At 47.3% G+C, this 107,972-nt stretch overlaps 5 protein-coding genes across 7 annotated transcripts; 3 read left to right on the forward strand and 2 right to left on the reverse strand.

Moving 5' to 3' along the window:
* Positions 1-1,674: 1,674 nt before the first annotated feature.
* Positions 1,675-2,995, forward strand: LOC8051122 (ceramide synthase 5-like). Its single transcript, XM_040207631.3, has one exon. It carries the CDS (start codon positions 1,759-1,761, stop codon positions 2,896-2,898), a length of 1,140 nt encoding a protein of 379 aa, XP_040063565.1. The 5' UTR covers positions 1,675-1,758; the 3' UTR covers positions 2,899-2,995.
* Positions 2,996-5,392: 2,397 nt separating this feature from the next.
* On the reverse strand, positions 5,393-45,334 carry LOC8051136 (transforming growth factor-beta receptor-associated protein 1 homolog). The gene is made up of 22 exons (XM_029969827.4): positions 44,942-45,334; positions 43,136-43,188; positions 42,943-43,039; positions 42,120-42,218; positions 41,835-41,921; positions 40,689-40,790; positions 39,645-39,779; positions 39,056-39,216; positions 35,271-35,403; positions 32,811-32,906; positions 27,273-27,377; positions 25,804-25,989; positions 21,875-22,080; positions 19,866-19,934; positions 16,510-16,582; positions 15,679-15,813; positions 11,277-11,383; positions 10,712-10,823; positions 8,482-8,642; positions 7,135-7,213; positions 6,473-6,663; positions 5,393-5,660 (listed from the first exon to the last, which is right to left on the reverse strand). Exons 1-22 carry the CDS (start codon positions 45,008-45,010, stop codon positions 5,510-5,512), a joined length of 2,607 nt encoding a protein of 868 aa, XP_029825687.2. The 5' UTR covers positions 45,011-45,334; the 3' UTR covers positions 5,393-5,509.
* Positions 45,335-45,621: 287 nt separating this feature from the next.
* LOC115311192 (apoptosis regulatory protein Siva) lies at positions 45,622-48,728 on the forward strand. The gene is made up of 4 exons (XM_029969831.3): positions 45,622-45,834; positions 45,934-46,035; positions 46,587-46,752; positions 48,573-48,728. The coding sequence occupies exons 1-4, from the start codon at positions 45,726-45,728 to the stop codon at positions 48,622-48,624; spliced, it is 429 nt and encodes a 142-aa protein (XP_029825691.3). The 5' UTR covers positions 45,622-45,725; the 3' UTR covers positions 48,625-48,728.
* A 3-nt stretch (positions 48,729-48,731) lies between these two features.
* On the reverse strand, positions 48,732-80,594 carry LOC8051125 (ras-related protein Rab-3). 3 transcript variants are annotated; one of them, XM_029992093.4, is made up of 5 exons: positions 80,481-80,582; positions 73,115-73,160; positions 53,930-54,154; positions 52,987-53,105; positions 48,732-52,448 (listed from the first exon to the last, which is right to left on the reverse strand). In XM_029992093.4, exons 2-5 carry the CDS (start codon positions 73,139-73,141, stop codon positions 52,133-52,135), a joined length of 687 nt encoding a protein of 228 aa, XP_029847953.1. In that variant the 5' UTR covers positions 73,142-73,160; positions 80,481-80,582; the 3' UTR covers positions 48,732-52,132. The 3 variants fall into 3 exon arrangements, with proteins under 3 accessions (XP_029847953.1, XP_002433618.1, XP_029847954.1); XM_002433573.5 differs by lacking the exon at positions 73,115-73,160 and having other exon boundaries at positions 80,481-80,594; XM_029992094.4 differs by lacking the exons at positions 73,115-73,160; positions 80,481-80,582 and adding an exon at positions 55,971-56,617.
* Positions 80,595-80,786: 192 nt separating this feature from the next.
* Positions 80,787-107,389, forward strand: LOC8051126 (WD repeat-containing protein 36). Its single transcript, XM_029992096.3, has 20 exons — positions 80,787-80,995; positions 81,439-81,466; positions 81,568-81,668; positions 82,206-82,323; positions 86,310-86,497; positions 87,193-87,325; positions 89,689-89,864; positions 90,394-90,514; positions 93,834-93,983; positions 95,694-95,842; positions 97,010-97,124; positions 98,321-98,486; positions 100,366-100,474; positions 101,798-101,877; positions 102,465-102,673; positions 104,027-104,172; positions 105,031-105,144; positions 105,735-105,819; positions 106,044-106,231; positions 107,189-107,389. Exons 1-20 carry the CDS (start codon positions 80,843-80,845, stop codon positions 107,336-107,338), a joined length of 2,679 nt encoding a protein of 892 aa, XP_029847956.2. The 5' UTR covers positions 80,787-80,842; the 3' UTR covers positions 107,339-107,389.
* Positions 107,390-107,972: the final 583 nt, after the last annotated feature.

Below are 107,972 nucleotides of genomic sequence, written 5' to 3' on the forward strand. Positions count from 1 at the left end.
CGAAAAATAAGCTCTGAATAACACCCTCCGAATTTCACGAGAAATAAACTTCAAAAACACGAAATCCTAGCTACCCAGGGTTCCTTGTTTCCGGATAAATCCGAAAAACTCAGAAGAAAACTCGCAAGTAAAAAACAATCGTCACTTAAAATGTACTCAAAAAAAAAAAAAAAAAAGCTCCGAATTTAGAGGTCACGATAGCAAAATGAAAAGCAAAAAGGACGGTATTTTACGAATAAAAATTGCCAAGCAAAACATTTCATTTTTTTTTTTTTTTTCATCTCGGGTCTGTAACAAAATGGAGTTTACCGTTTATTTCGTAAAGATTCGTTCACTAGTACAAAGGATCAACGTAATTCTGGGCATATATTTGACAGCTTGAACCAGGGGAAGATATAGAGAATAGACAGCTGTGTACCAACAAGCTCCACTATCAACCGTTACTCAGTAATTCTGGGCCACAATAAAAGTCACTGTGCCTGTGTTCAGTTTGTATGGACCACGCTATTTGAGCTTCTTAGATAGAGGAAGGGTTGTGTGCTTATAACAGCAAAAAAACCTGTAGATCTTAGTGAAGGGTAGCTGAAGCTTTTACATGCTTCCCAACGACTACGTGCGAGAGTTGGGCTACATATCTAAGCACTGACCTTTATTCAAAGAAGCAGTTGTTTGCAAGATGTGTCGCGGGACAGTCGGTACTCCCAATCGCAAGGGCGATTGGGAGTACCATCTTCTATCAACTGAGGGTACGTTTTTCTCCGGAAATTATTTAACTTTATTTTTAATATTGCGAATTGGCACTACAGTAGAGTAAAACTCCGAATTTCGGAGAATTGGGAATCTAACAGCAATAAACTCCGATAAATCCCGAATTTCCAGCGAAAAATAAACTCCGAAAAGCACCCTAAATTCACGAAGAATGTACTCCGAAAACACGGAGTCCTACCTATAAGTCCAACCAGTCAGGTAACCCAGGAAGAGTTTACCCGTGACTGCACGGGCAGAGGGAGTGTTTCAAACGCCCGACCTTCAGCAGACTGGTCTCCCTGCCTTCCGCCGTGCTTCGGCTGCGCGCTTGAGGCGCACGAGGCGTTGAAGCGTCGTCAAAGGCAAAAAGCTCGCTCGTCCCTGCCGCTCGCACCTTGTCAGCGACTACAGTCGCTGACCCGCGTTAACCCATGAATCCGAATATGACAATTAGCTGCTCCGAGAATATTGCTAAACGTGCCCGCACACAAAAAGCGGATAATTTTTTTTTGTTTGTTTTTCCTCTCCGAAAAAAAAAAAAAAAAAACAGGTTGATTTTATTTTGACAACATGCACGAGCTCCTTTCATGTCGCGTTTGAGTGTGTCCGTTGCACGAGCGCATGTGCAGTGGATCTCCAACCAAAACTGCTCAATCATCACAATCGACCTCCTGTTTTCAAGAAAAGCAATGGCATCGAAGAAACGCGAAATCGAGCTCATCCAACGTTCAGTTAATGTATAACATTTTCCCATTAGGCTCACGCTAAGAATGTAGAAGACAGGCCACCGGCTAAAATGAACAATTATATTTATTTTTCTCTTCCTGTTGTTGAGGAAAGGGGAAGAATACAGTAAGCATGAAAAGAGAGCTTGCAGGGTCGATTATAGCTCAAGCTGCACACTTCAAAGAATAGTTCGATAAAGAGTCAATTTTGATTATCACAGCAACTATATAGTAACCTGCACAATCATCATCAGATCGCTGAATCGCGCAGCCAGAGAACTCCAAAATGGCGGGCGGTACGATTCCCCGGCTAGGGAAGTGGTTCTGGAACGATGACCTCTGGCTACCTCCTAACATGACGTGGGAAGACGTCGTCGGCAGAGGAGACGGAGCCAAGCACGCCCGATGCGAAGATCTCTATTACGGTGTCCTCCTAGCGATCTTGCTCCTGGTCATCCGATACACGCTCGAAAAAACAGCGTTTCGCCCACTCGGAGTATGGCTAGGCATTAAAGACCGCGGTGCAAACCACCGTCGCCCTCAAGAAGATCACGTCTTCATGAACAGATTCACCGCAAACCGTTGTACGATGACCCAGGAGCAGGCGCGCCTCCTAGCCACGGAACTCCACGTCACAGAGCGATGCGTTCAACTCTGGGTCCACCACCGGAACACGCAAGAAAAGAAACTGGCCAGATTCGCCGAGACCGCGTGGAGGTTCCTCTTTTACGCGCACATCTTCTGCTACGGCCTCTACGTCCTCTGGGACAAGCCCTGGCTGTGGGACACGATGCACTGCTGGTACGACTTTCCCAACCATCCCGTGGCCGACGGGATCTGGTGGTACTACATGATCCAGCTGGGCTTCTACACGTCCTGCACGGCGTCCCACTTCGTGAGTACCAAGCGCCGGGACTTCTGGACCATGTTCGCCCACCACGTCGTCACCATCACCCTGCTCTGCCTCTCGTGGAGTTGCAACCTTCACCGCGTCGGCTCCTTGGTCCTCATCGTCCACGACTTCGCGGATGTGCCACTCGAGGTCGCCAGGATGGCGAGGTATGTCGATCGCCAGCGTGTCGCGGACGCAACCTTCTTCCTCTTCACCATCTCTTGGTTGGTGTCCCGTCTGGGATTGTACCCGTACCGAGTGGTCTACAGCGCCGTCTTCGAAGCGGTGACCGTTGTGGGGATGTCTTCCGCCTACCACGTCTTCTGCTCCCTCTTGCTGGCTCTGCAATTCATGCACGTCTTCTGGACGTGGATGATAATTCAAGCCGCCATGCAAGCCATCAGGGACAGAGGAATCAAGACACTGGGTAGCGATGACGAATCCAGTGAGGACGAAGACCTTACAAACCCAAGGGAGGCCTACCAGACCGGAGACAACAAAGAGCGCGAGGCCAAAACAGAAAAGGTGGATTGATTGGGCTTCGACAACCACGGCAGTGCTTGAGTGTGTGGCTGCGATCGCTTCTTCGTTGTTGACAAACTAGGATAATTAATCAGGGAGACACGGAAGAGCGCAGTTCAACCCACAGCGTGTGGATGTTATCTCATGTCAGTGCGATCGGATGACAAGGTTCCAGTGAGGTAGCTGTCTCAAGCTTGCTTCCGAGTTTCACTGTTTATAGTTGTTGCGATTGATAGGAAGCTCTTGCGGTTGTAAAGACATTTAGAAAAAAAAAAATAATAATGCCTTTTCAGAAACAAAGAAAAAAAAGTTCAGCACACACTTTCTCAAACAATTATTTTTTTGTGTGTTTAGTGTCTACTAGGTAAAACCTGAACTAAAATCACGCACTTCACTGCTTTTGTTTTGTTTTATGTGCCATATGCTGCATCACGTAGAAAAGAAGAAAAAAAAAAGAAAAAAAAAACAGAAAAACAAATTCCACGATAAACTAAAAATATATATGGTGACAAGAATAGATTGGAGAGGCGATTATACAGTGACCATCAATAACGCAAATGACGAATGCAATAGAAACATAAACGCCCACGTAACGTTTCTCCTCGGCCTGCGAAAGATTTCAGCAGGAAAGTGGGCGACATCGATTGATGCGCATTCAGATTCAAGCCACCGCGGGTATGTCTTCCACGCATCGTGCACTTCGCGTGTTACGGTCAATTTGGCTATTTTTGGATCAGTGTCTTATTTTTCTGCTCATATTTTTCTTGTTAGCTCGTCTACGTGCGTATCACTGTGTCTAAATGTTCATGAGGACCAATTGTTTATTACTATTTTGTTGACAGGAAACGATGCGATACTTAGTCGGGAAGTCAACACAATTTATATCGCTTATCACGCTAAGTAAGCGGCAACTAAGAGCCACAAGTTCCACGACTTTTCCAGCGCTTTTCAGCCAGGCGGAAAATGATGAGTCACTGATTGAGCTAAGGACGCATGAGCACGCGTTTGATAGCGCACAAAAGGGAGCTACCGCGCGCATGCTCAGAATGCGTTCCACAGCCTAAGTAGCGCACAGAAGGCGAATGTTGGAATGGTCGATGGCGGAGGCCGTCCTCAGAAAACGTGCAAGATTTGCACATGCGTGCTTACAACAGTTATCAGAGCAAAACAAGAAATGCTTATTACCAGGAAAGGCTGTTGTTTCTCGACATTGATTGCGTCCGTCGCTCTGAAGGCCAGCAGGGCATTCCTTCAGGGGACGTTGTCTTGCCCACTGCGTTCTTCGGGTAAAGGCAGCTGGCGACAGCTCGGTGACACAGCAGTTTTAAGTTTTCATGCGCCTTCCAACGAGCATGCGAGCATCACCAACTCGATTCTAGCGCGAAAAGCCAGGCAATGCGGACAGGAAGTGCTGGGTCATATGACTCCGGGAAGGACGATCGTGATTGGGCTAGTATCTTGAGTAAAGTCACGTGATACTTCCGCTTCCGCTATGCGGGACATCGAAACTGGAACTGAAACATTGGACAGCTCCATTAGAAATGTGTTATCGGTCCACGGGGATTTTTGGCGAACCGGAATGTGCATTTTAACAGTCTGGGATTTTTTTTTTGTATTCGAGGATCGTCGAAGTAGCCGAAAATTTGTTTGGAGGACGAGAGAGTCGTGTACTTTTGTCCCCGCAAAACTGAAGAACGCGGCGCCGAACGCTCAATCTTTGCCCAAATCCAGCAGTTGGAACCAAGCGCCAAAATTTCGCAACTTACCTTCGCCCAATTCAAAGTTAATAGAAGTTATGTAATTTTCCAACATTTTGAATGCGAAAATGGAGGCCGATGGAGTCGCGAATGTACGGATGAATGGCGTCCGCTACCTACCGGGAGCGGGCTCCATTTTCTCATCAAAAATTACCATAAATTGCTTATAAATTTTTAATAGAACAGCAAGTCACCTCGTTCTCAGGACACACGGGCGTACACGAAAACGTGAAAAGTCGTCTCGCAATTGCCACGAGTGGAATCACAGGAGGCTACTTCTAGCGTAAATAATTGTTATAGCTATTGGAAAAGAGAGGGCAAGTATGCCCCGCGTCAGAAGGCACACCTTGCACCTTGTAAACAAAGCTGGAGCAAAAGCTAATACACGAACATCAGCGGCGTAGCAAATATTTTTTTAGGGGAAGGGGGAGGGCAGGAATGGCTGGGAGAGGGGGTTGGCACTATGCATACAAGGTTGACTACACTGGAAAGAAGCTGAAGCTCCACAAGCCGCTCCCTGCCCTGGATGCACCCCTGGACCACAAATTTGAGGCTCGTTAACTTGAATGGCCCTGACAGATAAACAAGAAACTAGTTTACATTTGAATGCCTTGATACCCAAAGAATTCGCCCAGTGAACACTGTACAGGAAGCAGTCAGGCAAGTGGGGAAAATTAGTAGTTTTCCGTTGAACCCAAGAGAAGGACGGAACCAGATACGAAAATAAATAAATTTATTAAATGATCGTTTTCACGACTGTACAGACGGCACGCAGAGATGTGCTTGTGCCATTCAAATATCTATGGTCATTCAATCCTTCAGCCGGAGGGGCTGGGAAAAACGGCGAAAGGGAAACGAGCGAGGCTTCATCTGGAGCAGCTTCTTGGACTTGTGCCCTTCGGGTGATGGTTCGTGCCATTGGTCAGGCCTTTGGAACACTGCAGGTGCATCACCGATCCGTCCGAACACCAGGCGAAAGTGGGTTCCGTGAAGGAACGTCCGCAGACAGAGCATGCCCTGTGATGTAATCGACATCATGATCTCTTAATAAAAGGAATTGCATGGGGTGTATGTTCAGGCAGAAGGAAGTTATTCAGCCCCAATGGGTGTCTGGTGCAGGGAGGTAAAGAAGGGAGCAGAATGCAGCAGATCGTAAGCGCCGACATCGGTGTTCCCGAGAAAAAGTGTGACAGAAAAGAGGAGAAAGAGAGCAGACAACAATTTAGGTGCGTTCGTCTTGCCGCAACGAATTGAAGTTGCTGCTCGAGGGCTCGTCAACTTTGAAACACTGCAGGGGCATTTATTTTTATGCAATGTGCGACACCGGTGTTTTTGTGCAAAAATAAAGCCAGAGAAACACCAGATACAAAACTTGCAAGCAATGTTTTTCTGCTTCTTGGTATATATCGAAGCGCTGCCAGCAATCGGGTCTGATCAGAACCGTCCATGCCCCTCTGCATATATGACCCGTCGTTCCGAAGCAGAAGACGGAATGCATGGTACCTTTCCCTCTAGATCATTACATTAAACCTATCGTCTGGTGCTTCCACTGTAGATGAGAAATTTAGCCAGAGCAGCACAACTGCTAGCCTGAAGCCTCCAACGTGTACCACGCAGTAGTGATACACAACCGCTCACCAGAACGATGCTCATTCAGATCAAAACGGGCAAGTGTTCGGATTAAACCCAGGCTCCCTGGGTTCTGCAAAATGAGCTTTTGCTCCACATGCTCCGAGCTGAGGCGCATTAACACATTCAACCACAGACCCCCCCGCTTCTCACCACTCCAATGGACAACTAGTAGGCAGAAATCCAAGGCTGCTCCTCACCTCTCTTCAGTGAGGGTCAAGGCCGTCTGATGGAGCAGCACCTTGGTGCACTTGACTTGCAGGTTTTGGCCGCGGGCAAGGGCGTTTTCCACCCGTGTCATGTGACTCCGGTGAAGAGAGGTGCGCACAGCCTTGGTCAGGAATTGATCCACGAGGGACACGGACCACGTTGGTGGGATCAATTGCAGCACCTGCAAAAGGAGGGTCTCCTCAGTCATATAACTTCTCTCATAATAAACCTCTCTTATGACATAGTACTTTTCTTATATGTAACTAACCCTTATAACAAACCTTTCTAATAGCAAGCTTTTCTTATAACAAACTTCTTTTATAACATACTTTTCTTGTATGGAACTCTTATAACAAACTTTTCTTATAATGGATTCCTCTATGGCAAACTTCTTTCATAGCAAACTTTTCTTATGACAGATTTTTCTGTTAACAAACTTATTTTACGACAAACTGTTCTTGTAACAAGCATTTCTTATAACAACAATACATGCAGGAAACATGTGTAGCCTTTGTCCCCACCACAAGGGCTACGAGCACGAAAACACAATCTCTAGAGGTGTGTTCGTAAGTGTGACACCTGCGTAGGGCGTTACGCTTCCCGGAAGCACTGCTGCCGGGTTCACGGATAGTTGGAGGCAAGCACGACTAACCTTCACAGCATCAAATTCAGCAACCTCGCTGTTCAGCAACTGGACGGCAGGAGCCAGGAGGTTGTTTTGGTCTTCCTCGCTGCGCCACGGCAAGATGATAAATACTTCAATAATGAACTTTTACTGAGAAATCATAGTCTGCAGCGTCATGGAAAAATATATATTTGTTAGACTTTACACTGGTGGTTTCCCTTGAGAAGTATTTCGTTTTGCTTGTATGCATGAAGGGCCTGACATATGGTCATACCGTAGGCAAAACATATGAAAGCTGCTGAATCCCTGAGAAAGCTGTAAATTCAAGATGTCTTTACACGAAAAATACAACACTAAAGCCACACCTTCTTGCATCACGTTACAACATCCTGTATTCTGAACTCTCACACTTTCTGCATTTTGGCTCCCCCCCCTCTATAACTGCCCTGCCGAGGCACATAGAGCAAAGAAAAAAAGCCATTAGCTTTAGATGCTTGATCCTTTAGGGTAGAAATCAGGTTTAGCCTAAATTTTCACAGTTCTGTTCAGTGTGTTCATTCGTGAAATTGTATCTCATTCAAACATAAAAGGCCCTTATATCTTTCTTTTCTTTTACTCCTTTTCTTCTCTTCCTTTCTGTCTTCCCTTGTGTGTTGGTCAGTAAATGTCAGTTGTAAGCAGCGCTTGTTCAGTGTCCTTCTCGTCTTGTCTCGTCCTTTGCGCTTCAGCATTTATGGCCTCCTTTATAGCCTTGAGAAAATATTGTTCAAGAGATACAACTGAGTCATGCGTGGAACAGCAACTACTGTTCACAAGAAATGTTGAAAATATTGGCGCCGATTCATAAAATACTCGGATTGCATAAAAAACATTCCTACCCATTTTTTAATTAAAAATTCCAATTTTGCCAGCATCTTGACCTAGACTCGTTGCATGCTTGAATTGGCACACATGTCCCCCATTGAATTGGTAGCACTACTGTGGAGTCCACTCACAACAGCCATGCTCATAATAAATATCTCTTATAACAAAGTTATAAAGATCTTTTATAACAAATTGCTCTTATGCCAAACTTCTCTTATAGAAAATTTCTCTTGAGACAAAATACTTATAACAAACTTTTGCTAAAATATACACTTTTTTTTACAACAGCTTTCATTACAGGAACGAAAAGGAGTCTTATAACAACTTTTCTTTTTTACAAACTTCTTTTATAACAATCTTTTCTAATAAAAACATACAAAAAAGTAAACCACGGATTTCGAGTAAGGCTTACTACATGTCTATGACAGGCCACTTATAGCACACTCATTTAGCAAAACCATGGAGTTTGTATTAACGTGAAAGAGCAGGAAGAAAAGGACGGCCACTAACTCCAACGACACGTCCAGGTAGACGGCCAGCAGGGTGTGGTAGAGCCGGTGCCTGAAGCGCCGGTCGTGACCCCGCGAGAGGGTGCGGCAGTAGTCCTCCGCGGCCATGTAGTCCTTCAACTGGTGCACCAAAATGTGCAACGCCTTGTCGTGGTCTTCCAGCTGAAAGCGCGATGGATCGTCACGGATGCGCCCGTACTAGCTACGTCGCGTGGCATTTTTAAAAGGCACGCCTGGTTCGCGTCCACAGGGTTTATTTGAATGTTATCAAATCTGCGACAAATGTGGGGAACTTTGTCTTGACCCTCAGCCGTTGCAATAGAATACAGAACACCGAAATAAATAAACACTACGGCACGTGTACGACAGGTTGAGACCGGCAGGGAGGCCCTTCGCGTATACCGGCTCCGGCGCTTGCTCCCTACCTTCGATGGCGCTTCAACATCCCGCTGGCCTGAAGCGCGCGCGCGTACGCACAGTCGAACAACGGCGAAAGGCAACGCGCATGCACTCGAGGCCAGGCAATCCGAAGAGATGCCTTGCAGTTCTCATCCTGTCAGTGACCATAGCATGGATCAAAAGGAACTTTAACTATAGTCCATGTCAATGCAAGCTAGCCTCAACTAAGATCTGCACTGGTTTCATTCGAACCTCGTGTAAGCCCACCAACGAAGTCGGAGTAAGCTAGCTCCAAACTACAGGGAGTTCCAGAGAAAAGAGAGAACTGTGTCTTTCAGCCCGGATAAATGGAAGCTTGAATTCCGTGAGAATGCAATGCTAGTGGTTCGGATAGAACGCAAACGGTTGAGAAGGGGCATTGCTTTGATTAAAAGATAACTGAGAGAAACGAAATTTCTCTATCGGCTGACATCTACCTAACCCTACTACTGTGAAAACAAGAAATGATATTGTGAACGCTTGTGGGATTTATTTCAATGAGAAACACCTGTCTGAGAGAAACAGAATATTGTTTTCTTTCTAACTGACAAGCTTGTTTCACTGAAATAGATGCTACAGGCACACACAATGTCAATTTCTGTTAGGCTAATTTTGATCCTGGTGATGTCATTTTCTCAACCTTTCGCATTCTATCCCAACCACTAGTATCACATTTTCATAGAGTTTGAGCATTCTACGATGAATAGTTAATTTACCTTGGCTGAAAAACTCGGTCCTCTTTTCTCGGGGACTCCTTGTACATCACTCAGAAATTATTAGGTTGTGTCTTCATTATTGCAACATTTCTTACGTTATAAAAAGGTGTTGGCTAAACCACTATCAATATAACCTAGCCTAACCCACACTAACACTGGACTCCCCTTTACCACAGTAGCCGAAATTAATTCAAAGAAGGTAGCTTGACATTGAGCAACATTATGTAACCTGCTCGGCTTTACTTACCCCTACCTAAACTTGGTCGGTTTCACTCAACATCGCCATGATCGTCAGCGAGCGAGCGCGTGCATGGCCGAGTGGTTACCGTGTTTGACTTTCGCGCGGAGGCCACGGGTTCGATTCCTGGTAGTTATGTGTTATTTATTTATTCTTTCAGTTCAATGCTCTGGTAAATTTGAGAACCCTGTTGCTTGTCCGAGGTCCGAATGTTCTAGTCGCCAAACCTTTTACGTCTATTGTTCCAGAAGCCAACGCGAGTACATAAGGGGCTTCGCGTGGCGAGCCGCAGTCAGTCTCGCCCCAGCGTTCGATCTTGCTGTTACGCCACCATCGAAGCCCGCGACGCTCTATTGTTATCTTCTGTTTCCTTTTTGTTATCGGCACAAGTTCGCCCCATTAAACGTTTAGTTTGTTTCAGTTTTCGTTGCCTCATCAATCCTGACATTATCTTTACCAAGCATCAAGTATTCTGTGCTACATTGCCAAGGATAAAGTAGCTTCCACAGTACTGCAGCACCATGCTGCTGCAGCAGTCATATGGACTTGCCTCATATTTCCTTCGCACGCTCTCAAGTAGTTCTGACAGCATTTGAGCACTGCAAAAGCTATGTTAGCCTTGACAACGTTGCACGAAATAGCTACCAAGTTGACATGGAATATAGAACTTAAGCCATGCATGGCTGATTTGATTATTCCCGCTTAATGTAACGTCATTGCGGGTAAGTGCCACCTACACTCCTAAGCCTAACCTAGGCGACGTCATCACAACTGGGTTCCAAGAGCTTAATTAAAGTGCCAACGTTACAAACCCACGCCTCTCGAAACATTGAACTGACCTTTCCGTAGAGTATGGCACATTCCTGGTACAGGTTATTTTCGAGAGCTCTTCCAAGCAGCAGCTGCACCCTGTACGAAGAGGAGCTGCTCAGTAAATGCTGCAGTTTTTCTCTGAAAAGAAAAAACAAAACAAAGAAAGCAATCAAATTAGTACCTGCAATATCAGAAGTTGAGGGGACCATGAAACGAAAGTCCCTCCCTTCCCCACGCGATGTCATTCTGATGTCACTGCGAGTTTCAGGTGACATGTAGCTAGTGGCACAAGTGACTATTAATTGAAAATGTCTTTTTTTTCTTCTTGTACTATTTTGCTATTTTTGAGAATCTATGGCGTATGGTCATGATCATTAATTCGCGAAAAGAAAAGGTGGTCGGCAACAAAAAAACACTTTGAGCCGTCTCCGCGTTCCTTTCTGCGATATCAGATGCACAAAAACAAAAACCGGTGACTGTATCCTGCGTTTCGAAGTAAGGAGTTCATTACGAGCATTAGTAGGAAACTAAAACTGAAAAGATTGTTTCATCACTCCTTTAACACTACTGAGCAAGCAAGGAAAAGGCTACCTGGCATCCTTTAATTCTTTAGAGTCAGCACTCGGTCCATTCTGCTTGAGGTACCGCAAGACCGTCTCCAAGTAGAGTACGGCCAGGAGTGTGTGGTACTTCTCCTTCTGCAATAAGAAGACGCAGGTTGCCTGTCAGTTCCGAAGAAACGATTCGGCAGTTTCAGTCGCAAAACAAAACGAGACGTGCAGTTTTGTTCTGTCTAAGCAACACAGTAAAAGACGCGCAGCTCCTGCAATTCCTTGAGGAAAACAATAAGGCGCTGCTAAAGCGGATGCAAATACATCTACAATTCAGTCAGCTAAAAAAAAGAAATCATGAGCCATTTTATTCTGTGAAAGTGGACGACTAGCAAAGCTGTTTAGCATACGACACAGACGTCACACAAAATTTTCAACAAAGGTACGAAGACATTTATTGTCTAGATTGGTGGTCATCGTGACGATAGGATACGCACACACATTTATAGGATACGCACACACATTTATTTGATCATAGCCTCCTTTATACTGAAAATGCCTGCCCAATGGTTTCTTTGTCGTCGTCGCGCTTACTTCACAGATTTGCTACTAGGGGCACCAAAACCCCATATAGAAATGCAGACGACGCTTGTCCGCTGCCTGCTGCTACAGTTCACTGTAGCTAGCGTAAGCTACGTTATTCGTTAAGCTATGTGATAACGTAAGTTTTCTACGTTAAGTTACGTGGAAACGTGACCTTACGTGATCAAATAGGTCACTTGATCACGTAATTTGTTTGTGACGCGAGTAACTTTTTTCGGTCGTCGTTCGACCCGCAGATAGAGCGCTTAGCAATTGCCGGCATAGCTCAATAGCACGAAGCCGTCTGCTGCTCGTGGCATGCGCACCGTGACGCCACACGTACAGGCGCGGTCATTTCATTCCATTTATTGATCATGGGCACATCAGCACCTTGTACTTAGCCCCAACTCTTTGTGCTGCATTCTAAGTCGCATGATACTTTACTGGTGTGTGCCAATGTGCAACTCGGACTCGCGAGTTGCACTTCCTAGTGGTCATTAAAGAGGCTTCTATGGCTCCTGGTAATTCCCTCCTCAGGCACCAGGACAGGGGAGGACTATACTATCCATCAGTGAAGCTAGTGAGGGTGTTGCATGCGCTGAAAAACTTTGTAGAAATTTTACCAAAAAAAAAAAAGCAAAAAAAAAAAAACGAAATATGTTGAAAATCAAAAAGCCTTAGCATGCAGCTGGTGATACTGCGGTGGATACTCTTAAGGCCGGTTCAGACACTTGCGTTTGAGTGTGTTTGACTGCGTTGTGTCGAGAACCGAAAGCGAGTCACTGACACATCTGTGCTTCGTATGAAGCGTGGAATCCAATTCAAGGAATCATCTTGGCACGCAATATAAGCAGCAGGGATGTCCTGGTTTCTCGTAGCCGCAACGCAGTCAAATGCAGTCAAACGCAACTGTCTGAACCAGGCTTTATACACCATGGCGCTCTGAAATATGCAAAGGTAGAGAAAGATGTCAACCATCACAAAGATTTTCTGCAATTTCTGTGCACTAGATATTTCAGGCCAATTTTCACAAACTACTCGGCATCCGTGACTGACAAGCATGACTCCAAGAAGATCTTCACCAACAAGCCACAATCTACGAAGCCGTTAAAAAACTCTAGAACTGCATACGTGAAAAACAGTGCGGACCACAAGAGACCGGTCAAAACCATCAAGGGGCTGTGCACTTAAAAAAAACAAATTTAAATTGTATATCAAGACCCCCGGTCAGTGTGTTGCCGACGGGTGCGCAGGCTTTCGGTCAGCGGGGACGCGTTCGCGGTCCTGAGAAAAACCACATGACTGACGCATGTAGTCCGCAGGCCGTATGTTTTGCGGCTGTGATCCAGTAGCAATAAAAACTCTAAAGTGGTCACTGCTTCAACGTTGTGAAAGTCCGTCAGCCTGTCTGTCTCCTATTTAATTGGCGTTGACTATTTCTGTTGTCGATATGACAAGCACCAGAGGTCTGGTAACATTTCAGCATACAAACAAAACCAAGACGTGAAAGCTAAAAGAAAGGTATAAGACTTATTTATATATAAAATCTATTCTGACGGTGCCCTGCGCCTAATATGTAGCATGGGTTACGAATGAATTCAATTCACAAACGGCATCACAGTGGACTAGCAACGGGCAGCGAAGAAGAGTCGTCTGCATTTTTGTATGGGGTTTTGGCGCCTCTAGCAGCAAACATGCGAAGCAGGCGCGACGACGATGAAGCATGGTGAAGCCAACCATTGGGCAGGCATTAACAGTATAAAGGAGGCTATGATTTGATGCATTTGTCGTCTTGTCTGGTTTGCCGCATGCGCTCGACGTTTTGTGCACGATCAACACCAGCAGTGTTTGCCGCCTGCCGCCACTGCTGACATCCTCGTTGTTGCTCCCGCCGTTGCTCTTCGTAGGTGCACTACTCTTCAGGAGTGCGGACTATACGCGGCCTCCCCATTACCATGAGAGAAGAGAAGTGAAATAGAACTATTGCTAAATGACCCAAACATCAAGGAGAATGCACGGAATGGTGTTCCCCGTGCCACACGTGCTGGCGTCTGCAGCAGTGACTGTTCTAAAGAAAAAGGCTAAAGCAAAAGCCCCCCCCCCCCCCCCCGTTGGACCTTGGTGCCCAGTCAGGCGACACGATCGCCTTTTGCGCCAAGGTACCATTTCGAGGAGTGTGTACCCCTTAAAAGAAAAATAAACTGATAGATTGATTGATTGGTTGAAAGCCTAAAACAAATGGCATCATGCATGCGCTTGTCAACCCTTTATTTCGGTTGTTTACTTCGAATCTTTTATCCAGGGAAGGGAATGCGGCAGTGCGAGTGTAAAGTTTTTGGTCACGCACACAAAAAATCCACGGAACCCTAGACATAAACAGCTTCGCTGTAAAATATTTTGGCTCTTTGGGTTATGGTTCTCAAGTGATATCACAGTGTTAAGCGACACCAGAGTGTCCAAGACCAAAACCAGATTTGACGTTTGTGTTTATACAGTGTAAGGTAAGTCTGCCGTCGAGATGCGGCAACGCTGATTTATGCCGGAGCCGAGTAATTTAGCCGGTGCAGAACCACCGCTGGTCTGGGGTCTTTAAAGGGACACTGAGAGAGTATTTATGCTCATCAAGGTTTTTATTTTTGTACATGACATGTGACAGCCCAACAACCCAGAACACAATTTCCGGCTCGAAATTTTTCTCTCCGCCCGAAAACCGCCGATTGAGAACTGGCCAGTTTGAGTCGCACTCACTCTCTTTTCCGTAGTCACATGCCATTTTCCATAGTTTAGACACAACCACCAAAGATAATCAAAGTCATGGGTCATCGAAGGCACACACTCAATACTCAAAATAGACAAAAAGAATTATACCCATTTTTTGTGGCCTCTAAAAAGCTGCAAATACGTTGATTGAAAGAAAAAAAAACTTGCACAGCCACGTGACTTCCGGTAACTTTCTCCTCCTCTATATTTCTTCTTCCTCCCCAGTCCAGTTTTGGTTTCGGTTTCGAGCAGCTGCGTTTTTTTACTTTATTAAAAATATAAGTGACGCTGTTGCAAAATATTGATTAGGCAGTCTTCTGACACCAAAAATAAAAATTGCCTCGCAAAATATTTAAAAAAAGAATTTGGAGGTTGTCAGTGTCCGTTTAAGGTGCACCAGCAGCAGTGATACACAACTGCACCCCGGTACAGCGCTCATCCAAATCGGAACGGACAGGGGTGGGGATCGAACCAAGGATCCCCAGGTTCTGCAGTGCGATTTCTTTGCTCCATGAGCTCCAATCTGTGGCGCACTAACATGCTCGACCATCGATTTCCCCATGTCACAGTGTCACGAGCTAGATTTGTGGTTTCTACATGCCAAACCAACAAAAGGCAACTTGCATGCCCCAGCAGAGGACCGAGGTCTATTTTGACCACCTCGGGATCGTTTGACGTGCAACCGAAGTCTCGAATACGGCGCCTTCCATGCAATAAACCAATTAGGTTCAAATCCCAGCCGGTATTCGAACCCGCCAACTGGGGACCTGTAGGCCCGCGCTTCGCCTCGGAGCCGTGGAGGCGGTGCACGGCGTCGCATGATATTGTGGTGTCATGTGACATGTCGTGGCACCACTCGACATGGTAATGTCACAATGTCAAATTTACTGGGGAAATTTGGTATGATTTACACAAAATGCATCACGAGGTCCTCTCTGAAACCTCGCCAATGACGGCCGTCGCCGTAAGAAGCGACGCGACGTCGGTGTCCTTTGCCGTCGAGCCTTTCGTTCCAAGGCATGGTAACGAAGTTTGAGGACCACTTCGTGCAACTTCCCGGATGCCAGAAAAAAACACGGGAATGAAAATGTCTCGCACACCTCGATTTTTCTCCGGTACACCAGGAACTCAAGGTAGCCCACCACAGCGTCGGAGAAGCGGTGCAAAAACTCCAAGACGCTGTCGGGCCGCATTCGCTCCGTCTCCGGCTCTTCGGGAGGCCTCTCCGTGAACACCTGAACACAGACGAGAATACAGAACGTGAAATCTAGCTCTCGACGCCACACAAATACTCCGACGCGCTCGGAAGACCCGCCCAAAAATCTAAATTTGATGTTTTCAGATATACCGAAGAAAAACTACAATGAATCCACTGCACACCAAAATATCTTTTAGGGGAACATGCCAAAGAACTACGTCTGAGGCCTGAACACGCGAAGCAGGTCAACAAAATGCATTTGTGGCCATTGGGGTCTTCCATGGCCGCATGTGTACCTCATTTCCCTGGTTTCGAGAAACTGACGCATGCTCTGCTCAACGAGAGAGTGCAACAAACAACCTAGCAATCAAATGGAGGCGGTGCAAGGCTGCCGGTGGTGCGATGCTACCGTAACGTGTCACCAGACTCGTGGTCAGATTTTAGGGTGGCGAAAAGTTGGCACGTAAATACGTATCGGCGAAACCTTCTTCTAAAAGTTTCCAACTCCCACTCCTGCGTACAGGTGCAAATTGGCAGAACCTAAGAGATCGACCAAACTTGTGCTCTTAAGTGGGGGCGGTGGGATAGTAAAGCAAAAGACAACAGTTTGAAAGAAACAAACTGGCCGTATATCGGTGCCCACATCACAAAGAATCGAGCCTCGAGAAAATGTCATCTGCACGGGTGGATACAATCCTTGTCCGTCGTTTACCACGGTCAATAGGTGGCGTACCTTCAGTCCAACTAGCTGATCTTTTTCCAGGGCGGCCTCGGCAAACATCCACACAAGCTGGTGGTTCTCCAGCCTGTGGACAAAACCGCAAGCAAAAAGATTGAGGTACACCTAAGCACTTCTTACAGGTTGTGAATGCGAAAGCATGTACATTTTTATTTTAATGCAATTAAATGCATTGGTGCAAACGAGCTGGACAAGAATGACGAAAATAATTCCTGGAGAAGGGGAACAAGAAGGGGAACCCGCGTGTTGGCGCGCTGACTGGCGCTGACGGACATGCAGCGCCATGAGATGGCCGGTCGTTGAAACTGATGCGGAGCGTCAGTTTCAACGACTAGCCACCCCATGGCGCTGCGTGTCCAGCGAATGGGATTCTGGTCGACGCGCGCTAGCCAATGGGATTAAAGCGGTGTAAAAGGTGCCGCGGCTAACCGGCGAATGGGAGCTGGCTTGCCTTGGAGACTGCGTGATGCACGTTAAAGACCCCAGGCTAGCGGTTGTACCGCACTGGCTAAATTTCTCATCTACAGCTGGGAGACTCGTCGCCCCTGTGAGGCAGACCAAGTTCTAGGCTGTATAAACACACACACAATTTAAAAAAAAAAAAAAGGATTTAAGAGCCGTTTGGCGTGGTTTCAAAGCTGATGATCTCGGCTCGCTCCATGAGACCAGTTAATGCTTTCGCATTAAAACCAAATTGACCGCCGACTACAAACCGTAACACAAATGTACCACGACTCTTGTGCGCAACACGGGGTGCGCACGGATTCGGAGTAGACAGATTATCTGGAAAGGCAAATTAAAAAAATTACACCATCTTCCCGAGGGGAACCATGGGGTGATGCGGAGCATCGCGGGTCGTTATTACCCGTGTTATTAACGGTGTTAGTAACGTTGTTAGTAACGTTGTTAACTTGCGTGTTATTACGTTGTTAACTTGCGTTGGTTACCACACATCGCGTGAACGTTGTTGGAAACTCCGCGATGCTCCGCATCACCCCTGGTTCCCCTCGGGAAGATGGTGTAATTTTTTTGATTTGCGTAGACGAAGGTGGAACGGTTAAAGAAGGTCTTTATTGAGCAGCGTCTAGTACTTGAGGTGTGCACTTGAGGTTCGGCGCTCCGTTCATGCCTAGCGACACTACCAAGATCGTAGTGCCGTTTCCTCCGCTAGCAGACGACGCCGGCGATGCGGAGACAGCGAAACGAAAAGGACTGAAGCGCAAGTACAACGAAATGCACGAGGCGTTGGCAGCGGTGAACTGAAAGCGCGCAGCGCACTACCGCTGCTACTTGAAGGAGAGGAGACTAGAGGAGGAGAGTTGCGCATGCGCGCGCGGTGTGAGTAGAAGCGAACGCACGCGAAGTGCACGCAGCTGGTAGAGAGAGAGAGCGGAGAGAGTAACGCGCAGCTGTTGGATAGAGGGAAGGAGGAGAGTTGCGCATGCGTAGTGTGAGTGCGGACTACGACGAAGCCATCTATACACCTTTTCCGCGTAGTCGTCGCCATCTTGCGTGTTGCAGCGACAGCCGCGCCGTCTGGCGTCTGGCATACGGCTGTTGTGCGTCCATTTTGGTATGCGGAGAGCAGCGTTGTTCCTAGCTCCCGCGTTGTCCCCATTGACCCCGTGCATCTTATCTTCATGGTTTTCCCTTTAGTGAGTTCTTAATTTGTTTGTTATTGAAAGCGTGAATTACTCTTGTGTTCTGGCGTGTTTATTCGCCTTCATGGTGCCCGTTGTTGCGCCAACAGCACCGAGAGGTTCGTCGCCAGCGTCAGCGGTAATCGCAATCGGAGGCATGTTCACTTTTCCTGAGGACGTTTACCAGTGTTTACTCTTCGCGTGTTGTTGTTTGTGAAGAATGACTGCCTTCTGCGAATGATTAACGGATGGTTTCTATGCGCGAGCGAGGGCGACCCTGGGGCATAGAAGTATCATCGTTTAATCGTAGAAATACTCACAATGGGAGTTGGCGATGCGGGCCGAACGGTTTATTATTATGGTGCACCGTCGAGGTACGATCGCTAGTTACCAGGACATCTCTACTTCGTATGACGCCCAGATGCTTCGGAACTATTCAGGAGATGGGGGTGAAAGGGGGGGGGGGGGGGGGAGGACGACGACGATTTTGCGCCCTCTTTTCGTATTGTTTCCATTAACGTACTTTAACGGGCGTCGCTACCGAGCAACACACAAAATTATAGTGCACATCCTCGTAGGAATGAACGGAATGAAAAGCAAAACATGAGTAGACAATAACAATCATTACACCCAGGGTCTTACATTTGCACCACAAGCTGCAAAATTCGTTCTGCATTTGACTTATCGAGGCCTATTACTGCACTTGTAGATGTCCGTTTCTATACTGCCTATTTGCTTTTTTTATGTGCTGATATTGCATAGCTTCCCCGCTGATATCAGCGGGGAAGCGGTGCAAAGTGTATACGTTACAGCCGCATTCGCTTTGAGACTTCTTGTGTTCGGTGCACAATTTGTCGCGCGCTATCTTCCGTTTTCGGATATTGCTGCTGCAGCCAACGACTGCGCAGTGGCAGCCCGATGACCAAATATGCGCGGACATGATACATCGACGTATTAACCCACCTTATTACAACTCACTTCGCTGTCAAGGGCTTCAAAACCCGTTTAACGCGCACCACTTCAGCATCTTGCCAGCCGGCTAGGCCTGCTCCCGCATACCGGAAGTGTTAGAACCGGAAGAACTATTCCCGCTGTGCGCCGAGTCGCCGAGTCGAGGCTACGCACGTTACGCGCTGGGTCGAGGTTAGACGGAAAAGGTGTATTGGATGACCCTCGAACTGCATTTAGCTAGACCAAAGGTTTTGTGGTGTTTGCGAGATCAAATGTACATAACTACCAATAAAAAATGGTAGTCTACAGCAATGTCAAAAGTTTTTCGAGCAAAAAAAAAAAAAAAATGCACAAAAAAACAAAAAAAAACAAATTGAGGAGTGTTTTACGGCTAAACGATAGAACACACCGGTTTCTTCTCTCGTTGTAAACGATCATCATCATCATCATGTTTTAATGATGATGATGATGCAATTTTATGACGTTTTTAGGCAGACGGTCGTAAGCAGTTGCAAGTGCGTGTGGAACAGCCTTGACTGGTGCCTGGTGGCATTTTCTTCTAATATGAAGGTCAAGGCTAATATGAAAGCTTCTAATATGAAGACCTTTTGTAAGCGATAGCACACCGTAAGGTGGCAGCACTTCAGTGTTATGACATAGGGTATGTCGGTAGCGAGTTATTTCAAGCATGAAAGAAACATTCCAAACATACAGAAACCTTCTACCAGTCCTAGGTATGACCGAAAAGTTGACCAGTACCTGGAGAGATAGTCGACGTAAAAGGCGAGTCCTGGAAACATCTTGTCTTCAATCTCGCCGGACAAAATACTGCAAAAGGACAAAAGGGGCATTGCTGAACAACTTACTGTTAATCTTGCTTTCAATTAATGTTACACACTGCTCCTACGTGCTCCGGCTCAGCGAACGCCGTTTAAATGTGACGCAGCAGTCGAAACGCAGTGTCACACGGCGACGACGTAGTGGTTCTCGTGGCTGGACCCATTCATAGGGTGGCGCTTCACTACGTCCGATTGCGTTGCGGATGCTTACGTCGAAATGAGACTTTTAGTTTCCGTATTTATTCTATTCAAAAGTTCCCCCCAATTTAAGGTGCACCCAGCTTTTATATTCAAGAATGATCCTAACAGGCCTCTAATTTCGATTTCGTATCCGATTTAACGTGCAGGCAGTTTTTAAGTACATTTTCCTTCAAAAAGGATGCAAGCAAAGAATTGGATAATTACGGTACCTATGCTTTATGCGGCAACTCACAGTCAGACGTCAATATGTCCCCAAAATATAGTCAAATGCAACCGTGTGAATGGGTCTTCAGAAAAAAAACATAAAAATCTGTTTTACAATGGTCGGATCACGCCTGCACAATCAGAAAATTCAGCTGCGGAATTGATGCTTTCCAACATATTGTAATGTCCCGAGAGACGGCCCACCTAAGAGTGAGAGCAAATCGGGTGAAAATGAGGAGTGGGCTAACTTTTGGTGTGCGATCGAAAAAAATATTAAAAATGCTATTTTTGCGCTCTGCGAGCTGCCAAATTTGTTTTCACGTTGAGGGGCAACTAGAGCATAGACAATCGTCCCAGTCAGCAATGTTTGCTTATTTCCCACCATAGTAACCCCATATTGGCCGAGGTCACTGTTGGCAAGGGTGCTGCAATTACTAAAAAAAAAAAAAAAACTATCTTTCGGTGTTTTAAAAAAAAAAAAAAAAATCATGTCAAAAATAGGGGTGGGCTACCTTTCGGCGGTGGGGCATGTTTTGGGATATTACGGTAATCATTTCTTCTGTATACAACTGAAGAAAGGATCAGCTACCAATTGATATTGTTTCAATGCTTTCCAATGATTCCTTTTTTAATTTATGTTTGTGAGACCGACGTTAATTAGTTTCTTGCATTGTAGGACATCATGCTGTTCATTAGGGGTGTGAAAATAATGGTTTGATACGGACGGTGCAGTGTCATTTATAGCTTTAACACTGTTCAAAAAGTTGTTTGCCATGGCGTTTCCTTGCACTGTGAAGGCTACGAATGGCACCACGCTATTCAATTCTAACCCCATTTCACACACCCTACTGCTTCTCTCTCCCTGTTAACAGAGTCTCAGAGTCTTCGTATGTCTGCGTCCGCATCGGGGTGTAAGATAGACGGGTGGGGAAACGGCCCATTGAAACCTACCGCAGCGCCGTGACCGGATTGTGTACTCGTCTGCTTGCGGGTAAGCCCGATTTGCGACAGATGGCGCTGCGGCGAGAAGAAAAAAATTGGAATCGAATTTGCATGGAACTCTATGGGAGAGTGCGCAAAATAAACCGAGAGCACGACAGTCCTCCATTGAAAATCCATGAGAAACCTTCTCCGTCAGTTTTGCAGGTCGCCACCGTTCGCCCACCCGGAGTGAGAGTTCGCGGTGCTCCACATAGATGGCGCCACAGAAAAAGAGAAACCCGAGGGGGACACAATCCGGTCGCTCTATTGGCTCTCATTTCCCCACCTGTCTATCTTACACCCTGGTCCACATTCAGAATTCATTTTGCTACCAAACGGCAGACATACTTTTCTTCTGCAACAATGTCTCATGCATGGGGTGGTCTGAAATAAATCAAATAAATAAATAAATAAAAAGCAAATGGGAACTCGGTATTACGTCCTTAGGTGGGCGACGACACGAAAAATAACCCGCTCAGAGCTGCGCGACGCGCACCGACTGGGGGAACGGCACCGAACTGCGGAAGGGGCATTCTGCCTCACCTTGACCAGAGGCGAAGGCAGCTTTCGTGCTCCTTGTGCGCGTCGTAGAGCAGCGCGGCTGCGTGGAACTTGCCGTGCTTCTTGAGGAACTGGGCCGAGTCTGCCAGGTCGCAGCATGTGCCTCCGTCCGTCTGCAGGAACGACGCCAGCCTCGCGTCGTGGTCCCCCGTCGATGCATACAGCTTGATCAGGGCCGTGTTGACCTCCTGCAAAAAGCAACAACAACAACAACGTTGGACTGTCACTACGATATGACACAACATACAGTACAAACTCGTCCCAACAGACATTCGGAAATAACATACTGCTTTCTGAAGTTCGGTTAGTTTTCCTATCTGTACCATTGGTTCAACTTCGTATCTGCACACAGCATACTCCTTTTACAACAGACCGAAATCTTGGTCACTATCAGGGTCTGTTATAACCAATTTAGGCTGTATTATCATACTTTTACAATTTTTAACTGTATACAGATTAATGCCCGCATAAACCAAAAAAGGCTCGGGCGCGGGACGCACCAGTTGCGACACGGGGTAAAAAAAAAAAGAAACCCGACAAGAACATGTTCTAAAAGCTCGACGAAATCTCGCATTCTAAGGCCCGTTCACACTCTTGCAACCGAGTACGACCGAGAAAGACGAGACCTGTAGAAACCTCTTAAAATATCTTAGGACGAGGAAACACACTGCCATTCTGGCGCCATCTATGCGGTGACCCTGGAACTGCATTTCACAAGAGCAAAGGTTTTGCGGGATTCCCGAGGTCAAATGTGGGCAATACCTATGAGAAAGTCTCGTTTATAACGTTGACAAAAGTTTTTCGAGCCAACAAAGAAAGGATAATGCGCGAGAGAAATGGAAAACATGCCGGACCGCCAAGTTTACGCTGCTACCCAATAGATGGCACCAGTGTGTCCTCTCGTTGTAAGAGGTTTCAAGGCACCCAGTTCTAAGAGGTCGCAAGAGTGCGAACGGGCATTAAGAAAAAAAAAAAGAAAAAAGAAAGGAAAACATTGTTTTAGTGATATTTCGTATTGTTGCCAGTATTCGCGGCGACCGAAGTGTGGAAACGATTGATACCTATAACTGCACATACAGAGACTTGGTAGAGCCACGTTGGTTTGTAATAACTAGCGATGGAGCGAAACTTTTACCGGAAAAGGCTTCGGTCCGTAAACAGGGATTTCGGAAAGTTTCGGGAGAACTGCCGAATAATAATGCGTTTCAGATAGGTTCGGAGAGTTTCGGAGCATTGCCAGAGTGTCCAGACCACATTATTGAGCGCTGCAACTTTTTTTAACAAAACAATGTTATAAACCACGTGAAATATTTGAAATTAATATAAATACTTAATTTAACAAAATAGGCTTGGTCAGATAAAATTTGAAACTTGGAGAAGTAAAACAACGGACGATGCGACACAAAACGTCAAGGTTGCGTGTCGTGGTCAAAATGGTTTCGATTTCCCAACTTGCATAGTCACGTCGTCATGTAACCAAAAACAAGCGGGCAAGTAGGTGAAATCAATTATCACAGATCGCAATGCTCGTTCTCTTTGCATCAAGAGGGACCTTTAGGACCTTTACCGTGCTCCATGTACCGCACAACTGGAGCCTCTAAAGCATGCTTTTAAGCGTGCGCCTGGGTGATACTGTGACTGCGGGACCTCATGGGCTCCAACGGTGTGGTATGTGGTACATGGTAACGGTTTGCTAAGTTTCCGATAGCTCAGCGACGTTAGTGGTGCTTATTTTAAGTGTCGGGAAAGTTGCGCTTTACGTGGACATAACACAGATTGCGTGTGGAAGTGGCTACGTTGGAAGACCTCCGACACCTGTGTTATGCAATCGAGAATATGCGCCAGTGCTGTCCGAAACCTTCTGTACAGTATATGTGTATCATAAGAAATAAATACTGCTGATCTAGGTACAGTTGGATCCAACGAACTTGATAAGCGTGCCACCAACACAGGTAGTTACATAGGTTTCCAAGGGGACGCACTGAGAGACTATTTTTCACAGCAGCACGGGCTGCAAACAAATGGCGGTGACAGACCTTAGCAAGGCTAAAGCTTTTTGCACATCACAGATTAACAAGGTTTGCTTCATTTCCCGTCACTATCTGATGCAGTGGCTATGTAACTTAATCCTATTTTCCTCAGAAAGATGCTAATCCATTGCTTACCCCAAGACGTTCACTGCTCGTGCGTCACTGTTAGGCGCCTTTCACACAGAGTGTTCTGCCGAAGACGAGTGGCAGCGCGTTTCCAGAGTGGAAATAAAATCAATAATCAGTGAATCGTGATTCGTGACCAAAACGTTTGCTACCATAGAGCTTTGCTTGTTGAGCTCTTGCCGTCAGTTTGGCCGTCACTTTGAGCACGGATCTAGAATGCGCCCACAAGCCTCAGCATGGGAACGTAGGATCTATGAAGATCCCCCCCACACTGCAGGCAACCTGGTAAAAAAATTTATCAAATTTCAGTCTGTATCAATTGGTTTAGAGTCTTTAAATACTCACAATGTCCACAAAACCAAAAGGAACAATGCCATGTTGGCTAGATGGCAGCGAAACTGCTGACTGTTCGAAACAACCGAAATTTGATCCAAAGAGTTTCGGAATCTTCCGAAACAGTCCAAAACCGAACCTTCGGAGTTTCGCCCCATCCCTAGAATATTTACACCGAATTGAAATGACGCTTAAGGTTGATTCAAACATTTGCGTTTGAGTGCAATTGCATTTCCTTTCAACTGCTTATGACGAGAAAACACACGCTGGTGCTATCTATAAGTGAGCCAACGAAACTTTTGACACTCATACATTCTCATAATTTTCTTTTTTTCATTATTCACTTCTCGCGGGCTTGAAATAGCACTGACAAAGTAATAAGCGACCGTCTCTCATAAACAGTGCACAGATTCGATCTCGCAAAAACTGCAGGACCTTTGGTCTAGTTAATACGCAGTACCGGGGCTACCTGATGTAGATGGTGCCAGTGTGTGAACCAGCATTGGGGATACAATGACGAGCAACGGGCTTTAATGTCTTTAAATTTCCAGCATTTGGGATACAGTGACGAGCAACGGGCTTTAATGTCTTTAAATTTCCAGCATGTGTCATTAGAAATTTTTTTTTGGGGGGGAAGGGGAGTATCAAAAATGAAACCAAAGTTGAAAGCTGCCATAACGTCCACTTTTATGAAAATACCGTAGAGGAGAAAAGCCTAGGTGACTGGTATTCAAAAGCTGTATCTTTGCAAAACATAAATGCCTCGTCTCTGGAAAAAAAGTTAAAATTACTCAAACTGGGTGTGTAAATGGCCTAGCAGGCTAAGTGGTCACAAAAAAACTGCACTTCTTGTTTTTTGTTTTTTTTAATCCTTAGCCCATGCAATGCCCAACATTGCAAATTCAGAGATGTACGTCCACCACGAAATCACAGCCACAAGAATGATTACAACTCCTGGAGAGAAGCCATCAATTCATGCGATCCATCAAATCGAGTACGCATTATTGTGTACCACTGCATAGATTCCGCATATTTTCAGGTAGTTCATTACCACACCTTTTTTTGTAGTTTTTACTGCTTCAAGCTTCAGAACACTTAATGCGACTGTCAGGTACAGCATACTTTAGACACACACGAATACCTAGTAGTTTGACGAAGCCTACGAGACTACAAATTCGACCATCACATTTCTGTCGTACCTAGCAAATAAATATGCATAAAGCCCTTATCTTAAGCATAATGAAAAACAGCGTCCAAAAGGACCGGACAAGCTGCATTCCTTCTCTTTGTCCAGCTCTTATAAGCTCTGTTTTTTAATATGTTTAACAATCACAAACTAGACCAGCTTACCACCTTTCTCCCATCTTAAAATTGAGACTTGCACGTCAGAAGAGTTTAGGCAAAGAGGGGTGGAACACTTACCATCCTACATTCCGTATCTGTGTGCCGCGCGGTTTCCAGGTAGGACATAAGGAACTGGTAGAACCTCGAAAGCGGCTCGGGTTGACTCCGACATAGGCGCACAACATCATCCACGTCGTGGAGCCTTGGGGAGGCCCTGGTGAATGCAGACGAAGCGGCTAGCAGGTCTGGGTAAAGGCAGATCAACTGGACAGAAAAGCATGCACATTTTCAGTGACCTTCAAGTCTTGCACGTGCCAAATGACGCGGTACAGTGCACTTTCATAAAGCCACGTTGTGGGACATGGTACCACATTGAGAAACACATGGTCGCGCATGGCGTCGTCGTATGACGTGGGGTGATGCAAGATGACGTAAAATGCAAAACTGTGTGGTAGTATTGTGTGGCACGGGGCCATGTACGACGACATACGACACATAATCATGCATTACGTCGTGCGATATGGGGCCATGTGGGGTGACATGACGTATGCTTGCGTGGCATATGGTCACGTGTGGCACCACGCAACATGATGCACTGGGTTCCTTTATTGAACACGTAGAAGGCCACATCACAAGGGATCAATCTGCCACGTAGATGGGCCACGGTGATCTCGTTGTCGCTCGCAAAGGATGTGGTCACGCACGGGCTCATTGATGTGAAAATTCATCTGACCGTACGGTCCTCAGTAGGCAAATGGTGGCATTCATCAACATCATGCATCCGATGTCTTTCTATGCCGGGAGCAAAAAAAAAAGAACGACTGCATCTCCACGTGGTGAATGATGTTGATTGGGGCAAAGCTCTGGTGGTGCTGATGATACCGATTTTGTTCATAGGTAGTGCTGACGGTGTTGATTCTTTTTTATCCTCTCCGGAGCAGCTTGCTGTCTGCGTAGACGCTGAGCCGCAGCATGCAGAGCTTTTCGTTCGTTTTCATCCATGTCAGAAAGAAAATGTGTGGTATGGAACGTGGTTATATACGCATTTGAGCATTTGACCGCAGCGCCCTCTCGTCTATAAACGTTGAGCCAATGCAAGCGAAGTTTAACGCAATTATAAACGCATTTGACCGTAGTGCCCTCTCCTGCATAGACGTTAAGTGGCTACATGCAACATTTCATCCATGACATCCCCAGAGTTACTACCACATCTCAGAGCCCCCTACTCGTCCCGCAGTCGTGGCCGAGTGATTAAGGCGATGGACTAGAAATCCATTGGGGTCTCCCCGCACAGGTTCGAATCCTGTCGACTGTGCAAACATTTTTTCTTTTTTTAAGAAGACAGATGGGATGGCAATCGATGTGAGCACGGACGCCGGAAAAGGCTAGACCCTAAGAAGCTTCGCCTCTATATATGAAGAGGATGACAACCAAATACTACAGGAGGCAACCCCGCACCTGACCCAAACAAAACCACGCACCATTCTTTTTCCCAAACAGATCAAATGCGCCCCGTCATACCGTCAGACAGCGGCCACAAAACTCACCTCTCTCACGTCGAGCCCTCCTTCCAGAAAGAGCTGCCTGGCTTCTTCGAAGCGCTGCTGAGAGAATTCGATGAAACCCGCCTGCAGGTGTATCCTCTTTAAGACCTGCAAGAGCAAGCATCCACAACACATTACATAGAAACAGATTGGGGTCTGCTTGCTTCACCTGTAGTGAAGGAAGAGAAAGCATCATGGACGTAATTAGGGTCATGTCAAACTAAGAAGTGGGGTTGTTATTGTTACATCGAAATGTTACATCACTCATCTCAAGCTAAGCTTGTGCCGACGACACACAGTAGTACCAAAATTTCTTGACAGCATTTTATGTGACCAAGTCTCTACATTTCGAATTTTAAAACTTTCAATAATATATATATATATATATATATATATATATATATATATATATATATATATACAGTGCAGTCCACTTATAACGATATTGAGAAAACCGCAAAATCCAATCGTTATAGCCGATTATCGTTATATCTGGATCAAATCAAATCTAAAAAAATAGCGATCAAATCTAAAAAATTTGATCGCTATAAGCGATATATCGTTATATCTGGTATCGTTATAAGTGGATTACACTGTATATATATATTTTTTTTTTTTTTTCAAATTTGGAGTTTGGAGCAACAATGTTTAGACTTTGGTCAAATAATTGTGATAGTTGTTCCCTCTCCTGTCTGGATTAAAGAACTGAAAATAAAATTTTGTTGTGCGTGTTAGTTATTTTTTTTTTGAATGTCAAACAATTGACGTTTTGGGCGCCTCCATACAATGGGGACATGGAGAATCCAGTTGGGTTCTCTTTCGAAGCCTCCAGCGCGCACGGCCTCTGCTTGCAATTGACATGGCAACCCTGACGGTTGGTCTAAGCCCGGTCCGAGCGATGTGGAGAGAAAGGACTGGGGGGCGAAACGCGAGCCTTGTTGTAAGGAATTTAAACTGACATACTTGCACGGGGTGGGGTCACACTTTTTGAAGGTGCAATGGGGTACAGGGGGTGTATCACCGAGGTGCGTGTTAACCCACCCGGCCCCCCCCCCCCGTTTTTGCCGCTTCGCGGCGATGGTCTGTGGATGGCTCATTAAAAAATAGCCCCGCTGTCCCCCACTGCACCTCGGAAAAGTGTGATCCCATGGTGCGAGGCTAAAGAAGAGATAGTTTTTTTCACCCAGGCCAGATGGCGCCACTAAGACTGAATATAGTACAAGTTTGTCAATGATATGAGGTTTTCAATGCATTTACTCATGTTGAAACGACAATATTTATCCGAGCACAAAATGGCACATCTTGCCAACTTATTGCAATGTCCCCAGGAGTCCGTGACGCCTTAGCTCCCATGGCAGCCACCCCGAGGCTGCAAATCGTGAAATATTCCCGTTCTTTGCTTTGCTATTACGCAACGGAGTCATGAAATTTCAAAAGAGTAAGGTCGTTTCTCCATCTCTTTTAATAGGATGAACAATGTAAAAATTAGAAACTGCAACTTCTTACAAAGTTAAAATTATTGCATTGCCCCTTTAAAAATGTAGAGCTTTGATTACGCTGACAAAGACGGGGGAGCACATAATGTATACCGCACAAACCACACACCGTGTGTCGTTTGTGCAGGACTTTTCAATCTTTGTTTTACCTATTTTTATTTTTTTTAACTTGAAGTATTTTTATTGTATTATTTTGTGGCTATTACTTAATTTTATGATTTTACTGTTTTTTTTATTATTTATTTTGTTACGCATTTTTATTTGTATCAGCTATTATTTCCACCCGAAACCTGAAGCTCTCTACGGCAAGTTTAAATCGAAATAAAAATCATTTATCTCTCCAGAGCAGCTGCGCTAATAATTCAGTGGCCATAGTATCAGGCTGCCACCGTGCCGACCCAGGTTCGAGCCTTGCCGGGGCTCGAACTTTATACATCAGCTTTACATAAAACCTTAATGTACGTAACGCTCCCAACGTGTCACTCATTCGAGGCGCTTGCTACGACGGTCTTTACGACGCTCGTTCGCGACAATTTTCTTGCGGGAAACGACGCACCAGAACACATTACGCGTTTAAAATACTTCCTTTACAGGGACCACGAAAGTATCTTGGAACATCTTCCTCCATAGCTTTAATCCGCCACACAAAAGCGAAATGAGAAATCACGTGGTCATGACGTGCCGGGTGGTTCCCGTTTTGACCCATTCCCGAAACAACCTTCCCGTTTGTACCTTCCCGTTTCGACCCGTCTCAAAACGACCTTCCCGTTTCATCCTTTCCCGTTTCGACCCATCTGAAAACGACCTTCCCGTTTCATCCTTTCCCATTTCGCCCTTTCCCGAAACAACTTTCCCGCTTCGGCCATCGTTTGGTTAGTTTGTATTGTTCGTTAACGGTTGATTAGGTTCAAGTGTTAAATGTCTGTTTTCCTTGCTCACATCACTTCTCCCTCTCCCGAAACAACCTCGGAGACATGGCACCGTAAGAAAAACGCTGTGTCAGGGAGGGCTCACCCGAACATTTACAACTTCACCGACCTGCAAACGGGACGATCCTTGAGAAGGATATCGCTGCAGCAGCTTGCAAATGGTGGTGCCGTGCGGGCCAGGTGACCGCCGCGAACTATCACAATTGGAGTGTCGCCTTTCTGATGGAGCGATTTTCCTTCTCGACTTCCTCACCCAAGGTGACAGCATTTTGTGGTTTATGATTTTTGGCTGTGTACGCGACGGTTCTGTGTTTAAACTTATAAAAAAAATGAAGTCGCAATTATATGCTCGTGAGCCTGTATGATTTATCACTTTTAAAAAGTATCCCATTCACTATAAGGAAGTTTTAGAATAACGCACGTAAGCGTTTTGGGTAACCTAAAAATAGCGTCGCAATATAAAAACTTAGGCAACGCTAATTTGTGCTTACTCAAAGTGCTTGCCTGCGTTACTCTAAGACTTCATTAGGTGCTTTCGTAGACCGCGTTTCCCCTTTCGCTAAGCTCTCCCCAACGAAGAAGCCGATACTGCGCCTGCGCGCCGATGGCCTTGACTGTAGAGTTCTGGGTATCGTAGCGGGCTGCGAAGGAGCGTCGCGTGACTTCGAAAAAGGTCTACGAAAGCTCCCTGTTATCGTACAGAGCGCGAAACCGTTAGCGCGAACAAGTGATCGTTGGTTTTAGCTGTTTGTCTACAAAAAAATCAGAAGACTGCCATCAATATTACAAGTGTATTTGAAAGTGCCCATCTGGGCCACTAACCTAAGCGGTAATATGCGATACTTTCTAATAACATTTCGAAGTAAAATTCAAAAAATCGCCAAGATCGTGTTCGTGGTAAGGTTGTCGCGCAGTGTACATAGTCCATTTCGTAATTACACATCTTGGGGACCATCTTGAAAGAAACATTTTAAGTGGTTCAAGTAGAAATTTATTTCCTTGAAGCTTGTCTGAAAGTATTGCATATTTTAATAATACGTTTACAAGCAAAAATATTTCACAACATAACTGAATTGCTCGCCTGCACCTTTTTATTAATTGCATTAACATGATTTCGGGACATATTCTTAAGCAGAAAAACTGCGCAAACCAGGATTAGAACGATGGACACTTTTTCCGAAGAGGTTGAGATGCGCGGGGTTTTCTACCAATTAACAGGTTTAAACGGGACAATTCAAACGTAAACTATGTCTTGGCTACGGGTTCAAATATCAAGGGCGTTTCGGGAACGGGTTGAAACGGGACAGGTTCAAACGGGAAGGTTGTTTCGGGAATGGGTCGAAACGGGACGGGTTCAAACGGGAAGGTCGTTTCGGGAATGGGTCAAAACGGGACGGGTTCAAACGGGAATGGGTTGTTTCGGGCTCCACCCGACGTGCCAGGGCACTGGATGCAATGACTCTGAGCTTCCACCGTGCTTTTGCACACCGTGGAACTTGTCCTTCGCAAGCGACAATAAGTGCCGACACGACACTTGTCGGCCACAAACACGAATCCACACGTGCGTCGACAAATGGATCGTCGACGGGCGCATATGTCCGAGCAACGCGGTGCTCGCATCCAATGCGCGAGCTGGGATCGGCCAACATGCTTTGGGTGCCGCAATCGCTTCGCAGCGGAAAGGCGGAGACCTTTCGAAGGAGAGGAGGTACGAAAGAGTCCGCCATATTTTCGCATTTTCGTACCGAAAAGCAGGCTTTTGACTTTCTAGCCTCCTTCCCTTGGCCCACTAAACGACATGCGATTAGTAAAAATCCAGACGTAAAATAAAATTGTTTATCTCTGCCCGAAGTTTATTTGACGGTCTCTTTAAAAGGCCCGATAAAATGGTGCACCATCGTTTCCGAGAAGACGACGCTGCGCCAGGGCGCCTGCCAATGGAAAGAGAGCGATTGGGGCGCGTCTCTGAAATGTACGACCTCCGGCATGCGTTCCACGTTTCCCGGCGCGCTTTGGACCTTCGACCTTGCACTTGAGGTGCACAAAATGCCGAAGCACTGTCAAAAGTAGAAAGCTTGCACTGGAGGCGGGGACGACCAAAGTTCCTCCCTTCCGTTCTCCCCTTGCCAGCGACCATGGTAAATGTGGCAGACTATGAAGAATGAATACTGTTAACGCATTAAGCTTTAAAGGGGGGGGTGCAATGATTTTAAGGGTAAAAGAATTTGCATCTCGCAATTTTTACGTTGTTCATCATGCCCGGAGAATAGAGAAAACACGTCCTCCATTAAAATATGTCGCGATTCCGCTGCATAATCGCAAAGCACAAGTCGAGCTTTTTTCCCTACCTGCAGCCGCGAGTGGCGGCCGAAGGAACTAGGGCGAGAAGCTTACGTGACCGCGCTCGGCTCTAAGCTGCAGCATAACGCATAACGCAGAGAGAGGGAGAGGAAGCGTCCTCCGAGAGAGCACACGAGAGCCTACACGGCACCTTGAATTACGTCACTAGGAGTGCGAACAGGTGTGACCTTGAAGACTGGGAGTGAGATAAGGGGTGCCAGAAATGCCAATAGTATTTATTATTTTTTTCGCACAACAACTAGGACACGCAGGCGAAATCGGTTTTCTGTTCTTTACTTCAGAGGCGTCAGAGGGAAACTTCCACAAATTTTTGACCGAAATCCAGAAATCGTTGTAAACTCCCTTGAAAGGAATGCTGAACCAAACATTTCAGTGCCTATAATAAATGGCACACAATCTTCTCACGAGCCAGCAGCCGCCGGTGTGTGCGAGCCAACGTACAACAAAACTGACGTCACGCTTGAACGGGGGATATGATGACGTCAATTTCGTTGCGCACACCTATGCACACCGGCGACTGCTGGCTCGTGGAAAGATCGTGCACCACTTATTACAGACACTGAAATGTTTGGTTCAGAATCCCTGTAACTGCTCCAAGGGGCGTCATGTCTTTGTTACGGTGCGACAAACAAAATTCTTCTAGAGTGGAAACGTGCCGGCCGGCGCTCGCTGGTGAAACGTTGCGGCGACGTCGGAAAGACGCGGTCGCAGCCGCTCGCGACGCGGCTCGTTCTGAAGCGCTCGTCACACAGTACCTGTTTGTTCTGTTCCAGGGAAAGCCCGCTCTTGTTGGAATGCCTGGCCAGTTCGAGGGCTTCCGTGACTTTTTCGTCGGCGAGCAACGCTTGCACCTGAGCGACGGCAACCGGGGAAGACGTGAGGAAGCGAACAATAAGGGTGTGAAACGACGACGCTTTGCAATTTCCCAGCACTTGAGGTACCGTATTTTCCGGACTATAGTCCGTGGACTATACATGTTTAAAAGTTTAAATTTCACCCAGTACAGACTATCTACAGGTGTGGACTATACGGGGATTTGTTTTTTTCTAGATCATTCCTTATGACAAGACACGAAGGATATTATGAATAACGGAGTATATTAATAGTGAATTATGTTTGATAGGGGCTTCTTTGTTGGCTAATACGGCAGGCATTTGTCAAGGTGCACTGAGTATGATAATTTTTACGTTCAGATTAGGCACTAAGTGCGGAAATGCGCGGCATGCAAGCTATGCACCGGGTGTGGACTATGCACCGGCTGTGGACTATCTAAGTGGTATCTTTTATTTTCAACCCAAAATTTGCCCTTCCGGACTATACACCGGGTGGGGGCTATAGTCCGGAAAATACGGTACTTTGTTTTTCGAAACACCAGCAACATGCCATGGACAAAATATATTCTACCGCCGGTACATGTCCGAAAGACTCCAGAGAATGGAGGGGGCGAGTGGTGGGTGAGCTGTGCCAAGCCAGCGGAATTTGGGTTCGAGACCTGTACAGCCGCAGGTTTACGATAGGCTCATTTTCCGGGGCCAAGCACTGTCCACTACGCAGCTTTAGTGGAAAGGTCCAACTAGCACTAAAATACTTGTCTAACTTTGAAAGAAGTATTAAAACAAAGAAATAAATAAGGATCCTAGGTTTGTACGAGGGAAGCACAGCCCTAGCCTACACTTCGGCATTAAGAAATAAAGCTGTAGAAATCTTGAAAACAAAGCAGTTAGCGTTGGTGTCTCCAACACTGGCCCGTTTCAGCACCAACCAAATTACAGAAAAAACAAACAAAAGATGCTCTTGATCATAACATAACATTTATCTCAAGCAGGTTTCTGCGAGAGTATGTTTGGGGGAATCCCTGTCAAAAATGTGAAGTTTTCAAAAGTTCCCAGCACCCAAACCTGTGAAATATTGGAGCCCAAAAAACAAGGCCCTTAACCTTTTGACGGTCATTGCCGACATGTACAGCGGTGATTACACATTTTAAAGCGCCTGCCGAAATGCGAAACTGCACACATTGTGGAAGGTGTTGTTATTTGTCATGTCTTCGGAGAACTATAATCGTTAAATTCGCATGTTCTTTTGTTTTGCTGGACTATTAAGGTTTTCACATAATATGCTCCACGGACAAGGCACACTTTGCACAGCGGCCACTCTGGCAGTAGTGCCCATGGGAGCACTGGCTCTTTCGATTCGGTCTTACAACGCTTTTCGGAATTGGATTTTGAGAATGAGAGCTCATCATCCGATGGAGAAGTTCCTTAAGTACCTCAGGTAAGGAACCTGAAGCCGCTGGAGCCTCGTGGAAGTGTATGCACCCAAACGAAACCGAATGAAAAAAAGGAGACACCTTTTTGCCTGCAATATTTTGATTACATGCTTTTAAAGCTAAGCAGCTTACAAGCACTGTACGTGCCCTTGCTAGACAATAAGGAAAAAAACCTGTGCATTGACTTTTTCTATATACTATTCCTTTGCAAACAAAACCGGACCACTGGGAAACATTTTTTGGGGAAAAAAACTTAACCGTCAAAGAGTTAACAGCATTCTAGTGCAGTAAGCTCGCAATATTTCAAACTCAGCTATTTAGTTCTTCTGGTTCATTCAAAAAGTTTCAAAATTTCGGTTGTCCCATTATGTTTCAAACGTATTTATAAGCCGCTTAATTCGGACGTCGATTTCCACTAATTCATACTTTTTGTTCTCGCACCCCCTTTGAGAGTGCTTCTTGCCGAGTACTGGTGCAGTGCGGAGAAGCAATACTCGTGAAGCTTGCTTCCGCAGGTGTTGCTTCTCCGCACTGCACCTGTGCTCAATAAAAAGTACTTTCAACAGGGCTAAAAGTCCACAATAGATAGCTTTTTTCTTGAATGAACTAATTTTATTTTATTTCAAGGTGTCATGTGCTGTCTAAACAGTCCACGATAGAAAACATTTTTGAGAGATGAATAAACCTGTCTTATACATTTCACCAATGTTTCACAAGCGACCTAACTGCTTATGGTTAGTAGGCCTGCCTAGAGGAACTCATCAAATATCTGCTTAGTATGTGTAGATATCCATATAACAAATCATAACTTTATTTTGTATCATACTATTTAGATAAATTTCTAATCTGATAATCAAAACTTTCAATAATTCAAACAAAATTTGTGGCATCCTAGAGTTTGAATTAATGAGAGTCTACTGCTGTTAAAGAAGCTGATTTGGACACTTGCCTGAGCTTCCCAGGGCACTGGATGAAGCACAAACAGGCTGTCCTTTCCTGACAGAAGTAGCTTCCCTTCAAAGTTGTCCATGTAGGTTCCGCCACGGAACGGAATGCGTTGCTTGGGCTGCTGGTCGAAGATGCTGGTGTTGAAGGACGAAAAACATCATTGCAACGTCATAAACATGGCAACAGCCAGAGCATGTAGGCCCACAGGTGTCGATTCGCCCACGCAATTCACAAAACTTGCGAAAAGGCCTGCAGAGCCCTTCTTAAGGCCCTGCAAGGACTTGTTTACTGGTTTTTAATTTGCACTGAACCTGAGTGCATTGAACATAGTAACTTAATGAGACTTTTTTTTTTCTCGAATTTCGCTTTATTTTAAAAGTTATAGGCAAATTAGAATTACAAAAACAAAAAAAAAAATAATCTCCTTAATGACGTCCTTGGTTGCTTGAGTGGCCGTGAACCAGTGTCTACATAGTGAGCTCAGCGAGCAGTCACGGCTGCCGCACTCCGTGTCGGCGGCTTGAGAGGGCGCCACTAAAGCATGTTCTGGATAGGCTGTATGAGGCGGGCAGCCAGAGTGGCTCTCATTGCATTTGCTGAGCGATTAAACACTAATTCGGCATGACACTTCATTGGCCACAAATGACAGCAAACACGGGATAAAGATCAGTTCAGAACGAGAGCCACTTCGCGCTGCCATAACGCCGAAAGGACAAAACGTAAGCCAAAGCTGCTCGCCGAAGGCCTTGGGAACGCTCGGAACCGGTCGGATTGTTGAGTCCATACGACCGCAGCGCCGCCGCGTACATCCGAAACCTTTCTACGCTCGCCGCCCGTTGGTGCCTGATCCCACTACACCTTTCCAGTATGTGCCGCCTTTTCCACCGCTTTGTGGCGGGTATGTAAACGGGTCATTTCTTGTTTCCATACTTTATAAACTGCATTTGTTTCTTTTCTGATCTAAAAGAGTGACCAAAAGCTACTTTTATAAATAATTGAAACAGTTTGAGCCACTTATATTTTGTATTTCGACTAAAAGGAAGCTTTTAGTGGCTTTGACCAGTAGTAGGCCCAGGACCAAAGACGTCACATTTCGCGCTTTCGGCACCGCAGGTCGCCCCCGTAGGTGGAGGAGGTTTCCGCGTCGTCCAGTTAAAATATGACGCACTGATATTTAGTTACTCTCTCCGTGCCCGCTGGCTTACCCGAACCCCAAGAGACGTGGAAACCGCAAAAAAGGTAAACGCTTAAATATGATTGCAGGGCCCCTTTAAAGACATTTGCCAAAAGGTATTGTTATATATTATAATGAAGACGTCCCTTCGTCAAAGCATTATTTCATTGCTAGGATTACACAGTTTACGGTGATATGAAAAAAAAGCCGGAGAGGAATCCCAGACAGTACTGACCGAGGTCTAACACATGATGATTTCTTAAACTCACAAACTTTGTTGGACTAAGAATTGACCAATTCTATTAATGGTGCCATCACAGTAGCAAATAAAACAAATTACAGAAGGACACTCAAGACTGCTTACGAGTAGGAAGGCAAAAGCATTATAGTCCCGTGGGAGAAATGTTTTCGAGTAATGTGTCTACACATAATAAAGTTTAGGACGACGTATAGGATGACATCGAGGATGATGTCCTAGAGATCAACTCCAAGTATGGCGTCTAGGATGAACTCTAGGACAACGTTGAGGAAGATGTCAAGGATGGCGTCTAGGACGACGCCAAGGACAATCTCTTGGACGACCTGAAGGACGATGTCTAGAATAACATCAAGAACAGTGTCTAGAACGACGTAGAGGATGACGTCTTAGAGGACGATGTCAATGACAACTTCTAGGACGATGTCGAGAACGACGCCTAGAGGGCGACGACACAGGCAAACGTGGGCAGCAACGTTTGCCTGTGTAGGCTGCCGTATATGTAGACGCTGCTGCCGATGTCGAGGCCGTAGATGTAGACGCGGTCTCTTCACAGTCCATTGCACGAAGCACACAACAAGCACAGATGAAGTTCGAAGTGCACCTTTTGCACACGGCGCTCCGGCGGTGACATTACACTCCCGCACTTGAGCGTGAGCGGCGCGTGCTTGATGACATATTTTTATAATCATCTTTCGGGCACAACACCGCCGCTTTTTCGCGTCTCCGTTCTACATGTTTATGTAGGACGAAGAGGCTGAAATGGGGAAAGTGCATGCATTTTGTCTCGTTCTTATGGATAACTCACATTATGAAGGAGCTTTTGAGGGAACGGAGCTGTCCATATTAATGAGACGTCACTGTATAAGAAAACGTTCACTTGGGTACGTGCTATTTTAGGTCAGTTTCAATTTGAGTATGAAGGTGCATATAGATTACAGGAAACAATTTTGATCCCTCCTTTGTGCATGATTCTTCGCCTGCATAACGGTGCTGAGTGTGAGCAATATTGGTAAGGAAAACAAGCATCGTGATCGCCGCTCAGTGTTTATTAGGTAGAGTAAAAGGGCTGTTCCTAAAACTTTCGAGAGATATTGAAAATATTATTGCTTTTAGCTCAGTTGCGTCGTCCTCATATATATTATGAAACATATATCGTAAACAATATTTCACAATATGTATGGCAACGATATGCCCCTTCCATGATTTTATGCTCCATAATTTTCAAGAGCACAACTATGATTAAACTTTTAATGCTGCAACTTAAAGTTGTACTACTCAAGGATAAGTGAGGCGACCTACCACACTTAGTAACACACTTTCAATTCAGGTAAAATATATCTGACCGAGGCACACAAATGGATGTTGAGGATTATAAACACAACGTTTTGTATGTTCATCTAGATTTTCTTTTACTGCTTCGTCGACATTAAAAAAGTATAGAAGCAAAATTTTAGCGCCCATTTCTTTGTGTAGACGTGGTCCCTTTTATCACAGCAGCTCACAAACACCAGTCTTTCGTCTGTAAATGCAAGAAAAGCAATTTTAAAATGAGTAAAACGATTCCCCAATACCACCTGGTGGTTGCGGAGGCTGAGCTTCATTGGAATATCTCACGTTACAGGCCCATCAATAGCAGCGCCATGGCGCAACGTGTTCGATGGAGGTGTCCGGGAACGAGCGGCACTTGGCACACCTCTCGGTTCTAGTACACCATACCTCGAATATTCCCACTTGGTGGGAGTGTAACGCGTTGACGATAAAGCTGGCGCCACCTAGTGATGGTGATCGTAATTACGGTACCCTTGGCCGTTTATGGGCCCATGACGTTGCAAGCGGAACGTCATGGGCAAACATCTCGAGAGGCGTTGCACCGCCTCGATGGCTGATTTTGAAGCACTTGCCAGAATCCGTCGTTTGGATTCTGTACCCATTTAAATAACGAAATTTCCTATTCTTGGTACCTGAAAATAAAAGTGGATTGCATACAAACGATAAGAAACTATACAGCCCATGTAGTTACTATTTTCAAAACAATGCGGAAAATATACAATATATTTAGCAGTTTAGACCGGCTCACACTGGTTTAAACTGTTGTTTTTCCTCCCCGGAACTGAAGCAAAAACCGTGAACCGGAATCTGAGCCCAACCGATCAAAATTTCGGTTCAAGGCTGTGATCCTAACGGATTCGTTTTACCAAATCAGGCTTAAACATGCTCTTTGTCGTGGCTCTCTCTGTTTACTCTTGACTTTTGTTAAAATTTCCTGTGCTATCGGTCCGCCAATGCGTGCCAAAGGAGTCTTGGATCTACAAGTCCACACTGCATCAACTTCGAGGCGAACGTTCGAACTGACCTGTACACCGTAACGGACTCCTCCGCGAGGCAGACGATGTACGGGTGGCTGTATGCCACGGCCGAAACGCAGGCGCCCCACGGGAGCGGCGGACGTTGAGAGACTCCTGCGCTCGTTGCAAAGATCCCCAAGTCGCTCGGACCGTTCAGCAGGAATTCGTCCTGCATGCCAGCACAAAAAAAACGACAATTCAAGGATTAGGAAACGAGAGAATGGCCGAAACGATTCCCCAGAATATGTAGAGATGAATGACGTGTGCTAACGGGACAGGGCCCCGTTTTTCCGTCGAACATTTAGAAAATTGCTAGCAACTTTTGAGTCGAACCATGGTCAGTTCTGAAACTTTAAGTCACCTGGTCCCAATCGCTAGCGCAGTCACCTCGTCCAAATCGCTAGAGCTATGTTTGGGGGAGGGGGGGGGGGGTGGGAGGGGACTGAGCGTTTGGCGACATACACTAGTTTGTTTTTGTGCTGAGAGAAATGTGGTTCTCTTTCATCCCAAACACCCGGTACATCTTTTTTCAGTATGTGCCTGAAACATCAGGCACGTCAAGTTCAAATCGCAAAAGTGAACAAAAACGATTGTTACCTTGGCGATACGTTTGACGAAGCCGATGGTGTGCCCGCTATCGTACGGCACCAAGTCCTGAATGTGTCCCGTCCTGCAGCAGACGACGGCGTACTGTGTAGCCGTTGCAATGCAGACATAGTCCCCGTCCATCGCCTGTGAAGAGGTTTAGGCAATCTCATATGAGTTATGGAATATTCGTTCTTCTCTATCGAACAACCTCACTTGTTTTGTACATAGTTGACTTGACAACATCATAGGGCATCTTCATCATCTCATGCGGACTCAAACGAGGAAATTATGTAATATATGCAGGTCAATGGGCCTTACTGATCTTGCATTTCGACATCTTCGTAACAATTATTTAATTTGATCAGTAAGGGCTCGTTCATCTGCTTATTTTTGGAGACATGAACACGATTTAGTTATTGTTTCACTACGTCATTCAGGCTATAACAGGCATGTTTGGCACCTCTAAGAGAAATCTTGGGGAACAGTGGTTGGATCCTAATACAACATTCAAAGAGTCAAAGCCTAACAGCCCTACAGTTTTGATCCTAAGACAAGCATTGCCTTGCAACCTCGACTGCATTATTAAAAATGAACAGCACGAAAGACGCACAAAAAAAAAAGGAGAAAAACACTCCACAGTGGTTCTTTTCTTTGTATATGTCCTTTACGCTGCTTGTATTTAATAATTATCTATTAGCCAGCCCCATCGTCAACACTACTCAAATTTCACTTCACCTCTTGCTTGAAGCAATAAACGGTCACAATACAGTAAAACCTCGTTATAACAAAATGGGATATAACGAACTAATGAATATAACAAAGCAATCATAATTCTCCTTGCTTGCTAATAGTGGGAAGAAATGGACATTGGGTATAACAAACTAATGGTTAAAACGAAATAATTACGACCGCTCCTTCAACTTTGTTATAACGAGGTTTTACTGTATAAACTTTTTCGTGAGCAAAAAAAAGCACTAGTTTATGGTCTATACTTGACGGAACAAGTTTGTTTCAAATGAATTGCAGACGTAAATGACTGCCCGTCCAACGAACCATGGCAATTGGAGGCTCAGGCAAAGGGATGTCCCCCTGATGCAGCACTTTGACGTCGGTGATACTGTGGAATTGCAGCTGTTTTCGCCTGGCAGCACATACCTGCACAAGCGATGGTGATCTGCTGTGACAGGCCGTCGGCAACAGCAGACAAGCTTTCGTGACAACTACAAGTCTACCACACCGACGGTAGTTGTGACATTTTTTGCCTCGGGTGACCAAAGCAGACAGCTTTAGATTATACTACTCCCCCTTTCTCGCGCGAGTTTAAGCATGGTGGCACCAGTATGCGAATAACCCTCGGACACTTCCGCTTCCGAACTGAACGACGCGTTTTGTGGTATTTGAGAGATAGAGTACACGCGCTATCTTTGGGAAACGGTCGCTCGCAGTGCTGTCGGACGTAACTCGTTCTAAAGATGAAAGTATGGTGCGTAAAAACTTGGGAAATATATGCGGACTGGAAGTGTGCCAGTGCTAGCCGATAGATAGCGCCACCGAGTATGTGGCCATACGAAAAACCCGAATACAGTTCATATATTACATGCATGCAGTCCGTCTCCCGGAACGCTGGCCAAACCGCTCCTGTGAAAAGTATATGTCGCACAGAAAAAAGAATTGATGTCGTAGGCCATCTCTCTCTGCCAAAGGGCCTATTCAGGAAAATTAAGTAATAATGTTCCATAAAGTTAGGCTCTTAATTACGTTTAGTAATCGACTTTCTAATTGGTAAATTTTGAGTTATGGTTTCAATTAGAAACTTTTTGGGCATCATTAAAAACTACTAAATCAGCACGCTTTACAAATTGCACAGCATTTTACAGCATTTTGAATAAACGCCTCATTGGGATGCGTTTCGAAGTTTTGGTATCTTATCAGGACGCGTCTCTGATGTAGCGGTCCTGCGCTCCGTGGACAAAGCGTGTAACGACCGCCTTGCCTCACTCATAGAACGTAAGGCAGCAAGAAATCGGCAAAATGAAACACTGTGTTGTTCAAACAACATTGCAAGAATAAGCACCGACTCTTTGTTTCACCTCCAATGCACCTGGGTAATGCCTAACATTGCATATGAGTTGAGTGCTTGACATATATATTTTATGAACAAAATTCAGCTCAGATGTGAAATAAATTTTCGCAACTTACTTGGACGCAGAAGGGGTCGTTCTTGGTGGGATTCTCATTCACGCAAAACGCAGAAATGCCCTTCAATTTCGAAAGACCACTCAATATCTGTAAAGTAATGGAACATTTTCTCTAATCAGGCTATACGGGATGTTTATCTGTCAGATAACATAGTAAAACAAATATCTGTAATGAGGCTATAGTATGAGATGTTTATCTCTTGACTAAAAAACAATGAAACATTTTCTGTAATCTGGCAATACGAGACGTCTATCTGTGGGAGTCGTTGGACACAGACCAACTTACCTCTAGGTCGGTCATGTCGAGACACATGAGGTTTCCGTCGCTGAGACAAAGGAGTCGATTGAGTGCCGACATGGCTCTGAGTGTCCGGACAGGCCTTTTCTAAAGCAGACAATGACAACGAACAGAAATTTACAAGATGTTTGACATGCCACACCACGCAGTCTCCGTATTTGAAGAATACGACATGCAAAGTCAATACTATATTTAAACACAAAGATTCATGCAAGGTTAGATGACGAAAGAAAATGGTTCAACGCCTTGAAACGCGTCGAAGTTGTTCTTGTGTCGGTGCTGCCAAGGAGATGGAACCATAGGGGACGCTTTGTCCAGCTTGTTTTCCACAGAGCTCGGTGTTTCCCCAATGCAAAACCCCATAGACTGGATTATTACATCGTCCATCTCATTGGAATGTGCGGATTGCATTGAACACAAAGCTGCGACAGCGTTCGGCTGGGTTTTGGGGTTCAATAGTGTTTCACTGATTGACACGTGCCCCAGCCAAATGCACACACAGCGTTCAGCTATGTCAGCCAAGCGTTGTGTCACAAACAGAAATAAATAAATAATGCGGTGGCTGTCCTCATAGGTGAAATTTTCTAGCTTTGCCGCTAGGGGTGCGACGGTTGAATCTTATCGCAAACTCTCCGGAGACACTTTTCTGTAGTATGCGAGCATATTAGAAAGGAAGCCAGAGCAAACTTACAAATTCTAAACATGTGCGATGCAAGCAAACATGCAAGTAACGCACATCTTGAAACTGTGCAACCCATGTTCCCCTGCACTGCCGTGGAAAGTCAGGCCAACAGATCAAGTACAAGCTCACCGTGCCGAGAAATTTCTGCGTCTCTTTTCGGGTGTCGAAAGGCTGCAGCAGGCCATCGCTGCTGCTTTGGTCTTCGATTCGATACTGAATCAGAAACCTGGAAACGGTGTGAAGGCGTTCGAAAGCACAACAAATAAGCACAGTGAAAGCCTGCATTTTCTCCGAATGATACGAGCAGGAGATTGGACATTACCCGTCAGCTGTGCCAGCATAGAGGGTCTTTCCACTGCATTCTAGGCAGCTGATCTGGATATATAAGAAAGTTTAGATAATTACCAAGTTGCAATGACTTCGGATTTTTTATTGCAGAGCAAAAGACTGCACTTGCAGCAAAATGATTTGTTGGCCTAGTTGGTTGAACTTGGTAGGGTTCTTCATCTTCCTCATCTTCCGAATTAAAACGTCAGTTGATAGTAGACGCTTGTGCTGTGTTGTCTCCCTAGTGTCCTTGTCTTTTGCACTTTTTAATTTTCGGACAGCACTTGATTAACAATGACTGTTTACATTGATTGGAACTATAATTAGCTTAGAATCAGTTTTAGACTTAAGGTCTATTCACACGATGCATCTTGTTGGCGAATGCTGTGTCGCGAAACTAGGTTTCGGGAAACAGATTCCCCGTCTGAACGCCACCGAAAAAGTGGCGCGCCTCCGAAAAAAGTGGCGCGTCTTCCTCGCTTCTGGAGCAATTTCTCGCTGCAACCTCACCGAGGCCTGTCCATCACCCGAAGGAGAAACACGGGTGCTGCCAATGGCCGCTCGACTTTGCTATGACGTCTGACCTTCGAGGAGGAGCGAGCTTTTGGAGGAGTCTGATTTTCGGCCGATTCCGTATCCGAGCCAAAGCCGAAAGAAAATAAACAAACATGGCGAGCGACAAGCGGAGAAGCGGTGCGTACGGGCGTACGGGAGACGTCCTACTCGGCGTCAGGTGTGTGAACGGCGCCTAGAGTGCGGGTTGGTGGCGCGGTACAGATTCATCAATAGTCGCGACGAGTGCAAGCACCGGATATAAACCTGGTGACTGGGAATAACTTTCTTTATTAGCGGTGCAAAAATGTCCGAAATGCTTCGAGATCATCTGCCTGTTCTTTGACGTTCGCGGTCTTTCCCGGGTTTGGCAGGACTAGGAAACCCAGTGAGCCGAATCTGACGAAGTTCATTGAGTGGTATTAATAAAACAGGCTGTCTCTTCACACTGTGCGTACTTCATATCATTTTGATGAGAAACGCTTGGTATTCCCGGTGCAGATGACAAGGTTTGGCGAAATTCTCGTGAGTCAATACGTCACAGGTTTCGCGCGTCATGCTCCACGTGTGAACTGGCTGATTTCGCGAAATCTTGGTTTCGCTAAACTGTGGCGCGTTGAAAAGATGCATCGTGTGAATAAGCCTTTAGACAGCAAAACCTAGCTATTGGAAGCAATCGTGCAGATCCATCCAATCGTAGAACTTTTTAGCTAACCGGCTGAACGTAATCACAGACTCTACCATGCTCCGGAAATTGAACCTTGTTCACATCTAGTGTAATATAATAGTGACTGATTCAAGAAATGTTCAGAATATGGCTCGGCCGAAATGATAACCACTGGGCAACCTAATTGAACGATGGGATAATAAATCCACCAATCACGGGAGAGACACTGGAGTCACCTTGTTAACAATACAGTTAGGCGACTCACAACAGTCTATTACACGTTAAAGATAGCAGGTCAAGCTCTTTCCTTCGACAAAGCCTTCCACCCTTTCTACTTTAGCAAAACAAACGCTGAAGCAACTTCATTATTAAAAAAAAAAAAAAAAAAAAAAAGCCGGTGCATTTTGATTTAGTTGAACGCACACCGGCTGCTGATCGTATCTCGGCGGTCGTCTGGATGCATTCTACTCTTATCGTTTTAGTTGGAACAGAATGAAACATTCAATTCGTTAAAGAGTGCAACCGAAGATCGGCCGCATCTTTCCAATAAGCAAGCAGGGAGGTGTGTTCGCGAAGCCGTACCTCCGTCGTTGCTAGTCCGCTGCTGACTCTCTCGCTGGCGGGGATCAGGTCGAACGCTTTTAGGCTCATTGCAGGGCGCGATCATTGGTACGCCATGGTCAAGTAAAGCGACGACGGGAACGAATGCAGCGTTATTTGTCTTTCGGTAGCCGCGTTCACAGCGCGATCTCGTAGCTCAACGTTCCGCCCATCGGATGGGTTAAAGTTCTCTGTGGGCGATGTTCCGCGACCAGGTACGGTGAAGTCGACTTCGGAAGACAGCTTGCGGTTTGTTGCCTGCGTGCGATTGCGGGTGTGGAGGACGAGATACGACGGCAGCGAGCTATCAATCACGCGAACATTTTCTTTGACGGTGCTGCGCGCTTTCGACAGCAAGAAATCCTCCAAAATTCTGAATCCTATACACAAATAGAGAAATAAATTAAACAAAATGATTGTATTGGTTGGTAGGTAGTGTCATCTCTCTTCCGTGTAACCACAAACGTTAAAAGCTTACGCTTTTAAAAACAACTTAAAAAAAAACAAGTTCGAAGCACAATTTTTAATTAATTTATTATAAAAATATTTAACAGAAAGTGGAGTTTTTACACACACTTGACACACTTGTGTCAAAAGTGCCCTTAGAGCACTTTACGGCTTTGCTAACTTTACTGTCAAAAGTAGTCGAAGCCAAAGCCGCATAAATTGCGCGCGTTCACCATTTATCAACTGTGAACACTTGATACGCTCCAAGTTTATCACTTTCTTTTTATTTTCTCCGATATTTTTCGACGAGGAATTAGCCATGAAAAGAACGAACCCGTTTGCCGACGAGCTTCCCGTCCAATGTAAGTTTCACGTAGCGCAGAAAGACGTCGACCGATCTTCGACGAAGCGGATGGCCGCAGTGCACGGTAAGTTGCTACTGTATACACAAGTCTGTTATTATCTTTAAAGTTTAAAGTATTCGACGCTTTAAATACCCTGAAAGAATTTATGAATTAAATTTACAGCCAAAACTCTGAAGATGCTGTTCTCTGCGTCGAACCAAGCACAGAACTCCGCTGTTGCCGGCAGAGATCTTGAACGTGACAGCTGCCTACAGAACCCCACAGGTAACACAAGGTTACCATTTTTTTAGGGGCGAAGCTCTTTAGGGGGTAGCCATGTCCGTCCGATGTCCGGCGTCGGGTACTTGTGCTCACGAGCACGTGAGCACGTGCTCCCGTGCTTGTGTAAGAAAAAAAAAAAACAAAAAAAAAAACAATCGCATTTCTATGTGGTGAACGATGTTGATTGGGGCGAAGCTCTGGTGGTGCTTGTCTGCGTAGACGGTGAGCCGCAGTATGCCGAGCCTTTCGTTCGTTTTCATCCATGTCAGAAAGAGAATGTGTGGTATGGAACGTGGTTGTATATGCATTTGAGCATTCGACCGCAGCGTGACATGGATGAAAACGAACGAAAGGCTTGGCATGCTGCGGCTCAGCATCTACGCAGACAAGCACCACCAGAGCTTCGCCCCAATCAACATCATTCACCACGTGGAGATGCGTTTTTTTTTTTTTCCACTTTGAGGCGACAACATTATACTACATGACAGGTTGTGAAGGTTGCAATAGGTACTGTCGTAATGTCTTAAATTTGTTGTCTTTTTTTGTGTTTCCAGCAACGTTGATTAACGGGCAGTTCCCGAAGTGCTGTTCGTGTTTCAAGCCCTGTCCAGTGATGACGGCCGCAACGTGCAACTTTTGTGACCGCTCGTCGTGCGACGCATGCAGCCGGACTTGCGTGGCGTGCGAGAGAAACTTCTGCCCCCTCTGTTCCATGCTGAGGTAGTGGTTTAAACTTTGATTGCAGTTTAGGGGACCTCAGTATGACCACATGCACTTTGATGCCCCCTCTAATCGAACGCTGAACATACTTCCTTAACTTGAAATAATAAAAGCATAAAGGTCTAAGATAAATAAAATAAATGTAAGGGTGCAAACAAGCCTGTGTACATAAAACATGATTCAGAAACCCCGACGCTGCAGGTAACGACATACACACTCAAAAGTCTCAAACACAGCTGAAATTTTATTTTCCAAAACCTGAATAAGTAGGAAAAAAAACCAAATGAAAAAGGGGAAGGAAAAACCCCAAGAACACCTCTTTCCACAAGTGTACATTTCGACAGCGGAACAACGACGGTCCCGCGACATCTTCCTCCTCTCTTACCTTTAAACCTTGCCACCCCGACCCCAAACGAACAAAACAACTTTTCTTCCCGTGAACTTGTAGACACTTCCAAGGCAGGCGCGTAGTCGGAAGGGGGGGGGGGGGGGGGGGGGGAGTGCAAAATGTTTCATTTTGCTGGGGTCTCCTCTCCCCCTCCCCCTCATACAGCATTTTGTCATGGGTGGGTTGCAAATTGCATAAACCAATTTTTCAGTGCTGTGCGTTAATACTTTTCACAAAGTATTTGGATTTCAAAAAAACAATGCTGGAGATGTAGGCGAAACGCTACAATCCCTACAACACTACTAGTAAGGCGATATCTCGAATAGACGGCTGCATTTTTGTAAAAAGAAGTCGAGATTGAACCAGGCTGAAGAGGCGCGTGACCGTCAAGATATTTAGTTTCCTCCTCTCTTCGCTTCACTCCCTCAAGGCCGCGAGGCGGAGAAGACACGAGGCCGTTTCCTCTCCTTCTCGGAGAAACATGACGTCAACATTCCTGCCAAATGCGCCTTTTTTAAAAAATACGGTCATCCGTTCGAGATATCGCTGTATGAGTAATGTTTTGGTGTTTGCAGCATCCCGTTGTATGCTTTTGCCGCACGTTTTGGGGAATCCAGATTTCGATTCAGCATCCCTTTAAAGGGACACTGACAGGGTATTTATGCTCGCCAAAGTCTTTATTTATACATTACATATAAGATCCCAACTACCCAGAAAACTATTTGCGGCTCAAAATTTGTTTTCTTTCTGCCCGAAAACCGCCAATCGAGAACTGGACAGTTTGAGGCGCACTCACTCTCCTCTTCGTAGTCACGTACGCCGTTTTCTATGGTTTAAACACAGCCACAACATGTAATCGAAGTCGTGGGTCATCGAAGGCAGGCACTCAATATTAAGTATAGAAAAAAAAATGACAACCATTTTTCGTGGCTTCTAAAAAGCTGCAAATATGTTAATTTAAAAAAAAGAAAAAGAAGTTGCACTGTTACTTGATTTTTGCCAACACTCTCCTCCTCTATATTTCTTCTTCCTCCCCAGTCCAGTTTAAGTTTCAAGCAGTTGCGTTTTTTTACTTTATTAAAAATACATGTGATGCTGTAGCAAAATATTGACTGAATTGCCTAGCAAAAAATTAAAAAAAAAAAAATTTTGGGGGGGGGTGCTAGAGTAACATTGGCTTTTAAAAGCCAATGTTACTCTAGCAGCAGGGTATTCTGTCCCTAGCTGAAAAGGACAGTCCCTAGAAGTAGGGACATGCACCTTTCTGCAAAGGTTACGTGTTGAGGAATGCAGTGTACAGAGAGAGCAATGTGATGTCATACTGGAATGCTGCCCACCCCGGTTGCGTTTTCAGAGTCCGTGGCCGGCATTTGCTGTCGCAGGTTAGCACGGATTCAACGAGAAAAATACTCACACCTCCATTCGCTTCCAGGTACAACCAGTACGGAGAGCATGCCACCTGTCTCTCCTGCAACAGGAGCTGAGCGAAGGCCTCGGTCGACCACGTGTACATATGTAATATAGGCAACTTTTGTGCGAATGCCCAGATGAACAATAAATGTCCCAAAGCAAGCGCGACCACAACACACTCTTCGTTTGTTTTTTGTTGCTTTATTTACTCCACAGCATGAAAACTAAAATTTTACAATTGTTACAACAGAATCCTTTTCGTCAAAGGAGAGGGGAACGATCTCGTCCTGAAAACATTTGGTTTCTCTTCGTCGAGGGAGAAGGGAATATTTTTTTATATATATATATATACTTATATATCCTCTCCGGGAGATCGTGTTGCAACTACTTCCTAGCACACCCAAGCATACCTTACACGACGAAAAAAACGGGGGCCCGCATGTTTGTGAACTCTGCTTTCACACAGTATACAGACTAGAGGGAGAGACACGGGAGAATAAAGACACACACCTTGCGCGTGTTGGGGGGGGCTCACAGAGTACGGGAACACGCGTGGCCACAGATGTCTTTACCCACAGGTCGTCCCCGTCTACATTTTTTGCTAGTTTCGCCTCGGCGCAGTCTGCCGAGACGCGCGGATCTTCGTCTTGGATGTGACCCTCCGACTACTACACGTGACGTGGGATTACTTTTGCTTGCTTGCACACAACCGAAAACCAGTCTTGGAATGCAGGGTACGACGACCTCGTGGCCCTTAAGACCGCAACATTTCGAAGTAGAAGGTTCCAGTGCGGTATGGCGCTCTGCATTACGAAAAATAGATCTCGTTTTTAAACCGCGAGACGGAAACCTGCAGTGAACGCTCCCCCCCCCCCCCCCCCCCCCCCCACCCCTTCCTGTTGTAGAATGCATTGAAACGACAAGAATGCGGACAAGTAAAGATTCGTCCTCGAATGTCGAAAAACGTAAAAAACGACTAGGGCGCTTCGAACGTGTCTCGCGCCGACAAAGCGACTGGAACAGCGTCTTCGCTTCGAAAAGACTGCGGAACATTCCGTGACTAGCAAATGCGAAAAGCGCAGGAAACGTAAATGGGAAACAAAGAAACGAAAACAAGTGTATAAATACTCTGGATCCAGGAAGAAGCCGGCCCAGCAAATGCGAGGAGGCATTGCTCGAGGCTTTCTAAATGCGACGCATCGGAACATTACCCTCCGCCGTTCGAGGTTTGATCGAGAATGCAGCACGCCCAACAATGACGCTACACAAGTTCTTTCCCCTCTTGGAGCAGCAACCTTGCAAAACGGAACAAAGAACACGGTGCTACCGAAACAAACAAACCGGCTCGCAAAGCACGGCCAGCACGTGCCAAGCAGCTCGACGCGCAATGCAAAGCTTTTTCCTTTCCCTCCCAGGATACAGCTACGGTCACTGGCAGGGTTAGAATGGCGGAGCGTCTCTTTCGGATGCCTGGCCTTCCGGCATGCACTCATTGCCTTCCACTCTGCTTCAGCTGCACATGCATGCTGGAGACTCAAGACGCCAAAGCGTTCTCGAAGCTCGCACTGGCATCAGGAAAAGCCAAGGGACTTCTCTGTCGTTCTAATCCTGTCAGTAACTAAAGTGAACTGATTTTGGGGAAGGCAACAAATTCTTACATGTGTGCTCCTAGAGTCTTACGACGCTGTCAAGTTTAGTTTTTTTTTTTTCTTTCTCTACAGCACACCGGGGGTACTTGCATGCACACAAACATGCACCACTGCAACACACATCGGAGTCTTGCCCAAGGCCTAGAACCCGCACAATCCGTGGTCTTGGGCAATCATCGGAATCGCGCTTCTAAGCGGAGGAGGAGCAGTCGTGGACAGGCTGGGAATTGATCGGGAAAGGCCATAGAAACCACACGGAAATCGACGCACCCTCGCGGTTTACGTCGGCATTTGCGGCGTTTCGTCTGGGGGCATTTTTTTTTCTTTATTGCACATTTCTTCCCCTGCCTTCTCTGTCTCCGTTTCACGAAGTCCGGACACTAGCTACTTTTTTTTTTCTCCTTTTGTTTTTCCACGTAGTATGTACACATTTATACACAGGCAAACCGGAATTTACAGACACACCCAGTAGGTTTCGGTGTGTGTGCATGTGTAGGTGTTCGTGTTTCTGTGTGCACACGCTCGGATTGGCCGATCGATCGGCCGGAGACGCGTAGGAGGAAAGAAAACCAAAAATATGCGGGGAGTCCGTTAAGCTTCCCGGCCTCGCCCTCTCAAACCTTTGTGGCGGTTGCCTTGTTAAGAACCGGTAACGAGCTTGATAAGAAAGCGAAGGTGGTGGGGCGGGAGAACAGAAGACGCAAGCGGCGGCGGCGGTAGCGGCGGCTTTGTGCGACAAACGTGGCTGACAGATGAGCGAAACGCTCGAATCTGGAAGAAACGAAAAACGCAAACGTGAGGTTTTCAAAGTTTGCCGTTCTCGCCGGAATGTTGCCCCAACCGTAAAGCGATGGAATGGCGTTTCCTCCTGCGGCGCCGAAATAGCGGATGGCCCCTGCACGTTTCTTTCCGTCTAAGACATTCTGGCAGTGTGAGCTGTCCATCTCTGATTGTACCCCATCTCTGACTAGCAACGTCACGGTGCGGCCAATCGTGACAAACTGGCCGCGAAGGTGTGCTCAAAAAGAGCACCTTTCCGCCGCCAATTTGGTTTGCACTCGCGGAACGTTTTCTGACGAGCTTCCGCGAGACGTTTCGCTCGCGCTCTTGCTCGCTGAGGAAAGGGGAGAAAAACGGAAGGATCGAACGGGTTTTGACGAGGACGGCGGACTTTACGGTTTGCCCTCACGTTCGCTAGGCGAAACGGCTGACCGGTGAAACACTAAGGTCACAAGGCAGAGAGAGAGATCTCCAGACTTTGTCGGCGACGTACGGTTAAAACCTGCCGCTGACCCGCTCGGCGTCGGGAACGACGAGGCGTGCTTCGGAACCGCTCGATACCTCGACGAAACAAAAAGTTTAGGTTTTACTTTAACACCGTCCGTAATAAACGCGCGGGGAAAGAAGAACTTGCTACGGCCAACGAAGTTTACGGAGAAACAGTGAAAGCCCGGATCCGTCTTTTCACGCGGCGTCGGCCGTCCACTCTCGGACGAGCGCGACGTACAGACCTCGCTGTTCCACATTACAGCCCAAAATGCCAGACCGTCGACCGAGTCGCGCCGAGCAAAGTGCGGTGCGACCTTGTGGGAGGCGCCGGACGAGCCTGACCCTCGTGCGACGGCTGGCGGCGAGACGTCTCGGCGGCACGCTCCCGCGTTCCCTCGTCCTTGACGTCGCGACAGAGCCGGAACCCGGGCCATCGTTCTCGGCAGACGGCGATTCGCGGCGTTGCGGGCGGACGAAATCCCGTAGTCTGGCCCGCCTGCCCGCCTTGACTTCCCGTCTGCCGAGGACGGTCGATCTTTTGCGGCGCGCCGTCCCCGCTGTGACGTCTCGATGGGTCGACGCAGGGGGGAGCCACCAAGAGAGATCCGGGAACCGACTGGGAGGAACGACGCGTCCGGTGCGGGGGGTTGGGGGGGGGGGTCGCCTAGCACTGGCAGCTGGCGTTGGGCGGGGCGCCAGGGTTGTCCGTGAGGTGGGTCCCCTTGGAGCCTCCCAGCAGGGCCGGGTCCGAGTCGAGGCTCTCGCTCATTTTGTCGCAAATGATGTCCACGAGGCGCTCGAAGACGGCCTTGACGTTGACGTTCTCCTTGGCCGATGTCTCGAAGAACTCGAGGCCGAGCTGGTCGGCGAGCTGCTTGCCCCGCTCCGTGCTCACCACCCGCTCGTCCTCCATGTCGCACTTGTTGCCCACCAGGATCACCTGGGCGTTGTCCCACGAGTATGTCTTGATCTGCGTCACCCTGGGAAGAGAAAGAGTTTGTGTCGCACGCGTGGTCCAACCTGCTCCGTCAATCCACTAGAAGACCGGAAGAGCTGCTGACAGCTAAAGCTCCTCGATGCGTTTGTGCTCATCTTACAAGTAGTGACAAATGCACCAGTGCATGAATGCGGCCCTTAGAAGCGAATGGCAGCGCGGCAGTTGCTCTTGGCACGTGCGTCGTGCTTTTGCACTACGATGGTTGTCGATACTTGTAAGAAACGCTTAGCGTAAATTTTATCCAGGGTCTTTGTCGACGGCTGGTAAACACAATGGCGCTACGTCACTATTCGTGCTTATCCACATCTTTTGGATAGTGGTTGCTGTCATTTCAGGTTGTCCCGCCTTCTTTTCCCTTTCTCTTTACCACAAGACCTGTCCTCGATTAGCATCGCAAACACTCGTGCCAGGCATACGTTGCATTGACAACGAAACCTGCGTGTGGCCTATTTCACGTGCTGCGTCCCACTTGGACAAGCTCTTTCGATTTACCGCTGCTTCCTCCCAGCTCGGCCACTCACCAGTCTTGAACACTGTTAAAGGACTCCTCGTTGGTGACGTCGTACATGAGGATGAACCCCATGGCTCCCCTGTAGTAGGCTGTCGTGATGGTGCGGTACCGCTCCTGGCCCGCTGTGTCCTGTGACGGGAGCATGACAGTGACGCATTGGTGTCAACAACTCGCAGTCTGCTTTCTCGCGGCAAGGTGAGAGTGACAGGAAGGAGTTTCAGTTGCTCCGCCTCCAGCACGAGCTTGCTACCTTCCGAAATGCTTTGGCGCCCTGTGAGTCTCGAGCACGCACGAGCAGCCGAAGCATGGCGGAAGGCAACATGCGCATGCTGGAGACTGGACGTCTGGGAGAGGCGTCTAGCCGGCGACTATAAAAAGAGAAAGCTTGTACTAATGGATGTAGTACTAGGGCCGAGGAATGCACTTTCTAAAGTATCGTATGATGTGGCGTCCGCTGGAGGCGGAACTACAGCTGCCCGATCGGCAACTTTTATTTAAGAGGCGTGCCCCCGTGACGATTGTCCTTTATGCCAGCCTAGCGTACTAGGAACGGATGACCGGCCGTAAGGGAGTAGAAAGTGTCCATTTTCTCTCTGTTCCAAAGCCCAATCTCTTTCTGGACGTAAAGTTGAAAACACATTGGCCTTCAGTGTCCGCCTCGCTGGCTTCACCGTCATGCTACTCCTATATTCCGTTTCACCTTACGATGGGCTGTGGCGCAAGCTACGAACCACTCCAGCCAATGCAGCACTGTGTCGTACGGCCATGGACCCTGCACATTGCTGCGCCCTTTCCAAAGGTCATGTGACACGCTCGTGGAATTTGGTTAGCTGTGATGGTTCGTGGCATCCTTCGTGTTGTGCCGCAAGGTAAAACGCAGTAATATGGTCTCTTGGAGGAGACTTTCACCGAAGCGCTTGAAGTAGCAAGCGCGACACTGAGGGTGCGCTCACCCATATCTGTAGCTTGACCCTCTTGTCGTGTCTGAAGACGGTCTTGACCTTGAAGTCTATGCCCACGGTGCTGACGAAGGCGGAGGTGAAGGAGTCGTCCGCGTAGCGGAAGAGGAAGGACGTCTTGCCCACGCTGCTGTTGCCGATAATGAGGATCTTGAACATGTAGTCGAAGTTCTGATCCACGGCATCCTTCTGCCACTTCTGGTCCTGACCGCCGGCCATCTAGAGAGCACGGTTGAATCATTCCTTTTTCTCCGCAAAAAGAAAAGCAAACACAAAGCTACCATCATATAATCATCAATGCTGACAAACATGTGCTTAAAGCTTGTTCTGGCTGCGTGTTGAGGGGGTTGAATTCTGCTCGTTTTTCTTTATTTTTTTTTCCTGCGACTTTTATTGTGTGTGGTGAAAAACAAACGCCTGTTTCATGGGTCATTAACGTCGAGGATTCGTTCGAAGCGGCATATGCGCAAACTACAAAAATTTTCGCATTGCCCCTTTAAGCTATCAGCGACGTGCACACCAACATTCCTATTTTGGCGAAATAAAAGTCGCTGGACTGTATTCTACCTTATCCTTTGTTTGTTCACGCTGGTGAAGTAACCTGGGCATGTTTTAATTAATGGTAGCAGAGAGTTAGACTTTTCACCTAAGCAAACGGGAGACATCAATGGGGTGAAGTGATGGAAAGTTTCGTCAAAGTTCACACAAATCCTAATCTGTAGCCAGTCTGCACACAAACGGGACAACAACAAAACTTTTTATTTTTTTATTTTATTGTGGTAATTTTTGTTCTAACAAAAACAGTTAGCAAGGCCAGTTTTGAGTGATAAAAATGGAAATTTTAACTGAGGCGTACGTTTCAACTTCTAACCCACACCGCTCGAGCATATCTCTTTCTACTATCGACTTTTTTTTTTTTTTTTTTTTTTTTTTCCGAAATTGTTTGGAACTTACGGCGCCACTTATACGCTCGATGTGCTCCCGTATCGCGTTCCCCTTCTTTTTCGTTGTCTCAGCCTGCATCGAGCAAGACTGCGCGTGCTGACCCGGTGACCTAGATAAGTGCACCGCCCGCCCCCACCCCACCCCACGACGTTTTTCCTTCTTTTCTTTTTAAGGCACGGTACGGTTAAGCCTAACCAACCCGGCCGGCGCGCCACGACATAGATTTCGAAACCGCAACGCCATAAAAAGACCCCCCCGCATCGTCCCCAAAACAACACTCCCTCCACGTAATCCGTCAAACCAACAATATTACGGACATTACAGTTTCGAGAATACCATCGGGCCTAAGGAAAACGTCGGCCACGCACGAACGGGTCCGGCCCGCTGGAAGCTGGCTTCACCGCAATGTGAGTCGGCTAGCAGGGAAGCTAGCTTTACAGACCACCGCTACAGGCGGCTTTGCGGGTTCAAGAATTGGGCTGGTAGGCCTCACGAAGCCGACGCGAGAGGAAACGGGTGACGAAGATACCGCGAACACGGTCGCACAAATCTTTACAACGACCCACGTTCGCATCTACCAGTTTTCCGCGGTGGCTCCAACAAAACGACATCGCAGATGAACATCGTCGTCAAGATAGCAGACAATCTCACAAACGGGTATTATACACTCCAGATAATTTTCTTGATCGCTCGACGGATTGATTTTTAAGATACAACCTGTTTACGGTAACCCAACTCAAAGAGAACTCAAGGCCACGAAATAAAGAATAAAAAATAAAGCAACCCGTTAAACCTTTCACTCGTAGGTTAGGTCGTGCGCTCACGAAAAAAAAAAACAAGAGCTAAGGTATTCTTAGAACTCCCCCAAGAACCCCTAAAATCCAACTAGAGATCACCGCGATGCGCATTTCAACGGTACGCGTTCTTCTCCGTGCCACGATAGTCCAAGCCGCGGCCTAACCGACAACTGCAAACAGCCAGAGTCAAGGAGCTAGGTTTCCGGCGCTCAGAAAGCTAGATTTCGGTAAGGTTTCGAAGGACGGCGATGCGCCGATTTCAGGCGCGCCAATACAGGAGCATGCGAACCTACCGTGAATCCGGCCTGCTCACCGACTCGACGAGAAAAAAAGCCGTCTGCTCGGGAAACGAAACGGGAGCACGAATCACGGTTACCCACGGCCGCAAGGCCTAACCGTCTCCTCGAAGCCGCCGCTGATGCTACGATGGCGGATTGGACACCAATGGAGGCAAGCGGCTACACGAGAACACGAAAAGATAGAGAAAAAAACCGGAAAAAAAAAAACCTAGCCCGACGTCTGAGCTCCGCGAGAGGCCTCGTCCCGGGAAGACTGCTACTATATAGAGAAGGCGGAAAGGTAGACGCCTATCGAGACCGGTAGCGGTTGTACACGGGAAGTCGAGCCACGTTCCAAATGTGTAGCGGAGTAGCGGACAAGCTGAAAAGCAGGCAACGATGACACCTATTCTGGTGGAATCGCCGGTTGTACGGGAAGTCAAGGCCTGTTCCAAAAACCTTTGATCGCCTGCTTGTAGAGTGTGGCGGAGAAGCTATAAAGCCGGCTACAATGACGCCTTTTTTGGCGGAATCGATTCGAACGCGATCCGCGCGAAGGAACGGACAGGCACGATAGAGAGTCTAGAATTATGAGAGGGAGCAACTCAAACCTCGGGGACAGACGCTTCCAAACGACCGACGCGCGTGAACCCAATGAAACATCTGGAAACACTCTGTAATGTAGGCACACTAGGCGCGGAGCAGAGCGAGGCGTGTCGCCGTCTCGTGATCTGTTTTCCACCTAAAACTTGAAATATATATATTTTTCCCCAGTTTTTTTTAAAACTTTTTTAGGGGGGGGGGGGGGGGGGGGGGGACATTTTATTTTTGTAGTTTATTTGCATTGGAAGTATCGAAAAGGAAATTTCACTAATCCGGTTTCCAAACTAAATCAAATTATATATATTAAAATAGAGAGAGAGCTAGAGACCAGCAAGGGGGGGGGGGGGGGGGGGGGGGGGGGGGAGCAATTCAGTTGTTCCGCATTCAGCGCAAGCTTCTTACCGAATACGGCTTATGATAACAGCTCCCAGGATCCCCCGAAATGCCGCCGGAGTAACTTCGGAGGCTCTAAATCTACACGAAACATCGCTGCAGCGCTAAACGGCACACACCAACCAGCTATTTCAGAACACACGGGAACAGACGATTCGCTTCACGAAATTTGTTTCGCGCACATGTGTCGACCCCGACCTAATAATAATAATTAGCGCACGTGCACAAGATCGCGCTGCGCTTCACGACCTTCATCGGTGAAGGCTGGTTTCCACATCTGCTTTGGTTGCGTTCGCACGCAACCGAAACGACCGTAACGACGAAGTCAACGTGAGAAGTCTTTGGCCGTACACAGCGTGGCAAGCGATGCAAGGGGTAGCTTCGCGAAGCAATCTTTGAGTCGCGGTTGAACAATAAATAATAATTGCCACAAAAAAAAAAAAAAAGAAAAAAAAGCTCGTGGTACATTTAAGCACTTCTTATGAGTTGTGAATGCGAAAGCATGCAAGCCGCTCGTCCGTTCCCTTTTTCGTCTGCTGCGTACTTTTCGTCGCCGGTCAGCGCGAGTGCTCCCCTGGTGACCTTGGACGCTCCGCGCTGATGGACACGCTGCGCCATGGGGTGAGCGGTCGTGGAAACTGACGAGCGCAGCGGCCAATGGGAGCCCCGTCGACGCGCGCCAGCCAATGGAACCGAAGAAAACTAGGTGCCGTTTTTGCGCTTCAAACTGATGACGTCAGCTCGCTCCATCGGACAGTTAATCCTTTCGCATTAAAAAAAAAAAAAGCACTTGGCGGAGGCGTTCTGACTTTTTCTTTTATGTGACTTTATCGAAACACACATTCTTCAAATACCAACGGCATCGTTATTTTCTCTGACAAGCAAACGTTGTTAGAAAAACTTGGTGCAACGTATGGCTATGAACTACGCGCAAAACTGCGCGGTTCGGTCCTGTTCGCTTTGGCGTAATTCGGTCAACGGTCAAGCGCTTCACGCGCTCAAACTGAACCTTTTGGCATCGTAGGCGAGTTACATTCTCAACGACATACTTCTTTGTTTCTTGCTCGTCAATGACCACAAATCCCATCTGTGCTTCAGTGTTTTCTGACTGCATCCTGCGAACAATAGGCGTCAAGGAGACAGAGAGAGAGAGAGAGAGAGAGAGAGGGAAGTGCCATCAATGTTCCAGTCTTCCTCCTTGTAGTTGCGTAGGGCATTCCCGTGTCTTCAGATTTTGCTGGTTAACGCTCTGCCTCGCTCGGTTATTTATGTGTTCGAGTGACGTCAAAACCAACCCTGGCCCTGCTACGACTTAGGCTAGGTGGCGCAAGCTACCGCCCGCTACAGTAACGTCCATCCATCCAGTGACGCGAAGCTCGACGAAATACTTGCCAAGCTGAATGACCATTATCTCCGACAATGCCAGGCACCAAAAAGGAGACCTCGGGCAAACTGAATGGGCTCACGTCGGGAACTGACGGCCTCAGTAACCGGGTTTCAAGTCTAGAGAGCGCGTTTCGCGATATCTCAGCGGTGCAGAGAGATTTAAAAAGCAGGAATAAAGTTGTCTGTGTCTTCAAAACAACAAGGAACGAGTGGTTTATCTGGTGCCGTAGACGACATCATAAACCAAACGAGAAGGAACAACTGACTGATTAACGGGATTCCTGGGGAAGGAAATGAATCATGGTCCCAAACAAAACGTATAGCCCAATCATTTTTTTTATTTTTTTTTTATCTAGTTACAAGTAAATGCTGGCGATATTGAGAGAGCGCACCGTGTCGGTCCCAAGAGGGTAGGCTTAGCTAGACCAATTATTGTTAAATTTCTAAACTTTAAAAGCAAACAAGTGATCCTTTTGTGGTGCGTCAAAGCTAAGGCCAACTGACCGACTTCGAGTGTGGATCGAGGATAAATACTCGCCAAAAATGCGGCAGATTCAAAAAAAAAAAAAAAAAAATCAAAATGATCGAGTGCACCTTTCCTTCGATAAATTATTTATCAAAAACCACATATACGTGTACGACGTACGCAGAATCCGATAGTGTGTTATATCCGACTCCAGAAACTGCTAACGCGGCACTACTGATAATCAACCATGACGTGCAAAAATTACACCTTCACTGAGTAAAACGGTCGTCCGCGAAAAGCGATGCCACGCTCTTCCATTTTTACTAGCTAATTTTCGAAGTCTCTCGTCTAAGCAGAATGAGCTTGCGAGTAGCATAACTTTCTGCTTAACAGAAGTGGTCATAGGAAGCGAAACGTACCTTTCCGACCGTTATTATAAGCTCAAGTTAACTTTTAAATGATGATAACTTCAACGTACTTCGCAAGGATCGAGCATTCAAATATGGTTCGAAAAGTTCGGTTCGAAAAGATATAACTTGCAAAATGCTGCCCGTCGCCTCTTGAAACGCTTTGGGAGTCCATTGATATTGTATCATTTCATAGAGTTCTAATCGGAGTATCTGATAAGTTATCACCCACCCGATTCAACTTTGTAATAGCCAAACAAATGTTGTCGAATTTATTCGGTGCAAGTATCCTCCAGCAGCACTGATTTTGGTGGGATATTTTAATTATCCGGGCGTTGAATGGTGTGGTCTTGACCTGCATAGTCTACGGAAACATAAATGTTCAAGCTATATACACATGTCAAATTATTTTTCAATCAACCAACTGGTTATGTGAACCCACACGGGGAAATGCTGTTCTAGACTTCGTTTGTTTCTCGCACTCAGAAAACATATCTGTTCGTGAGCTTGACGAAATTAGTGATCATGGAGCTCGTTTAGTTTCAGTATATTTCAATGAATACTTCGAGAGTTGGTCTAAGGAAGATCATGTATGATTTCTCTAAACCTGACCTTACTGCCACAGCGGCATATCATTGTCTGATTTTGTGCTGAATTATGAAAGCAATTACCGGGCTCGCTACTAGGGTGACCACCTTCCCGCTAGCGAAATGCGGAACACGCTGACCTTGGGGGGGGGGGGGGGGGGGGGGGGGGGGATGAAAATTTACCATGCTGCCTTTTAACCAGAGACTGGGGCAGGTGGAGGAAAATTGTTTTTCCGCCTTCTGCCCCAGTCTCAGGTTAAAAAAACAAAATGGAAAAAATAACTATTCGAGGAAATTTATCAACACATGCCACGAAATGCGGCTCTGCTAGCACATTTGATATCCTGTCTTGTCTGAAAGCATATTATACAGCTGCAAATTGTATTTAATTAATTAAACTCGAATAATTTTCACCACAAGTGACATTGTCTCGGCGGTAAGCAGTAAATCTTGTATGCCTTCTCGTTTCCTTTCGATTCGTATTTTTACCAACATGCTCCTACACAAAATTCGAATTTTACGTTGTTGTTTTTGATCGTTGTAAGTTGCAGTCCTCTTGCCTTATGTGATCGTCTTTATACTAAAAAAGAAAAAAAAAAGCTTTCCACAGCAACCTTTTCGCATTGACGCAGCACGATCTGAAAATAATTAAAATAATGTATTTTCAACTTTCGGTGAGCAATTGTCCCTTGCAATATATTTTGCCACCAAGGGAAGATAGGCACGAAGGCGCATGCGCGACAGATCTCCTGCAAGAACGACGGACGCTTCCCACGATGCTTTCGATCGCTTCCCACGATCGCGATTCACAGATTCACCAGCGATCTGCGCGCATCTCTGTGCCCCGTTAAGCTGCGTAGTGAGTTTAACGACAGTGTGAAATGCGGGACATTTTGAAGATTTGGGAATTTCTTGCGGAACGCGGGACCCTATATACTCGCTACGTCGAAGAAAAGTGGACAATAATAATAATAATAATAAATATCATTTCTGTGCGCGAAAATTTTATTCTATAAGTTGGCTATGACCCCGAGTTTGGGCTGTCCATGATTTTTACGAGGCGTGCAGCGTGTTATCTCAAAAAAGAAAAGACTATTCAGAAGAGCCAAATATACAGATACGGAGCGTGACTGGCAATCGTACGAGGACTGTGAGCGATTGTGCAAGAATGACATAAGGAAAGCAAATCAACGTATGTTTTTCAATCATAATTTGGTCGAGCGTATTAGGAAATAATCCCAAGAAGTTCTGGCAAGTCGTTAATTCTAAAGAAAGAACACAATTTCCTCAAATACAGGATTTTGACGTAAAATTGTCTGCTTCTGAGTCAGCTCTGATACTTAATGCGTTTTTTTGGTAAAGCGTTTATCAACGAGCTGCCTTCGTCAGAAGAGCACGCTGTCCACACACTCGTGAATGCGGAAATGGATGATATCAATATCAGCATCGACGGAGTTGTCAGTGCTACTAACCGTTTACCGACTAAATCAAGCCCAGGGCAGACGGGGCGTGTTTAAAGCTGCTGAAATTGACAAAACGCCACGGACATTTTACTTGACAGCTCATTCCAGCAGTGCCTTGACATCAGTAGTATTCTGACGAGTTGGAAGTCGCAAATTTAATTCCTATTTTTAAGTCTGGAAATAGCCAGTGTATTAAATCATACATGTATTTCACTAACATCTGTTCCTTGCAGACTTTTACAAAATATAATATATCCATCTATAATGAAGCGATTCGTTTCTAATAATGCACTTGCTTCTAACCAGCGTGGTTTTCAACATGGCCTTTCGTGAGAATCACAACTTTTTGAACTGGTAACTGATTAGCATGCCGGCATTCACTAATCTTCACAAACTGACGCAATGTTTATGAATTTTTCAAAAGCATTTGATCGTGTCCCTCACAGCCGTCTCATTATTAAAAAAAAATGAGTGTCTAAAAATATCACACTTTCTGAACAATAGAAGACTATCAGTTATTGTAAACAACATCAGCTCAGACCTCATAAACGTTAAATCAGGAGTTCCCCAAGGGAAATATCTTATCAAGATGAGTCTGTTGCTCCTCAAAGAGACTGGGACAGCATACTATCACGGTATAACTATAATACATGGCAGGTGAAACTAAATGTAGAAAAAAACGTAAAGTATGACATTTACCAGCTGTTGTTCAACGCTTCATAACGATTACAAACTTATAAATTCAAACATAGAAGAAGCAAGCTCATATAAATATTTAGAAGTTCACCTCTCTTCCAGCATATATACTGGAATACCCATACAGAATACATCAGTAAGAGTTTCATTGGTTTGTATCAACGGTGAAAATTAAACTTCTTGAGTACACTATCTCTCACTAGGCCTAAGTTAGAATATGCATCTGCTATTCGGAACCCGCATCAAAAATGTCTAATTGACAATCTCGAATCTATATACAAAACAGCCCCCCCCCCCCCCCCCCCCCCCCGACTCAGTTCATACTAAAAACATATTCACCTGCAAGTGTTACAAGATATACGTCGATATTACGTCCTACCACTTGCACGCATTTCCCCTGTCATGATCAGCGTTTCTATTCCTTTCGCGAAGACTAACTTGTGTAAGTTTCCCCCCTTTGTGCTGGTCACGACTGATTGGAATGGGTTGGCAAGTGAAACAGCCCTGACAAGAAATCACGATCACTTTATGTCACTGCTGTGTAACTCACGATGACCCACCTCTCGTAAGCGTGTTATCGCTGACTTGACGGCAGCACTTGTGATTCTTTTACGCATCTTTCTAATGGGTGTGCGTGGGTGACCGTCTATTATGAATTTGTCTTGTAATTATCAACTTGAAACTATCGTTTCGTGTGTATGTGTGTAAGTGCGCGTGCGTGTGCGTTTGTGCCTTAATTATATTGAGTGCGAATTTTTGTTTTTTAGCACGTCTCACGAATGCTATTATATTCCTATCAACAAAGATGAGCTACGCACGGCTTATTAATTACACTGCTCCAATGTTCAGAGTTCTGTGACGTCATCGCACGTGACTGAAGAATAGAGGGTGAGGAAAATTCTCAACGAATCAAATTCCAAAAACGATTTTCTAAAAAAAAAAAAAGAAAAACAAAATTGGAAAGAGAGAGGGGGGGGGGGAGGGGAGGGTTCTTACGAAACTGCAAAAGAAATTTAGGAAGGCCTAGCCGCCTTGTCAGCGTCCTTTTAAAACGTTTCCTGTTTTTGTCCGCTAAGCGGCGTAAAATCCGACTAATTTTCCCAACTACAGCCACTGTGCAAACGAGCTGGAGGAAGTTCACCACCCGAGACTGGCGCAGAACGGGTGATCCGTCTTTTAACGGCGGCTGCCATTAAAGTGCAAAAGCTCTCAGTGGTTGGAGTTTCTCGCACTACTCAATCTAGGCTCTTTGGATTTTCGACGTGGCTTTATGGCCCAGCACCGTCTGCAGCCACTGTGCAAACGAGCTGGAGGAAGTTCACCACCCGAGACTGGCGCAGAACGGGTGATCCGTCTTTTAACGGCGGCTGCCATTAAAGTGCAAAAGCTCTCAGTGGTTGGAGTTTCTCGCACTACTCAATCTAGGCTCTTTGGATTTTCGACGTGGCTTTATGGCCCAGCACCGTCTGCAGCCACTGTGCAAACGAGCTGGAGGAAGTTCACCACCCGAGACTGGCGCAGAACGGGTGATCCGTCTTTTAACGGCGGCTGCCATTAAAGTGCAAAAGCTCTCAGTGGTTGGAGTTTCTCGCACTACTCAATCTAGGCTCTTTGGATTTTCGACGTGGCTTTATGGCCCAGCACCGTCTGCAGCCACTGTGCAAACGAGCTGGAGGAAGTTCACCACCCGAGACTGGCGCAGAACGGGTGATCCGTCTTTTAACGGCGGCTGCCATTAAAGTGCAAAAGCTCTCAGTGGTTGGAGTTTCTCGCACTACTCAATCTAGGCTCTGGATTTTCGACGTGGCTTTATGGCCCAGCACCGTCTGCAGCCACTGTGCAAACGAGCTGGAGGAAGTTCACCACCCGAGACTGGCGCAGAACGGGTGATCCGTCTTTTAACGGCGGCTGCCATTAAAGTGCAAAAGCTCTCAGTGGTTGGAGTTTCTCGCACTACTCAATCTAGGCTCTTTGGATTTTCGACGTGGCTTTATGGCCCAGCACCGTCTGCAGCCACTGTGCAAACGAGCTGGAGGAAGTTCACCACCCGAGACTGGCGCAGAACGGGTGATCCGTCTTTTAACGGCGGCTGCCATTAAAGTGCAAAAGCTCTCAGTGGTTGGAGTTTCTCGCACTACTCAATCTAGGCTCTTTGGATTTTCGACGTGGCTTTATGGCCCAGCACCGTCTGCAGCCACTGTGCAAACGAGCTGGAGGAAGTTCACCACCCGAGACTGGCGCAGAACGGGTGATCCGTCTTTTAACGGCGGCTGCCATTAAAGTGCAAAAGCTCTCAGTGGTTGGAGTTTCTCGCACTACTCAATCTAGGCTCTTTGGATTTTCGACGTGGCTTTATGGCCCAGCACCGTCTGCAGCCACTGTGCAAACGAGCTGGAGGAAGTTCACCACCCGAGACTGGCGCAGAACGGGTGATCCGTCTTTTAACGGCGGCTGCCATTAAAGTGCAAAAGCTCTCAGTGGTTGGAGTTTCTCGCACTACTCAATCTAGGCTCTTTGGATTTTCGACGTGGCTTTATGGCCCAGCACCGTCTGCAGCCACTGTGCAAACGAGCTGGAGGAAGTTCACCACCCGAGACTGGCGCAGAACGGGTGATCCGTCTTTTAACGGCGGCTGCCATTAAAGTGCAAAAGCTCTCAGTGGTTGGAGTTTCTCGCACTACTCAATCTAGGCTCTTTGGATTTTCGACGTGGCTTTATGGCCCAGCACCGTCTGCAGCCACTGTGCAAACGAGCTGGAGGAAGTTCACCACCCGAGACTGGCGCAGAACGGGTGATCCGTCTTTTAACGGCGGCTGCCATTAAAGTGCAAAAGCTCTCAGTGGTTGGAGTTTCTCGCACTACTCAATCTAGGCTCTTTGGATTTTCGACGTGGCTTTATGGCCCAGCACCGTCTGCAGCCACTGTGCAAACGAGCTGGAGGAAGTTCACCACCCGAGACTGGCGCAGAACGGGTGATCCGTCTTTTAACGGCGGCTGCCATTAAAGTGCAAAAGCTCTCAGTGGTTGGACTTTCTCGCACTACTCAATCTAGGCTCTTTGGATTTTCGACGTGGCTTTATGGCCCAGCACCGTCTGCAGCCACTGTGCAAACGAGCTGGAGGAAGTTCACCACCCGAGACTGGCGCAGAACGGGTGATCCGTCTTTTAACGGCGGCTGCCATTAAAGTGCAAAAGCTCTCAGTGGTTGGAGTTTCTCGCACTACTCAATCTAGGCTCTTTGGATTTTCGACGTGGCTTTATGGCCCAGCACCGTCTGCAGCCACTGTGCAAACGAGCTGGAGGAAGTTCACCACCCGAGACTGGCGCAGAACGGGTGATCCGTCTTTTAACGGCGGCTGCCATTAAAGTGCAAAAGCTCTCAGTGGTTGGAGTTTCTCGCACTACTCAATCTAGGCTCTTTGGATTTTCGACGTGGCTTTATGGCCCAGCACCGTCTGCAGCCACTGTGCAAACGAGCTGGAGGAAGTTCACCACCCGAGACTGGCGCAGAACGGGTGATCCGTCTTTTAACGGCGGCTGCCATTAAAGTGCAAAAGCTCTCAGTGGTTGGACTTTCTCGCACTACTCAATCTAGGCTCTTTGGATTTTCGACGTGGCTTTATGGCCCAGCACCGTCTGCAGCCACTGTGCAAACGAGCTGGAGGAAGTTCACCACCCGAGACTGGCGCAGAACGGGTGATCCGTCTTTTAACGGCGGCTGCCATTAAAGTGCAAAAGCTCTCAGTGGTTGGAGTTTCTCGCACTACTCAATCTAGGCTCTTTGGATTTTCGACGTGGCTTTATGGCCCAGCACCGTCTGCAGCCACTGTGCAAACGAGCTGGAGGAAGTTCACCACCCGAGACTGGCGCAGAACGGGTGATCCGTCTTTTAACGGCGGCTGCCATTAAAGTGCAAAAGCTCTCAGTGGTTGGAGTTTCTCGCACTACTCAATCTAGGCTCTTTGGATTTTCGACGTGGCTTTATGGCCCAGCACCGTCTGCAGCCACTGTGCAAACGAGCTGGAGGAAGTTCACCACCCGAGACTGGCGCAGAACGGGTGATCCGTCTTTTAACGGCGGCTGCCATTAAAGTGCAAAAGCTATCAGTGGTTGGACTTTCTCGCACTACTCAATCTAGGCTCTTTGGATTTTCGACGTGGCTTTATGGCCCAGCACCGTCTGCAGCCACTGTGCAAACGAGCTGGAGGAAGTTCACCACCCGAGACTGGCGCAGAACGGGCGATCCGTCTTTTAACGGCGGCTGCCATTAAAGTGCAAAAGCTCTCAGTGGTTGGAGTTTCTCGCACTACTCAATCTAGGCTCTTTGGATTTTCGACGTGGCTTTATGGCCCAGCACCGTCTGCAGCCACTGTGCAAACGAGCTGGAGGAAGTTCACCACCCGAGACTGGCGCAGAACGGGTGATCCGTCTTTTAACGGCGGCTGCCATTAAAGTGCAAAAGCTCTCAGTGGTTGGAGTTTCTCGCACTACTCAATCTAGGCTCTTTGGATTTTCGACGTGGCTTTATGGCCCAGCACCGTCTGCAGCCACTGTGCAAACGAGCTGGAGGAAGTTCACCACCCGAGACTGGCGCAGAACGGGCGATCCGTCTTTTAACGGCGGCTGCCATTAAAGTGCAAAAGCTCTCAGTGGTTGGAGTTTCTCGCACTACTCAATCTAGGCTCTTTGGATTTTCGACGTGGCTTTATGGCCCAGCACCGTCTGCAGCCACTGTGCAAACGAGCTGGAGGAAGTTCACCACCCGAGACTGGCGCAGAACGGGTGATCCGTCTTTTAACGGCGGCTGCCATTAAAGTGCAAAAGCTCTCAGTGGTTGGAGTTTCTCGCACTACTCAATCTAGGCTCTTTGGATTTTCGACGTGGCTTTATGGCCCAGCACCGTCTGCAGCCACTGTGCAAACGAGCTGGAGGAAGTTCACCACCCGAGACTGGCGCAGAACGGGCGATCCGTCTTTTAACGGCGGCTGCCATTAAAGTGCAAAAGCTCTCAGTGGTTGGAGTTTCTCGCACTACTCAATCTAGGCTCTTTGGATTTTCGACGTGGCTTTATGGCCCAGCACCGTCTGCAGCCACTGTGCAAACGAGCTGGAGGAAGTTCACCACCCGAGACTGGCGCAGAACGGGCGATCCGTCTTTTAACGGCGGCTGCCATTAAAGTGCAAAAGCTCTCAGTGGTTGGAGTTTCTCGCACTACTCAATCTAGGCTCTTTGGATTTTCGACGTGGCTTTATGGCCCAGCACCGTCTGCAGCCACTGTGCAAACGAGCTGGAGGAAGTTCACCACCCGAGACTGGCGCAGAACGGGTGATCCGTCTTTTAACGGCGGCTGCCATTAAAGTGCAAAAGCTCTCAGTGGTTGGACTTTCTCGCACTACTCAATCTAGGCTCTTTGGATTTTCGACGTGGCTTTATGGCCCAGCACCGTCTGCAGCCACTGTGCAAACGAGCTGGAGGAAGTTCACCACCCGAGACTGGCGCAGAACGGGTGATCCGTCTTTTAACGGCGGCTGCCATTAAAGTGCAAAAGCTCTCAGTGGTTGGAGTTTCTCGCACTACTCAATCTAGGCTCTTTGGATTTTCGACGTGGCTTTATGGCCCAGCACCGTCTGCAGCCACTGTGCAAACGAGCTGGAGGAAGTTCACCACCCGAGACTGGCGCAGAACGGGTGATCCGTCTTTTAACGGCGGCTGCCATTAAAGTGCAAAAGCTCTCAGTGGTTGGAGTTTCTCGCACTACTCAATCTAGGCTCTTTGGATTTTCGACGTGGCTTTATGGCCCAGCACCGTCTGCAGCCACTGTGCAAACGAGCTGGAGGAAGTTCACCACCCGAGACTGGCGCAGAACGGGTGATCCGTCTTTTAACGGCGGCTGCCATTAAAGTGCAAAAGCTCTCAGTGGTTGGACTTTCTCGCACTACTCAATCTAGGCTCTTTGGATTTTCGACGTGGCTTTATGGCCCAGCACCGTCTGCAGCCACTGTGCAAACGAGCTGGAGGAAGTTCACCACCCGAGACTGGCGCAGAACGGGTGATCCGTCTTTTAACGGCGGCTGCCATTAAAGTGCAAAAGCTCTCAGTGGTTGGAGTTTCTCGCACTACTCAATCTAGGCTCTTTGGATTTTCGACGTGGCTTTATGGCCCAGCACCGTCTGCAGCCACTGTGCAAACGAGCTGGAGGAAGTTCACCACCCGAGACTGGCGCAGAACGGGTGATCCGTCTTTTAACGGCGGCTGCCATTAAAGTGCAAAAGCTCTCAGTGGTTGGAGTTTCTCGCACTACTCAATCTAGGCTCTTTGGATTTTCGACGTGGCTTTATGGCCCAGCACCGTCTGCAGCCACTGTGCAAACGAGCTGGAGGAAGTTCACCACCCGAGACTGGCGCAGAACGGGTGATCCGTCTTTTAACGGCGGCTGCCATTAAAGTGCAAAAGCTATCAGTGGTTGAACTTTCTCGCACTACTCAATCTAGGCTCTTTGGATTTTCGACGTGGCTTTATGGCCCAGCACCGTCTGCAGCCACTGTGCAAACGAGCTGGAGGAAGTTCACCACCCGAGACTGGCGCAGAACGGGCGATCCGTCTTTTAACGGCGGCTGCCATTAAAGTGCAAAAGCTCTCAGTGGTTGGAGTTTCTCGCACTACTCAATCTAGGCTCTTTGGATTTTCGACGTGGCTTTATGGCCCAGCACCGTCTGCAGCCACTGTGCAAACGAGCTGGAGGAAGTTCACCACCCGAGACTGGCGCAGAACGGGTGATCCGTCTTTTAACGGCGGCTGCCATTAAAGTGCAAAAGCTCTCAGTGGTTGGAGTTTCTCGCACTACTCAATCTAGGCTCTTTGGATTTTCGACGTGGCTTTATGGCCCAGCACCGTCTGCAGCCACTGTGCAAACGAGCTGGAGGAAGTTCACCACCCGAGACTGGCGCAGAACGGGCGATCCGTCTTTTAACGGCGGCTGCCATTAAAGTGCAAAAGCTCTCAGTGGTTGGAGTTTCTCGCACTACTCAATCTAGGCTCTTTGGATTTTCGACGTGGCTTTATGGCCCAGCACCGTCTGCAGCCACTGTGCAAACGAGCTGGAGGAAGTTCACCACCCGAGACTGGCGCAGAACGGGTGATCCGTCTTTTAACGGCGGCTGCCATTAAAGTGCAAAAGCTCTCAGTGGTTGGAGTTTCTCGCACTACTCAATCTAGGCTCTTTGGATTTTCGACGTGGCTTTATGGCCCAGCACCGTCTGCAGCCACTGTGCAAACGAGCTGGAGGAAGTTCACCACCCGAGACTGGCGCAGAACGGGCGATCCGTCTTTTAACGGCGGCTGCCATTAAAGTGCAAAAGCTCTCAGTGGTTGGAGTTTCTCGCACTACTCAATCTAGGCTCTTTGGATTTTCGACGTGGCTTTATGGCCCAGCACCGTCTGCAGCCACTGTGCAAACGAGCTGGAGGAAGTTCACCACCCGAGACTGGCGCAGAACGGGCGATCCGTCTTTTAACGGCGGCTGCCATTAAAGTGCAAAAGCTCTCAGTGGTTGGAGTTTCTCGCACTACTCAATCTAGGCTCTTTGGATTTTCGACGTGGCTTTATGGCCCAGCACCGTCTGCAGCCACTGTGCAAACGAGCTGGAGGAAGTTCACCACCCGAGACTGGCGCAGAACGGGTGATCCGTCTTTTAACGGCGGCTGCCATTAAAGTGCAAAAGCTCTCAGTGGTTGGAGTTTCTCGCACTACTCAATCTAGGCTCTTTGGATTTTCGACGTGGCTTTATGGCCCAGCACCGTCTGCAGCCACTGTGCAAACGAGCTGGAGGAAGTTCACCACCCGAGACTGGCGCAGAACGGGCGATCCGTCTTTTAACGGCGGCTGCCATTAAAGTGCAAAAGCTCTCAGTGGTTGGAGTTTCTCGCACTACTCAATCTAGGCTCTTTGGATTTTCGACGTGGCTTTATGGCCCAGCACCGTCTGCAGCCACTGTGCAAACGAGCTGGAGGAAGTTCACCACCCGAGACTGGCGCAGAACGGGTGATCCGTCTTTTAACGGCGGCTGCCATTAAAGTGCAAAAGCTCTCAGTGGTTGGAGTTTCTCCCACCTACTCAATCTAGGCTCTTTGGATTTTCGACGTGGCTTTATGGCCCAGCACCGTCTGCTATACTTTGTTCCACCTCAAGTCCAGACGCAGACGACGTACGAGCCGATGGGACAAATCAGACTGCGTCAAAAGCGCACCGTCACGGTGTTCGTCGTGTTGCTGTGTACGTGACCTGTCGTCGCTGAACCAATCGTAAACAGAAAAGTCCCGGCGACTTGCGCTTTTGACGCTGCTTCATTGGTCCCATTAGCTCGTAGCGTCGTCTGCGTGCGGCTCCGACGTCACGCCGTTGCGGTGGCGCTGCTGTCGGCACGGCGCATGCGCAGACGCTTCCCCTCACGCAAATCTGGTTTCTGCGGACGCGCAGTGCCCACACCCGGTGGACGGATGGATGGATAATAACGGCTGTATACCCTTCATAGCGGGCGGTAGCTTGCGCCACCTAGTAAAAAAAAACAAAAAAACAAGAAAAGATTTTTGCAGATTTTCTTTTGTGGACAAACACGGGTTTGCTTGTAGACAGCGTGAGTTGGTGGCCTCTGCTCCGCTTCACCTTACAACAAAGCACACAGGACGCTACGAAACATCCGAGGCAATCAAATGCCCATGGCTGTGCCCCCTTCCGTGACCGCCGGAAGGGGGCGCAGCGACGAATGGGCTGGCGCGTTCGCGACTTCGTAGCGTACGTTGCGGTTCAGCCTAAGGCGAAGCGGAGCAGGGAAGACGACGACTTCCAAGAAATGACGCGCAACAGATGTGCCCGCGGCCCTGATTACTTGATCGATTGCAGCGAGTCAATCCGAGCGTCCGTTCCCGCCAGGCCCAGGAAAACGACAAATCCCCCGCACGTTAGTTTTCTTTTTAAGAAATGGCGCCTTTTTTTTTTAATCTTTCTTTTATTGTTGTAGATTTACCTCCCCCCCCCCCTTTTTTTTAGTTTGTCGCACTTCAAAACTAACCAAAGAAATTCGCAAAAAATGAAGAAAAAAAAAAACGCCTTTCCACAAAAACTGTTTTTCGTACCTCAACACAACCCTGCCGTCAGTCATAGCCTAACGTCATTAAATGTCTAAACCAAAAAAAAAAAAAAAAAAAAAACTTTTACGGTACTGTTTTTAGAGAGCCTCGACTACCCTAATGGGCCCAATCGGGCCCATTAGGGTGAAAAATATAGCCATCCGTTCAAAATACAAACGCGCGATTATGATTTATGAATATCATTGATCATATTGAACCTATTTCTGACCATAATAGGTGTATTTCAAGTTTCGCTTCAGTATCCCTTTAATGTCTAATGTATCCAGAGACACGCGCTCGAGCTGACGACAGTTTCCTTATTTCTAATCGTTTAACAGTGAGACTAGGATATGTTACGTTAAGGTTAGGCTTAGCTTAGAACAGGGCATGCGCCCAAACCGTCGCATGTTTCCCTTCCTTTTCTTTTTTCACGTCTCTCGCGCTTTAAAGTTAGCTTATAGGCGAGGTTATGTAAGGTCAGGTATGGTCATTAGGGCTAGGTTAGGTTAAATTAGGTTAAGTTCTTTATACTGTTCAGACACTATAAACGCAATATGAAGCAAAAAAAAAAAAAAAAAAAAAAACGAACCAAGACAAAGATAGAAGCGACCTTTCCAACAGGCACATAACTTATATATACACCATGCGACGAGTGCAATGTCCGGTCCTTGCACTCCGAAGAAAAGGCGCCGCGAAAGCTCCGTGGGCGCGATGATGACCAATGCGCGAAAAACAAGGCAACGAATAGAGTACGCCGAGGCACCCGAAATAGCTGCACAGACGTGCTATGCGGTACACCGCACACAATCCAATAAAGCCCGCAACAAAGGCGTATAAGTCCGCGATTCTAACCACGTGCTTTTTGGACACAGCTGGGACCAATTTCCTCGGTCCGATAGTATTGTAGGAAACTAACATTCCAGACTACAAAGCATTTACATTATTAAATCCGTCTGCCAAACACATTAGCATGCTGTTATGAAACCCAGAAAAATTATGCAACGCTAGAATGGTCACCGCCCTCTTCATATGAGCACGATATTTCTTCTCTACACCCTACACCCCCCCCCCCCCCCCCGCAAAACCTAAGTATTTTTGGGTGCGTATTCCAGACATTCAAGGTTCAGCATTACATGTATTCTCATTTCTTCAACCACTAACAAAAACAACAACAACAGAAAAAGTTATTCAATACAAGATTGGAATTCCAATGAGATATATATATATATATATATATACAGTAGTAACTTTGTTTTGGTTTTGTACTGCTGCATCTAACGACATGTTTTCTTAGACCGCTTTTTGGTTGTTAATGTTTTCCAGAGAAATGCCGCAGAATCGCAAAAAAAATAAATAAATGAATACAAAATCAATAAATCTCGCGAAATGCTAAAGCATTACAAAAAAATACTCCGCAGCTGGTGCGCAAAAAAAAAAAAAAGGGCTAATTAAGTTGAAGTATGTTAAAAGCTATTAAAAACAACGCCAGGCACGACCTTGAAAAAAAAAAAAAAGATGAAAAGAGAACGACGAAATTTAATTAGCAATCTCAGAGGAGCTCGGCTACTAAAAGGAGGACTAAAAAGGAAGAAAAAAAAAAAAAAAAGTGCTGAAAACAAATAGCCAGGTAAAACTCTTCGCGTCCAGCAAATTGGCGTTACACAGTGCGGGTTCGTTTGTTTTCTTGTCTTCTTTTTTTTTCGCCTTTACCGACGTTCGCCGTTACAAGCTCTCTTCAACCAGATTGCTGCGAGCCCAAATCAAATTTGATGGCAAGGGAAAAAAAAAAGAGAGAGAGAAAAAAAAAAGATAAGGAACTACCATAACTCAATTCATCGCTACGAGCGGAGCAACTTCCTCTCTGGGCGCTTAAAAATAAAATAAAAATGGAACAACGTAAATCACAATATCACACAGACCCATAGCCACATACACCGGATTCAGGCAATTATTGGGAGAGCACATCATTCCTACCCAGTCTCTGCAAACAATACGAAACCAAAAAAAAGAAAGACAAAAGAACCCAGGCTTACGTTCCGACGGGCGTTGTCAAACGGCATTTGACCCCCCGGATCAACGCTGTATCCAAGAGAAAAACAAAGAAACAAAAAAATAGCGTTGCAGTTCCACTCTGCAGCAAAAAGAGCAGCCACTAATCCGCCCTGATCGAGAACCAAGGAGAATCAAACGCGGGAGATCAGCGGTATTCCATCTCACTTTGAAAAGCAAATGAGGACAGAGCGTTCGAGACGACGATCGTGAGCGTGTAAGGAGGGGCCCCCCGAGATAGTGCCGTAATAACGCTCCATATCCCCACCGAGCTCGTTTAGTTTCCACGGAAAAACGGGGGACGTCATTTGTGAGCGTGCAATAATAACGACGCCGTTCCCCCGCCGACAACTGTCGGACGCAGCTGCAGGTGCCCTATACAATGGCGACAGCGACCGTTACAAGATGGCGGAGGCAGCGCCGTGACGTCACCGGTGACGGCGCTCCACGTAAGGCCCACGGGCCTTAGCTCCGCGACGCGCGTGGCACCGTCTGCGTCCGTCGGTTTCTGCGTGACGTCGTCTGCTTCGGACTGTCAGGTCAGCTGTGCGAATGAGCGTGTCGTGATTCAACCGCACAGTCAGCGCAGTCGCAAAATGCACGAGTCACGATTGAAGGCGCGAATGGGGAATGATATCACGATGGGTGGAAAGATCCTAGCCGAGCCTATATAAATCGGTTGCACCGACGTCGCTTCGTCTGCCATTTTGGTGGCATTTCGATGGTTTTTGGGCAACGCGCGTTCCCCTGCAACGCGGGGAACTTTATGCAGTAATAGAAGTGGTACTTGAGGCAACCAATAGGCGTAGCGACATTTTGAACTGTAATCTATCGGCCAAAATGTTTCAACTTCATTGTTTCGTTTATAGCGAATGACGCGTCTACAACGTTGTCCGAAGATTCCCCACTAAAAATGGGGTTATTGCATTCAACTGACACAAAAGTGGGACGCCAGGTTACCCCATGAGAGAAAGGGGCTAAAAAAGACCATTGGCAAAGGCTGAGTGTCATAATAATTGCCATAATTCCGTCATGACAACACTTAAGAAACAAAACCTACAAACAACGCGATTCTGAGATGAGATTTTCAGGTCAATGTCCGACAAAGTTTGTAAATCACAACTGAACGAATATTTATTGTTGTTGTAAGTTTCTGTTAAACTTAAAACCAAGACAGAAAGGCATCTTATTGTCGCCATTTTAATGTTAAAAAAAAAAAAATCTTTCCGACACAGTAAATAAGGCAGCTTAATTTATACCAACGTCCCTATAAAAAGCCCAAACATTATGTCGTCCCTGTAACTTCGAACGAGGACGACGAGGTCTTCCAAATGGCCCCACATTTGTTTCTTTGTTACCAAACGACTACGTCAATGGTTCCCAACGTAGAGCGTGACGAAAGAGAAAGGGGCATGCCGAAACTTAATGACGTCACGAAACCTGCGACGTCACGGAGCACTTCTAGCTCTCTTGCAGACACAACTTTTACACGCAATTATTTTTAGATATTGTCGCAAATAATTTTATCAGACTCTATACTGACTTCTGACAGCTGTAAATAAATAATAGTTTTTTGCCCCGACTCGGCTACCGTGACGCCAGTGGTTCCCAACGGAGAGCGTGACGAAAGAGAAGAGGCGCATCGAAACCTATGACGTCAAGAAGCGGCCGGTTACAATGACGTCACTCAGCACTTCTAAAAAAAAAAAAAAAAAATACGATAGCTGTTTTGTTTAGTTTTTACTTTTACACACACACATATCTATATTTCGAGAGAGAGAGAAAGAAAAAGAAAATAAATGATGGTTTTGGAAAGACTGGATATATTGTCGCGATACATTTTGTCAGACTGCAGCCAGCCAAGGTGCTTTCTAGTTTCTACTGATGTATTTACATTTTTTTTAACGCTCAACTCGTTTTGTTTATTAGCATACGACATGCATCATGTTCAACATTAAAAAAAAAAAAAAAACACTGTTTAGTGTTGGTAAGAGCAGGGAATGTGACTACGGGCGTGGTTTCATACGCAAGAAGCATCATGCAGCCAAGCGGACAGTTCAGTGGGGATCCGGGTCAGCACAAAATAAATCTGTACACGAGGATTTATTTCAGTCAAGCCTGGATTTCTCTTACTATAGGCAAAACGCGTGCAGTGCTATCCGCGGCGCCGAAAGGAATGCCGGGAACTCAAGGTACAAGCAATGATACAGGGCGATAGTTGGGAACTATTGCCCTGTATCATTGCTATGTTCTTTTTCAAAAGTATTTGAGATAGTGATGCACACCCGTCTGTCTTTTTATTTCGAGCGCTGTATCAGTTCTTTTCAGCACGGTTTTATCAAGGGGCGCTCAGTCGAGACAAACCTCTGTACCTTCCTTGATTATTCAGTGCCTTTTGTTTGTAATCGCGGTCAAGTTGACGTTGTTTATTTTGACCTCTCGAAAGCCTTTGACAAGGTGAACCACGCTTTGCTGCTGCACAAATTGTCACGTAATGGCGTTTCTCCTGTGGTTTTATTATGGCTTGAAAGCTACCTGACTGACCGTCGTTGTGTCGTACGCATTTTAAATAACTTCTCTGATCCTCTTTATCCGTCATCGGGAGTACCACAGGGCTCCAATTTGGGTCCACTATTGTTTTTGATCTTTATCAATGAGATATCTACTTGCGTAGTAAACTCAAACGTGCTGTTATTCGCAGACGACATCAAGCTCTTTTTAAGTATTAGTTTGATCGATGACTGTGACCTTCTTCAGAGTGACGCATCGCATATTTTAGACTGGTGTCGGGAAAATTGCTTAATCATCAATCCAGAAAAAACGAAGGTCATGTCTTTCAGTAAAAAACGTGAAATTATACACTATTCATACTCAATTGATGATAAGTGCATTTTAAGAGTATCATCGCTTCGTGATCTAGGAGTGTACTTTGACACTACTCTATCATTTGGCTGCCATGTCGCCCATATTGCCTGTTCTGCATTTAGATTACTTGGAATGATTACTCGATTAACTAGAAAGTTTGCGAACTATGCTTGTTTCCTTCGTTTATTTTGTTCTATTATCAGATCGAGACTAGACTTTGGCTCTGTGGTGTGGAATTCACTGACACTACGTGATGCAGCTAAAATAGAGTCAGTTCAGAGACGTTTTGTGCGCATAATCTATGACAAATACCTTGGCCGAATGCATTTTTACAACTATGAACTCCTGCTCGACAAATTTGGCCTACAGTAGAAGAGTGGTAAGTTGGGCGAGTTGGTAAACGTTGAACATGGTTAAAATCGCGTACAAAGAGACGAGGACAAACGAGGAAGGAACACAGAACACAGACAGGCGCGCACTCACAACTCTAGTATATTGAGTGAAGAAGAGAAAGATGAAGCGCTATTTTTTACAGGGGACAACGTCACCAGGGGGAAACAGATCATCCGCAGTCAAATGATCGCAAAAAGGCAACTTCCTTTTCACTTAAAGCAACCGACGGCTGGCTAACGCAGCGATCGCTCAGGCTCAAGATGGTGAACGCCTCGAGCACCTCGCGCGTTTGTTTTTCTTTGAAGCGGCCAATGATTGATGTTTTTTCTAAAGATGGTGTGCACATGCAGGTTTTACAGTGCACCGAAAGGTGACCTCCTACATTAGATGTTAAAGAAAGTTTATGCTCTCGTAGCCGGTCATTCAGACACCGTCCCGTCTGACCAACATAGCATCTTCCACATGAAAGAGGGATATATAAACAACGCCCGATGAACAGGGAACAAATGGCCGCACATGTTTCTTGTGGCACATGTTTTTGGATAATTTTTCCGCCTTTTCACGAACCTTAGAACAAATTTGTCGCATTTTCTTAGGGGCTGATAGTACAACGGGCACACCATACCTGCTGGCCACTTGTTTTAGGTTATGCGAAATTTTGTGCAGGTATGGCATAACCACCACCCGGTTTTTTTCTACGGGGCGCCTAGTTTCCCCCCCCCCCCCCCCCCCCCCCCCCTTTTACATTCTTTACCAGCGTTCCTCACTTCGATTAAGACCTGATTCGGGAACCCTGAAGATTTTAGTCTATCGATCTGGCCCAAGAAACTCCGATGAATGGCATGGAAACATGACTTTTTTAGGGCTGAGGTGAGGCAAGAGATAGCAATGCCTCTCTTCACCACCTTGGAGTGCGAGGATCTAATTACAAAGATAATCAAGCAGTGCTCTCGCCACAACACTCTCTTTAGAGTACTCGCGGTAATGACTCATTAATATGATTGATTGATTCATTGATTAGGGTTTAACGGCGCAAAATTTGCGAAGGCCTTGCAAAGTCGTTTAATTTAATTTACTTCCAATCAGATGGAGCACTATCACGCAAATCATTTGAATGACTCCTCTTTAAAGGGAGTTGGTTAACACCATTCGAAAGGGGTACCGGGACCGGATGTTTGCTTTCTGTTTTGTTTTTATTTTTGCTCGCGGCAAAAATAAACAACGCGTCGCCATAGGCAACCGGCAATGCAGTTTAGCACTGCACGTTGCGCCATCTAGCGGCTGCAAAATGAAGCACTGGGTAGGCCAGGACGGCCCGGGTCGCGGGGACTGCGGGCGGGCGCATTTAGAAACCACGAGTGAATGTGGCATTTCGGATCGGCGTGAACCTTTTTGTGAACCGTTTTTCGTAGAAGTAAGTCACAGCTTCACGTCTCTATGACCTCACCGGGTTCCTGTGACATCTCACCTACTCCTAGAGCTCCCCCCAAAAAATAAACGTCACCACCGCTGCGTGGAATACTGCCACAGTCATGGAGGTGACTCAAGCGTCCCACTTTACCACTTCCATTCGAGATCTTGGGAAGCGAAGTTGTTTGACGAGTTACTTAGACAGCCACATAGGGAAATAAATACTAAATCGGGCCGAATGTTGCTTCGCTGTGACGTCGAGAATCGCCTGCACAGCCGTTCGGCAAGCGCGGACGCAACCAAAACCTTTCAAATCTGCGAGTTCTCAACTAGTAGATTAACGTAGCACATAAAGTTTTGTCTGTTTCGTCAACTAAATTTAACGCCGAATCTGACAAAAAAAAAAAAAAAAAAGTGACGGCGTGCAGAAAACACGATGCAAAAGATTTTTTTTTTATAGAAAGCTCCCATGCGAAGCGTACATATCCGTCCTACTCACATGTAAGCTTCGTTGCTTGTCACCCTTTTACACCAGGCTTGCATATCACATAACAGCCATTGCAATGAGCGTACTGTTCTCTAGCACGCAGAGTTTGGTTCTAATTCCTCACATTTTATTCTAGTGAAGACAACTCAAACTGGTGTCCAAATGACAACTCTAGAACATGCTCTAAACATTTCGACCTATCAATGTTCCCTTTAGTCTTAAAACCGAATAAAGAAGCCGGGGACATGGTGTGCACGTGCACACGGGGACTGCTGAAATTAGAGTCGCCACTGCTTGTGGCGCCGCCTGGCCATTGCCGGCTGGCTATACACTCACTCTCCGTCCAAATGCAGCGCTAGCGGTTAGAGACAGACGACAAAGTTCCAAACTTTATCGTTATCTCATTCAAAAGTTATCAGCGTTCTTTTGTACACTTTCTAAGACAAAATGGCGGCAAACGAAGTCCGCGAACACATGAGGGTGAATGGCGTCTGCCACTGAATGGACAATATTTTGTCACTGAATATTTTTCAAAAGCTGCTTCTAACCTTTGATTTGGGTAACGTAAGTTCTAAAATTTTGGTACCTGGTTCGGACCGCCAGCGGTACATTTGGGTGAGAGCATTAGCGCTCGGCGCGGCGAGATAAACGCGACTTTCGTTTTTTTCTCCCAACCAACCGGTACTCCTTTAGACTGGCGTCAAATAACTCCCCCCGAAGATTCAGGAGTCATATATTTGGAGCAGGTGAGTCATACATGACCCCTATATGACACAGAGGAGGTCAGTTTAACGACCACCTCCTTTTTTTAGAGGGTTTAGGGCGCGGAGCAAGACCGCCTAAGACCGCCCACCAAGTTTTAAACACATACGCACACACGGCCATCGAAAATTCGTGGTCGACCATCTGCGTCTTGTCAGATATTTCTGACGTAGAATGGGCTTTCCTCTAGGCCAGAAACGAATCTATTGTACTTAGATGGGCCAGTTGGTACATTGCAAAGGATATATAAAACGCCGAAAAAACACGGACAGAGACACGAAGGAGCGCTCTCAACTGAAGCTTATTCGAAAAAGTACACGCTATTTATTCGCCAACGGGAACGTTCCTGACGTAGAGGGGGCTTTCCTCTACGTCAAAAAAGAATATCTATTCTTCGCTGTTACATTATGTATGGATTTTATTCTACGATTCCAAGTACACGAATTGTAAGTTGTGGGAGTCACGCAAGCTGTCGTAGCCAACGTCACACACGGTCTTGCGACACACGGACAAGCCTGCTACAACTGCTACGCGGCCGAGCCATTTGGGCATTTGTCCATACTGGCTCGACGGACGCGAAAACAGCAGTTTTTCTTTTTTTAGCGTCGTCGGGTTAGGTTGTCAAAGTTGACGGCGTTGCAAGAACCAGTCAAATACGTGTTCGGATCGTCGAGAGGCACGGGAGGTTTTCATTTTTATTTTATTTATTATTTTTTTGAACGACGCCCCTTCCGTACAATCAACAGGTGTCAGCGTAATATCTCGAAATAATGATAAAAATAATAATAAATCAACAAAAATAAAAGCGTAACAATCGTGATGCTCGCGTAAACTTAACGCTCGAAACGTGAAAATTTCTCGCTTCCATCGACGAGAAACGCGAGCGCCTACGCCTCAGAAGCGAAACATACCGCCAGCTAACGGTATGCGCGCGAAATCAACGATAAAACAAGGAAAATAAAAGAATACGAAAATTAGATATTTGTTCGTAATATTCCTTATAGGTACATCGTTTATTCGGTTCATCTGACAAGCACGTATGTTCTTCCCTTTAATAAACCTTTTAAAAACCATTCATTTGAGGTGTGAACAGATCGAGATCAGCGTGGAAAAAACGTTAGTGCGTCAAGAACTCCAGCGCTACGCGGCGTTGGACCGATCGTGGCTACAGAGGCATCATGACGGATTTAAGTTGCGTCGTGTATGTGTCTAGTTGTAATTGGTGCACGAATTAAGTTTGAAGAGCGTTTTAGCGGCACTGACATATAAAAGAACCGTTATTTTGACACGTTGGCTCGCGGCCAATCAGAGCTTATCAAACATGGCCCGCTCGCGCGAGAACGCATTCTTTTTTACTTTAAACGAAGCGATGTTTTATTTAAAGGACGGTAATTCGCGGTTCTAGTGTACGAATAAAATGTGCAGTCACTCACATTTCAGGGCAGTAACTCCGAATTTGTGTTTTTCTACGGCGTTCACTTCTTAAAGGGTGTCTTCCCTGCAAACTCAAGATTGCCCGGATGCTCCGGTCGAGGCTCAGTAGCCGCAAGACAGTATCCGAAACATAAACCATATACTACTATTAAACTCAAAAAATATAATCTTAAAAATACGTTAAATCTGTTTTAGTTTAATATACGGCATATTATGTAAAGGTTTTACATAAAAACAATCTTTACCACAGGAATTTCTGCAATACCCAAGCACGTCAGATTCCAAACAGCATCGCTTGCAGGGCATGCAACACTGTGCAGCTGAAGTCACGCACGTGTCTTCGGTAGACATTCAAAACACAATGCTGAAGAATACAGACTCGAGCCGCATATTTCAGGGTTATAGGGCTTTAGGATACGTATGTAATCATGTGCCATTCATACTGCGTTATATCCAGCGAAGGAAAGAGCATCTGGTCATCACTTCGATTGGGAGGAGCTTCCACACTTATGGCGTAAGTGGAACACTGCCGGCATACCATGCTCATATTTTACAACAACATTAAAGCGCTGTTTTTTTTTTTTTTTTTACGGTTTGTATGTATATTCTAGCCGTAACACCTTTATGCATAGACACTCGGGATTATACATCGAACACACTAGGTCTCGGACTCTTCTTTCAAGCGTAAAGTGTGAAATCGCGAATGACATCGGTCGTACACCGGAGACGCGAAAGAGCATTGATCACACCACAGTTGCCACAATAGGTTGTCAATTTATGACGCCTAACATCCAGGTGATTATATGCAGACGATGTGACAGTAGTTGTCTCAATCTGTCCGTTCTGCCCTGTTTTAACGTCTTTGTTTTGATGTGCATGTTGGTGCATCACAGCTGACTTTAAACATTTCCTGTAGAAAATAACAAGGCTTGCCCGAATGCTTCTTTTATTGTGCAGGGAACCAAGCTGGATCTGCTTACAGCAAGTGAGCTTTTCTTCTTTTAATACCGTTGTTCACCCTTAAAGTACTGAACCGTACCCACCTCTTTGGTGTCACTTTTGCAACAAATCTCTCCAACGTTGCAGGCAGTGTTCACGAGGATGAGATCACGTGCATCGCCGGAGACGCGAGGCTTGTGTACACCTCTTGCGGAAACACCATCTACTCCTGGCGACGGGGAAGTGAGGTGAGACGCAAAAAGTTTGGTCACACTACATTTGTACCCCATCTCCCACCCCAAAACACTTGAGTACAGAGTGACAACCACTTCTGTTACTAACTCTCACTTGGCTGCGAGCCATGACCACATGGCATGTGACTATCTTTCGCAGGTCCGATGTCACATGACTAGTTTTAACATAAGATACTATGTTATAAGAGAGGGCATCTTATGGAGGTATGCAAGAAGTGATATGAAGCTTTATGAAACGTCATCCACCAAATTTAGTAGATTTCATTGACTCAATACATCTCAAACTGCGGTGGCCATTGCAATGCTGTCATAACCGCAGCAGGCCTTGCGGGTGCCACCTTACCCTTGTTGGCCGGTGTAAACGATCATGTAACCGCAGCAGCAATCAACGGTGTTCTGGTCGGAGGTCAAGTTCGGAGTCTCGGTACACATTGCGCCGAGATTTTTGGACACTAAAACATATTCGCTGTGTGCAGGTATCGACAAAGCACTGCCATAAACTTTTTGACATGCCATTTGTTGCGTTTACAGCTGCAGCGGACGTACGAGAGACACGAAAGCAAGGTGACGCTCCTGCTGCCCTTCGGAAAGCACCTGGTGTCCGTCGACGAGGCGGGCCATGTCATCGTGTGGGAGATCAAGACGGCCGGTACGTAGCCTGGTCGTCGTAGTTTGTAGTCCCATCTTGGTTGTTGGATCTTATCGCTCTGTTATAGCCGCTGAGAGAATGAGAGGGGCAGGGAGGAGTTTTGCTTGTCCAACGAAAGCTTCATACCTTCGATGACTCTTGGGCTTCTCAGGAGCCTCGAGCATGCACTTGCAACCGAAGCATGAAGAGACATTCCGTCGTTCTCATTCTGTTGGTGGCTACGGGCAGCGGCTCTGGAGTTCTGATTCTGAGAGGGGAAGGGATTACGGACCCCTTTAGACGAGGGAGTCTGGACCTCGAGAGTGGTGACGGCAGGAGCCCTTCTTGCAGCATCATTGGTGTTATTAGTCTGGATCAGGGATGGGCAAAATACATGCAAATATGTATCGAAATACAAATACAAATTACTTCATCAAAAATGTATTTAATTACAAATCTAATTACATTTCCAAAAAAGCATTTAAATACAAGATACAAATACAACCAAATGTATTTGGTCTCCTCCAAATACTTTTCCAAATACATTCCTCAAAATTTGCATCAGCCACTTCAGGGCACCTGCAAGAGTTTCTGGGTATCTCATTTTAATATTGCATCGCACACTCGGGAGTTAGTGTGCGAGGCTATAGTAACATAATAGAAATATAATCACAAAAAATGTAATCGGCTTGGACGTAATAGGTGAAAAAAGTACAGAGCTTTAAGCAGCTTTTTTTGTCGATTACATTTTGGTATAGGCCAACAAAGAACCGAGACGACCAAGACGCGCAGCACTAGCTAGAGAATTTTTTATTGTTGCAACTCGTACCAGTTACGAAAATCTGGACGAGTTGCGCATTTAGAATGTTCCAGGCAAAAATATGCATGGAAATCAGGCTGGAAAGTATCACAAGTTGTCACAGGCACTTATTTAGCCAGTCTGCCTGTGAACGTCGATTTCGTCACTATTCTTGCCCTGGACTAGCACGGTCGTAATCACAAAGTCACTAAACGCTTGTGTATGATTGAGAGACACTGCATTCGGTGCAGAGCGTAGTTTTCTTCCTGCTCTGGACGGTGACAATAAATTTGAGGGATGTATTTTAGCCCGAAAAATTGTATTTAATTACAATTGTATTTGAAATACCCACGTTTTAGTATTTAAATACACACGTCAAATACATTACCCAATTGGTAATTAAATACAAATGCAAAATACACAAAGTATTTGAAATACATATTTCAAATACTTGTATTTGAAACACTGCCCATCCCTGGTCTGGATGGACTGCAAAACTCACCTCGTGTAAATGTCTCGACGAAGACGTTCGGATGCTTGCATGTTTAATATCTCAGTAGAGCCGTTAACCGTGGAGATTGTAAACAAAGGTTCAAATAAAAGTTATTTGATGACTGAGGTTTGTGCGACGTATGCCTTGCTGAGACTAACAAATTGATTAAAGGACACATGCAAAGGGAAAAAATTTTTTTTTTAGACAGCTTAGATGGAAAAAGGATGTCATACAACGATTTTACAACGAAGAAAAAAAATTTTTAGAGCTATATTTACGGCGCTATACGAATTTGTAGTTGGCGCTCGCGGGAGCTGCCGCTGGTCACGTGGTTGGCCCGCGCGCCGCCGCGCTGCGTCGCCGCTGCACGCTGAGCGTTGTGCGAACGCCGCTTCAACGCGTTTCTCCACGCTGCCGTCGCTGCCGCCGCACAAGTTCGTCTGCTTCGGGGCGCCGCCGCCGTCGTCTGACCGGCACACAGGTCTACCACGTCTGCTTGCGCTTTTTCAGGAGTTCCTTTTGGGCTCTAAAAGTTACTTATTTTTTTGTTATACTTCCAACAAAGATGAATAAGTTACTTTTAGAGGCCATAGGAAGCTTCCGGAAGAACGCAAGCACCACGTGATAAATAAGGACCAGTCACGTGATAAATATGGACCACTTTTTCGCGGTGCTCGCGGGCGCCAACTATAAATTCGTTTTGCGCCAAAAATATAGCTCTAAACATTTTTTTTCTTCGTTGTAAAATCGTTTTATGGCGTCCTTTTTCCATTTAAGCCGTTTAAAAAAATGTTTTTTTCCTTTGCATGTGTCCTTTAAGTTAGATTGCCTCAGGCTAACTCATGAGGCTCACTTATTGTGTTAGAGTTTAGCATATGCGAAATCAGTTTAGGTTTGCTCAGGCTACAGAAAGTTAGGCTAACCTCACTTAACTGACATGAGGTATAGTTCCATAGTAAACCTAAAACCAGAAACAATAAAGAAAATGTGACCGGTTAGTTTGCCAGGTTGCCGGTTTTGCAGCGACAGCTGCTATGGGCTCCTGTCCCCACTGGAACTAACGTCCGTTGATGGTGGAGTACTACCCATAGTAGCTGTAGTTGTCGTTTAGGTCGTAGATGGCGACGTGGGGCATCTGTTGTCGACGAAGCCAAAACCCTTGTAAAAAATCGCCCGCTGCCCACTGGAATCGATCCCGGCTCCGCCACGTGAAGGCTCGTCATTACTGAGCCACACTGCATCATTAATAACCTGCTCTAAACTTGAGGTTTTTGTAGTACCCAATGCCCATTGCAAGCACTCTCTGAAAAAAGAAAAAATAAGTAACCTATTAAAAATTGCCATCATAGCACTGTCAATGCTAAGAGCTCGTGCCGGGAGACGCGCTTTCACGCGCTCCGCATAAAGAAACAAACGAAAGTGTTCGGAACAAAATAAAAAACAGCGTCTCCGTTTCGATCTGAACGCTTTTGTTTGTGCACCCTGGGGTGCGTGAACACGACACCGATGCCCAACGACTTCGCCGTGACGTGTCGCAACTATCACTGTGACTGTACTGTGGCTTAACGCGGGACTGCTTGATTTTAGAGCGCAGCTCTTAGGCGCCCGTTTCCGGCTTGAGCGGCGTCGGCGTCGCCGTCTGCATCAGCGTAACCGCGCGGTGCATTATGGGAAATGTCCCATAATGCACCGCTTGAGCCCTCCCCCCCTGTGTCACGTGACCTCGGGGGGGGGGGGGGGGGGGGGGGCACGTGACCCCCCGAGGTCATATGACCCCCCCCCCCCCCTCCCCAAAGTCACGTGACTCCCCTGAAGTCACGTGACCCCCCCCGCCGAGGTCGCGTGATTCCCCGATGACGCCATCGTCACTGATGACGTCACCGGCATCCGCATCGTCACCATCACTGATGACGTCACTGGCATCCGCTTCGTCATCGTCATCATCACTGATGACATCATCAGTGGCGTCACTAATGACGTCACCGACATCCACATCGTTATCATCACTGATGACGTCATCATGATGTCACTGATGTCGTCACTGGCATCTGCATTGTTATCATCAGTGATGACGTCACCGACATCCGCATCGTCATCGTCATCATCACTGATGACGTCATCAGTGACGTCACTAATGACGTCATTGGTATCCGCATCGTCATCGTCACTCATCGGCATTGTCATCGTCACGTGACCCCCCCCCCCCCCCTCCCCCGGTCAGTTGACCCCCCCCCAGTACTCTTCCGTCCTCCTCCTCAAGAGCTGTGCTCTAATTCGGCGTTACAGGGAGTTGTAAACGGCTTCCACTCTTTTTTTTTACCCCTTTATCGGGTTAAATTTGATCAACTTTGGTTTTGCAAGCTTAGTGTAGCTATAGTTGGCAAGAACGGCCGGGGGGATCTTGATTGGCCCCACCGCCAGCGCAGGCTTCCTACCTTCTCTGTACTTTCAGCCGTACTTTTGCCCTCACCCGCAGTACGTCTGAAGGCACAGAGCGCACGCCGGTGACGTCCCGCCGTTCTGACTCCGTCAGGAAAGGGTCGCTCCACCATTCTCGCTGTGTCAGTGGCCACAGGCCATACGACCTTGGCTCATGTGAACTTGTGTTGCCTTTGGTCACGGAGGGTTCGGCCGAGCTTACGAAGTAAAATTGTGTTCTCGCACGAAACGAGACGATCGGACGTGATGACGTGCCTCGCCGTCGACTCTCCGCAGAGGTCTACCTGGAGCTATCGCTGGAGGCGTCGACCTTCGGGGCGAGCGCGTTGCTTCATCCGGTGACGTACGTGAACAAGCTGCTGCTGGGCAGCCACCAGGGGACGCTGCAGCTGTGGAACATACGCAGTGGCACTCTGGTGCACTCTTTCGAAGGCTGGGGCAGCGGCGTCACCGCCCTCGAGCAGGCAAGTCGAGTGCCTCATCCTTTCATGGGAATTAAGGACACCAACTCCCGACAGCTCCCCGTACCGCCACCCGTCGCATAAGTACGAGCTGCAGTTTAATTTTACTTTAGAAGTAGGCTGCAGAGAAGCAAATGAGATGTTTGTGTTTAGAATGCATGAGGTCAGACTACCTTTGAGGTATGGTGGTGCTGGTTTACACCGTGGACGAGAAATGTAGCCAGTGCAGAACGACCACTAGCGTGGGGTCTTTGGCGTGCACCACGCATTAGTGTTACATCACCACATGCCGGTACGATGCTCATCTAGATTGGAACAGGCAGGGGCTGGAATCAAATTCAGAGATCATAAGTTCTGCAGGGCGAGCTTTCACTGCATATGCTTTAAGCTGCAGTGCGTTAAGGCACTCGGTCACCGAGGAAGTTTTAGGAAAAGGCAAAGATGCAATGCAAACGCTTTTTATGGCATGAGCGCATTGTAAGCGTTAAAACTTAATTAAAATAAAAAAAAAAAAAAATTGAAGGACAACACAAGAACATTATTCTCTTTCAGTTTAAAAGGCAGACTCGGTTTCTTAAGATTGAAAAGTTTGAAGGCTCCAGGTTTTGGGGAGTCGAAATCATGAGCATTTGAAATCTTGTAACCGGCGCAACTTTGTGACGTCTCAACTGGAGAACGGTTTCAACATTGTTTTGCAGTCTCCAGCAGTGGACGTGGTGGCGATAGGGTTGGCGAACGGCCAAGTGATGGTGCACAACCTCAAGTTCGACGAAACCCTGATGACGTTCCAGCAAGACTGGGGGCCTGTCACCGCCATTTCTTTTCGCACGGGTAAGCGACGATCCGGGAACAAAGATTTGGTCATTATAGCAGTGGCGGTGCAATAAGACAAGGGAAGAAAAAAGTGGGAGACACACAGAAGTACAAACAAGGGTTCTGTGTGTGTGTGTGTGTGTCTCCTTTTTTTTCCCTTGTCTTTTTGCACTGTTGCTGCTACTTTAGATTACCAACTTGCCCAAACTTCCATCTTAACAAACTTTGGCTTAAACCTTTGTTACTGGTTCATTGTAAGTGTCTGTCGATGACTTAACTACAGGCGGCAGTGCTTCATTTATGCAGTCACTAGGACAAGGAAAATGCTCTTTGCTAGAAGCCCAATGCTCTCTAAAAGGCCACCGTGAAATGTATGAAGTAGCTTTCTTGCTTCCGTGAAACAGTGCACAAGATTTACACACAGAATAGTACCCAAGCATGAACGACCAACTTGCCCAAGCCTCCGTCCCCTCGTCTTTCTTGACGTGGAATCAGGCTTCCAGGAGTGCGTTAGCATAAATTCCCTCCCTTCCAAAGTCACATTTTCTATCTTTGTGCCTGTGAACATTTTCTCTTTTTATTCACTGTGCCATTGACAACTTACAGAAGTTTAGGACAAAACACAAGTACATAGTCACATGGTTTCGTTTTGCAGTGATACATTGAATTGTTTTCTAGTTTTGATTTTCATTGGTGTGGTGCCTTACTTTCTGTATTTTGTAAAAGAAAGCCCCTGAAAACTTTCTAAGCCTGTCCCTTCCACTTTTGGTTCTTCTAGTTCTCCACCCAGTTTCAGGCGGTTTAAGAAAATGGCAAAAGCTCAGATGCAATATCTTAAACTGTGAGAGTGGCGCCGGTAAAAAGTGTTGCTCCATTTTTAGTAGTATTACTTTTAGGAGGTTTAAACATTTACATTTTGTATGTCAAAGAGTGGTAGACTGTTGACGCTCAAAATGCTAAATAGGGGGGGGGGCAAGCTGCCACCCGATTAAAGGGTAACCCCCATCAATTCCAAAATTCCGGTATTACTGGCGATTATCATTTCAAGACTACTAATAAACAGTTCTATGTCATTCGTTTTCCGAAAAATTAAATAGTTCTTTTGCAAACCTCGTTTAAACGAAAATCACAATGCGAAACCAAAACCTTGCCCGCAGCAGGCAACATTGGTCCTGCTCGTCAACTACTGGACATCACGTGGTACGGAGACGTCGGCTATGTCATAGACTGCGCTGCTCCGCGTGTCGCCCGCTAGATTGGGTGGATTTTGTTGATCGTGGAGCCGCTCCAACTTCCTTGGTCGGTTTAATGAGCTTTTTGGTGGAATTGCATCGTAATATGTTACATGTGGGCTTTTTGGATGATACGACGTAGGACTGCATTGTTTTTTCAACATCGAAATTTGACTCGAGTTGCCCTTTAAGTGTGTCCAGCCAACCGCACCTTTCCGTCCACCTTTGTGTACTATGCTCTGTCATTTTGGGCATCCCAGACGCATGGAAATATGGTGAATTCATACTCCTTACGATGGAGCGCACGAATCCTATTCATTTCCCGTGCTGCCATTAAGTAAGACTTTCATTTGTAACCCTACAACGAGTGAAACAGGTCCACATGTGCCGTGCATCATGTCTGCGCACACATTTTCTCTGTTTTAAATCCCGTTTTCGTCTGAGGCGCGAGACTTAAGGCCAGCTCACGCAGTCGCGACCGTTTACGACCGCATGCCTTGAAACCTCCGAAAATCTCTTACGACGAGACAAGTTGCCGGCTCTACCCGTCAGGCAGCCATGGAACAATAAACAATTCCACACATTTCCCTTTTTTTCCGCACCATTCTTTTGTTTTTGACCTGGAAAAACTTCTGACACTGTTACGAACGACCGTTTCTCACTGAGAGTGCATAGATTTCATCCTGCAAATACCGTCAAACCTTCGCTCTAGTGAAGTGCAGTTCCAAGGTCACCTCATAGATGGTGCCAGTATGCCAGTGTGTTCTCTAGAGAGCTTCCATTGTAAAGAGGGCCCACCTCAAACCATGGGGAGCGCTTGTAATTTAATGGCGGACACCTCCCGCGGCGATCGGTCGCAAGTGTGCATGCGCTGCGCTTTCGCATTGTGAGGAGGGAAGCAGGCGGAAAGGCAAAGACGTTTGCAGACGATCAACGCTTTCATCAGCTCCTTGCAGCTCGTCTTACAAATGCGGCCCATAAACCACCGTGACCCTGATCCAGCAGTTGGAAACTCTTTGTAATACAGGCTCTCTAGCATTCTTTGTCATAAGATATCTTAAGAACACAGTCCTAAGCAAGTGTAAGTTTGCGAACGAATCTTTACATGAGGCTCAAGTGGAGTGATGTTTCGGCCGGTGTCCCTCGCAGATGGTCACTCCCAGATGGCGACGGGCAGCCCCCTGGGCCACGTGGCGGTCTGGGACCTGGAGAAGCGGCGCCTGGACAGCCAGCTGCTGCACGCTCACCAGACTGGCGTCACGGGGCTCCGGTTCCTCCCGGACGAGCCCCTCCTCCTCACTTCCTCCCCGGACAACTCGCTGAGGGTGAGCCTCGGGAAGCTCCTCCATGTGGCGAGGGGGATTTTCAGTTGGGTTGAAAATCCTCCTTGCTGCACATTCTCAGCCTCCTCGTACTGGTCAGACTACGGCGAGGCGTGCCGGCACGCCGTCTTACCGACGAAGGTGCACCGCGATGCCTGTTAGGCGGGCCTGCAAACTATTTTTCTGTCGGCCTGAAAATCTTCCTTGCAACAAACTCTCCTCTACCCTCTCCCGCTGGTCACGTGACCGCCTATTGGGAGGGTTGGTCTGCTATAGGTTGTTCGGAGCATATCGTGTCGACGTCTTTCGCCGTCGGGAGTGGAGGGCAAAAGGTGGTAAGGAGAGAGGAGGAAGGAGGAAACCTCGGGGGGGAAAAGTGAGGTCAGACTTTGTTCCAAGACCGGCGGGGTTAGAGAGTCGGTTTCTCGACGCGTCAATCGTCGGTAATTTAGCCCAGAGATGTGGAGCTCTTGTTCTCTAAGCTCGTTGTAAATGGTTTTGACTGAGTTGACTTGTGCTTCCGTCGCGGCAGATGTGGATCTTTGACCAGTCGGACGGCGGCGGTCGTCTGCTCAAGCAGCAGCAGGGACACAGTGGCGCCCCCTGTCGGATCAGGTTCCACGGTGCTTCGGGGAACAACATATTGAGCGCAGGCAAGTCCTTCCGGCTCATACAGTGTGTGTTTGTGTTGTGAAAGGCAGCACATTTCGCATCGCGAATGTGTTTGTCCAATTTGCAAATCCTAAAGGTGTGTAGTATAGTTGACGAGGTAAAAATGGTGGGCATCTCTTTCGGATGCCTGGCCTCCGGAACAAGCTCGTTGCCTTCTGTCATGCTTCGGCCGCTCCAGGGTCTTTCAGTACGCCATTGGTCACGAAACTTCGGCCAAAGTTTGGTACAGGATCAGAAACTGCCGTTCGGAGGCGCCCCCGTTCCAGAGGTGGCATCTTCGTTTGGTCACGCCACTCTCGCTGAGTGGCGTGACCCCAAGTTCCAAATTCCAAGCCTTGGTCATTCCTTAATGATATCTAACAACAGAACTTAAAAAAAGTTTTTTTTCGTTTGTCTTCAAACAAATGGTGTTCTTTCGAGCGAGAAAAAGTCAGGCCATGGAGCATAGAGGTTCGCAGCGCCTCTGCTCGGTGGCGCTACTCGTGGCACTGAATTTTGACAGCGATGGCGGTATCGAGAATTCATTTTGAGGCAAGAAGAGGAATGAAGAGTAATACTATTTTGGACAACGTTGCAGAAAAGAAAGATTGACAAAATGACTAAGCTTACAAAGCAGAAGACGCTTACATTAAAGGGCAACTCCACTCAAAAAGTCGACCCTATCGAAATGACTGATATCGCTTTAGAAGGTCAAAATACGGTCATACCCAAAATATCACGTCAAACCGACGCCGCGTTACCGATTAATACCAATATTAGAAATGTTCTCCCGGCTCGGTTAGCGGCCCGAAAGCGGGTGAGCAACGCTGGCACCGGGTGAGCTAGTGAAGCAACACTGGGCAATGACGTAGGTCTAGTCCTACGCTCTCGTACGGACGCCGCGAACGCTTCGTTTCCCGTGGCATTCTGCGATTCTGCTGACGGCACGAGGTGTTTACGACATTATCCTGTGTTCTCCTATTTTTATTAGCTTCCAGGCAGTTGCTTTAATTCCAGCATTGCTTCCGCGACAGCGCGGAAGAGAGCAAAGCGGTGCTGCTCGCTCACGCGCGCGTCGTGGAGCCGGAGAGATTTGCCGGTCTCGCGTTGGGCAATGTCGAGCAGGATTTATAGTGCTGTGGGTTGCACCAACAACCGGGTGCGCAACCCGAAGCTGCGGTTCCACCAGTTCCCAAGAGACCGGAAGAGGCACAAGGTGTGGGTCGGTGCCGTTCGCCGGATAGACTTCGGAAGACCGTTGACTCCGAGGTCCAACGCGAAGCTCTGCTCCCAGCACTTTACGTCAGACACCTACACACGGGATCTGCGGCTGCTGACTGTTGCGGGTTTCACCACGAAACAGGCGTCTTTGAAGAACGATGCGGTGCCGTCGCTGTTCGCGTACCGTCTGGCGGCTGCTCCAGCACGATCGGCCGGACGCAGCAGGTCGCGGCTGATCTAACTAGCGTGCACATAATGGCACCTTGGCTTTAACAACTTAGACCACTTGTGGATAGATCTGTCCATCTATCTCCCATTATTTCGCTTTCTCGGTCCGCGCGCAAGAAACAAATACAGTCACGCTGCGTCGGCACCGACCGCGTCATATTTATAGCAGTCGGATTCGCTTTTCGGCCGGCAAATTTATAAATACTCACTAAAACTTACTACATTTGATGCATATCAACAAAGTGAAGCGGTAAAAAAAGAAAATGTGCATCTAACCTTCTGTTTTGAAAGTCCACGTGCGACTGAGCCGACCTTGTCGGCGCGTCGGCTCAGAAGCGCGGGACTAGAACTAGGTCATGCCGACGACGCGCCACTAGTATCAGTGTTGCCAAGCTGCTTCAACCGGTAGTTTCGGTTTCGCCGTGCCACCGGACCGATTCTTGCATTCGCGATATCTACAAAACTATACACACTACCGAAAAACAAATTATATCTCGTGATTCAGGGTCGCCGGCTTCGACTAAACAGATCATAACCCAAAAATTGTAAAAATGTAGTGGAGTTGCCCTTTAACAAGAAACGCTGTAAATGCGATGACACGTCACCGCGGTTCATTGGCGGCTCAGTCAGAAATTTCGACACCACGTTGTTGCCAGACTCCCGGCAGTGCTGGCTAGATTGGCGGTCCTTAGTCCCCTTGTCGTCCGTGGTCGCATACCAAGCTCTCCCACGGCGTTACAGAGAAGTTTCGTGACCAGGAGCGCGTCGAAGGACTCTGGCTGCGCATGCATGCTTGTAACTCACGAGACGTCGAAGTATAACTGACAAAGGGAGCCCATGCTGGAGGCAGGACAGCTGAAGCCCCTTCCTGCCATTCTCACCCTGTCAGTGACCACAGTGACAAACTGTATGGGAATTGTGAACCTGGGTATGGGGACCGTGAATCCCCAAGTCCCCAGCTGCAATGGAACAGTGACCCGATCGGCCTTGTACACTGCCCTTGGCCTAATTAGAGAAAAACAAAAATAGTAGTGCTTCTTACTGGTAGCCTCTTACAAAGGTTAGGGCCTGCATCCATGGTTGGATACAACGTAAGAAAAACAGCGCGAGGGGTGAAAGGGCGCGCACAAGAAAAGCTGTTCGGGAAAAGAGGTCGCTCCTCTCCACTTCAGCTTTCCTAGTGTCCGCCCTTTTCCTCGTCACACCCTCTTTCTTATGCTGTATCTGACATATAGTGCAGGCATTAACCTAGCCTGTAGGCCGAGCGTGTGAGCGATAATGAAGGGGGCCAGGTTTACCGAAGTTCGGACCGGGCAGGCTTCGGCGCATGGCGGATGTTCGGAGGAAAATTACCTTTTCTTGGCGTCTTTTACCAGTTCTGCGGTCTTGATACATATCGTTAACGTTACCGATCTGCTGCACCACAATACCTACTGGCTTAGGCCAGTAGGCATTGTTTTGGTCTATGTATCAGCTTCTTTTTCTCATATCCCACCACAGTGATACTACATGTGCATTGTTTTCTCGAGGCGCAAAATAAATAATGAATTTCTCATTATTATTATTATTATTACTACTGCAATGAGATGTAATAGTGACAAAAATTGTAGCACAGCATCTTATTCGATCATTGGTCCACTCATGCTAACAAGCTGCCTACGCGTCATCTGACGCATTTGGTGTAAATGAGGTCGGCAGACGAAACGCGGAGGTGGCACAGAAAACCTAGCCAAAAGCAGTGCCATTCGTATCATCCTTTCGCACCTTTCTCTAGCATGCGTCTTTGAAGCTTTCGCTCCACCGGCGCCGCAAACTTTACGTGATGTCTTGTGGCAGTCTTTCGTGGTTTTGTGACTGTGTTTCCGTGGGTAGGGCTGGACAGCACCCTGCGCTGCTTCTCGACGATCGGCGACCACCTGAACAAGAGCCTGGGCCAGGCTTCGTTTGACCGCAAGAAGGCCAAGAAACACGGGGTGCTCAGGGACCCCGGAAAGATGCCCCCTGTCACGGAGTTCACCTCAGGTGAGTCCGGCCCCGAGTCAATGCGCGGACGGGAAAGGAAACCCACTGTACTGCCTCCTTCAACTGCAACCGTAACACGGTCGCTGGCAGAAAGGCTAACAGAAGAGCAGACATGGCTAGGAAGGTTGCTATTATAAAGAAAGGAGAGAAGTGGACCTACCGTAAAATTCCGAGTTAATGCCCACTCAAAATGTGGAGATGATCGTGTAAAACTGTGGGATCAGCGCTTCTTAAGTCAACATCATGTAAAGATATTCTCTTTGTGTATTTTCTGAATGTTGCAAAATTGAGGGGTGGATACTCATTGTAGGGTGGGCAAATGCTCGGTATTTTGCGGTAGTACTGAACCTTGTGGGACATTGGAGTTAATTTGTGAGGATGGCTGAACCTTGCACAGAACTGAAAATCTGCTCCATCACCTCCTCTGACCGCAACCGCAACTAATAAAAAAAAAATGAAGAATAGAGATTTTTTTTTTTTTTTTTTTTTTATGGGCTGTTTGTGTGCTGTTTAAGGTGCAATGTGTATTTTTTTCCTGTGTGTGTTTATTTTTAAAAATCTAATAACTACAAAGTAGTATCTTCGCTGATTGTCAGGCCCCGTGCACAAGCCTCTTCATAGTTTTGCGGGCCTGTACATAATCATGTATTTTTCTACTACGCAATAATATTTATTATTATTACTGTAAAATACCGGGGGTGCGCCCACTTCACTTTCGCTGAAAAACTGTGGTAATCTAGACATGGGTACTTGTCCGATCAAATCGGGCTCGAAACATGTAATTTTAAAAATTCCCAAGTTTGGGAAATATTAATAGTGGACACTTGAACAAAGTGAGTGCTTGTGCAGTATTTTACAGTATTATTATTTATTAGAAGGGGGAAAGTCTATCTTTATCAGTTCCGCATATCATGTTTTCCCAGATCCGTATTCATATCTGATACGACATGTTTATCTTCAATCATTTTGACGTAGCAGTTTCTACTACTCGCGACACATTTCTTTAATCTACATACTTTGCGTGCCTTTGTGTATATACATTTAGGCCAGGTTACACGTGCCGCCAATTATGCACCCTCCCGCAGTCCTACGAGCTGTTTGAGGCACTGGAAAGTTTAAATAATTAAATGAGAAAATGGATGGGAGGGGGACATGTTTGACGAAACTGGAGAGGACGATTATAATTATACGGCGAGCAATTGTTCCAAGACGCGTCTCTGGCGCATCGGAATGCTAGGAGCTGCACGCAAATCGAAGGGCAACGTAGAGAAGGTTCAGGGAATGCACGACGATGAAGCAGCCAAGCGCGCACCGTCATTAATTGAGGTCAGGAGGAAGTAAAAGCATGTGGGTGCATTTGGGATATAAACAGATGCACGAGGTGCGCAGGAAGCAAACAAACTTGCATGCCGTGTAGTACATTGAAAACGGTGTTGAGGAGTTTCAGTGGTCCTGCCACCAGCACGAGCTTTGTACCTTCTACAACGCTTTGACGTCCATTGCGCCTTGAGCATGCACAGTCAATGAAAGCATGGTGGAAGGCATGGAGCATGCACAAAGAATAAAAGTATGGTCGAAGGCATGGAGCACGTGCTGGAGGCCGTGCGTTTGAAAGACACGCCCTGCCGTTCTTGCTCTATCGGCGTCTTCGGATGACTTTTTTCTGCCTGTTGGGACGGGACTAAAGCTTGCGGAGTTTCTGCCTTGCAGAGACCACGCGGGAGAAAGAATGGGACAGCGTGGCCGCATGCCACAGGGGTCTGGCGGCCGTTACAACGTGGTCGTACGACCGCTGTTGCATGGGGAGCCATCGTCTGATGCACGACCGCTTCAAGGGCACAAAGGGCGTCGTGGCACTGGTGAGTTTGCTGTTCCTTTTTAATGCGTTAGCATTGGAATTGCTTGTTTTGACGAAAACCCTGGCGGTGTCTGTCAGTTTGTCAGTGCCGGGGAGAGAGGGAGGAGCGTGACGGGTGCGGCACTCCTATTGGTCCGAAGTGCTGACATCACACGCGTCACACTCTCTCTCTCCCAGGCGCTGACAGAGTGACAGACACCGCTGGGTTTTCGTCAAAGCGAGTGTTTTTGTTTTCGTCAAAGGAACGTTGCGCTGCTGGTGTGGAGCCAAAGAGGAGGAAGTGCCGCGGTGCGGTGGAATGCTGGCATGCCCAGTTGCCGCTCTGTGTTGTAGCAGTGCATGTGCTGTGATGTGTGTGTGTAGTTAGGTAAAACAATAGATCCGGTTCCCTCCACGAGTGATAGGAATGTGGTGATAAACGAATGGAAAGGGGTTAAAAGGGAGTGAGGAAGAACTAATGTAGCACATATCCATTTAATGAAACTCATTGATTGCCAACTGATTTTTTTTGTGTTATCCTGCTGCAAGAATAAAAGTCTCATTTTCTCTGCCACACACCGCCTGGCTGCGAGATGCCAGTTTGTGCAGAGAAAAATTGGTGCTGCGACGACGCTTTGGCGTGGCGAGATATATAAGCTAGAACGAGCGCATATGGACACCTTTACCTTCGTGATATGGGGCAGTGCCACATCTGAAAAGTACTGCCCCGCATTGCAACGCTTCTTCCCCAACATTAATGCGGATAGTTTAGGACGTTGCAGTTTGTACAGCTTTTTGCTTGGCATCTTTGCTAGCCTCGATGGCTGAACTGGTGGGAACAATTCTTTGCCTGTGTGCCGTTTCGTACAATTGTTTCCAAACCTCTACAGCATTTTTTTTTTTTTTTTCAGGCAACAATTTATGCATAGTTAGTTAGATTGCGGTCAACGTATTGCAATTCAGCATCGTGCTTGAAATAATCGCGGCACCTCACTCGGCTGACAACAGCAGTTTGCTGCGAGTGCATGAAATCTTCTTAGCATTTTCCCGCAATAGGTTATCGTGCTTGGGACCCCTTCATTGTTTGTTGTCTGTATCCGTGGAGGGTATTGAGAGCGATCGAGGCACAAATTCATTGTTTTAATAGCAAAATGCCATAATTTGGCTTTCATTTTCAATCTCTTCCCAGTGTGTGTCTCTGAGTTCGTGCGGCAATTTCGTCACCGTGGGCTGCAGCACCGGTCACGTAGACCGATTCAACATCCAGTCGGGCATCCACCGGATGACCTACGGCAAGGACACCGGTGAGATTCAGCGAGGAGCCTCTTCTTTATTTATAACTGTGTCTCCACAGCCTTTCAGCGTCGGGTTCACAGTGTCACTGCCGAAACTAGTTGCCAACCGAGATACACCGTAAAATACCAAGCAAGCACCCACTAATATACTTTTGAGATAATCGTGAAAAAATGGGGGATGGGTGTTTGTCCGGTCATCAGTTTTTCACATAAATGTGCTGTGCGTATTGTCTCAGATCTTTCAGATTTTGGAATGGGCACTTAGTGTGATAGGGGGGGGGGGGGGGGGGGGGCGGGGCGGATGCATGGTGTCCTATGGTTATATGGCAGAAATGCGCCCATAACAACGAAGAGCCAAGACTGATGCACACTTTTTTTCTGCATTCCACAGTTTCAGGTTTTTGTCATAACAAATAGTTGCCAGCTGACTTGTTTTTGCTGTATCATTAAAATAAAAATACTTCACATTTTTTTTCATTTTTGTCTGAATAACTCAATCAAATCTTAGTTTCAAGAGCAACTGCTAAAACAAGTAAATGCAAAAAAAAAAAAAAAAAGAAATAGAGAGGGCATTGTTACTGCTACCGTTTTGGGAGTGACTGTTTGCCTTTACCATCTCGACGAGCACATCTGCTGCAAGCGAGACGGCTGGAAGGCACACGGGAGAAGCCATCTGCAACTCGAGGGGACGTGACGTCGTCAAACATGATTTCTGCCTCGCATTCTGATTGGCCTGCGTCGAGCGTAAACTTTTTTCAGGGAGAGAAGGTCGGTTGTAGACCGTCCCGCGTTCCACCGAACAGGTCTGAAAATTGATGCAAACTTCGTCAGCCGGCGTCGAAAAGACACCAGGATATCCAGAGGCATTTTGGATATTTCCTGAAACTTTCGACGCCTAGCTTCAGAACTTGCGCCAATTTCCCTATGAATCCGCAACCGTCGGCGAGCCAGTGTTCGAGTTCAATGCGGAGAGCAAGTCGTCTGCTTCCTGCGCGGGGGTTGTGGTGACGTCAAAACAACACCGAACTCTGATTGCTTTTGATTGAATGGATAGTGGGTAGATTTCAATGCCTTGAGGTCTACCTACTGTTTCTTTCAATCAGCTAATTAGAGCTTGGCACTCTGACATCGTCGCAACCCGCGTGCACGAGGCAGAGGAACTTGCGCACATGACGAGCTCGTGACCCCACTCCCTCTTGTTTCAGCGCACGATGGTCCGGTGCGAGGGGTGGTCTCGGATGCCCTAAACCAGCTGGTGGCGACGGGCGGCGCGGACTCGCATCTCTGCTTCTGGGGCTTCAGGGACGGTCGCCCGCTGAGCAGGCTTTCCCTTGACTCGCCCGTGGCCAAGATGAACCTTCATCGGGAGAGGTGAGCATTCAGACACTTCGGTTGCGTGTAGCAGTTGTGGAAGGCTTGGGGATGCCTTAGTGACTGGCAGGACGAGAACAGCAGAGAGAAGTTTCGGTCGTCCTGCCTCCAGCGTGAGATTCCCACCTTCGATAGCGTTTCGGCATCCCATGTGCCTCAAGCGTACGTGTATGGCCTGAACACGGCGAAAAGCAGCGAGCATGCGCATGTATGCCGGACAGCTGGGAGAGAGGCCCCGCCATTCTTGTCTTGTCAGTGACCATGAGCCCTGCATTTTACTGCTTTTAGGGGCGAAGCTGCTTAGGGTCTAGCCTTGTCCGTCCGTCCGTCCGGCGTCCGTGCTCACATAAAAAGAAAAAAATGTTTGCGCTGTTGACAGGATTCGAACCTGTGCGGGGATACTGGGTTTCTAGTCCATCGCCTTAACCACTCGGCCACGACTGCGGGACGAGTAGGGGGCTCTGAGATGTGGTAGTAACTCGAGAGCTGGGGATGTCATGGATGAAACATTGCATGTAGCCGCTCAACGTCTGTACAGGAGATGGCGCTGCGGTGAAGTGCGTATACAATCATGTTAAACTTTGCATGTAGCCGCTCAACGTCTGTACAGGAGACGGCGCTGCGGTGAAGTGCGTATGTAATCATGTTAAACTTTGCATGCATTGGCTTAATGTTTATAGACGAGAGGGCGCTGCGGTCAAATGCTCAAATGCGTATATAACCACGTTCGATACCATACATTCTCTTTCTGACATGGACCGTTGACTTAAGCGGTGGAGATGCATTCCCACGGCTTCTAGGGGATCCAAGCTGATTCGCTAGAAGAACCACTGGCTCTGCACTTGACTGACCATAAAGCAGTAATAATGAAGTCGAAATGCAACCCGGAACTCAGCACTACCTATGAGCAATAAAAAAAAAATCAGCACCATCTGCACTACCTATGAACAATAAAATCAGTATCATCAGCACCACCAGAGCTTCACCCCAATCAACATCATCCACCACGTGGAGATGCGGTCATTTTTTCTAATATTCACTCTTTGTGAACTCTAATCACTTGAAGGCTACATTCGGAAAAATGGTGCTCATCTTTCTTGTCGTCTGATAACGCCATGGCAGTCGTTCCCATTTCTGCGTTGTTCGACGTTTGCTTGCGTCCCGATGGCTCGCGGGCACCGCCATTTTGTTGCCGGAACTGCGCGGGCATCGATGGCGACAGCTTTGTCCCGAAGGGTAGCTTTTCTGGTTTCAGATGCGGTGTTTAGAAACCCTATCAATGCCATTTTGTGCTGTTACAAACTGCTGCTTCACCAATTGGTTGCTTGGTCTACCCAGTACCCTCCAGTTCCGCTCGTTTAATTTTGCGTAAAGTTTGTAATCGCGTGCCGAGGGCTTCACGCTTGTGGGACGTGCGTCGACTTTACCGTTTTGCACCGGCACTTTGAGCTTCACCTCTGCACCGGCGTGCTAAAAGCAGCAGCTGATGCGGGGGAGAATTTGTGTTACCCCGATGGGCTTGGATATTTTGCTCAATCTTATGGGTCGACTATTCTTTTGCTAGATTAGGGACGAACCATTAATTTTAACAAACAGTTATAAATACAAGTCCTGCCGATCTTTAAACAAATACGGTACTTATCCGGAGCCGTGAAAGTTCATATGAAGCAGATTGCCGTGCAAGAGTTGCTTCTTCATCCGTACGCTCCTAAAAGCGTTCTCCTTTCTTACGCTTTCCGGATCATTCCTTGTCTTTACCGCAATCCCCTTTAAAATATATCAGGGGGGCTCTACTATAATTGCATCGATCAAAGTGAAAACTTTGTTTGTTTAAATTCGTTTATAACGCTGAGCCCACACTTCGTTTTTCCGTACGCAGTGGCATGCTGGCAGTTGCCACAGACGACTTTGCGGTGTGCGTCGTCGATGTGGAACTTCGGAGGGTGGTTCGCGCTTTCGCCAGCTACTTCAGTTCTGTCACCGACATGGTGAGCCATTCTCCTTTTCAGCGTTGCATGTGTCTTCAGTGTCTCATACCACCCATGCACAGAAAGTGGTCCCAAAGCAACCACAAACGATGTCGCGACAGCTGGCCCGTCACGCTGTCAGACGCTGCGATCGTGCGGTTAGTCATAGAAGTTCTCCAAAAAACGTTCAGCCTTTCCACTCTCGTGAAGAAGGAAGACCAGTGGAGCTGTACACTTCATACACTGCCGCAAGGCGCACGCTCCCGTTTCCTGTTTCTTCGTGTCCGACACGCCGCCGATCGTGGATACGTCTCCGGCGAACCAAAGTCGGTCACACACGGCGCAAGTGATGCCAAACGGGTAATCCACGAACTCCCTCCGGAACCTTGCCGTCGCGCCCGGGAACTGTTCAGCCGGCGTGGAGTGCAGTCGTCGCCAAGCCTCGCGCTTGCGCCTGGCCTCCGTGGCACGATCGTCATCCGTGGCGTCGGCCCGCCGGCGCCCTTTCTGTTCTCGGCGGAGGCTTTCCAGGCGAGCGATATGCTTTTTGGCAAGGGAATCTGAAACGCTCGACGCAGTGGAAGTCGAGGCAACAGCGGCTTTGCGGCGGTTGCGGACCCATTCGCGCTGCTGCGTATGTCGGCGCTCCTTCCGCAGCCAGTCTTCTTTCCCCGAAAGGGCACGCGGCCGACCCATCCTAAGCCCAAGCCGAAACTGGTAAGAGCATAGCAAACCACGTGCAAAACAGACGAGGACGAAGAAACACACGTGACGGGCGCTGCGCTCGTTACATGTGCTTCTGCTTTTTCGTCGTCTGTTTTTCGTGCTGTTTCCTACGATGAATTCCCACCAACGCGCCCAACTATCCATTCTTCTATAATAGCTGGAAAGGTTGCCGCCATCTACGAGCGACGGCGGATATCAAACTGGTTGTGTGCTTGCCGCTGTCGCTTATAGATGGCGGTAGCTGTCCTCGTGGGTCTTTGTCGACAGGCGTTTGATAGCGGACACGATCCTCGGGAACCTAGCCCATAACAGCTCCGCTGTAAAAGTAAGACAGAATGTGAGTGTCGCTGTCGTCGTGCCGTCCCAACTCCCGAAGTTTTTATGTACTCTCAAGTTTAAGGGCAACCTGTGGCAAGCGGGTGTCTGCTGCACGCACTTCCGCCGCCATGCTGCCACCAAGGTCGCGGCGGGCGGCAGGTCAGCACGAACGTGATGTCGTCGGGCGGAATTCGGGGGACCACGAGCGAGGATGTGGCGAGCGCACGAGTTGGGATGCAATCTGGGGATTGCAATAATATGTCAATGCATTGTTTCTTCATTGTTTTCTTTCACTTGCAGACGTTCAGTCCAGATGCCCGGTGGCTGGTGACGTCGTCGATGGATGCCCTGGTCCGAACATGGGACCTGCCGTCAGGCTGGTGTGCCCCCTCTTCCAAATCGACCTCGTCTTTTTAATGCGGAACGCGCGTGATGGCTGGGATTGCCGAGAAAACTGGCGGGATGCCAGTCCTTTTTTCAGCGATCCGCATAAAAACGTTGCCGAGAAACCGTCCCACACCTGTTGATTTCAGCAAGCTTTCGTCCCTCTAAATTTGGCGTTCGAAAATGCTCGAATTCAGTGGACAGTGGTCACAGGACATCAAATAGACGGCGGTCGTGTGACGTCGTCAGTGTCATGTCGGTCGGGCGACATCGTCGGCGTGACGCGGTGTTGTGGCACCAATCAAGTGACATCATTGACACCACAACGTGACATTAAGTGGCCTCATGTGACCCAATGGCGTGACACCACAACTGGTCGTCACATCGCGTCATACGGTGACGTGGCCCATAACGGCTTCATCCACGTGGCTGCAATATGCATAGAGTATGTGTGACGAGCTCAGAAAAGGCACCCGATGCAGCCGAAGACCCGGCACACAGACCTTGTCGCTCGTCTTAATCGGTAGGATTAAGATACGTTAAATGTATTTTTTCTAACAAGCTGTCTCGTTTGTGCACGCAGCTTGGTGGATTGCTTCGAGGTCCCCTCTCCTGTGACGAGCCTGGACCTCTCTCCGACGGGGGAGTACCTGGCGACCACGCACGTGGACGACCTCGGGGTCTACCTGTGGTGTAACGCCACCCTGTACGGTCACGTGACCCTGCGGCCGCTGCCCGCCGACTATGTGCCTAAGGTGGTTGAACTGCCGGCAACCACGCTCCAAGCGGCGGGTGAGCGTGCCCATTCTCTTTTTACGGTTGCGTATCGTTAATATGGGCCTCATTACGTGGACAAAGTTTCGGGGAAGAACGGGGTTAATACGGTTGTTTTTATCTCGCCACTCCTTATTATGGATGACTCCCCTTGTAGATGAATTGTGGGGAGAACAGAGGTGTCCCTTTTAATGAGTCAGGATTGTGCGTGCTTGGAAGATGGTTCCTGGTCCCTCCAGACCTGCAGAATGTCAACTGTTGTCATGCCTCCACTTCCAGTCGGCCGAGGGAAAGCTGTAGTTATTCATTAGTGTTTGGTGAAACCGGGTAGATGGCGTTGGCAGCCCCCCGATTCAAATAGACTGATCTCGCCAAGCGTTTGGCGCATGCGTGACGCCGCCATAACTTAGTTCACAGAAGGCAGACGGCAGTGCACGCGAGGGCTCGTGCCGTCTCGTGCTGTACACGCAGAGCTCCAGCGAGGTTCTTGCACGTGCAGAAAGACTAAAGTTCCCTCGATGCATTGCAACAGCGGTGGCGTAGTCAAACTGGCTGGTGAGATCGGTCTATTGTTTGGCCGTATTCGGTCAACCAGCCTTCTAATCTCTGTACGTACATTCAGTCAGTTAATCAATATTTTATTTTTTGCTTCGGACATTGTCAGACATGAATGTAGGCTTCAGGGGCTTAGAAGTCAAACCGTTTGACTCGATGAGGCTTCTGCAGCCTTACGAGAGGCAGACAGCTACCGTCCAGCATCAACCGAAAAGTGCAAAACAACGTGAATAGTATTTGAATGTTTTATATCAAGTGTCAGTGATTGCGGTTTTGCAGGCTCATGACTTTCAGCGAACAATCACCAAAGAAAAAATGAAAGTTGTTTACAGCAACCTTTAACACTGAATTGGAGCGCAACTCTTGAGGAGGAGGGAAGGGTACTGAGGGGAGGGTATACCCCTTTTCCTCCTCCTTCTCCTCCTCCCTCCTCCTCTGCATCCTCCTCCCCCCCCCCCCCTCGTCCTCCTCCTCTTTCCCACGCTTTGCATTATGGGACATTTCCTATAATGTACCGTGCAATTACGCCGGTGGCGACGCCGCTCAAGCCGGAAATGCACGCCTTAGAGCTGCGCTCTAAAACAGCATCAAGTAAACATAATGTGTAAAAAAAAAAAAAATATATATATATATCTATATATATATATCAGTTTTTTTTTACGATGGTGGCTGTGTGGAGAAATGAACTTCACACACGGCTGCCGTTTTGTCTTCCGACGTGTGGAAGTGTAGTCTGCGTCGGTACACACTTTGCCTCACCTTTACTTCCGCGACCAGATGCCTAATCTGTGTTTGCACAATTTACACCTTTTACAGATGGAACGGAGGAGGTTCTCGACGACGGGGAAGACATGGAGGTTGGGGACTATGAGTCGCCTGACCAGATATCAGCCGACATGGTGACCCTTTCGAAGCTGCCTTACTCTCGCTGGCAGAACCTTCTCAACATCGAAGTCGTCAAGGTGAGCCGAGGACGGGTCACTGGGTTGGTGCAGCCTGTGAGAGGCAACAAAGCCAAAGTTCCGGGGTTTTATGTGCCAAACCAAAGCAAGTTTGGCACATAGATCAGAGAGGAAGTGAAGTGCGTAACTCGTAGGTAACAGGAAGTTCTTTAAAGTGACGCCGTAATGACCTGTGAAACACCGGTTTGTTTTTCACCACACACAATTGGAGTCGCAGAAAAAATTCAAAGAAAAACGAGCAGCGTTCACCTTCTCAACTCACAGCCGCAACAAGCAGCCACGTGATCTGGAGCCGATTATGTGCCGCCAGTGTTGATCATAGCCACGCGCTGGGGTTGGCAAGGCACAGGACATGAGCCGAGTTCCAGACATTGTTATGGTTCGGCTATTGTCGTCATTGCAGCGATTGGACACGGGCCACCACCCGAATGCTTCTCGAGCTATCGATTACCACGAGCTTAAATCGAGTGCCCATGCAATGCTCGGGTCCAATCTATGAGCCACCTTCAAATATCGCCAATGGGCGGTACTGCGACTGCTCAGCTACGTCATCAAGTTTTGCGAAGGAGAGATTGAATGAAAACGCTCGTTTTTGTCTTTGACTTTACACCGCAGCAAAGGAGTTTCTTGGCCAGTGAAATTGCATGCGAGTATCCTTGAGTCGCATTAGTGCCAGTAACTTGTGTAAAGTGAACGTTCCAACTAAATATTGTTGCCACCGCCCTTTTAAGTTACTGCAGAAAAATGCCGATTTTTACGGCATCTTATCTGCGACGGACATTTATATAACGAGAGGTGTTGGGCTGAGAAGATGCATTGAAGGAGTGACTTTCTCTCTTTACCCGTCTTTTCGTGCAGCAAAGGAACAAGCCCAAGGAACCACCACAGGCCCCCAAGGCCGCCCCCTTCTTCCTGCCCACCTCGACGGGACTGGACCCCAAGTTTGCCCTCCCCGAAGACAAGGGCGGCGAGGTGAGACATTGTCAGTCGGCTGGTCTTCGGCAAGCCGACATTGGTCTGTAGACCACCCAGATCTGCCAGACTTGTTTCCTCAAGAGCAGGAGACCTCAAATCAGGTTCTTAGGAACACGAAGATTCCCCAGAGTACTCTCACAAGTTCCTCGAGCTCACAAATTTTCTCGACCATCCGTGCCCCTAAGTAAATGAAGGCCTTTAAAAGTTTGGACACTATTTTAGCAGATCTAAGCCACCTGTCGACGCGTAACTGTGAGCCAAACACTCCCCCGTATATTCATTATTGCACACCCTGCCAGGTCTCCACATTACCCCGGAGACTCCCGGACTTCGACCATTTCGTACGGTCGTACGTATTGGCAGGAAAATCTCCTGGAAAACGCGAGATAACCCCTTCGCATTTAAACAAAGTTTTCGCCTTCGCAACAGACTGCGGCAATGATTGCGAAGCCCAACTGTATCTCGCTAGCAGGAGTGGTGCAATAAAAATGTAACGAAAGGTTGTCTTCGTGCGAATTGATTGTCATCTCTTCTTCTGCAGCACAGATAACTGACAGCACCTCGTTTGGTGCTCTCCTTCCTTTCAGGGAGGCTCGAAAATTGTCTCATTCGAGCACTTCCAGCTCTCTGCATTTGGGAGGCTGCTCAACTCATGTGCTGAATCTGGCAACTGTGAGTCCTCTATCTGGGTTCTCTTTATTTCGTGAGCCGCCTTTTGGGGACATGGAGCGTGTGCTCTATCCACGGTTGCTCATTAAGGCCAGCCTGGGTTGTCTAGAACAGCCCAACAAAGTGTTCATGCATAAAAGACGACCTTCTCGCCACATTTTTTCCGGACGTACTAAACTGTGGCAGCCAATCAGACGTGCATTTCCGGTATATATTTTTGCTTCTAGATACACCAGTTCTGGAGAGGTTGAAAGAGCTGGGTCCGTCAAGCATTGACTTCGAGATCCGCGGACTCTCTCCGGAGTCCGGGGGATCGGCGGAGGTGATGCTCAACTTTCTGCGGGCAATGACTGTGGGCTTGAGGTCACGCCGGGACTTCGAGTTGATCCAGTCTTACCTGGGTCTGTTTCTCAAGGTGGGTAATGGTCCAACTCGGTTCCATGGAAGCTAGCCCGGCTCGTAATGTGCCTCGAATCGTAACGTCAGAGTCTGCGCTGCGAGTTTGCGTTCCCCGTGCTGTCAACCAAGTGGCAATGAAAGAGAGTATGATCAGTTTTGTGCAGAAGCACAGATTCTTTCGTTCGGTGTTCCACCGCACGCCTCTGCAATACGTTCACTCCCACAGTATCCTGTTGGCAGTGGTCGAAAATAACAAGAGTAGTACTCGAAAACCGTGAAAGTAGGAATGAAAGCGGTGCATGCTGCATTTTGGCATTGAGTGTTACTTGATGCTTGCGTGAAAAGAAGCTGGTCCTTCGAGCTTATAACACTTCTGCCATAAAGGACTTTGAAGCTTATCCCATTGCTGTCCACTGCTTGCATTTGGGATTCTGCCTGATCAGAGTATAGTTCTAATCTGCCTTTGCGAGTGGCAAAGATGGAGCAAAGCCCCGTCGGCAACAACTTAGGAGGGACACTGCACATATTGGAACCATTAACTTGTTCTTCTGAATCTTCACACCTGGTCGCAAACAAAGTGACCGACCGTGCTTCACGCTTGTCAAGCATGTTTTCATTCAGCCAGCTTCTTTTTTTTTTTTTTTTTTTCAGATGTTCTGGCAGATTATTAGGTCAGAGGGATGTAGGCAGTGTTTGAGAACTAAAAAATAGAAAAGGATTAAATGAAAAACTTGCTGTCTTTTTGGTATACTAAATTTGAAAGGCACTCTAAATGCTTAAAATTTTTAGGTCCTTTGCAATGTCACATTGTCATGCGATGACCGTCACACTGACGATGTCGTGTAACAGTTTTCATGTGATGTCACGGTGGACCTTTTAAAACGCTGATTTACTAGATTACAGACCTGTGCTTATCTACACAGGTTGAATTTCAAGTGCTGCTTTGTTTGCTCGGCATTCGTTGCGATTACAGATTCACGCGGATGCGCTGGCCTCGGAGGCAGAGTTCCGGGAAGTTCTGGACTTGCTGTCTAAAGAGCAGCAGGCATCGTGGACGAAACTGGAGGCCACCTTCAACCAGTCCCTGTGCATCGTCAATTACCTCAGGAGTGCCGTCCTGTAGAGTGGGCGGCTCTCCAGCGTGTAAATATACATACATATCCCACTAACCTCATTTGGCCTCCTGTCATTACTTGCTACAGTAGCCAAATGTGCCGTCACATGCTGCGACCATACCATAACGCTGCATCATTCTGTAGTATGCAAAGTCATAGCCTCCTCTATACTCACAAAGCCTGGCAGTTTGACGACGGAGCCATAGAGTGCCCGGTTGCATATTTGGACCGTGAGGATCTGGTAGCACAAGGCATCGAAGAGCCATTTCTCGGGGAACCTGGACGTCAGCGCACAGCTTTTGCAGCGGCAAAGACCCGAAACACACTTGTTCAGTCGGGAGAAGTGTTTCGACGTCTCGCCACAGTGGGGCGCCAGTCACGTCGCTTTCCTCTCATCCGTTGTCTGCCGCTCCACCTTTTACATTTTGACAGCCGCTTCTCGTGGCGATCTGCCAGGCTTTTTCAGTATATAGGAGGCTATGGCAAAGTGCCAGTTCGTCTGCTTCTTGTGCAGAGGTTGCTGCGATGCGAGAATGCCGAGCTCCGATTGGAAGCATAGTGGGTAGACCTCAAGGCAGCTGGCATTGAAGCCTACCCACTATACCCGTTCCAATAAGAACCAGTCAGAGATTGGCATTTTGA

The sequence above is a fragment of the Ixodes scapularis genome, unplaced genomic scaffold (assembly GCF_016920785.2).
Source record: "Ixodes scapularis isolate PalLabHiFi unplaced genomic scaffold, ASM1692078v2 PGA_scaffold12__126_contigs__length_90152505, whole genome shotgun sequence".
NCBI lineage: Eukaryota > Metazoa > Arthropoda > Arachnida > Ixodida > Ixodidae > Ixodes > Ixodes scapularis.

Bases quoted from the DNA above. Each gene is read 5' to 3' on its own strand.
- LOC8051122 (XM_040207631.3), top strand. From the start codon at position 1,759: ATGGCGGGCGGTACGATTCCCCGGCTAGGGAAGTGGTTCTGGAACGAT.
- LOC8051136 (XM_029969827.4), bottom strand. From the start codon at position 45,010: ATGAGCCTAAAAGCGTTCGACCTGATCCCCGCCAGCGAGAGAGTCAGC. The intron at 32,907-35,270 runs GCAAGTGTCCAA...GCCGTCGCTCAG, and splicing joins CAGTGCCCTGGGAAGCTCAG to GTGCAAGCGTTGCTCGCCGA. The intron at 16,583-19,865 runs GTACTGGTCAAC...TTTTGTCCACAG, and splicing joins TACGTCGACTATCTCTCCAG to GCTGGAGAACCACCAGCTTG.
- LOC115311192 (XM_029969831.3), top strand. From the start codon at position 45,726: ATGAAAAGAACGAACCCGTTTGCCGACGAGCTTCCCGTCCAATGTAAG. The intron at 45,835-45,933 runs GTAAGTTGCTAC...TTAAATTTACAG, and splicing joins GCGGATGGCCGCAGTGCACG to CCAAAACTCTGAAGATGCTG. The intron at 46,753-48,572 runs GTAGTGGTTTAA...ATTCGCTTCCAG, and splicing joins CCCCTCTGTTCCATGCTGAG to GTACAACCAGTACGGAGAGC.
- LOC8051125 (XM_029992093.4), bottom strand. From the start codon at position 73,141: ATGCCGTTTGACAACGCCCGTCGGAAC. The intron at 54,155-73,114 runs GTAAGCCTGGGT...CGTGCTCTCTAG, and splicing joins TTGACAACGCCCGTCGGAAC to ATGGCCGGCGGTCAGGACCA. The intron at 53,106-53,929 runs GTGAGCGCACCC...CTCCCGTCACAG, and splicing joins GGGTCAAGCTACAGATATGG to GACACAGCGGGCCAGGAGCG.
- LOC8051126 (XM_029992096.3), top strand. From the start codon at position 80,843: ATGCTGAAGAATACAGACTCGAGCCGCATATTTCAGGGTTATAGGGCT. The intron at 86,498-87,192 runs GCAAGTCGAGTG...ATTGTTTTGCAG, and splicing joins GCGTCACCGCCCTCGAGCAG to TCTCCAGCAGTGGACGTGGT. The intron at 102,674-104,026 runs GTGAGCGTGCCC...CACCTTTTACAG, and splicing joins AACCACGCTCCAAGCGGCGG to ATGGAACGGAGGAGGTTCTC.